The sequence below is a fragment of the Hibiscus syriacus genome, unplaced genomic scaffold (genome assembly GCF_006381635.1).
Source record: "Hibiscus syriacus cultivar Baekdansim isolate YM2019G1 unplaced genomic scaffold, ASM638163v2 tig00110813_pilon, whole genome shotgun sequence".
NCBI lineage: Eukaryota > Viridiplantae > Streptophyta > Magnoliopsida > Malvales > Malvaceae > Hibiscus > Hibiscus syriacus.
The window spans coordinates 1,333,209-1,477,387 of NW_024062871.1; the positions used below are offsets into that span (position 1 = coordinate 1,333,209).

The following is a 144,179-nucleotide window of genomic DNA, read 5'->3' on the forward strand; positions in this document are numbered from 1 at the left end:
ACCCACAAGAAAGTTTTCTTAAATTCTTAGAATTCTGAGCAAATGCCAACATTCCTTCGTCAGTGATTTCGCGGCAACCTCTGAGCTTCAGCCGTGTGAGGTTTTTGCAATGGATTGAGATCGTAAGCAAAGCATCGCCCGTTAAGCTGATTGATTTACGGCTACACCGTAGGACGAGTTTAGTCACGGAGTCGAAGCGCGTAAATAGATTCGGCAGAAAAGAAACGATTTCAGATTGGGCGTTGAGAGACAAGCGGTGGCGGCTCCAACCGTCGACGCGAAACCACTGCTTGAAGACAAGGGAACACCGATTCCGATCGCCAGGGCCGAGGAACTGGAAAATATAAGCCAAACACTCGTCGGGAATCTCAGCGCTGTAATCCCCCTTCGCCGAGATTTCATATAGGAAGTCCTCGTCGGAAACGAAAGTAGAAGAGGATGAAAAGGTGAGGGAGGTTTCCCGGTTCGAAGCTGCGGAAGGGGATTGGCCCATTTGGGGAGGGTAGACAGTACGCGCCACCGGAGGTGAGTAACCGAGAATAGGGTCTCTATTATAACACCCTTTCACTTATATTTTCGAAATAACACCTTTTGTGTTGAGGTGGCTTAAAGGCGCATCTCCGGGGACGCGCTTTCCATGAATTTATGCTGACTCAGGTGACACGTGTGAAAGGCGCATCCCTGATGACGCGCCTTCACGGGGTTTTGCTGACTTAGGTGACACGGTGGTATGTTTTTTTAATAATAAAATTTTTATTTTTATTGTTATTATAAATTAGTAATATATTATGTAAATTGTTTCGGCTATAATTTAATAATTATCGAATGAATTTTTTTAATGTGTGTTAAAGGTAGAATGTATTATCCACATTAATCGGATAGAATAATAGATGAAAACTAATTTTTATTTTATTGTAGTTATATGAAAAATGTATAAAATTATTATATTACACGTATGGTTATATTATTATTTTTTATTTTGATTATCAATCTATTGATTTTATCACTTAATTATTTAAATATTATCAATCTAATTATCTGTTATTATTATTTAACCAAAATATTGATGCATAAGTTAATAAAATTAGTATAATTACACATTTAATTTATTATTATTATTATTATAAATTGAGAAATTATAGTAAATAATTATTGATGATAATATCGTTAAAATGTCTGGAGATATGGTCAGTATCCAATCGCAGCAGCATTTCACTTTCCATTATTACTGTAGACCAAAAAAATAATTAGCACAAAAAAATAATTAATTAATAAATTTAAATAAATAATAATTTATATAAATATTATTTTTAATAAAAAATAATATTTATATAATTATATTAATATAAAATATAATAACTATGTAAAAAAAATACTATCTTAAAAATAAATTTCTTACCACTAATAAGAAATTTAAAACTCAAAGATTTGGAGAATTTGAATTATATAAGAGAGAAGAAGATGATTTTGGTGTGAAGAATGAGGGGGTTGAGGGGGTTTATATAGGGGAGGAGGAGGGGTAGTTGGGGAAAAATCAGATGGGCATTAAAGTCATTTAATGAAAGGCGCGTCCACAGAGATGCGTCTTTCACACGTGTCATCTGAGTCAGCTTAAATTCATGGAAAGCGCGTCCCCGATGATACGCCTTCCGCTATCTAAACACAAAGGGTACTATTTCAAGAAATATAAGTGAAATGATGCTATAATGGAAGATAATCGATTAAAAGGATATCAGTTTGGTAAAATCAGCCTCCGTTTTGGGTTAGGTGTAAGGTTCAATTAGGCATGGGGGAAGGATCCTTTGTTGGGCAGTGAAATTATAAGGCGTGAGAAAGAGAGAGAAATTAGGTATGTTAAATTTGGACCCGTCAAACGGGGGAAGCCACCGTGTCCTACTCGCCCACCCATTCACATTAATTAATTCCTTCTTTTCTATATGCTGCATATTGCTTTGCTTTTGCATGTACAAGGGCCCCACGTTTTAGTATCCAACCTTTGGAAATTCAGGTAAAATAACTATACACATTCTTGCACTTTACTAGTAATTATATTATTTTGGCTTTTATTAATTTAAAACTAATAAAGCATAATTTTAATTTTGTAATAATTGAAGAAATATTAATCTTACGATATGAATTTAATGTGATATCAAGAGTGTAACACCCCAAAATTTAATTAAAAGAAAGTTGAGGATCAAATTATAAATTTCAAAAGTTTTTTAGCTAGATTTTAGAACATGTGAGAATTTTAGGGACTTAACCATAAAATATCTCATTTTTTCTGGTCAATAGAAAAAAAATGGAGTTAGTGGCTAGGGGGTTCAAACCCTTGTCTCCCAAGTACGGTTGTACATGCCCTAACCGTCTAGACTAAGCTTCTGTTTATGTTTTAATTAATAAAATATACGTTTTATTATAATTTTGTTGGGTGTTAACCCATAAAAAACCTCGAACCAACCCTAAAATCCACCCATTTCCTTCACCAACCCAAACCATCCACGTTGTCCTCCGATCAGTCACCTCCAGTCGTCGGTGTAGTACACCGTCGTCGCAATCGAACTCAGCAGCAATTGGTGACTTATCCATAACCCTCAGATCGCCTGAATCAGTCACCGTTAGACGCGAATAAGTGAAAAACCATCCCGACTCGCCCTCCTCGATTTGACGCCACCGTCTTCCAGTGGGTGTCACTACCTAGCCTAACTAAAGCGCCATCAAGCCCCAGCCAGTCACTCGCAGAAATATCCAAGTGTCCGCCTTTGAGGAGCGTTGAGAAGTTCACCGAAAACCCATTTTTCTCCCTTCAGTTTCTCACAGTTTTCAACCCTTCCAGTCGCCGGTTAGCATCTCACCAGCCACATTTGTACTCATCAAGAGATTCTGACTAAAACCCGATCGGTTTCGTCGTTCGAAATCGACCCATCGCCGATCATCGTAGGTAAGTTTCTCGTCACCTTTATTCGATGGTTTCACCGTGTTATGGTTGTTAATTTAAGTTTTTTGCTTATGTTTGAATGTGGTGATGCTCCCGAAGAAATCGACCGTCCGAAACTGCCTTGTCGCTGTCGCCATGCATCGCCACGCGCCAGCAGCGCACGTGGGGCTTATATGTTGTCCAGTGGGCTTTCTAGAATCGGTTCGAGTCAACTCGAACCGGTATGAGTCAACCCGAACCGGTCTGAGTCAACCTGAACCGAATCGAGTCAACTCAGACCGATCTGAGTCAATTAGAATAGATCTGACTCGTCGATCGTTGACTTTGACCAAAAAGTCAAATTTTTTAAAAAAATCATATTTTATGTTTTTCGACGTCTTGTGTCCGAATCCGAAGTCTGTTTTGCCAAATTCGAACTCAATAAGTTGTTTTCGGCATTTTATCTCCCGATTCAATACGAATTTTCACGTTTAAGTTCCGTTTCTAATGTAATTGGTTTTTCCATGTATCTGAGACATTACAGGACATGGAATTAAAGTTTGAGGATGAGCAAATGGAGTTTAATTAGTTAACCAATATGGCTTATAAATCGAGGTAATATTTTACTACATTTTGTATGCTTTTCGAAACTCATTGATAATTGGTAAATGTATGAATGAAAATTATTGGTTAATTAGGTGTATTTAATATCATTGGACTCAAATTGAATATGAAATAAAGGCATAACACTGTATAAGACTCAGACGGCTTACAAAAGAAATTGGTAGACTGATCGAAAACAATTCTAAGTTTAGGGATTAGTTAGTAAATAAAATGACATTAGGATCCAAAATTCTGATTAATTTCTTTAAAGGTTAAATGTCGAGAATACTTCATTAAGAAATTACGAGATTACCCCTATTAGGTAAAAATGGTCCGGACTGACCTTGACAGTGAAAATACCATGTGAATTCATATTTAATCCGATAAACTAATGATTTACTTGTTAAATTCCTGATCTATTCGGAAAGTCATTGATAATCAGATCTTAACAACTATGAAGGTACAAGATCTAGAATTATTGATTTATCAACAAATTCCTAAAGTGTAAAACATTAGAAATACTATTTATGTTTGGATTGTTCGGAAAAATTAAATTAAATGGAAAGACTGGGCTGAAAGAAATGACCAAAATACCCTTGAAGTGTAACATGACCCAAAGTACCTCCAAGCCCTAGAATGATTAAATACCCTCAAGCTCTAAAATGAATAAATCAACCTCGAATACCAAAATGACCTAAATACCATCAAGACTTGGATTGAGCAAATGTTTTGGATAAATTCTGAAGATATCGATGAAGCTTTAATTACGATAACGCCCTTGAGGTTTATAGAGTACAACCTAAGTAGATCGATCAGTCCTAATACTGTTACAATATGATAAGTAATTAAATACCACTTAAATACATGCTCGTATCCTCATGATCAGTTCAAAAATGGTTCTGAAGATGATCAATTCGATTTTACAGTGCAGTCAGTTTTAAGAAATTAACATTCGTGAAGTTTTCTCTACCTAAATACTTGATAAGTATTGCCTTTGCTGGGATTTGTACAATGCGATTGGAATTGGAAACCTGTTAAGATGTTTGGAATCTGGAATTCTATAAATCGATGCATACCATTAAATTGATTTATCAAATTTCTTAAGAATCAAATGACTATAATACCTTTTTGAATCTGATTGATGTAATCACCCTTGAAATATATGAATCTTAAGTAATTCTGATACAATAGCTCTTAAATACCCTTCAGATATATCTAAACACTAGATGATCCTGATATATCACTTTATGAATGACTAATTAATCTGTTAGCTACCGAACCCTTTTTAATATAGATCTCATTTCTAAAATTTTATCAAATTACAAAAGTTTCGAGGTTCTCTACCTGATAAATACCAAGTACTTCCAGAGAATAATTGGATCCTCTAGTGTTACCTATGTGCTATATGATTATTTTATCTGTCCTGAAATGTGATTTACTAAAGTTACTATTTTACTGAATCTTTTAACTGTTCAATATTCTGATTTACTGTTTATGAACTATGGATACCTGACATGTGCTCTCTGGTTACTTGTTTTCACTGAAATATATAATCGTTCATGCTTTTGGATCATGAAATCTACTGGTTACTACTTGAAATGTTTTATTGGGACATTATCTGATTAGGTTGGAGTATGGAGGTTCAGTTCTGATCAAGCTGGTAATTCTTTACGGACCTAAGGTATTCCTTGCGTAGGCTCTAAGGCCCCAAGGAACTCCCTTAGTATGAGACTGTATTTTGGTGTACGGATTGAGGGCATTCATGTGATTTAAATAACTACATTGTTATTTTCACAACATTCTACTGGATCATGATTTTGATATTAAAGCTACTGCTCAATCTGATTTCTAATAGATACTGTATGGGTAGGAGTCTGGAGTACGAAGGTTCAACTCTGATCAAGTTGATAAATCCTTACATACATAAAGAGACCCTTGAGTAGGCCCAACCCCAAGGTACTCCTTTAGGGTGGCTCCTTTGTTGTGTACTTAAGGTAAGTCCTTATGGATGAGTTATGAGGAAATTGCATATCGATTTTTGGTTTGAGGGTATTACTATGGTTTTAAACTACTAATGTTTTTAAATGATCTGTACACATTTCTCTGTTTTCTTGGAACACACTAGACTCCTCAATTTAATCTCCTAAGTCTTCCTCTCTGAATATTTCCTTCAGATTTTTTATTTCCTGACTGTTACCTGAATAAATAATTATTGAAATCTGAGCTCGACGGTAAAACCTGCTGATGTCTGTACTGTTAAGAAAATTCATGCTTTACTTATACCTGATGACCTATTGCATACATCTGGTAGTTTAATATTACTGAGCTTCCCAAAGCTCATTCTATTACTTACTATTTTAGGTTAAATAATTTGATTATGTGCTTGTAACGACATCGATAAATGAGTCACACCGGCATTACTTGCGGAGTATGGTGCATGTAATTAGGGGACATACAGGTTGAATTTTAATTTTAATACATATATGTTTTTCTGAACTTGTATTCTATCTATAAATTATTTTACGGTTTTAAATAGATTAATAAAAAAATTAAATTTTCCTGAATTTTTATTGTGGATCGCTCTGACAGCCCTAATGTGACACATCAGATCAAATCGGGTCACTCGTATAGCTGGGAGGGTGTTACAAAGAGTTTGAGATTGATTTGAATTTGCACGCGATATTATTGAAGTGTCGCTGAGACTCGTTAAAATTTCAAGGAACGTGTCGGTGGGTTATTATTAACAGAGTGCGCATGCCTAGCCCTACCCTTACAATAGCATTGCTCCCTTTCGTAATTCTACGGCCCGCCAACTTTGAACTGTTTCATGAGCTCCGATGATCAAGGGTGTTTGATGAACTGAACAATTTGTGAATTGTTTGAATTTAACTCAATTAAAATTTAGGAGTTTGAATCGAACTTGAGTTCGAGTTGAGTTAAATAGGATTCAATTCGATTCGATAAATTAACAATCTAAATGATAATTTCTAATTTACTAATAAATAATAAGGAATATGTTAAATTATTAATTAATAATCGATATTAATTTATTAATTTTCTAGTAAAAAACAAGAACGATACTAAATTATTAATTTACCATAATTTACATATAGTTAAAAGAAAAAAATAAAAAAAATTGGTGAACTTAATGAGTAACGAGTTGAACAATAAATTTTTTTAATGAACACAAATTATATAAAAATTTATCAAATTTAACGAGTAATGAATCAATTAAACAATAAAATTTTAACAACACAAATTGAACACTATTCAATTCACGACAGACTCACTCGATAAAAACTCATATCAATAACTAGCAGTTTTCATCATCAGGTATGGGTGGAGAATACAATGTAAACACAAGACAATCTCGTCCCTTATAAAACTTCGTCCAAATTAACAAATAAAATGTCAGGAAAAATAACACTTCTTTGTCTCGTAGTAAGGGATGAAGTCAAATGAAAACAATTATTATCTTGAAATTGTGAATAATTATTATATTTTAGAGTTAAAATAAACTTTTATTATTTTTAAATATAAAATAACCAAAGAAGTGGAACCTTGAAAAAAGAGTGAAATTGGTTCCTAGTGCTTTTTTATGTAAGTTTACTTTTACTTTCCTTCTTTTTGTAAATGAAAATGGTGTATAATTTCCTATAAAGTGAAAAGGAACGAAAAAGGTCAAAAAATGCGGTTCATTCAGTGCCTCCAGCTGAATAGTCCAATACGAGTCAAGTCCCGCACCGGCAAAGTTCCGAGTTCCAAAAGTTGGCCAACTCAATCCTCAGTCGTCACTTCCTCACACTTCTATTTCAAATGGTCACGCATTGATCTCAAATTCTCAATTATTCTAAACTTGATTAATACCTATACTGCCTCATGTATTATAGTTAAATTACCAGTTTGTCACTTGAAGAATTCTTTTTATTAATTTAGCCCTTGTATTATAACATTAGTGTTTCAAATTTTCTGTTAAAATATACTATATGTGATCTAATCAGAAAGGTCCCACATTAAATAAAGGTTAAAAAATCAATAAAAAAATCATTGTTTTTTTCATGGAAACGAGAATAATATTACCAGCAAACAACAGTGCCAAATAAAGCAATACATAGAGCAAAGAAGAGAAGCCACGTAAACAAAGAAAACTAAAGCCATGCAGGCAGGCAACTGCCAACTAGACAACATCTGCAGCCAACACAGCAGATGCAAAAACTGCAGGAGATGAAACCCAGCGATGGAAACCAGGAGAGCAGAGGCCATCTCGAGCATGAACATGAGCAACCGCATTATCTGCACGACCCACATGGAGAAAAGTGCACGACTGGAAGGTCCGGGTGAGACCACGGATACGATTAATCACCGGACCCCCATAAGAGAGATCAACAGCAGCTGAAGCAGCACGCATAATGACCGAGCGAGAGTCACCTTCGACGTCAACAGAAGGCCAACCTCACTCTCGAGCCAACAAGAGACCTTCCAAACATGCTTGTGCCCCAAGAAGGAACGGGTTAAGGGCATGAGTGATGTGCGATGAAACCGAGCAGAGGAAGCTCCCTTGATGATCCCGGAGAACAGCACCAGTGCCACCAATATCCGTGGCCTGAAGTAAAGAACCATCGAAATTACTTTAAGACAACCCGAAGGCGGAGGACGCCAGCAGAGAGGTGTTGGGAAAGAAGGTGGAACTTGTGGAATCTGAACACGGGCATAGTAAGTCTCATAACTCGTTACAAAACGGGGGACCTCAAGATTAGAAAAGGGACAACCTTGGTGGAGATTTCGATTTCGAGCGCCCCAGAGAACCCAAAGTAATATCCAGAAAGCACCGAACATCTTCACGAGAAAGCAAGGGCCGCACCTGCAGTAACCGATCACCCAAATTCGTGGCCGGCAATAGAGTAATCTGGTTCCATCCAAACAACACGCACATCGGGAAAACCGTAGAGCAATCACGCAAAGCACGCAAGAGTGTTTCACTCGCACCACCACAACGGAAGCAAACAGGAGAGGGGACAACATGCTTCAGAAACAAATTTGCATAGCACGGGAGTAATTTCCGAAAAGCCCGCCAAACACAAACGTGAACTTTAGTCGGTGCTGGTTGAGCCCACAGGAAAGCATAGAACTGTTGTATCACTAGGTCAATGCTTTGTCTCGCAACGGCCACCTGCAACATTTGATTATATGCACTGTGGACAGTAAAGTGACCATGACTTTCGAGCCTCCAAACCAGGCGATCAGGAGCTGTAGTTGCGGGCAACGGGAGGGCCAAAATAGCATGAGCTGCTGGTGGCAAGAATAAAGCCTGAACTAGGGGGAATGTTCTGGGACTTAGTATATGGGTTGAGAAGATCACATACAACCGAAACAGAGGACGAATCGACACATGAAGCATCTTAAATCGTTTTTTTAGTGAATATATTTTCACTTTTTTTAACAGTTAATCTCAATCGTGTATTTTCAATCGTCTAATGATTATAAATCTGAATAAAACTAGAATAATCTTATATTGTGTAATAGTATCTTATCCCATATATAAAATTATTTTTTATATTTTCCTGTCGATAACAAGTAAAAAGATTTTTTTGTTGCCCTCCAAGTTTCCCCGGACAAAATTTTATCCTGATTAATTTAGACCGTTCCGTGTCGTACACCTAGTTTTGATGGGTGAGTCTCCTAACGAGAATTTTTTTGCATATACAATAACTTGAACTCAGACATGCTTAAAAGATTTTAAAACACAAAATTTGAATATTTTTAATCGTCATTTTCCGAACTTCCATTTAACACATAATTTAAATTGAAAAATATGTTTTCCTCTTGACATGACCTTCAACATTCCAGGCAATGAAGTTAACAATTTTCTATCTCACCTTGACCTTACCCGAAAGCATTGACAAATCTATTGATAACACTTGAGGCAAAAGGCAGAGAAGTCAATGAACTACTAATATTTTTCACACATTTATTCGATAATATAGAATATATGTCATCATCAAAAGTAATGACATAATATTTGTCTCATCATCAAAAAGTAATAATGTGATATGTTTCACAATAATAAATAGACAACATACAAAAATTGGATATCAACAATAAATGTTGATAATTAATCAACTAATAATTTCTAATTAAAAAGGAGTCATATTGATATATAAAAAAACATTTTGAAAAAATTTGACAACATTTCATTGAGGTAGAACGGATTTGCATATTACACCTTCCAAATACTCAACATGATCGAAAACAGACATTGCTAGCAATTCAGATGACGGATATGATGTCCTGCCCTTAACAGTCCTAGATACCCCCTAGTTGGACTACAGAAACATCAGATAGAACTGTCATTAAGCAGATCTTGAGGAGCTTATTGATCGCGCGGTTCAGTAAGTCATAAGAGGTGACCCACTGCAGTGAACATCAGAAGCATCGGTAAGCCTTTGCCTTGGAGACAATGTTATGATTCCAGCTGCATCTACATCAGTGTTCAAAATGTTTTTCCTCTTCTGAATTTCACAACTGGATTTCTCTTCTGATGCCACACCAACTGGACTCGAAGCCTCTGCTTCCTTGGGGTTAATATACACCATGGCTTGAGCTTCTGTCACCACTGATGCATCACCATCTGTAGCATATAAAATCTTTTTGATTGCTGCAACAATCTGCAATAGCATGTAATAAAACATTTACCTTAATAACTGTTTTTACTACAAATAACATTTGTTAATGTGAATGTCAAAAGAGAATACAGGGGAGTCTTCAATTTCAGGAGTCTGGCTGAGAATCTCAATGTCTCTCAACTTTGCGAAGTAAAAATCCCTCTCTTTCTCAAGACTATCAACAGATAGCTTCAACTCAGTGATCTACATTGTGCAGGAGAAGACATCAGATTCGTATTAATTCTTAAACAAATAAAACCAACAATTTGCTCCAAGAAAGTACATGTTCCTCATATGCAGCCAATGACGTAGATGGTTTGGTTGAGGCCTTTGCAGAATGACTTGAAGGGTTTGCGGATGACGGAACATCATTGTTGTTCCTTCTAGCATGGGAAGATGAAGGTCTAGGAGCGGCACTTGAACCCTTGGTTGAGGATTGTTGAGGTGCTGATTTCTTGCCTGCTTCTCTTCCTCCTCTAGAAGCCTCTCTCCTTTCTTGTGGATTGTAACTACATATGACAACGGCAAAAATCTCTCATTGATCTTTTCATTTCCTTAATTCATAAAATATATACACAGTTGGGGGGGGGGGGGAAACAAGCCTTGATGAAGTAAAACAACACCAGAAAGCGAAATCATTCATTAAGTAAAGCAGCCAGTTTTATGAAAATCTTAATGTAATTATGTATAAACTAAAGCTCAGGCCTAAATGTCAGTATCAAGTGCGAGAAACTATTCATTAAGCACAACCAATTTCTGAAAATCAATTATGAAAATACAATTTACTCGATTCTAATTCTCAGTATCAAATGGGAGAAACCGATTCATTAAGTAAAACAACCGGTTTCATGAAACTGAAATATGAATCAAGCATACACCAAAGCTCAAGCATAACTGCCGTCATCAAATGCGAGAAACAATTCATCAAGTAAAAGAACAAGTTTCGTGAAAATCAATTATGGATTAAACATTTACTAAAACTCTGGCCAACTTGTATCAAATGCGAGAAACCATTCATCAAGTAAAACAATCACTTTCATGAATCATGAATATAACGAAACTCTAAATATGACAAACTATTGCAATTTGTCATATTAGTGATGGAAGAAAGATTAATAAAACAAGGACAAATTCTAATAAAGAAAATGGTTTTAGAGTCATATAAAACAATTAATGTAGACCAACATTCCTAAATTTTAATAATATTACTAATCTGAAATTGACTAGGGAAAAGAAACCATCTGTTGGCTTATAGAGAACAATGATCAAACTAATTAATCTTTCAAGTGAATAAAAGAATTAAACTAATTACAAAGAAAATGAAGGTTTAAAAGCAATTTACTTATGAAGACCGCCTCCATTAACCGAATCACAATATCTTTTCATCCATTGCATGAACTCCAGATTATCAAGCGGCCTTCCTTTCACCAATTTGCTCACCTCAATATGCTAATACAATGGGAAAAAAGAATTTATTAAAAGAATTCAAAACCAGAAAACAAAAGAAATCCTTGAAAATTAAAATGAAGTTAAAGACCTTGGTGATTTTGAGTTTGTTAAAGACATCTTGGAGGACTTTGTAGTTTTGGATCATCTCGTATTCGTTCTTGGCATCAAAATTGACTTTATGCATCGGTACCATCCCTGGATGAACCGCATCCATCAACTGACAATGAACGGCACCAGAACATGCCTGAAAACCGGATCCAAGATTTATCAATAAATCATTTTTTGTGGATTTATATAAAAAAGTAAACAGATAAAAGATTAACAAAAGGGAACCTCTTCGACTTTGGAGAGATTGAGATGGAGAGTGGTGTTGATCCAAGCAAGAATCTCAGATCTGCCGACGAAGTAAGCCCCATCCATCATACCGATGTTCGTCGCCATTGCTTTCTTTCTCCTTCGCTGTTTTGGTGAAAATCAAGCGTATGTCTTTTATTACCTTTCTTTCACTGGAGTATTAATTTTCTGAATTTTCTTTCTGACACGGCTATTGCCTATTGTAATGGAAAATAGACGTTTGAAAGGGATTTTAAAAAGAGAGAATGAGCGGGATCTTTTCCAATTCAAAAGTAAGGGCTAAAATGGAAGTACATCCCAAAAATAAATCTCTTAATTTCTTTGGAAATAATTGCATAAAACATCCCAAATTATACCTTAGATTTTATTTGGTTCCAAACATTAAAACAGTCTAATTGAGATGTCAAATTATCAGTATCCTTTTAATAAAATATTTTCATTGTTCTAATAATCTGTTTAAGTGTCAATTCAGATATAATATGAAGTATATTTAAAAAGGGACTAATAGTAACATTTTTGGGACTCAAATTCTAAAATATCATTTTAATCTTTATTTTTTCTACTTCTTTTCACCCTTAAACTTTTTATTTATTTATTTAATCAAAATAAAAAATTAGTTAAAGTGATGTAATAAATGTTAGCAATTCTATATCAATTATTTTTTTCACTTGACGTAAAAATATTAAAATAAATAAATTTAAATTATTAAAAAATATTAAAATTATTTAAAAATGTAAAAATTGACCCAAAAAAGGATAAAACAATTAATCTCGACTTAATATGTATGTTACTTTTTTTTCGTTTACTGGCTCAATTTGACAAAAGTAAAATAAAATTCTAGAGTCAAAAGAGACTAAATAAGTTTAAAGATTAAATTGTTTTTTCTATAAAAAATGAGTAAAAAATATCACTAGATCTATTTAAAATGATTATTATTAGATACACTAATGATGTAAAATTTACCTCCACCAGTGGGTGTGATATTGTAATTAATCATTATGTTATATTTAAAAAATTAAAAAGAGGGTACTTGTTGCATGAACTATTTGAGTTTGTAAAAATCAAACACCATGTCATCAAGATTTAATATGCTATTTCTTCTATCCTTTCTTACACATCATATTTATGTTATTCATATAATATTAATATTTAAAAATTTATTCACATGTTCCCAATATAGACATCTTATATCTAAGGTGACAATAACATTAAAATTGATATTTCTGTTAACTTAAATATTATTGATAGTTTAAGAACTCAATTAAAATTAATGAATCAATTTAAAATCTTATATATAATTAGGAACTTATGATATAATTAACCTTTTTACATAAATTAAAAAAATAAAGGTTAAAGTTATCAAATATGATGTTATTCAAACACTAAAGTCCAATGTACGGCGAATTTGGTGTGAATTTTATCTTATGTTTGTGTACTGAATCTAAAAAAACTAAGGTGTTGTTTGTCTGTCTCTTAATGGAACCATTCAGCGCTGAATATTGAACCGTTCAGCATTCAGCGTGTTTGTTTCGCATCTCTGAATGATTCAGTGTTGACTGATTTAATAAAACAGTGCTGAATGATTCAGCACAGAAGTACATTCTGAATGATTCAGAGCCATTATCAAACATGTCACATTCAGAGCTAATTCATACAGAGCATCTGAATCATTCAACATTTGAATCATTTAGCGTTTAATCATTCTGAAATAAATAAACAACCCCTAAATCTAAAAATTATCAATAAATATTAGTGTCACATCGAAAAGATACAACACATAATGATGATCCAACTCAACGCAAACTTTGAAAATGAAAAAGAAAAAAAACCCAATCAGTCGATCATCACATAAATTTTTTTGTCTACAAATATAATCTTCCGATATTTATCAGTATCCTAAAGAGTGTATTGAAGAAGGTATTCTGTCAATAATTTGTAAGGCTTCTTTCATGGAGGGTCTCTTCTGTGGGATCGGAGATGCACAATTGTACCCCAGCTTAAAACAAGCCAACAACCCCTCTTCTTTGCCTGCCAGTTCACCTCGAATCGGCGCATCACCCATCCTCAACGCCTTCATTTTGTCTTCAACAACAATCCCGTTCCCCTCACCCAGCTCATCCACCACTATGACTTTCCCCGTTAGAAGCTCCAACAAGATGACCCCAAATGCATAAACATCCTACTTGGGGTTGGGTTTGAGGCTCCTGAGTGACTCGGGGGATCGGTAAGGGGACACACAGAACGAGCTCGGGCTAGGTCCTGCTACGTCTTAGAAGCTATCTCTCGATACTGTTGATCTTTTGCTGCCGAAATTTCGAGCCGAGATGTCGACTTTGGAACTCGTGTCTCCCGTTACGAGCCTCTCGAGCCCGAAATCTCCGATCTTTGGTTCCATCTCGGAGCCTAACAGGATATTGTTGGGTTTCAAATTGGCATGCACGTGTTTCTTGCCGTGGAGATATGCCAGCCACGGGCCACTCCTTTGGCGATCTTTAGCCGACCTTCCCAGGGAAGATGACAAGGTGAAGAACCAACTTTTCCTGGAAAAGAGTACAAAAAGACGAAAACTTGGTAACGGTAAAGCATGACGACAACGTGCAAACGCAAGACTTGAACCGACTTTCTCATTCTTTAAACAATTACGTTCAGTTTCAAACTATTCCACACTCAAGACTGGAGTGATCCAGCGCAGCTTAGCAAATACCCATTTTAGTATTGCTAACGTGGTCATATGTTTCACTTGGAAAGTGTGAGAAAATCGGGAGTTAGGAAAGAAAAGGACTTACTGTAACGAGCGTTGGCGAGGCTGCCATTTGGTACAAAATCGTAGATAATAAGCTTTTCATCGACTCCCCAGTAGAAGCCACGAATCCTGACCAAATTAGGGTGCACCAGTTAGCACTGTCTCGAACTTGGGCCTCAAAATCCTTGAACCGAACCACACTGTTTCCCCCAATCCTTCGAACCGCCAAGGAACTCCCATCACCAAGCACTGCCTTGTACACAATACTAGACCCCGTCGCACCTAAAATGTAAGCCGACGCTTTAAGTAAAGTCTCGAGCTCAAGTTGATTTTCACCATCCACGGTCACCAATGTACCTTTCTTGTCGTATTCTTGCCCTTGCTGCCATTGATTATCATGACTTTTGGTCTCGCTTCGATCTTCTTCGGTCTCGGAAGGGGTTTCGGATTCTTCCTCGTACTCTACTTTGTTCCTTAAACACGACCATCTCGTAAACCCTCTTGATTCTGACGACGACGATGTCGTAGACCAATTGTCATCGTTGCCCTCGTTATTAGCTTCTCGCGTTACCCTACTTTCAACTCTCTTTCTGCTCTTGAACTTGTAGACGAGAAAGCAAACCATGATAACAAATCCAATCCCCGCTATGTCTCCGATGTTGGATACCTAAGGTGAAAGACTATCAAAACACATGTAAATTGAATGAAGGAGATGAATATTATTGATCTGCACACCATACAATCTTATATACAGCTTTACAAGGTTGTTATATTTTTAACAGTCTTTGTAACTGACTGTTAACAAACTCAACTAATTACTAACAGCCTTAGCTTCTAGTAAACTTCTTGAATCACTAAGCTGCATGCTGGAGCAATGTTGATGCTCACACTAACACTCACAGACTCATTCTTCTAACATTCCCTCTACTTCTTTTTTTCTCCTGGTCTTGAAAAAACTTGTACCCCAATCTTTTCCCGAAACATTTCAAAGGTTGTTTTGGACAAAAGCTTAGTAAAGCCATCTGCAATTTGATGAGATGCAGGAATATAGTTCACACAAAGATGTTGAGCTGCCACCTTTTCGCGAATGAAGTGCACGTCAAGATCTACGTGCTTTGATTGTGCATGGTAAACCGGATTGGCACTCATTGTCATGGCCCCTGTGTTATCACACCAGATAACAGATTTTCCATGTTGCTTCAACCCAAGTTCATTAATTAGTGTACTTATCCAAGTAACTTCAGCTGTAGTATCAGCTAAACTTTTATACTCAGCCTCTATGGTGGAACATGACACGGTTTTTTGTTTCTTGGAGCTCCATGCAACCAGGTGGTTGTCAAGGAACACACCAAAACCTGAAACTGATCGACGGTCAGAAACATTGGCACCCCAGGAAGCATCAGTAAATGCTAAAACTGCATACCGCGCCTTGGATGGCAGAAACATCAATCCATACTCAAGAGTTCCTGCAAGGACCTCAAGATTCGTTTTACAGCTAAAAGATGACTTGCACAAGGAACATGCATAAACTGGGCCACCTTTCCAATGCTAAAGGCTAGCTCTGGCCTGGTATGACAAACATATAGTAATAACCCAACAATAGATCGATAAGTGGTAGCATTAACCAGTGGCTCACCATCTTCAGCTAGTTTGGGTGCCAGAGTCATGGGTGTTTAACATGGTGATAGAGTCATAGGCGTTGCACATGGTGATGAGTTTTCCATGTCAGCTTTCTCCAACAGCTCTAAGATAAATTTCTTTTGGCTAAGCATCAAGGAACCACCATACCGTTTTACTTCAATTCCCAAAAAGTAGCTAAGGGACCCTAGATCTTTGAGTGAAAAAGTATCTCGAAGCGTGCATACAACATTGTCAATCGAGGATGGTGATGACCCTGTAATTACTATATCATCCACGTAGACCAAGAGATAGACATGATCAATACCTATTATTGAGAAAAATAAAGAAGTGTCAGCTCGAGACACTTGAAAGCCAATTTGTAGAAGTACATCCTTCAGTTTGGTATGCCAGTTGCGAGGGGCTTGCTTCAATCCATATAACGCCTTCTGCAGTTGACATACAAGGGGCACACCATCTGCTGCTGATTGCTCGAAACCAGGCGGTTTCTACATGAAAACTACTTCTCTTAGATCACCATTAAGAAAGGCATTGTTGATGTCAACGTGCCTCAATTCCCAATTATTGGCTACTGCAACAGACAATATGAAATTCAGTGTTGTAAACTTTACAACAGGACTGAAGGTGTCAAAATAATCTTGCCCAGACACCTGCGAGAAACCTTTGGGAACCAGGTGTGCCTTATATCTGGGTTACGCTTCACCTTAAAAAGCCACTTACACCCTACTGCAACACGACCTGGAGGAAGTTTAATAAGTGTCAAGGTCCCATTTCTTTTGAGTGCATCAAACTCTTCTTGAACAGCAGCAACCCACTTTGGTAATTGTAGTGCTTCATTGATAATGGAGGAAACAACCTCATCAAAGTGACAGGAATAAGCTTTTGGTTTGAAAATGCCACACTTTCCCCTTGTGAGCATAGGGTGGTTGTTCATGTGAAGTCTATCAACAATAGGAGAAATTTCATAATCGATATTGACATCACTGGCAGGAATTTTAGAATTGCCTTCAGTATTTCCATTTGTTTCACTAGTGTTACTGTTAGGAGTAACTAGATGAGAGAATTCGCCAACTACTTCTTCTACAGGATTATTCTCAGGTATGGTTTCACCACTCGCTTCAGTGTGAGCATTCGAAGACTCACCCACAGCCTCTTTCATACAAACATCTTCCATGTTGAAGGGCAATGTTTCTCCTGATACAGTATTGCCTGGACTGCTTGGATGAGCAGGCTGCTGCGTAGGTACAGGCTGTCTGTTTGATACAATCTCAAGGGATTGAGAGTGGTGATTCTGAGCCACGCGTGATTTAACCGGGGGTAACTGTCCTGCAAAAGGAAAAATAGTTTCATTAAAAACAACATGCCTAGAGACATAAACCTTTTCATCAGCAGCCAGGCACAGAAAGCCTTTGTATTGGGGGCTGACACCTAGATAAGTGCACGGTTTAGATCAAAATACGAGTTTATGGGCTTGAAAGGGTTTCAAGTGAGGGAAGTATTGATAGCCAAACACCTTGAGCTCATTGTAGTTTGGTTTCTTCCCTAACAGTTTCTCACTAGGAGAGAGCCCCTGTAGAACCTTGGTAGGCAGCTTGTTTATTAGCTGAGCAGTAACAATAATAGCATACGACCAAACTTTCATTGGTAGTGCTGCCTGTGCCAGTAACACAAGAGCCATCTCAACCAAATGTCTGTGCTTTCTCTCAACAACTCCATTCTGTTCAGATGTATGAGGACACAACAATCTGTGAATGATATCAACTTAGGCTAAAAGTGGGGAGAGGCTGCGAAACTCACCACCCCAATCACTTTGAACATATTTAATGGAGGCACCAAACTACGTTAACACCATCTTTTGAAACAATAGAAAGGCTTCAGTGGCCTGAGATTTATATTTGAGAAGATAGATTCACGTGTGTCTGGTACATGCATCAATAAACGAAGCATAATACCTAAATCCATTCGAGGGGATGTGTGGAGGTCCCCATAAGTCAGTGAAAACAAGTTAAAATGGAGTATCATAGGTTGTGGTTGAATGCATAAATGGTAATCTGTGGCTTTTTCCCATTTAGCAAGCAATACACGTTTTATTAATATCTAAAGAAAATTTTACATCAAGCTCTTTAGTTAATTGTCTCAGTATTTAAGTAGAGGGATGACCAAGTCTTCGATGCCATAACTCCTCTAGCTCACTAGTTACAGATTTAGTAACTAAGCTAACATCAGCAGCAGTGCACTTGTCTTCTTTTCCAGTGTGACTTGCTATAAACGAGTAAAGCCCTCCAGATTCCTCACCAGTTAGGAGAACTCTGTTGGTAACCTCATCATGTACATAGCAGTTATTTGCATAGACTCAAAGAAGATGTTATTGTCCCTATCAAGCTTCGAAACGGAAATCAAGTTTTTTGTTATATGAGGATCATGCAACAAGTCATGCATCATCAATATTCTGGATTTAGTAGGTAAGATTGACCTACCAACCGTTTGAATGTCAAGGGAAACACCATTACCAACTGTAACTTTACCTGGTCCAAGGAAATCAGAGGCATTTGTAAGGTTTGTTCTGTCTGGAGTGATATGATGCGTGGCACCCGAGTCCACCACCCAGCGTGATGTGATCCAAATCAGTATCATGGATATTCCACCCTTACAATGGAAGAGACTTTCTAACTTTACACATATATATGCTTATTTTATAGTTATTTTCATCTACATATATTATATCTATAGTTATTATGATGATAACTTATCCATTAATATGTGAAATATGAGTTATCATAATATACTATAATTCACATTCTTATATTATATATTATATAAGTTCATTTACTTAGTTTATTTCTTTATGTTATGCATATAAGCACATTCGGCCAGTACTTGGGAGCTACATTGGAGCTAAATGGAGCATGCAAAAGCAAGGATGCTTACATGGGAACGATTACGAGAGAATAAGGAGCAAATTGGTGAAAAGTTATTTTGAGGCCGTGAGCTCATAGCTGGATTGAGCTGAAGATTTGAGCTACAAGATGACTTCATTTCAGCTGGGGAGCTGCACCATCATCATCACCACTTAGGACACTTCAAATATATCCTAAGTCAAAATTTGTGAAAACGTACCTTTTCGCGAATAGTTGCCATCTCAAGAGGTACCTTTTCACAAGGAGCTGCCATAATGTTCACCATGCTACAAGTCACCTATGGCCAGCTCACATTTAGCTCATTAACACCATAAGTAGTTCAAACATGAAGGGACACATTTCTCAAACATTGTGACCTTTCATGAATGATGCTGCCCATGAAGATACCTTTTCATCCAAGAACACGTTGTTGAAGAAATTACAAACAATGGAAGCTTAAATCACCAAGTGACATGATATAGAGCTCTATGCCTATTCGGCCACACACATGCCATGCACATGAGAACCTTTTGGCGCCAAACATGAGAAGACATATTACCATTCGGCCAAGGGGAGAAAATGGCGCCAAGATGAACAAACATGCCCATTCGGCCAAGGGAGATGCCTTCCCATCCTTAGCCGAATCATCAAGCCCCTTTATGAAGGGTTAGCCGAACCAACACCAAGCCTATAGACATGTTCTTTTATCTTGAAGCATTATGTACCTTCTTAGGGACATGTATTTAGCCGAAACATCATGTAACCATTCGACCAAGCCCTCTCATTTCCTATAAATAGAGTGGCTTGCCATCATTTGTAATCATCTCATCTCATATATTAAAATTACTCTTGTGAGTTAATTTCTCTTCAAAGTTCTAAGTGAACTTTATTGATTAAACAAGTATAGTTCATATACTTGTGGCGTCATTCCTTCCATCCTGATTCCAAAATTCATAGATTATTATCTAGTGGGTTGAAGACACTATCACCACCCCTCAAGCAAGTTTGTGAAGACCGGGATTGTGCTTCATAGCATAGTTTCCTCTTTGGCGTGTTTGAGATACAACATCACCACCATTGCCATTTCATCATCAACCATCATCAACATCCTTCATCAAGACCATCATCAATTCCATAATTCCGCAGCCATCTATATTCTTATTCTTTCTTTTCATCACTTATATTATTATTCATTTCTTAAACCCATCATTAATCATATTTCTTTCTTATTATTTTTCAGCCCAAGCTTATTAATTCAAGGATATCAGTACTTGTCAATCCTAGATCGGGACACAATAAGGCTATCTACTCTTTTCACCAAAGCGTGTAGATTCGCCTTATATAAAGCGGTAATCAGAGAATAGATGGATTGACAACAAAAGTGTCATTGACGTGCAAAGCAAAAAGAAGTTCAAAAAAAAAGAAAAAGACTCATTCAACAAACTTGGAGTGCAAAAATAAAGAAAAAGAAGAAAAAAAAAGAAAAATTCAAAAAGAAAGCAAGCCAAGGAAAGTGCTCTACCATTGCAAAGTACATCAAAGAGGCCATCTACACTAAGAGAAGATAACCTTATTGTTTCTTGAGAAAGGTTGCAGTAAGTGTTGTTTCTTGAATTGTAAGTCACCTCTTCCTTTTCAATCCTTTCATTTTCCTTGTCTTCAACAATTTTTTTCTTTTAATACCTTGAATCCTTTCTTCTATCTTTCCATTTCTTCTATTCTTTCTACCCTAACCTATTTTGCAGCCAACGCATAAAAGGAAGGAATTAACTTGTTATAATCTTGAGTAAGTTCCTTAAAGGACTTAGCAAGAGAAATTTGAGTGGAAAAAGGCTATTGAGAGAGTGAGATCAGAAGGGGAATTGTTAAAAGCCATAATTATATTCCCGAGAGTAAACACGATTGTTGAGTGGAGAGGTCTTATATTTTCTTTGGAGTGAACTTGTGAGACTTTGTGAGTGTGCTGGTAAGGTTTATTTTTGTTTTATTTACTAACCATGTCTCAAAGTCCTAAAGGAAATGCAAGTCAACCCAATTTGCAAATGCAAGCACTGATTGGAGAAATGATGAGAATGTTTCGAACAGAATTTGATGCTCTCCATGAGAAGCTAGATCAAAGATAAGATCAAACACAAACTCAGAATAATGATACTCCTCGGAGGCAACAACCTCTTCCAGAAGATGATGTCCTAAATCCTTATGATGAAGAAGAACCAGCATTGATATAAGGACCTAGGTGTGCAAATGTTGATGATAACATGAGCAACATAAAAATCAAGATTCCTCAATTTTAAGGAAAAATTGATCCGAAAGCATATCTTGAATGAGAAAGCAAGGTGGAACATGTTTTCAGTATAACTATTCCTAACTCAAAAAGTAAGATTGACAACCATGGAGTTTGTCGATTATGCTTTGATATGGTGGGATCAACTTACTATTACTCGGAGGAGGAATGGAGATAGACCAATTTCAACATGACTCGAAATGAAAGGTATCATGCGTAAACGTTTCATTCCTACTCATTATCACCGGGACATGTTTCAGAAATTACAGAACCTAAAGCAAGGCCAAAGGAGTGTAGAGGATTACTATAAAGAAATGGAAGTGGCAATGATCGGAGTCAATATTGAGGAGGATCGAGAAGCAACTATGGCTAGATTTCTTGCCGGACTCAATCCCAAGATTGCCAACACACTAGAGTTGTACCATTACATTGAACTTGATAAAATGGTGCAAATGGCTATGAAAATAGAGAGACAACTACGGAGAAAATCTATATCTCGTATTACCATGCCTTCGTGATTGAGTCCTAACAATTTGAAGAAGTCTACTCCTACTCCTATCAAGGAAAAGGTTGAATCCTCAAATACTTCCCAAATAAGCAGGGATAATCGAGGAAAAGAGATCCTTGAACGATCAAGAGACATCTGTTGCTTTAAATGTCTTGGGAGGGGGCATGTATCCACACAATGTCCCAACCGAAACACCATGTTTGTAACACCCTTAACTCATATCCGACCCGAATACAAGTCCGAGGTGTCACATTAACTTTTCAAATCTTTGACTCGTACAGAAAATCCCGGGAATTTTTAAAACTTTCATTAAAACGAAATACATTAATTTACATAAGACCATAAAATACAAAATCGATCAGAGTATTCGTAATTAACACTTATTACATACCAACACTCTATACATAATCAAGTACATACTTTGTCAATTTACTTCTGATCTGATCTCTTAGTAGTATTGCTGCCTGTGCTACTTCTATTTCCACTATTCCTGATTCTTGGTACCTACGTGTAAATCACTTACACGCTAAGTCATAGACTTAGTGAGGCAATAAATGAATATGCAACGATAAACTTATGAATGTTCATACTTACCATTGGATCATGACATTTCAATGTGCATTTATTTATCACATGATAACATATATAATCATATAATGCACATACGAAACTTACCTTCTTGTATCACTTTCACTGTAAATCAGTATTTCAATTGCATTGCCCATGTATATTATTGAGAATAGAGGTATGTGAGTACATTGAGGTTGTGCACTAATGCTGTCACCACAGCTCGTATCAATTCCCTCATGGGGCACCGAACCTTAGTTCAGTATTCATCCCGTAGGACTATTATCTATGTCCCGTAGGACCATTACATCCCGAAGGACTACATCCCGAAGGACTACATCCCGAAGGACTACATCCCGAAGGACTATTATACCCTCGACTCTTGGCATGCCAACTACACCTATAGTTCTCATATCGTATACTATGGGCATTATTCTTATTTTTCATATGTTCATATACTTCTGTCATTTCTCTTGTGATCATGTAGCTCATGTCACTTCATATCATGTTCTCATATTACATGTCATATCACATATCATATCACATATCATATCACATGAACATATATATGTCTTATGCATGTATAACAACAATTATCATGTATGCATGTTCACAACTATTATATTATAAAAATCAACATAGGGATTAGACTTATCACAAGTCTTATTCCATTATAATATACATCTAGTATGCACTCACCTTAGCTTTGCTTTGTTTCGATTCTAATCCTTTGATCGTTCCGGAATAAGCTTAATTTTAGTATCTACATAATCACACATGAATGTATATCAGTATTATAACTAATATACTCTAATGGTTCACTCTTTAGACTAAGAGAAAAGTCAATTTCATCTTTTAATGAAGGTATGCATCGATGCACTACTGATGCATCGGTGCATCAAAGGTATTCGATGTAGTATTATTGTTGGGATGCATCGATGCACTCCTTATGCATCGATGCACCGATTGCATTCGATGTTTCACTATTAATGGGATGCATCGATGCACTACTTATGCATCGATGCACAAATTGCATTCGATGTCTTTATTTAAAATAGTGCATCGATGCACTACCAATGCATCGATGCACATTCATATAATTTCTGGGTTTTAACCTTGATGCATCGATGCACCATGAATGTGCATCGGTGCACTCTGCCCAGAATCCTCTTTTTGAACCCGAAAGTTCATTCATTTGGATTAAATCCTTCATGTTTAATCCCCTTTTTCATTCTTAACTCTAGTACACATCCTTAAACCAATTTATACTCATTTATTTCATCTTAAACCTTCAAATCCTATCCTTCATATGTAATTCAAGAATTACATTAATAAATCAACATGTTTGAATTCCGTTTTTAACACTTCGTATATCTTAACTAGATTGATGACAAGTCAAATATAACTTTCAATTCTAGTTATGAACTCTATTCCAAGATTTCATTTAAGAACTTCAAATCTTAAATCTCTCCTAACTCAATCATCCTTTGATGTTAAGATAACTTAAGCTTTCCTTAAGCTTAGTTATCATCTAATAATCAAAACCCAATATTAAATTTAACAAGAAACTCAATAATCAGAAATCTTACCTTTGCTTTGGTTCACGCGTACAAGGAAGAAAGAAGAAGAAGATAAGTCTGGAAGCCTTTGGTTCTCTCCTTTTCAACCCACTTGTATTCATATATATCCTTATCCCTTGTTTAATTAATTGATCCTTGCAATGACTCTTTTGCCCTTCTATTCCTACTTCCTTTCAATTCAATCCTACACAATCATTTACATATATATCTTTATACTATTCATTCATTCTATTTTAATCACCAAAATTTGAAACTTTTCAATTTAGTCACTAACCCGGTATTGAGGATGTTACAATTCTCTCCCCCTTAAGAAAATTCATCCTCGAATTTTCATTATGTAAAGAGGTAGGGATACTTAATCCTCATGTCCTCTTCACGTTCCCATGTTGCTTCCTATATTTTGTGATTTCTCCACAAGACTTTAACCAATGGAATAGTCTTGTTCCTTAATTGCTTGACTTCATGAGCTAATATTTGAACAGGTTCTTCCTCATAAGTTAAATCTGGTCGAATCTCAATTTCTTCAGTAGTCACAACGTGAGATGGATCAGATCTATATTTCCTAAGCATTGAGACATGAAAAACATTGTGTATCTTTTCCATTTCAGGTGGCAAAACTAGCTGATATGCTACTGATCCTACCCTCCTAGTAATCTCATAAGGTCCAATGAACCGAGGACTCAACTTTCCTTTACGTCCAAACCTCAATATTTTCTTCCCCGGAGACACTTTCAAGAACACTTTATCTCCGACTTGAAATTCAATTTCTTTCCTTTTTAAATCGGCATACGATTTCTGTCTATCACCTGCAGCTTTTAGATTATTCTGAATTACTTGAACTTTCTCTTCCGTATTCTGAATCAACTCAAGACCAATAACTTCTCGATCCTTAAGTTCATACCAGTTCAAGGGCGTACGACATTTTCTTCCGTAAAGAGCTTCATAGGGAGCCATTTTGATGCTTGACTGATAACTATTGTTGTATGCAAATTCAGCAAGTGGTAAATATTTTTCCCATGATCCTTTGAATTCAATGACACTCGCTCTAAGCATATCCTCCAGAATTTGGATAGTTCGCTCTGATTGACCATCAGTTTGAGGATGAAACGTTGTACTGAAGTTTAACCGAGTTCCCAATGCTCCATGTAATGACTTCTAAAACCGTGATGTGAATCTAGGATCCCGATCAGAAACTATGGAAATAGGTATACCATGCAAACGTATAATCTCTCTTATATACAATTCAGCATACCTATCCATGGAGAAATCAGTTCGTACTGGAATAAAATGGGCTGACTTAGTCAATCTATCCACGATTACCCAGATTAAATCCTTTTTGTTCGGAGTTAAAGGCAAACCCGTCACAAAATCCATCGTTATGTTTTCCCATTTCCATTGAGGAATTGAAATTGGTTGTAACAATCCTGATGGAACTTGATGCTCAGCTTTGACTTGTTGACAAGTCAAACACTTTGATACAAATTCCGTAATGTCTTTCTTCATTCTCGGCCACCAATATCGACTCTTGAGATCCATATACATTTTGTTCCCTCCTGGATGCATTATCAATGGGCTACAATGAGCTTCCGTCAACAAATCATTCTTTAATTCATCATCATCTGGAATTACTAATCTTTCTCGATAATACAAGTTCTCGTCAGACTTAATCTCATAATCCGTACCCTCTCCATTCTTTATCTGTTGTATCCTCTTTAAACACTTTTCATCTTTAATTTGCGATTCTTTAATTCGATTTAGCCATACTGGCTTGACAGTCAGTTCTGCACAAATTGCACCATCTCCTCTTAACGATAATCTAGCATCAAGAGCTCGCAAAGCTGTAAACGTCTTTCGACTCAAGGCATCAGCTACCACATTTGCCTTTCCAAGATGGAAATCAATCACCACATCATAATCTTTGAGAAATTCCACCCACCTTCTTTGTCTTAGATTCAACTCTTTCTGAGTCATCAAGTACTTTAAACTCTTGTGATCCGTATACAAGTAACACTTTTCACCATACAAGTAGTGACGCCATATTTTTAGAGCGAACACTACTGCAACCATCTCCAAATCGTGTGTCGGATAATTCTTCTCATGAGGTTTTAATTTCCTCGAAGCGTAGGCCACCACCTTGCCTTCTTGCATTAACACGCATCCCAAGCCATTATGAGACGCATCACTATACACTACAAAATCCTTGCCAGACTCAGGTTGAACTAACACTGGAGCTTCTGTAAGAATCTTCTTTAACTTTTCAAAACTCTCTTGACATTCTTGAGTCCAAACAAATTTTATTTCCTTTTTCAACAGTTTAGTCAGGGGTAATGCTATAATCGAAAAGTTTTTAACAAACCTTCGATAATAACCAGCTAACCCCAGAAAACTTCTAACTTCCGATATATTCTTTGGAACTTCCCACTCCAGAATAGCTTTAATCTTTTGGGGATCCACTCGAACTCCTTCTGCCGAAATTACATGTCCAAGGAATGCCACTTCATTCAACCAGAATTCACATTTAGAAAATTTAGCATAAAGCTTTTTATCTCGTAATATCTGTAAGACAATCCTCAAATGCGAACTATGCTCTTCCTCTGACTTTGAATATATTAAAATATAATCAATGAACACCACAGCAAACTGATCCAAATACGGTTGAAAAATTCTGTTCATTAAATCCATAAAAGCAGCTGGTGCATTCGTAACTCCAAACGGCATCACGATAAATTCATAGTGACCATATCTTGTTCTAAACGCCGTTTTTGAAATGTCTTTTTCTTGAATCTTTAATTGATGATAACCCGAACGTAAATCAATTTTTGAGAACACTGAAGCCTCCTTTAATTGATCAAATAAATCGTCGATTCGGGGAAGTGGATACTTGTTCTTGATGGTTACTTTATTGAGTTGTCTGTAATCGATACAAAGACGCATGGATCCATCTTTCTTCTTAACAAATAAAACTGGAGCTCCCCAAGGTGATACACTTGGTCTAATAAACCCTTTGTCCAATAGCTCCTTTAATTGAATCTTTAATTCTTGTAATTCTTTTGGAGCCATTCTGTATGGTGCCATTGCAATAGACGATGTTCCCGGTATTATCTCAATCTGAAATTCTACTTCTCGATCAGGAGGTAAACCTGGCAACTCTGCAGGAAATACATCGAGAAACTCTCTGACTATAGGAATCCCTTCAATCCCTTTCTCCTTGGTTCTAACATCCAGTACATTAGCAATAAACCCTTAACATCCCTGTAGCAGTAACTTCTTTGCAGTCATCACTGAAATCACATTTGCTAACGGATTCCATCTTTCACTAAATACAATAATTTCTACTCCTTCGGAACTTCTCAACGTCACTCTTTTCAATCTACAATCGACATCAGCGTAATAACGATATAACCAATCCATACCCAATATCACTTCGAATTCATCAAAAGGTAATTCCATCAGATTAGCAGGGAATTCAATTCCCTGAATCCGTATGGGACACCCTCGGCTCACCATATTTACTCGGGCACTGTGCCCTAATGGATTCGTCACTATCACCTCCTTGCTAGTAATTTCTAACGGAATGTTCAATTCTTTCACTAACTTACTAGTAATGTATGAATATGTAGACCCGGGATCAATCAATACAATAACACCTTTGTCAAACAATAGAAAGGTACCTGTTATAATATCTGGGTCATCACAATCATCATTGGTCTTGAGGTTGTACACCCGAGCAGTGGAGTGTATCTCTTGTTGAGCAGAGGACTCTGACTGACTTCTTCCTCTGCCTCTACCTCTTCCCCTCTGGGTTACAGAAACAGACCTCTCAGGTTGTACAGGTTCACTAGTTGACATTGGACAGTCTCGAACGAAGTGTCCTGCGTCTCCACATCTAAAGCAGACTCCAGAAATCATCCGGCATACCCCTAAATGATTCTTTCCACAATGCGGACATTGTCTGGCTTGACTCTGATTAGTTCTCCCAGCTCCCGATCCTGCTGATTGAGTTTGTTTGCCTCTCATCGGATTTGATCCTCTAGCTGAGGATACCACTGACTCCGATTTAGCTTGAGGTCGAAAACCAGCATCTCTACCCCTTTTTGATGGTGCGGAACTCGAAGAAGCACCTGTTCTCTTGACTGTTTGAGTCCTTGAATTTTCAAATCTCTCATTCTGAGCTCTTTCCAAAGCTTTGGCACGATTGACTACGTCTTGAAATGAGGATAGATTCAATACAATCAACATCTCCTTCAACCGAGGACGTAATCCCTCTACGAACCACTCACAAGCATCCTTCTCAGTAGGAACAAGCTCGGCAGCAAAATGACTCAACTTATTGAATTCACACTCGTACTCATATACAGTGTGATTCCATTGTTTCAGATTCATGAACTCTTGCTTCATTTGACGAACAAATTGATCTCCGATGTACTTATGTTTGAATTCTTCTAAAAACAATGACCAAGTTACTTGGGCGTTAGTCATCCTCAATGTAACATTAGTCCACCAGATCCTTGCTTGTCCTCTCAACAAGGAAATTACTCCATCTAGCTTATCAGCATCGGAACAATGAAGTCCCGTAAGCATGACCTTCACGTCATTAAGCCAAAAGTCCACAGTAACAGGACCTTCATTAGCTTCCCCTTTAAACTCTGGAGCTCCCAATCCCTTCAACTCTTTCGCAACATTTATTTTTGGAGTTGAAATAACATGAGGATGGAAACGCGTCAATACCGCGTCTAACGTTCTAAAGAATATATCTTGATCATTGACAGGCATTCCAGAGGATGTCTGTTCTTCACTCTGCCTGGCCGGGGCAGGTGAATTACTGCTTTCAGCGGGTCTATCGTCTCCCGCTTCATTTCTAGATCTACCATGTCCGGACATCTATAAAAATACAACCATATAGTTCTATTAGCAAAACAACATACTTACTATTCCATCAGATCAGAAGTTTCCACTATTTGTTGGCATGTATACCTTATAAGACACTCTAGACTTCAGTTTATGCCGAGAATCGACTAAATCGTAGCTCTGATACCATTAAATGTAACACCCTTAACTCATATCCGACCCGAATACAAGTCTGAGGTGTCACATTAACTTTTCAAATCTTTGACTCGTACAGAAAATCCCGGGAATTTTTAAAACTTTCATTAAAACGAAATACATTAATTTACATAAGACCATAAAATACAAAATCGATCAGAGTATTCGTAATTAACACTTATTACATACCAACACTCTATACATAATCAAGTACATACTTTGTCAATTTACTTCTGATCTGATCTCTTAGTAGTATTGCTGCCTGTGCTACTTCTATTTCCACTATTCCTGATTCTTGGTACCTACGTGTAAATCACTTACACGCTAAGTCATAGACTTAGTGAGGCAATAAATGAATATGCAACGATAAACTTATGAATGTTCATACTTACCATTGGATCATGACATTTCAATGTGCATTTATTTATCACATGATAACATATATAATCATATAATGCACATACGAAACTTACCTTCTTGTATCACTTTCACTGTAAATCAGTATTTCAATTGCATTGCCCATGTATATTATTGAGAATAGAGGTATGTGAGTACATTGAGGTTGTGCACTAATGCTGTCACCACAGCTCGTATCAATTCCCTCATGGGGCACCGAACCTTAGTTCAGTATTCATCCCGTAGGACTATTATCTATGTCCCGTAGGACCATTACATCCCGAAGGACTACATCCCGAAGGACTACATCCCGAAGGACTATTATACCCTCGACTCTTGGCATGCCAACTACACCTATAGTTCTCATATCGTATACTATGGGCATTATTCTTATTTTTCATATGTTCATATACTTCTGTCATTTCTCTTATGATCATGTAGCTCATGTCACTTCATATCATGTTCTCATATTACATGTCATATCACATATCATATCACATATCATATCACATGAACATATATATGTCTTATGCATGTATAACAACAATTATCATGTATGCATGTTCACAACTATTATATTATAAAAATCAACATAGGGATTAGACTTATCACAAGTCTTATTCCATTATAATATACATCTAGTATGCACTCACCTTAGCTTTGCTTTGTTTCGATTCTAATCCTTTGATCGTTCCGGAATAAGATTACTTTTAGTATCTACATAATCACACATGAATGTATATCAGTATTATAACTAATATACTCTAATGGTTCACTCTTTAGACTAAGAGAAAAGTCAATTTCATCTTTTAATGAAGGTATGCATCGATGCACTACTGATGCATCGGTGCATCAAAGGTATTCGATGTAGTATTATTGTTGGGATGCATCGATGCACTCCTTATGCATCGATGCACTGATTGCATTCGATGTTTCACTATTAATGGGATGCATCGATGCACTACTTATGCATCGATGCACGAATTGCATTCGATGTCTTTATTTAAAATAGTGCATCGATGCACTACCAATGCATCGATGCACATTCATATAATTTCTGGGTTTTAACCTTAATGCATCGATGCACCATGAATGTGCATCGGTGCACTCTGCCCAGAATCCTCTTTTTGAACCCGAAAGTTCATTCATTTGGATTAAATCCTTCATGTTTAATCCCCTTTTTCATTCTTAACTCTAGTACACATTCTTAAACCAATTTATACTCATTTATTTCATCTTAAACCTTCAAATCCTATCCTTCATATGTAATTCAAGAATTACATTAATAAATCAACATGTTTGAATTCCGTTTTTAACACTTCGTATATCTTAACTAGATTGATGACAAGTTAAATATAACTTTCAATTCTAGTTATGAACTCTATTCCAAGATTTCATTTAAGAACTTCAAATCTTAAATCTCTCCTAACTCAATCATCCTTTGATGTTAAGATAACTTAAGCTTTCCTTAAGCTTAGTTATCATCTAATAATCAAAACCCAATATTAAATTTAAGAAGAAACTCAATAATCAGAAATCTTACCTTTGCTTTGGTTCACGCGTACAAGGAAGAAAGAAGAAGAAGATAAGTCTGGAAGCCTTTGGTTCTCTCCTTTTCAACCCACTTGTATTCATATATATCCTTATCCCTTGTTTAATTAATTGATCCTTGCAATGACTCTTTTGCCCTTCTATTCCTACTTCCTTTCAATTCAATCCTACACAATCATTTACATATATATCTTTATACTATTCATTCATTCTATTTTAATCACCAAAATTTGAAACTTTTCAATTTAGTCACTAACCCGGTATTGAGGATGTTACAATGTTACTACTTGGAAATGGAGAAATTGAATCTGACCATGAAGAAGAAGAAGCGCCACCACCACCAACAGAAGTTGAGGAAGAAGCCGAAATTGGTGTTCCGGTGGAAGGTGAAGCTCTAGTGGTCAAAAGAAGTCTAAGTGCTCAAGTGGTAAAGGATAATGCACAACGGGAAAACATCTTTCACACACGCTGCCATGTGAATGAAAAGGTGTGTTTCATGATCATAGACGGTGGAAGTTGTACCAACGTGGCAAGTACCATTATGGTGGAGAAATTGGGATTAAAAATGTTGAAGTATCCAAGTCCCTATAAATTACAATGGTTAAATGAACGAGGAGAACTTAATGTCAACAAACAGGTGATGGTTCCTTTCTCCATTGGTAAGTACAAGGATGAGGTTATGTGCGATGTTGTTCCTATGCATGCTAGCCATTTGCTCCTTGGAAGACCATGGCAATATGATAGGAGGACCATTCATGATTGTTTTACCAATCAATATTCATTCAACCATGGAGGGAAGAAGATCATCCTAACACCTTTGACGCCTAAACAAGTCCAAATTGATCAAATCGAGATGAAACAAAGTGTTGAGGCCATGAGGAAAGGAAAATCGAAGTTAATAAAGGAGGAAACCAGCCCAAAAACAAGTGCTTGTACATCTAAGTGCTTGTTACAAAGATGTCTATTGACAAGACGCAAAGTTGATGATGATTTTTCTAACCTTAACAATGCAAGAGTTTCCTTTGATTTGCAGGATTAACCAAGCAACACAATCTATCAATTTGGTGAACTAAAGGATATGACTTTTCAAGAGCCAAGATGTGCGACTATTGAAGAGAAAAGAATGGTAACTCTTCATCTAAAGGACGTGATCCTTTAAGAATCAAGAGTCATACCTATTGAAAACCAAAGGGAAATGATTTTTCATCCAAACAGCATGACTTATGAGGACATCACTATTCCAAGAGTCATCACCTTTCATGAATCAATGCATCTATCTATGGAAAGGAGCATGATTTTTTGGAATACAAAAGGGCACTAACGTTCAAAGCCAAATGTCTTCAATAGACATGAACTTTGAACCTACATTTTTCAGGAAGTGTTTCTTAACTTTAATTTTGTTTGATTACATTCATACTAATGAAAGTTTCCTTTCTTTTCAGATCAAGAACTTACAAGGCATTCTTTCAAAAGATATGAACCTCTTCATAAGGGTACTTATCGAGTGGAATGACTCAAGGAAAAGAAGATCTTTCGATTTGAGGACAAATCGATTAAAAGAAGGGGATGATGATGTGATCCAAATCAGCATCATGGATATTCCATCCTTACAAGGGAAGAGACTTTCTAACTTTACACATATATATGCTTATTTTATAGTTATTTTCATCTACATATAATATATCTATAGTTATTATGATGATAACTTATCCATTAATATGTGAAATATGAGTTATCATAATATACTATAGTTCACATTCTTATATTATACATTATATAAGTTCATTTACTTAGTTTATTTCTTTATGTTATGCATATAAGCACATTCGGCCAGTACTTGGGAGCTACATTGGAGCTAAATGGAGCATGCAAAAGCAAGGATACTTACATGGGAACGATTAGGAGAGCATAAGGAGCAAATTGGTGAAAAGTTGTTTTGAGGCTGTGAGCTCATAGCTGGATTGAGATGAAGATTTGAGCTACAAGATGACTTCATTTCAGCTGGGGAGCTGCACCATCATCATCACCACTTAGGACACTTCAAATATGTCCTAAGTCAAAATTTGTGAAAACGTACCTTTTCGCGAATAGTTGCTATCTCAAGAGGTACCTTTTCACAAGGAGCTGCCATAATGTTCACCATGCTACAAGTCACCTATGGCCAGCTCACCTTTAGCTCATTCATACCATAAGTAGCTCAAACATGAAGGGACACCTTTCTCAAACATTGTGACCTTTCATGAATGATGCTGCCCATGAAGATACCTTTTCATCCAAGAGTACGTTATTGAAGAAATTACAAACAATGGAAGCTTAAATCACCAAGTGACATGATATAGAGCTCCATGCCTATTCGGCCACACACATGCCATGCACATGAGAACCTTTTGGCGCCAAACATGAGAAGACACATCACCATTCGGCCAAGGGGAGAAAATGGCGCCAAGATGAACAAACATGCCCATTCGGCCAAGGGAGATGCCTTCTCATCCTTAGCAGAATCATCAAGCCCCTTTATGAAGGGTTAGCCGAACCAACACCAAGCCTATAAACATGTTCTTTTATCTTGAAGCATTATGTATCTTCATTGAGACATGTATTTAGCCGAAACATCATGTAACCATTCGACCAAGCCCTCTCATTTCCTATAAATAGAGTGGCTTGCCATCATTTGTACTCATCTCATCTCATATATTAAAATTACTCTTGTGAGTTAATTTCTCTTCAAAGTTCTAAGTGAACTTTATCGATTAAACAAGAATAGTTCCTATACTTATGGCGTCATTCCTTCCATCCTGATTCCAAAATTCCTAGATTGTTATCTAGTGGGTTGAAGACACTATCACCACCCCTCAAGCAAGTTTGTGAAGACCGGGATTGTGCTTCATAGCATAGTTTCCTCTTTGGCGTGTTTGAGATACAACATCACCACCATTGCCGTTTCATCATCAACCATCATCAACATCCTTCATCAAGACCATCATCAATTACATAATTTCGCAGCCATCTATATTCTTATTCTTTCTTTTCATTACTTATATTATTATTCATTTCTTAAACTCATCATTAATCATATTTCTTTCTTATTATTTTACAGCCCAAGCTTATTAATTCAAGGACATCGGTACTTGTCAATCCTAGATCGGGACACAATAAGGTTATCTACTCTTTTTACCAAAGCGTGTAGATTCACCTTACATCAACAACGTTAAGAAGATGCAGCATCCACGTTTGCTTGAGAATATACTTTCACCCGTGAGCAGCACTCGCAGCCCTGGTTACCACTGGTAGAGGTTGAGCCAGACGAGGGGTAGCTGCTAGAGGAACTATCCTTGAGAGAGTGATAATTGTTGGTAGTGACACATGTGAAGTCTTCATCAAACCTATGCCAACAACGGTCAACCAGATGGCCTAGCTTCCCACAGAGTTGGCATTGGACACGTGTTTGGCCACGCCCTCAACCACCAGTCCTCGATCCAGACTCAGATGATGGTGCATGATTGCTCCTATGATCTTGATGATCGGAGATGTTACGATCAGTATCTCCTCGATCATAGTTGGCAGTCATTGGCAGAATGTACTGTTGTTCATCAAACCACGCAATCTGAACCTCAGCATCCATCAGCATTGTGTAGATATTATCAATTGATAAATCCTCTTTCATATTAGAAACAACAGCCATGAAGGGCTGATATTCACAAGGAAGGCCCTTCAAGATGGTCACAATTTGCTCGACTAGTGGAACATCACTTACACACGAGGCAAGAGCATCACATACCTCCTTGATGCATGTGAGATACACTTGCATACTATCATTACCTTTCCTTATAGACTGCAGTTTATAATGCAGGCTCATAACAGACATAGTCGAGTGATTTGTGAAAAATTTTAACATTGTTTCCCAAACAACAACAGTTGTTTCTGCTCCAATAAATTGTGGCAGCAAATGCGTACTCATCGTTGATAGAAGCCACGATGCCAACGCAATGTCCTGCGCAACAAAGTCTTCATACTCTTCATTCACTCGAGTCTCACCATTTGGATCAAGAACTGTCATAGGCGGCGAAGAGACATCACCGGTCAGTAAACGCTTCAGCCGGTGACTCCTAACCGTGAGCAAGATCTGCTGTTTCCAAAGCAAGAAGTTGGTTTCATCAAAAACCACATTAACTTTCTTGTTGGAGAAGCTTCGAGATGCAGTCGAGTTAAGATCCATGAGTGAGCTAATCTTCAAGAACCTTTATTCACGAGCGGAAGCAAGAGCATAAAATCCCACGATCAACGGCGATTGATACCATGTTGAATACCTAAGGTGAAAGACTATCAAAACACATGTAAATTGAATGAAGGAGATGAATATTATTGATCTGCACACCATACAATCTTATATACAGCTTTACAATGTTGTTATATTTTTAATAGTCTTTGTAACTGACTGTTAACAAACTCAACTAATTACTAACAACCTTAGCTTCTAGTAAACTTCTAGAATCACTAAGCTACATGCTCGAGCAATGTTGATGCCCACACTAGCACTCACAGACTCATTCTTCTAACATCCGACAATGATTCCTACTATGGTTCCTGGTTTGAGCCTGTTTTGTCTTGTCCTTTTAGCTCCAGGAGATGGTTCTATTGTCGGGAATGGCTGCGATTGCCGGGGGAGAAGATGACGGTGAGGAAGCTATTAGACAATCATGGCCGGTAACTTCACCGCACAGATAAGAATTCCCGGAGAAAGATTTGGATTCTTGATTCGTAAAATCAACGGAATCAGGGACTTTACCGGTGAGATTATTGAAGGAAAAATCAATAGTAGCTTTACCAGGGATCTTCTCGGCGAATTGCGGCGGAATTTTTCCGGAAAGCTTGTTGTAAGAAATGTTCAAGTACCTAAGATTGTCACCTTTGAAGTTTGGTGGCAAAGAACCATTGACAAGGTTGGAATAATATCTAGAACTTGAACAGACAGGAACCCGGTTGGAAGACTGCCGGAAAAGTAATTGTTTTTGAAAGAAACAACAGTTGGATTCTGGATTGTTGTAAGAGTGGCGGGTAAAGTTCCCTCCAATTCATTGTCGGAAAGGTTAATGAACTGGAGGCTCTGCAACATTCCTATCGTCTCCGGGACCACACCAGAGATCAAGTTTTTGGACAAATCAAGAAACCGAAGTTGAGTTGCATTGAAAATCGACAACGGAAGAGACCCATTAAGATAATTGTTGGACAGATCAAGTTTTTCAAGGAATAGAATCGTGCCCAGACCGTATGGAATTAAACCACGAAGCTGAGAATTGGGCAAAGACAAGGCTGTAACACGAGAGTTGACACAAGTTACTCTGTTCCAAGAACAAGGTGTCTGGTCGGAGGAGTTCCAGTTTTGTAGTGCTTGCAGAGGGTCGCTGAGAATGGAGGCCCTGAAAGAAAGCAAAAGAACTCCATCTGCAATTAAACCCAGACCTTGAACCACAAGAAAACCAAGAAGAAGAAAGATTATTCTCCACCGTAAATGGAGTTTATTAACAACAGAGAAGCAAGCCATGATTTGTGAAACTGATCCCACATTTCTTCTGTGAGAAGAGATAAAACAGGAAGAGTTTGTGACTTAAGCAGTAAGTTGGTAACTGAGATTTATCATTTATGTTAATGTGCAGAGGCCATTTAATCCAAGTTTGTCAAAAGAAAAAGTAATAATATATATATATGGAGAAAGCTAAGAAATAACACAGCTCAACAAATTAAACTTGCAATCACCAAAACTAGAAAATAATTAAGTGCTCTCACCATTGATCTTGTCAATGGGTTTTCTCTGACTAATTCTTTTAGGTTAATTAATATATTATTTAATTAATAAATATTAGATGTATTAATAAAATATACTATTTTTTAAATAGAAAGTTGATTATGCACACAAAAGCAAAGATTTAGATACAAAGCACCAATTTTCGTTAATTTACAAACATTGGGTAAAATTTTTTGGCTTAAACTGCCCATTATCATTATGTCTAAAAGCTTTACATTCGATGGCCATAATACAACAACCAAGATGTTACGTTGTTCACTTGGGGTGGTTTTAAAAGATAATAATGTATGATACGTAGGAATTTGATGGCCTAAAATTTATTTCACGTCCCAACTTAATGATTTGGTTTGACATTTGTATAAGCAGACAATGTGTTCCTTTTTATGTGAAATTTTTGTAGACCCTAAGTTTTTTCTATAAAATAATGTTTTGGTTAGAGAATTATTACCACGATTTGGTTAAGCAATGCAACAAATAATTGAGCCTTTGGTTCATATATTGGAGTGACTGTCTATTTGTATTGTGCTATATGAGGTTGCCAAATACCTGTATGGTGGGACAATGTTCAGTTAAATCTCACCTTTAATCCCAAATGCTTAGCCATTGATTATCAATCAACTCATTTTTAATGTAAAATCTTATCAATGTGTTAGTCTCAAGTAGGAATGGCATAACGATCCGAACCCGACGGGAAAACCCGAAACCCGGATAAGTTCAGGTCGGGTCGGGTTTGAATAATATCGGGTCGGGTCAGGTATCGGGGTAAAATTCGGAGATTTTTTCGGGTTCGGGACAAGGTATTCCCGCCCCGATTATATATATATATATAATATTTTATATTTTTTATATTAATTTTATATATAATATTTTATATATTTTATATTAATTATATATATAATATATAATATTTTTATATTAATTATATAATAAAAGCCTTAAGCCCTAAACCCTAAATATTTAAACCCTAAACACTAGCTTTTATAATTATTAAAGTAAAATTTAGTTGATTTTTTGATAAATTTCTCAATGTAGGGAGCTACCAAAGAAAGTGACACGACGATTTTGGATGACTTTATTTGACTTAATATTACGTATGCATATTCGTTGTATGATTTGAATATCGGAACAAGTTTGTATTTAATTATGTACATTTTTATTTTGGAGTTTAGACAATTATTTAGAATTAGGTTTGAATTTGTGATTGTAGTTTGAATTGTAAATCATGTAGACTAATTTTTCAATTTTTTTGTAATCGTTTTTTCTATTTTTTATGAAAATTATGGTTGTTCGATTTTTTCTAGGGATCGGGTCGGGTTCGGGGACGGGGCAAAAAAAATCCCCGACGAGGCACCCCGATAAAAAACCTGACGGGAAACGGGGCGGGGACGGGGGAGCTGAACCCGCCCCGTTGCCATTCCTAGTCTCAAGGGGCACAGTAGAACACATAAGTAAAGTTCAAGAGGGCAAAGTATATACATGGAGAATTTGTGCCATAAACCCAATAATTTATATCAGGGTAAACTACATATTTAATACTTAAATTATTAATTTTATTTTATTTTGGTATTCAAACTTTAATTTTTTTAAAACTATATCTAATGTTTAGTATAGGTTTCATTTTAGTATCCACCATTAAAACTTAACGATGATGTTGATGTATCACCATAAGGTAATATCACATTATCATTGATTTTTTTAAATACCACGTCAGCAATTATGTTAAGTTTTTATCAGCGAGATACTAAAATCGAACTTAAACTAAATGTTATGTATGATTTTGAAGAAAAAAAATTGATACCAAAACGAAACAAAAATAATAATTTAAATATTAAATGTGTAGTTTACCTTTTATATTATTTCAAGTTAATTATTAATGTATTTATAGACACAATAAGAGTAATTAAGCATCATACACCAATTGAAAACATTCTAAATTTGAATTAAAGTCCCAAAAGGATAATATATTAGAGAACAAGAATGTAAATAATCTATAAAGCATGATAATTGAATTTATTCCAAATATAAAATTTCTCGTAAAAGAAAAATTAATAAAATAATTAAGACTATCATATAATACTGTCGGGTGTTATTGAATAAACCTAATTCATAACTATCATAAAAATCTAAAAGAGATTCCAATACCTAAATAAAATAATGAAGATATCTTAATAATTTATGTCACTACGAGAAAATACAACAACAACAACAACAAAACCCTGATTCCCATATGCAATGGGATAAGGGGGAGGTAGGGTAGTAGGCTGACCCCAACGTCAGGTTGAGAGCAGCTTCCGTGGAAGACCTCCGGCAGTCAGAAAATTAAAAATAAAGATAAGATGCAAATGCGTGTATAAATAAATAAATAAATAAATACACAGATGAACAGTCTTCACTAAGAGAAAATAATGGAACTAAAATATAAAAAATATCGACAATATTTTTACATATAATAAATCTATTGAAATAATGAAAGAAAAAAAGGATTTTAATTTATCAAAAGAATATAAATATAGAAATGATTGAAAAAATATAAAAAAATGTTACTTAAATATAATATATAATTAACCCCCCAAAACATAAAATTTTAAGATTAATAGAGTAAACACCTGAAGGTGTAAAGTAAATGGAGTTCAAATGAGTAATTTTTTAAACAAAATAAAATAGATGAAGTCGCATGGTATAAAGTATGGTTTTAATCATAATTTTTTTAAAAAAAAATTGTGATTGATGCATCAACCTTTAAATTTGGTAGCTATAAAAGATTTTATATACATTTAATGATCGTGTGGATCCTTATATAATACAATTCATCTTTGAAGAATTTAAGTGTTAGAAGTATACTAAAATTTTTAAAAATTTTAGTCTAATACGTCTGGTTAAATATTTAGATGATACATTATATTTATTGGACATCTAAGAAGAGTGTTATAAATATGTATTATTTATGGATGTCCATTATGATTGTAATTCTAAGCTTTAGACCTTGAAGTCCACTAGAATTATTATTTGATGTAACTTATTCTCTTTAACAAATAAATATATAGTTTAGGAAAAAATATTATACACATTCTATATTATGAAAATAATACAAAATTCTCTCTTTATTTTTGTATCTCTTATTATTTGTTTGCTTAATATTCTATTCTCTATTTATAACAATTCACAACTTCTAATTTTTTGTGTGCATAAATATTAGGTGTTATTCGCTTATTTATTCTACTTTTTAGTTAAATATTAATCTTAAATCATATAAAACTCTGTCATCAAATAATTGAATTATTATATTCCTAATCTTTCTCACTTTGTTTGTTATCAAATTTTTTATGCCCGAAAAAGAGTGAAATGAAGTGGTTGATCTTTTGAAGAAGAGAATATTCAATTGGCCCCGTGAATAGTCCTGACTGGGTTCAACCAATGAGGCCTAAAACATTCGGCGAGACTTGGTAGTTTTCCCGGATAAACTCGCTCCCCAACTTCTTCCCGGCAGCTTGTCAAAGACTTGGTTGGATATTCCAGCAGTGGTATTTTGTCTTGAGTTCTGTCCAAAACTATGATAATGAAGCATGCATTACATTATTGAGAATCTAAATGAAGAATGCATTACATTATTGGAGAATCTAAATGAAGTATGCATTACATTATTGGAGAATCTAAATTTTTAATGATGTTAGAATATTGCATTGGTCATTGGGAGGCATGTAATAAAGATTAGTCCTGTGAGTTGTAATGTGAATGCCATTAATACCAAATCCCCCAACTGATGAATTTAAAACCTCAGATCCTGTCTTGGGTTTGAACATTCCAAAATGTATTAAATGTTATTTGGTTTTGAATAACTTTGCTTGCGGAACTCACTCTGGCGCTTTAATCCACGGGAAAGTAAGTATACATATGAAAACTTTAAAGAGAAGAAAATGCTTGGCTGAGGTTCAAGTCACTAGGTAAGAAGACTATGACTGTGTGGACTTGGTTGTGCGTGTGGGCACGTGGTTTCACATGCGCCATCATTTGTTTTCTTCGCTTTGGTCGGTGCTTCAATTGTTTTCTTAATGGGCCTATAGACTTAAAGCACCCATAATCACCAAAAATGGATAAAAAGGGTCCATTGCAACAAAACATTGAGGCTCCTGCTTAAAAGATTAAACTATATCCAATGCCACTTTTGTTTCTATTTTCAGTGATCTTTTTTATGAAACAAATATTAGATTTATGTTAAAGAGATTAAAAAAAAAAGGATGTATTGTAAATTTTGGGATCTAACGAATGTTGAGAATGGTGATAGATGATAGCTGACGACAATGATAAGCGCGGTCAACGGTGGAGAATTTTGGCTGGGTTATAAGATTGAGAGAATTTTTAAGGGTTTCTTTTAAATGAAATGGATGAAACAATTGTTCAAAGTTAAATGATCTAAATTTAATCAAATTAGATAACATAAATGATATAAATGTAACAATTGAAAGTTCAATGATCTAGATAAGAAAGCCTTAAATGTAATTTACCTAAAGTTAAAATCATGCAAATGAGTAAAGGTGTTCAATGTGCTGTTTTAATTCAATATTTAATAATTTAATGCTATTTTAGTTATTGATTAGGCTTAATTTTGTCAAATTCTGAGCCTTTCGTTCTAGTTGTTTTAGGTTTAGATATTTAAATTTGAAATTAGCATCTTTATTAAGTTTTGGATTTTAGTTATTTAAGATTTTGAGCATATTTCCAAATTGATATGGAATCATATTTTAAACACTGGGATTTGCCCACAAAAGAGAGAAAATGTTCCAAAAGTTATCTGTAGTAGTTTGCAATGCATAATCATCCTGGATTTGAGTCAACAAAAGCATATAAAAATATACCAAAAAGAATACTACTTACAAAATGTAATTTATTAAGTAAATCAGTGGAGCTCATCTGGCCTCACCAACCCTCAATGTTGAGAAAACTTGGCTAGAAGTTACACCTGAACCATCATCAAGTACCACAGTTGCATCTTCTTCGTCATTCGAAGGTAATGGATGAAGAACCGGCATTGTGAATTCTAATGAAGCATTAGTGGTACTATCTTCATCTGGTCCACCATTCATCGGAGTTAACTGAAGCTGCAATGCGTACTCTAAATCGTACAGCACATCCCGCATAATCGGCCTTTCTCTACCGGATGGCCTTAAACACTTTTCGGCTGTCTCACCAAACTTCCTTAATGAGTTGGGGTTGATTGTATCCACTAGCATTGGATCAATTATCTTCTCAAGTTGGCCTTTTCTCAACCAAAGCATTCCCCATTCGGCTAAGTTCACTTCTTCCCTCCTATTTGACCAGATAACCGCCGGCCTAGCACAGAGTACTTCGAGAAGCACGACTCCAAAAGAGTAGACATCGGATTTGTCCGTCAACTGCAGTGATAGGAAGTATTCGGGGTCGAGATATCCGAATGTACCTTTGACGTTAACACTGTGTTCAACATCAGGAAGGACTAATTTCGAGATACCGAAATCAGCAACTTTGGCTACCAACTGTTCATCAAGTAGGATGTTTGTGGACTTGACATCACGGTGAATGATTTCTCCATTCGAACCAGTGTGTAGGTAATTAAGTCCTTTGGCCGCGCCAATGCAAATTTCAAGCCTCTGCTTCCAAGATAATTCGGATCGAGCACCACACAATTTGTCAACAGAGGGAGTTGAGTAATAAAGATTATCTCTTAGGGTACCCTTCCCCATGAATTCATACACCAATATCATTTCCAATCCTTCATCACAGTATCCTATTAATGAAACAAGATGAAGATGGTGGATTCGGGACAAGACTTCAATCTCTGTCTGAAATTCTAAAAGGCCTTGTCCACGTCCCGGTTCACTCCTTTTAACAGCAACTTTCTTACCATTCAACAATCCTTCATAGACTTTTCCAAATCCACCTTCTCCAATCAACAAACTGGAATGAAAGTTCTTGGTTGATTGCTCAATTTCATGATAAGGTATTCTAAGAGCAAAATTTAAGTTGGAAGGGGACATGTTAGCTGAAGATTGTGAAGCCTTTGCTTTCCTGCACTTCGAAACCACAAGCACTGCCACTATCAAAATAATAACAAATGTACCCCCAACAACTGAACCAACAATAGCAAAGAGATTACTCCTTTTACTTTTAGGCTTCTCTGTAGGCAAAACAATATCCGATTTCTTCATAAACTCCATTATTTCGATTCCATTTAAGAAGGCATTTTGATCCTGAGAGTCGGATGTAGGCCCTACACTTATGTTCATGGTTCCAGATTCATCAGAATCAACCACACAATCGAAGTAAAACGGAGTTTCTAACTGTCCCGTTTGTTCATACGAACTAATCCTCTGGACAAACTTGTTGTAGATGGAGAGATTAAAGACAATAGAATCAAAAGATGGAGCAACTATGTCACAAAAGTGCAAGCGAACAAAGTGTCTAGAACTCTTACTCGCATTAAAGCTCCAAGTTATATTGGACAGATTCAATTTCCTGCTCTCTTCTACATTAATTTCCTTTGCAGTCCTATAAACAAGACTTGGGGCAATATATTCAGTGGCATTTCCCAATTTGTATTTAGGTTCATCACTAAAAAATGAACTGTTCCTAGCAGCTCTTGGATTGAATAAGAAACTATCATCTGGTATCCAGTTCCTCCACAATGTATCACTCTCTGGTGTGAGGATAGGCCCCCCAACATTGATCCTATGAAGGGTATGCAACACCTGAGATTGCAAATGGACGAAATAATTTCGTCGTCCGGCTGCCGGAGTAATGAGCGGAGCGGTATCGATTATGAACTTTTCAGGGGTAAGAAAGACTTCAATGGCGTTTATAAAAGCTAGATTTGATCCTTCAGTAGGTACAAAGTGGATTCTAAATCTTCCTACTCTAACATTGACCAAAAATTCCTTGATGACAGGCAAACCAGGATTGTTTTTGACACTAAAATTTGATAATAGACTAAACTCTGAAGCTACAACACTGAATACAGCGTTGGCTAGATTATTAGAAGATGAAGAAATAAAGAAATGGAGACGTACAAAGTAGGTGCCGCTTTCTTTCATCATAAACTCATAAAACGAAGGCTGTCGATAGGTTCTTGCGGACCAGTAGAGTTGAGACAAGCCGTCCGGGGGACTCGTGTCTTGGACAGTGCTGCTGCCTTGTCCTACGAAGAAGGAAACACCAGAACGCCGGTCGCCGACAAAGTTTCGACCGTCGTTGCCGTTGAAGTTGGAACTTGATCCACAGTTGATGAAGTACTCAGCAGGACGCGTGTAAGCTGATGAGAAAGGTAGTAGAAGAAAAAGGAAATGGAGGCCAAGGAGAAAGATGAATTGTTGGAACATGATGAGCTTTTCCACGGGAGAGAAATGAGATGTTAGTATTGTAGCTCAAATTTTTTTCAATGGAGGTCAAGTTATGACAGAGTAAAGGTGGTGGGAATCAATCAAGAATACGACTAGTTAAATTAAAATAAGATAAAGGAGCTTTAAAAAATGTTGAAGACAGAGGTGGTGGTGGTGGTTGATCATGTATTTTAAGAGGGAAAAATAGTGGAATGTGAAACACATGATTGACGTTGCATTTCCATATAAATAAATGTAACCCGTTAACAAAACAGGTTTACCTTGTCTCCGTGTGATGCATTAACAACTGATTTTCCAAAAGATTTAGAATTTTGCTTTTATTATTAGTATTATAGTGTTGCAATTTCTTTGATGCAGACTCCAAAAAGAATATGAATTATTGGTGTGGACAGTCAAAAAAGAAGATGAATTATTGGTGTGGACAGTACAAAAAAGTATTATATGTTGCAATTTCTTTGATGCAGACTCCAAAAAGAATATGAATTATTGGTGTGGACAGTCCAAAAAAGTAGGATAATCTTTTTTCTTTTGGTCAAGTTTAATAAAGAAGCAATGTTTAAACCCTAATCCAAAACAACCAAAGTGATTGCGTTCACATACTGCATCCCAACAAGAAGGAGAGAGCATTTCTGCGTATAATCGAGGGAAAAAAAACTTCATCTTTCGATTTAGTAAGTTCCAGCATCTCGGGTGGGGAGAGAGCATGCCTTGAATCTTAATTCTTATTATCTTTGCCAGTAACCAAAAAAAAAATCTCTAACTTTTTTCTGAATATTTGTCCCTTAAAATATCAAAAGTTACTATCGCTATTTTTTTATATTATTATAAGAATCAGTCAATTATAGTGTATCACTTGATAATGTTAACAATATAACTTATGAGAAGAATAAATGATATATTAAGTTTTTCGGATTTTATTTTTCTTTACTTCAATCTCTAAAAAAAATATTTAAACTGAAATTGAACTTTATCTATTTTTGTTTTATGATTTAATCTAATATTATTTGTAATATATTTTATTCAACTTTATGTAATATATCAATTTTATTAATAGGAATATGACACATTCCATCATCCATTGGAGGAAAAATAAGAGAACACTAATTCCTATCAAAGGAGTAGAACTTGTATCTCTTTAAAAAGATAACTCAACATTCAACAATTAAACCTTGAACTTGTTGTTTTATGGACAAAATTAAAATTAAAATTCATTAATAGTACCAATGGTAATTTTTTTTAGTTTTAAATTTAAATAATTATTTTTATAAGATATACCTTGAGTTGTTAATCGTATTTTCTTTTAAGTTGATTTTGAATAGCTAACTAGTACAGCTTACAATTTTGTAACGGATCACATTTGGTTATTCCAGTCGCGAATCAGCCTGAATTTTATTGAAATCGGCTCGGCAGGAGCCTTATGGGAAATAACTGAGCCAACTATATCGGGCCTAAATAGATATCCGTCCATCATCCAGATCCGAGATGCGGTATTTCAAATACTGGAGTAGGCCCAGCCTAATGAAACAAATCTTTTAATAAAAGGAATTTAATTAACTAATTAAAAAAAAGAAAGCTAGGAAATATTAGGGGAAATATTAGGGCAAAGAGGCATTAGAGGCTCTTGTATTTTTGGGAAAAAATCAATGTGACCCTCAAATTATTTTTTCACCCAATATAACCCTCCAACTAAAAAAATAAAAAAATTCAATGTGACCCTTTAATCACGTTTTCTATCGTCAATGGTTACAATGTTGACGTGATGTTTCACAATACTGACCTGGGAGCCCATGATGGATGATGATGTAGCGGATGACATGACTCATGTGTTAAATTGATTTTTTGGTTTTGTTCAAGAGTCAAATTGATTTTTTTTAAAAAATTTAAGGGATTATTTGTTTTTAAAAAAAATTAAAATTATTTAAAAATTTAAAAATAAAAATATTTAAAAAATTAAAAAATTAAATATAAAAATACTAAAAGTAAAAATTAAATTATTAAAAAAATATAAAAAATACTAAAAGTAAAAATTAAATTATTAAAAAATTAAATATAAATATTAATCATATTAAAAATACTATTAAAATTAAAAGAAATTAAATATATATAATAAATTATAAAATGATAATTTATAAATTATTAAAAAATTAAAAATATTTTTTTAAAAATATAGTGTACATAATATATACATGTAACATATAATCATATCATCAACACTTATATAAAATATTCTTAGTAGGTTAGTCACGACTTACGGATTTTATATTTAAATATAATTAGAAAAAATAATAAGTTTTTATATCGATAAACACATTTAATCATTGAATAATTCTAATGACTATTCATAAACCCTTACACAATATCTAATAAGCTAATATATAAAATAACGCTTAAAAATTATTTGAAATATGATTAGATTTATGTATTGACACAAGTAACGATTTTTATTAGTTATGTTTAGTATTTTTAATATATATGTATATATATCTGTAATTTAATTTTTATATTTATTCTTTTAATATTTATAAATTTATATATTTTAAATATTTTTATTTTTTTATAAAATTAAATAATTAACTTAACTTTTTAATAAACCAATTTAACCCTAAAACAAAATCAAAAAATCAATTTAGCTCATTACCGTGTCATCTATCACATCATCAGTTATTCTGACTACCATGTCAGCACTGTAAATCACCACGTTTGTACTATGAACTGCCACGTCAATATCATAACGTTCAACAACATACAAAGTTGGTCAAAATGTCACATTGAGTTAAGTTAGAGAGTTATATTGGGTTCAAAAATAATTTGAGGGCCATATTGGTTTTTTTCCAAAAGTACAAGGGTCTCCTGTGCCTTTTTGCCAGATAATATTCGTTTCTCTCTCCGTCCCTCTTTATCTCTGCCTTTCTGCAAAATCTAATAATAATAGGCTCTCTTTTATTTTATTTTTTACATTCCCTTACTCTTCTTCTCTCTCAGACGTTGGGTCGCTTACTTGATGATAGTTTGAGCTTTCTATTGTAGCCGTTGGATTAGGTGGGTTACGTAACTATGACCTCCATCACCTCCGTTGAGTTGAATTACCTCGTCTTCCGTTATCTTCAAGAATCAGGTCAGTTCAAAATTTCCTTTAATTTTTAGCCTCTCATTACAGCGATCCGTATTTTTGAATATTTTCTTTATTTCGTTATAATTCTGTACTTATTGGATTTTCCCTTTTTGCTGTATTTTCAGCTAATAACTTGTAATTTAAGCAGTTATTTCATTGCTCGTGCAACTGAAAGAAAATAAACGGGAAATAAATTAATTAGAGCGTATGAAATGTAATTTTGAGGTTAATTTCTGAAATTATGATGTCCAGAAGTACATTTTGGCTCTAGATCCGTAAAGAGGGATGGTTGATATTGAGGGTTATTGTGGTTAGGGTTTTGAATTTCTTAGTTTTTATCACCGGCATAATTTAATGATACTGGCTAGGGCACCAGATGTCTTTAGATGAGAATCTCTATTATTAACTCTCGCTTTCTGAAATGATAGATATTTAACATTATAATACTTGCACTGATTGAGGCAGACATCTCCTGATTCACATTTTGCATACTTGTAGACTTGTAGTATTGAATTGAAAATCTACACACACTACACATATTTTGCTTATTAATTATCACTGTTTGGTAGGATTAGAGTTAGGAAAGAGAAAGTTTGAAAGGAAAATAGTTCTTTATTCCATTGTTTTGGTGGAAGGAAAATGGATGGCTAGGCACCTTTAGGTACGCTGCATGATCTAGCTTTCTGTATATTGAATCATTAAATGTAAAGATGTTATCATTCATTAATTTACAAGACGCAAGAACCTGATTAGCTGCCCAATACAAAAATCATTACCAAAGTGGGAGGAAAACACTTATTTGACTTGAATCAAATTTTCTTTTCTTTCCTCACCTTTTATTCTTCCCTCCATTTTCCTTTCTTCAGAACAAGCATAGTCTAAATTTGAATTCTAAGAGCTAAGAAACAATTTTGCTATTTGTTTACATAGTGATTTTTATGTAGAGAAAAATTGGGGGAGGACTCCTTTGTTGTACATTATTGTTTCTCAAGTTTCAAATGAACCATCTTCTGCTTATCAAATGCCTGCAGGTTTTACGCATTCAGCGTTCACTTTAGGATATGAAGCAGGCATTAATAAGTGTACTATTGATGGGAGTTTGGTTCCACCTGGTGCGCTTATCACATTTGTTCAGAAAGGACTTCAGTACTTGGAGATGGAAGCCAACCTGAGTAATGTTAGGATCCTTATCATCATCATCATCATTATTGATAATTTTTCGTGGGTGGGGGATCACGTGATTGCTAAGACTATTATTTAAATATTCATCACTATTTGTTTTGTGTTTGCAGAATGATGCAGAAATGGATGAAGATTTCTCATTCTTGCAACCTTTGGATATAATAACAAAGGATGTAAATCAATTGCGGCAAATGATAAAAGAGAAAAGGAAGAATATCCAAAAGGACAGAAAAAAAGATGAAGATAAAGATAAAGAGGTTGATCGGGAGCATGAAGGAGAGCGTGGGCGAGTGCGAGAGAAAGAAAGACACGAAAAGGAGAAGGAACGTGAAAAGGAAAGGGAGAGGGCTGAAAGCAATAAGGAGAGAGAAAAGCAACCGGAAGAAGTTTCTTATAAAGAGATGGTTTTGGATCAAGAAGACAAGGATGTTGTTAGGCATGAAGAAAATGGAACTTTTGTAGGTTAGTAAACTCCTTTGGTATATTTATTCCTAACTTGATATCATTATCTTTTTATTAGCCTTGACATTTTGCGTAAATGAATATTGACAACTCGTGCAAAATAGCTCTGTTAACCAGTGTGCCAGGTCATTCATTTTCATTTCTATTTCTTCTCATCATGTAGGACCAGAACCTATGGATACTGCTACTACGTCGAACCCTGCATCTCAAGATGCTTGTGAAATTCCTAGCTCTGAGGTTACCATTTTGGAAGGGCACACTTCTGAGGTTTGAGCCTCTCTGAATCTTCTTACGTACCAAGATGGACTTGCACATATGCACATTTATTCCATCTCCTTTGTCTCTCTCTGAGCATTTATTACTGTAGGTCTGTGCGTGTGCATGGAGCCCAACTGGTTCACTTCTTGCATCAGGGTGAGTATTTTTCTGTAATGAAATGTTTCTTACATTGATAGTTTGGTCTTTTACATATGTATTTTCTCTACTTTATGCGTTTCCAGTCATTTTGCTTTCTTTTCCCTTCTGTCAAAACTTGCTAATTTGTGTTGCTACATGAGATGTATCTTTTGTGTTAGATCAATGAGAAAGTTTAGAAGTTCTAAAATGATACAAGTTAAGCCTTATTGGTAGCAAAACCTTTTTAATAGTCCTGCCCATGGGATAGGTGGTCTGTTTATGGAAATGCAATTTGTGCACTCTCGAGTTTTGTGACTATAGGACCTGTAGGTAGGTGTATTGTTGTTTGTAATGTGTTCTAGGGTCGGACAGTTGAAGTTCTTCATGTCCAGCAGAGATCCCTATTTACACTGTTGCTAATACTGGTTGAGGTCTTTCAGAAAACCAAACTGAGATCATGCTGATCTATGCCATGAGTTCCATTATTTATGATTGTTTCTCTTGTTTTCTAATTTCTGTTAGTTTACATGTCATCCGGATAATTGATAAGCGTGCAGCATGGGTTTTAATCTCTGCTGCTGAATAGTGGAGTGTCTTTGATCTTTGTGTGCATTCATAAAGTTTGTTTATTTCACTTTCACTGAACTCTCATTCCGTGAATTTCTAGATCTGGAGATTCTACGGCTCGTATTTGGACAATATCCGACGGGCTTTTCAAATCTGGTGCCCAAAACAGTCCTTCAAATGTTCTAGTTCTGAAGCATGTGAAAGGAAGAACAAATGAGAAGAGCAAAGATGTGACTACACTTGATTGGAATGTGAGTACTTCAAAACGGGCTTAAGTTGTTGACTAATTTTTGGTTCCTTTTAGTACAGAACAGACCCAACCCAACACTTTTTCTTCTCTCATTTACTTAATTTGATGTTATGGATTGCCACTTCATTTGACATACTTTGGTATAGAGCTGACAATACACGGAACTAATAAAATTTAATGTAATAAAAGAAATGACTAGAGATATCACAAAGAAGAGGCAACAAGAATAGCTGTTGTTTAACATTTTTATGATACACTTCCTACTTTTGTTTTCCTAGAATACTTGGTTGCAGGAATTAGGCTGGTTTCAGAGTAGTCTGTTTCAGTTAAACTTGATCTGGTTTCTCTAGATCATATAATAAACCTGATTAGTTCAGTTGTTATGACTGTATATAACATTGGTTCTTTGAGCGATGGATTTGGAGTGGCAGCCAGTTTTTTGGTCATTCAGGTGTTGATGGAGTAAGGACGGTGTTTTATTATCCTTAGATGGTTTTGTTTGTTAAAGCAGAATGGAAGTTGACCATGTCATTTTGCCAGTTTGTTTTCTAATGGATGTTCGGTTCATAAGGATTACAACTAATGCAAATACTTCTACTCTGCAATGGTGTTTTCTTATGTAAGAAGCAATTATTTCTATCTAAAGCGTGTATTTTTAATTGGTCTTGCTCGGTAAGTGCACTTAATTGGAAATTCTAGAAATGGCAAGTGTTGTTTTAATTGTTCTTGTGTAGTGAGTGAACTTATTGGAAATTCCATAAATTGCACTTGAGCTACTTGCCTATCTTGTTGTCATTCTTTTCAATGTAGAACAAGTATGATTCCTTTTTCCTACTTGTATTCAGGGTGAGGGGACATTGCTTGCAACAGGGTCATATGATGGCCAAGCAAGGATTTGGACTACAAATGGTAAGTTGGGTTAGTTTATTTGTGCCATTCTATATCCTCAAATTAAAGGCCACAAACCTATTTTGTTAAACCAGCCTTTGAGATGTTCAGATATACCGACTAAGTTTTTCCCCGTGTTTTTTGGTGCTCATAACATTCCTTTTTTTAATTAAATTAATAGCTGGTTACCTGGCTAAAATAAGAGGTTTATTTGTGTTTTTAACTGAACTTGTTATACTTTTAGTTATCTATAATTACGTCGCTATTTTGGACTGATTGTGAGACTTCCACACTTCATCTTCCTTGACCCCTTTTTCCCTCTCTGTCGCTCACTTCTTGGTTTAGGTGAACTAAGAACTACGTTGAGTAAACACAAAGGACCTATATTTTCTCTGAAGTGGAACAAGAAGGGTGATTATCTTCTTACGGGAAGCTGTGATAAAACTGCAATTGTGTGGGATGTGAAGGCAGAGGAATGGAAGCAGCAGTTTGAATTTCACACAGGTGGACCATTGGACTAAACTTTAATCTTTGGGTTTTGGTTGCATAACCGATAATCATTTCCCTGAATTCCACCGTTTTACCTTTTAGGTCCAACCCTTGATGTTGATTGGCGGAACAATGTTTCATTTGCAACAAGCTCCACTGATAATATGATATATGTTTGCAAGATTGGAGAAACGCGCCCTATTAAAACCTTTGCAGGGCATCAGGTTTGTTTCTGGTCTTAATGGTCTAACAATCTCATAATGTTCTTGGTTGGTTCTTTTAGTTTTATTCAAAAGAGTGCGCTAACTGTTGGATCCAAACAAGGTTCAAACTGACCAGGAAATGCCTATCCCTGATTCCTTTAGGTTTTAACCAATACTAATTTTGATGCAACTTGTAGGTGGTATGAAATGCATGTCTTCTACTGCTTGTAATGTCCCCCATAAATTCATCTCTCTTCTCCAACTCACTTTTTGTTTGTTTGTTTTCCTTACATTTCTAGATTAAATTTTTGTTATGTGCATCTGATAAAAAAGGGTTTAATAACACTTGGGTCAGAGATCAAGGTTCAATCTGAGCTTGAAATTGCAAACCCGAACTTCAACTTCCCTCTTGTATGCTTGAACTGATATGCCAATACTTCTTATAGCTTTTGTTTGTGTGCAATGAATGTTTATACATCTTGTTAGTGTCTCTCTAAATTCTAAAATCCTTTTCTCCTTTAAAGGAGAATGTTTCAAGAGCTACATATTTTTCATTTACTAATCTCTCTTTTTGTTTTTCTGTGAAACAAATTGCTAGGGAAGTTTTACAACAATGAACAAGCCTTATGGCTTTAATAACTTGCCAACAATGGGATTTAATTCGTAGCGAAAAACAATGATTTGTTTTGGATTCTGATAAGTAAAGCTTTTGAATTAAATTTGTGATCTCTACTCTTCTTTTCATGAATTGAACTTTGTGCTTTCCAGGGTGAAGTAAATTGCGTCAAATGGGATCCTACAGGTTCACTATTGGCCTCTTGTTCTGATGATATTACTGCAAAGGTTGTATATACAATCCTTTTATCATTACTTAGCAGACATCCTTCATGACAATAAACGTTTTTTGTTTGGTTACACCTTGTCTGATTCTTTTCCTTTTTGGAAATTTAAACAATACCTATATATATAAATTTTAAAATAACATGCCACCTTTTTGGATTGTTATACATTCCTTTCTGTTGGTTTTGTGTTTTGTTTTCTTTTGTTGCTGCAGCTTTATATATTAGTTTTCAATTTTTCATTCTCTTTTTCTTATATGTTTCAACTAATAGAAAGTCTTGAAGCAGATATGGTGTATGAAGCAGGACAAGTATGTTCATGATCTGAGGGAACATTCAAAGGTGCTTTTGGGCTTTCAATTTCTTTTTATATAATTTGTTTGTGCATATCTGGGTGCATTTACTGTAATTTTAGGAGAAATTTTAAACAAATGTTCTGCAGGAGATATATGCCATCAGATGGAGTCCTACTGGGCCAGGGACAAACAATCCTAACCAGCAACTAGTTCTTTCAAGGTAAAATTAAGTAATGATTCTTATTAGGTCTAACATTTCTAGACTTGGCTGTTTCAAATAGCAGGATACTATCCTTTACATTTAATCTTTTCAAGTTTGAACTTGATTGAACTTATTGATTAAGAAGGGTAATTATAAATTTCTCTCTTTGTCTGTATGTTTTTGTAGAAAACATACTGTAGAAAGAAAACAGACTGTATTGTAGAAAACAGACTGTAGAAAACAGAGAAGTCTGTTATTTTATTCTTGCATACTTTCAGTAGAAACATATTACATATTTATATACAAATTATGCCTCTAAACTAGGAAACTCTAAGTTAGGAAAGATACTAATCCTAGGAGATGTAATCCCTTGAAATAAGGGATTGAAAAACAGAAAATAATTATAGAATCTCATGACAGCTCATTTCTATAATTCCTACACTCCCCCTCAAACTGGTGTATATATGTTGTATATACCCAGTTTGAATGATAGCTCATCAAAAGTCACTCGTGGAAGGGCTTTGGTGAAGATATCTGCAAGCTGTTTCTTCGTCGGAATGTACTGCAGTTGTGCAACTCCATTGTTGACCTCGTAAATAAAATGTCTGTCTATCTCAATGTGTTTCGTTCTATCATGCTGCACTGGGTTTTTTGCTATACTCATAGCTGATTGACTGTCACTAAAAATCTCAAAATTCTTCTTGTCATCTAAGTCCAGTTCTGTGAGCAGTCTTTTAATCCACATTCCTTCACATATACCGAGAGCCATTGCTCTAAACTCTGACTCAGCACTACTTCGAGAGACAACGACTTATTTCTTACTTCTCCAAGTCACCAAATTACCCCAAACGTAGGCACAGTAGCCACTAACTGACCTTCTATCAGTTAATTCACCTCCCCAGCTTGCATCCGTATAAACCTTCACTGTTATGTCTTGATTTTTTCTAAATATAAGTCCAGCTCCTGGGGTAAACTTCAAGAACCTTAGAATTCTGTTAACAGCTTCCAAATGTTCTTCTCAAGGATCATTCATATGTTGGCTGACAATGCTCACTGAATATGCAATATCAGGTCTGTTCAGTGAAAGGTAGATCAACTTACCAACTAACCTTTGGTAGGTTTCCTTGTTTATTGGATTTCCAGTCCGATCCTTGCAAAATTTCAAGCATGGCTCCATTGGAGTTTCAACTGGTTTGCAGTCAAACATCCCTGTTTCTGCAAGAAGATCCAAAACATACTTACGCTAGTTTATGACCAGCCCTTCTTCGGACCTTGCAACTTCCATACCCAGGAAATACCTCACCCTCCCTAAATCCTTGGTTTCAAACTCCTTTGCAAGATTCATCTTTAGCTTTTCTATTTCTTCTATATCACTGCCAGTTATAATCATATCATCTACATAGACAATTAGGAGGGTTATCTTACCACTTGGTGTAATTTTTTTGAATAATGTGTGATCCGCTTGGCTTTATTTGAAACCATTATGTGTCATAGCCTTAGCAAATCGATCAAACCAAGCCCTGGGAGACTGTTTTAAGCCATATAAGGATTTATTGAGCTTGCACACAGTTTTCTTAGTGACCTTTCCTTCTAATCCGAGGGGGACCTCCATGTATACCTCTTCTTCAAGGTTCCCATTCAGAAAAGCATTCTTTATGTCCAGCTGATGCAATTTCCAGTCCATGTTAACGGCTACTGATAACAATATTCTGATGGTATTCAATTTTGCAACCGGTGCAAAAGTCTCCTGGTAGTCGATGCCATAGGACTGAGAAAAACCTTTAGCAACCACCCTTGCCTTGTATCTTTCCACACTCCCATCCGAATGATATTTGACTGTGAATATCCAACTACATCCAACAACTCTCTTCCCTTCTGGCAAATCTGTCAAACTCTATGTCTTATTCTTTTGCAACGCTTTTATCTCCTCTTCCACAGCCTTTTTCCACTCAGGAGATTGAAATGTTTTTGTCATATTTTTTGGGATTTTCACACTGTTAATGCTGGTAGTGAAGGCCCTGAAATTATACTGTAATTTCCCATATGCAACATACTTATTTATGGGATGAGCAGTGCATTTTCTTACCTCCTTCCTAATAGCAATAGGAAAGTCATCAAGATCAACAGTAGTAGCCTCTTGGTAACCATCATTACCTTCTGTTTCAGATGCAATAGGATCCGAATCTGGTTCTTGGCTTTCAGAGGCAACAGGATCCGAATCTGGTTCTTGGCGAATACTAAGCTGACTGATTTCTTCAGCAACATCTTTCCTTCTTCTTGAGTAAACACTGAGTTGTTTCGGATGGGGAGTTATGGTTTCAGGGTCATTGTTAGGTGCATTTTTGGTAGTGGTGGAAGGTGTTTTGCACGGACTAGAGTTCTGAGATAAGGAGAAAGGTAATTCATCAGAGTTATTTAGGTCATTCCCATCACCCTCACTAGGAACTGGGACAGTGCTAGCAGGCTTTGGAGAGACAGTAATAGGTAAAGAAAGGATAGGCTGTAAAGAAATATTGGTTTAAACATGCTGAAATTCCTTATAACTCTCTCATTGAATTTCTATTCCCGAAAAATAAGGTTGGTTTTCAAAAAGTGTAACATCAAAGGAGACATATGTCTTTTTTGTGGAAGGTGAGTAACACTTGTAACCCTTCTGACTCGAAGAATAGTCCAAGAACACACACTTTATGGACCTAGGATCTAATTTCCCTCTGTTGTGGGTATGAACAAAGGTTGTACACCCAAACACCCGAGGAGAAAGACTTGAGTTTAAATGTTTAAAATGGGGAAAAAGCTGAAACAAAACCTTAGTAGGAATTTTGAAATCTAAAGTCTTACTTAGCATTCTATTGATGAGGTACGTGGCTGTAAGAAGAGCTTCCCCCCAAAGATACTTAGGAGCATTAGCAGCAAACAGAAGAGACCTAGTAACCTCTAGAAGATGTCTATTTTTCCTTTCTGTTACCCCGTTTTGTTGAGGTGTGTTGACACAAGACGTAAGGTGAACAATGTCTTTTTCCTTAAAGAAATACCCAAGTGTTTTTTTCAAATACTCACTTCCATTGTCACTCCTCAGAATTTTTATTTTTGTGTCAAATTGGGTTTCAACTTTTTGATAAAAACTTTTAAAAAGAGACTCAACCTCAGACTTTTCTCTCATTAAGAATACCCATGTTGTCCTAGAGTAATCATCTATAAAAGACACAAACCACTTATACCCATAAATACTTTTGACAGGAGAAGGGCCCCAAATGTCACTATGGATGATGGAAAAAGGTGGTGTTGGTTCAAATTTGGCTGCAATATATGGTTTTCTGGTGTGTTTGGCTATTTGACAAATTTCACAAGAAAACAAGGATGGATCTTTATTTATAAATAAGTTTGGTAACATTTTGGAAAGAGAGTAAAAATTAGGATGACCTAATCTAGAGTGCCATAACATAATTTTATTGGTATTGAGATCAGAAGATAAAATTGGTTTCCTAAGAGCACTGGATAAGGCATGATTATGAGATGTTTTACTTCCAAGAGTGTACAATCTTTTGCCCAGCCTAGCACTGCCAATCACCCTCTTCGAGTCTTGTGCCTGAAAAATGCAACCACCAGTACCAAACACAACATTACAACCATAATCTTTAATTAATTTGCTGACTGACAACAGATTGCATGCAAGTCTAGGAACATAGAGGACATTATGAAGTATTAGATTTTTGTTTAATGTAACAGAACCACTCCCTTTGACTATAGTGAGAGAGCCATCTGCTATTTTGATAGAAGCTGGTAAGCTGCTTTCATTATATTCCTCCAAGAGATCAATATTTCCTGTCATGTGATCTGATGCACCCGAGTCTATTATCCATTGTACCGAGAAAGCATATGGATTATTTCCATCAGTAGCAGTATAAGTCACATTGGTAGGCTTGGCTATCATATTGCTCAAAATCTGCTGCAGCTCCTCTATCTGTTTCTTGCTAAAACTGCTTGAGGAATCATCTTGAGAGGGAATATGGGCCTCCTTTTGAAACCTGGACCATGTGGGCTTTCAGTCGGCTGGTTTTCCGTGCAGCTTCCAACATTGATCTATCATATGGCCTGGTTTCTTACAATGTTCACACCAGAGGCGATTTTGTTTATGCTGCACTGAAAATCTGAAATCTGAAAAACAGATTGAGAGGGGCTGGTTTGGGAAGTGATTTCGGATGCTGAGGGATCCCGATTAGCCATGAAAAAAAATAGAGTTAAACAGGAATTGATTTAAAGAGAAGCGGAAATCGGATTGATCGCTCTAACCTGATACCATGTAGAAAACAGGCTGTAGAAAGAAAACAGACTGTATTGTAGAAAACAGACAAGTCTGTTATTTTATTCTTGCATACTTTCAGTAGAAACATATTACATATTTATATACAAATTATGTCTCTAAACTAGGAAACTCTAAGTTAGGAAAGATACTAATCCTAGAAGATGTAATCCCTTGAAATAAGGGATTGAAAAACAGAAAATAATTACAGAATCTCTTGACAGCTCATTTCTATAATTCCTACAGTTTTATCTCCAGTATACTTCTGTACCTTTTCTCTCTTTCCAGTACATATTTTATGATAATTTTAAAAAATTTAATTTGATATTTCACCCAATGTAAGAGTGGGTTGTGACACAAAGGCATTGTTTCTAAAACCTATACTGGCCGTCAATTAATCCCGATTTAGGATGCAATGGTTCTAGGATTAGATAAAAGAGCTTTCTGGTTTTTTAGTAGAGATGCAACGATATTGCAGTAACCTGAAGGAGAAAAGGGAGAATAAAGGAGAAGAATAACGTGTCTGATTCATTCTATGTTCATTAACGACTCATTGTGCTATTTGGTGTGAAGTAAATCCCTTTTTAGTTTCGAGATGAACTCTCCTTGAAAAAGAAATGGAATTCATGGTGTGTGTTGACTGTGTTGCCCGATCTGCCATGCTAAAAATCCTGGTTTAAATTTTCCTCAACATTCTCTTTTCCTTTTGTTTTTATGTAGTGCATCATTTGACTCCACGGTGAAGCTGTGGGATGTGGAGTTGGGGAAACTTCTCTACAGCTTGAATGGACACAGGTACCATCCCTCAAATCTGTTATCTATTCCTTCCTTCTATGTAAAGGATGCAACACTATAAATGCTTCTATAATTATATACACCATAAGATTACTACTAACCTTGTTGATGCTGAAATGAGCAATTAATCAAGCATGGTTTAGGCAAAAATGTCGAATGTAATGTGTTGCACTTTTTTCTTCACCTCGTTTATTGATTGGTTATGCTAGGGACCCTGTATACTCGGTTGCGTTTAGCCCAAATGGAGAGTATCTAGCCAGTGGATCTCTTGATAAGTCCATGCACATCTGGTCCTTGAAGGAAGGGAAGATTGTAAAAACATATACAGGCAACGGCGGAATATTTGAAGTCTGTTGGAACAAGGATGGTGACAAGATTGCTGCTTGTTTCGCAAACAATACGCTATGCGTCCTAGACTTTAGAATGTAACAAACGTAGAAACTTCCCTCTCTATTTAATGAATTAGAGATGTAGCAAGCTCTTAAAATAGTAAGTTAAAATTAGGTAGGTGTTTTCATTGTAGTGAAAAGGGGAAACTGTAACTATAGCATAGGTGTTGTAGTTCGTGGATTAGGCATTCCAAACGGAATTTGGTAGTTGGAATTTGTAATTGTGAACTATGGGTCTCTGCTTTGTGAGCTAAGTAGCCAATTAACAATGATGTATTGCATCGTTTTGCACTTTATAGTCAATTTTTAATCATGCGCCTCGTCTACGACGTTGAAAATCATGAAATGGATGATAATAATAATAATAATTTATTAAAAGAATAAAAGAGATTTTATGGATATCGAAGTTATGAATGAAAAGAACAGAAAACTAGTTACTTTTACATATTTATACTGAAGGATTTATACTTGGCATATATTATGAAGGTACGCATTCATATGGATATAATTTTAATTATATTCAAGTATAAAAATAGAGGTTAAATAGATTGAAAATTACATATTTTTTCGGAACATGTTTTAAACCTAATTGGGTCCTAGTCCTTTTATTTATTTATTTATTTTCACCTCTATTGTCAAATATTATCAGCTAGTTTAAGTTGTCTATTACAATACCAGCAAGCATTTTTCAAATTGATCAACACCTTTAATTTAAGTTATTTTCAAAGTTCAATCTAACATTCAATATACTTTCTCACAATTAACATTGTTTATGAGCTATACCAAGTTATTAACCTACTGGTCAAAGCACAAAGACCTGGCACTGCAGTCACCAGTTATGGCTCTCTGAGGTAGGTGTTAGTTGTGCGTGCCACATGCTGGATTTGAGCAACTACCAATCTTCTCCTTCCATGGTTGCAATGCTATCCCCAGCTTTATAGTTTTCAAACCCCTTCGAAGAGAGGCTGAAACTCGATGCTTTACACTTTTTTTTGCATTGAAATTCTCTTCTTTCTCTTGCTCCGCCGCATAATTTGTTTTTGAGATGCCCCCTGTGGGGTCAATCTCAATTCTCAAATAATCTCTACTTGAGCTCTGTTGCATGGTGTTTTTGAGTTAGTGCAGCATCTTTTTCCTGAAATTTCATTTCTACACTTCATTATCCTGGTTGTTGTACATTTTCTCTGGAAGGACATGTAGCTGACAAGCAAAAAAATCCATAAACATGTGCTCCATTCTGAATGCAATGAATCAACTAAAACTCCACCGTGACGACTCTCGGTCCATGACTTTATTGAGTGAGGTGAGTCCCGGTTGCCAGTTTCATGTCGATTCTTTAATCTTCAACTCACAATTAAAGCAACGTATGATCTGATACAGGATGATGAAGTAGAATGGTGTGATCTGATACAGGATGATGAAGTAGAATGGTGTAACGCCCTTAGTTTGTTTGCACGTTTAGTGGCTTATGTTGCAATTCTAGGTGAGTACTTAATAAGGATTGTAAAAATGTATACTTTTTCGAGGATTAATTTTAAATGGCTTTCTGCAGCCGTGATGGTGTTGGTAATTTTGCTGATTCTTAAGTACTTGACGGAGTTCGGTGACGAGAGCGGTGATTCAGAAGAGGTGAGGGCAGCAGCTGAGTCCGTGACTGAGCCTTTATGCCCGGAAAAGGCAATACCGATAACGTATGGAACATGTGAAGATAATATAGAAACAGGAAGTTGCAGTAGTGGTGAGGAATTATATGATGCAAGGATGTGTATAATTTGCTATGATGAGCAAAGGAATTGTTTCTTTGTTCCTTGCGGCCATAGTGCTACCTGCTATGACTGTGCTAAAAGGTATTTGTTAGTGATTTTCCTCTTCTCTTTTTCATTAGTAAATGATAGGTTCAGAGATCAAATTATGATATATGTATTTATATATATATATATATATATATTTGTAGGATTGAGAAAAATAAGGTGTGTCCTGTGTGCAGAAGAATTATTGGCAAAGTCAAAACTTTTTGCTCCATAACTCCACTAATTATTGCTTAACTTTTCTCTTCTTGTAGAATGCAAGTATTTTGATTAAGGACCAAATGAATTAATCTTAAAATTTTGGAAACTGAGGCCAACAACAATCACTTGACTGCCATTATCTGGTTTACGGTCCTCGGATGTTATTTAAGTAAAAACCTCAACAGTTATGGGTAGTGCAAGAAAGTTTGTTTTAAATTTAAAATATCTAAAATAAATTATATAAATTAATGTACATGGATGAAACCAAAATATTAGAACGATGACTAAAAGGAAAAGCTCTCGTGAATTTAAAATACTATTTTTCTTTTTAAAAACAAGATTTACTTTTTGGTAGTACGAGAATACAATATGTCAAAAAAAAATCTGTATGTACTAGTTGTAGTGTGTCCACCGATGCAGTATATTACAGAATGCTTCTCTTGGGATGAGACAAGCATACATATAACTGAAAATGAAAAGTCTCGTCTTTTCTTGAAACAAAATGTGAATCATAAAAATGGCTTGTTCCTAACTAAATCCTGCAAAGTCCAATGGCTAAAGTATTGACTGAGGTGAATGTATTTGTGTATGAAAACAGTTTATTACAGTATGTGCATGCAAAATACTTTTTGAAAATATTTCTAACGGATAAATGGAGATGTATGGACATTACTGATCCCAAAAACTTTTATAAAAAATGATGACGTGAAGAACCAGCATCAGAATAGTCAAACTGGAGTTTTATTAATTTATTTTTAGTTTTATTAATAGTCAAACATTAAGGTATCGTTTCTTATTCTTCTTCTTCTTTCTGTTTACTTCTAAGTTCAATTCACTTTTAGTTTTGATGTATGCATTTCGGTTCTTGTTTAAATGCCTCTTTTCATTTGATGCGTATGAATAGATGTGTTTTTTCCTTTTTTGGCTTGATTCTGGCACATAAACGTGAAATTCTGAAACAAAATGAAGAATGGAAAAACAAAATGAACTTTAAGAGGGATTACTTTGAAGTTAGTGACTTGCTGGAATTGGTCAAAACATAATGGTTCAGGAAAGTTTTTAAAACCTTATACCTTATGAAATGTCTGCTTGAATCTTGTCATGTCAATGCAATGACATAAGTTTGTTTGTTTTATATCTCAGGTCAGATGGGACTCAGATGGTTGATTTTAATCGTTTGGACATTTAAAACGTATATTTTATGCTATTTTTCATATTGCGCATGGTACTTGCCTACAATTATTTCTGTTTTGTCACCCTTTGCTCCTCTTTCTTATTTGTGGTCTTGCTTGGCATCCCCCACCCCTTGAAACAGATCATATGCAGATGACTTTTTAAAAAACACTTCTTAGTAACATTTCATTGTTTTTAAAATTGTCATCTTTTGACAAGATTAACTCAGAACCAATTTGGAAGTACTGCCGAAGAGCAAAAGAGATACTAAATTTGTTGAAGCCCATCATTCTTAATGCAATAACTGGTTCAGACATTACTTCTGATGAAGTTCTTAGCAAGGCATTTGAAGAATTGTGTCCCTCTGTACAAGAATTGCTGGAGCAATTTGAAAGCTGGCAACCCTTTTGAGTAAAGTTTACTTTGTAAGTTACAAGTTATAATTTCGGTTTGCTACTTTACTTTGCAATTTTATTGTAGTTATAGCTGGGAGAAACACCTCAACTAACCTTTTTGGCATTGACATACTCCTCATATTATGAAGTTTTGATCAGTTACTCTTGGTACTTGGCAGCATTAGTGTTTTCTTTCGTGATGCTTCTTGTCGATAATTGTTGTCATTGTGTAGCTTTTGGGACAAGTTTATCCCCTGAGTACTGATTCCTGAATGTTTGATCACATTTAGGTGGAGAATTACTTTGATGGGTGCCTTTAAGGAAATAATATCATAGAAGAATAGAATTTTCTAATAAGAAACTATTAGTCAATTGCTTGGATAACCACATTATCTTCCATTTAATGTCTAGGTTCTGAAAGTTGAGTTATTAATATCAAAGATTCGGAATTCCAGCTTGGACATATTCCAATTCTTGAAGTCTTCCAATCAGCATCTTCATAATGATCTGAGTTCTATATCTCTTGAGGTAATTTATGCCCAAAATTATTGAAGCTTTTACTTTTACTTAAAGCTTGTTCTTTCATTCTTGTGTTTATTAGTAGAGCATAACTATCATATTCTCGTAACGATTAGCAAAGCGTTTTTACTAAGATGAGAAGTTATCTATCAGAGAGTGAATGACAATATGGCATCTAAAGTGTACAGTTTTGAGATGTGAGAAAATAAACAAATGTCTTCTGGATTTGATTTCTAAGTTTAAAGACTGCTAAAGAGGAATCCAGTTTTCAGGTGGTCTAACAGTTGGCAGAAAGTAGGATATTAGCAAACATCATCTTTCATTATTGAAGCCATAAGGGATCAACTGGATAGTCCTGGACCAAGCTCAGAAATACTAGTGAAGATTGCTGAGAGCTTCAGCTTGAATTCAAACCAGGAGATTCTGATAGAGGCTATGGCCTTTGAAAAGTTGAAGGAAAATGCTGAACAAGCTAAAAAATTGTAGAAGTTGAGTTCATTGGTACTTACTGCTCTTGCAACTCGCATGCATAATCGCCTTGTCTTAATAAAACAATCTCAGACCTGTAGCCCAGTTCTTATACCTCCCGAGTTTATCTGTCCCCTTTCCCTAGAGCTAATGGCTGATCCAGTGATTGTCGCATCAGGACACACCTATGACCGGGATTTCATCAAGAATTGGATTGATCTTGGGCTGACTGTGTGCCCCAAGTCACGGCAGACTTTGGCTCATACCATTTTTATACATAATTACACAATGAAGGAACTAATTGCAAAGTGGTAAGAGTCAAACAACGTGAAGTTGCTTGAGGCCTTTAAGTTCATGAGTTTAGATCAGCCATATCCTCTTCTTGAAACCGAGGTTAAGAAGTTGGTTGATTTCTTGAAGAGTACATCAATTGATACACAAAGGGAGGCCACAGCTCAACTCAGGTTACTTTCCAAGCAGAATAGGGACAACCGGACTAAAATAGCAAGTTGTGGGGCGATTAGCATGTTACTTGATTTACTTTATTCACCTGATACAAGGACTCAGGAAAATGCTGTTACATCACTTCTTAACTTATCAAATATTGATAACAACAAAACAGCTATTATTAACGCAAATGCAATTGATCCTCTGATTCATGTGCTTGAGACAGGAAGTCCTTTTGCTAAAGAAAACACAGCTGCCACTCTTTTTAGCCTTTCAGTCAACGAGGATAACAGACTCAGGATTGGAATGTCTGGGGCAGTCGGGCCTCTTTTTGATTTGCTGAGGAAGGGTACTCGTAGGGGAAAGAAAGATTCAGTGACAGCCTTGTATAATCTGTCAAGATATCATGAAAATAAGGCTCGAATTGTGCGGGCTGGTGCCGTAAGATATGTTGTGGATTTGATGCAACCATCATCTGGGATGGTTGATAAAGCAGTATTTCTTTTGGCAAAGCTTGCTACAATTTTGGAAGGGAGGACTGCAATTGGAAAAGAGGGTGGGATAGTTCCTCTGGTTGAGGTTGTTGAATTTGGTTCTGCGAGAGGAAAGGAAAATGCCGCAGCTGCACTTTTACTTCTCTGTACATACAATAATAGGTATAGCAGTTTAGTGCTGGAAGAAGGAGCTGTTCCACCATTACTGGCATTGTCCCAGTCTGGCACCCCGAGAGCTAAAGAGAAGGCAATGCTGCTTCTGGTGTTTTTTTCCCAATAAATTCCTTTCTTTTAACTCTGGAAAATTAAACATCATAAAGCTGATGATTGTTGCAGGCACAGGCACTTCTGAGCATCCACCGAAACTACCGACATGGTAATGCTGGAAGAGGCTGAATGTATGAAAAACATCCTTCATTGCGATCCAAGGTCTGAAGATTGTTGCATGCATAGGCACTTCTGAGCCTCCTCCGAAACTACCAACATGGTAATGCTGGAATAGGCTGAATGTATGAAAAACATCCTTCATTGCGATCCAAGGTTTTGGGTCTATACGGCTTGTTATACGTACATTTAATGTTGCAAATAGAGCATGTGAAGTTATGTTGCTTGAAATTACTGGATTTGTTGTAGTGAGAAAGAGAAAAAAAATGTAAAATAACTTGTGGAGGATTCAATTGAGAGTCCACTTGTGAAATAGTTTGTTTTTTTAAATGGGAAATTGTGAATGTTGGAAAGGGATCTTCGTACATGCGAGTCTGTCTTTATCTGGAGTTTGAACTTTGCTGTGAGCTTGGGTGAATGAATAATCTTTGTTCCATTGATCATACTTTTTACTCGTTATTTTTCATACACTACTAAACAATCAGACTAATTTCATGATTTGTAAGCTATGCTTCTTGTCATTGCAGGCTACCAGGACCATGAATTTAGTGATCTGTTTCCCTTGTTTAAACTACCCATCAGCTATCAAAATCCATTCTTTATATTATACTCATTGAAAAAACAAAATAACTCTTCAAAAGTGTTTATTATTTATAGATCTGAAATGCAGTGTTACAAGTGGTTTATAAAGAAATTGAATACTGTTCTGGAGAAAAAATTTACTCTCAAGGTGAGAGATTATCTTATAAAAGAATAACATGATTAAAGCAATGGATTATGATTAGACATGCACAGAAGCCAGATTTCAATCCGATCCGGATATCCTAACCGGTGTAACCGGTTTAGGTTTGAAAAAAACCGATTTTTTTAAAAAATCGGTTATAAAAAAACCGATTATAATATTATTAAAATTACATCGTCATCAATTGCAACAAAGTTTACGATAATTGAAATACTTAAATACTTCCAAGTTCGATAAATTCAAATACTTAAAAACTTCCAAGTTCGATAAATTCAAATACTTAAAAACTTCCAAGTTCGATAATTGAAACAAAGTTTACGATAATTGAAATAAAGTTTAAAAATAAACTACATTGCCATCTCTTCTTCATCATCTTCGCCTTCTTCGTTTGGAATGGATATTCCAAGTTCGACTTCTTCAATGTGTAAGTTTGCTTCCAAATCGGCATCAATTGCATCTTCTAGGGTGGTGATATGTTGCTTCCGAGCCGCTCCATCCAAATAATCCTTCAAACAAATGCATATTTCCACCGACTCGGGACTTAGTCTTGATCTCCGTTGCGATATAACCCTGCCACTAACAGAAAAAGCAGATTCCGAAGCTACCGTAGAAGCTTGGACGGTTAGTAAATCACGGGTCATGGCGGCTAGAATCGGAAATTGTGCTTCCTTTTCTTTCCACCAAGTCAAAATATCCAAACTTTCAAACTCTTCAAATGTCATTTTTGATAGAAAATCGCATGACATGTAATTTCCCAACTCGCTACTTGGGGTGGTAGTACGTGATCGTTTGGATTGAGAATTTACAAGAGTGTTAAAAAGATTCAAATTTATGTTGCTTGGACGTCTACTAGATGATTCCGCATTCGTTCTCATTTGATCGTGTATTACACTACTTGATCCGTATTTAGTTAAATAAATTGTAAACATGTCTCGAAAACATTTGTTAAAATAATTTATTTGGTTTTGAACAAAGTTGGGTTCATCATCGGTTAGATTAAAAGCAAACGCAATTTGTTCAATTAGTGTTTCAACCGGGCCAACATTTAACGTTGGGTTTAAAGCGGCGGCACAAGTAAAAATGGGGGGAATCTCCTTAAAATATTTTAAAAGTTTTTCCTTCATTGCAAAACCAATTTCTTGAAAAACTTCGGTTTCAAATTCAAAGTCATTTAGTCGGGTAGCCAACAAAAATATTTGATTAAGAACCAACGGGCTAGTAGGGTAATAAACACCGGATAAAAAAGTTGTTGCATTTTTAAAAACCCCAAGCAAATCGGTTATTTTGGCTATAGTTTCCCAACTCGAATCCGGATAAATGTTTGGGCCATGACCCCTCTCGAAAAGCCGATCGTGAAATGTTTGCAATGTTTCCCTTTGCCTTAAGGCGGTATGCATCATCATCCAAGTTGAGTTCCAACGAGTTTGACAATCCAAATTAGGATCCAAAGTTTTTTTATTAACTTGACTTACAAAATCGGTTATAATCATTTAGTGTTTTGTTGTTGTTACAAAGAACCGATTTTATCATTATTTTAAATTCTAATCTAATTGGCTCAATAACCTCCAAACCGGCTTGCACGAATAAATTAATTATGTGTGCAACGCAACGGGTATGAAAAAACGCACCGTCTAAAATCGGTGAAAGTAATATTTTCAATCTTGGAACCGCGTTTGTATTATTCGATGCATTATCAAATGATATAGAAAAAAACTTTATTTTCTAATTTATAAAGACAAATTACCTTTTTTAAAAGTGTAAATAAATTAGCACCGGTATGCGGCTCACCGAATAATTCAAACGTGATTGTTCTTTTCATCATTTGCTAATTATCTTGATCTAACCAATGTGCCGTAACAGCTAAAAAAGAATTTCCGGTATTATGAGGGGAACTCCAAACGTCACATGTAAGCGACACACCATAACGGTGTTCTTGGAATCCTAAAATCATTTTTTCCCTCGCCGTACGCCACATTTTTATAGCATCTCTTCTAAGGGTAGTACGACTTACTTGAGTATAACGTGGTTGCATTAGTTGTTGAATTGTTGCCGTGAAATCTTCATCATCAAAGTGGTCGAATGACAATGCTTTTGTAATCACGAACTTTGTAATCGTAATTTTTCGTTGTCGTAAACAAAAACACCACCTTGCGGTGTAAAATTCGATTGACTTGGATCCGATCTTGAGCGAAGTTCCTTGCATGATTTTGTCAAATGGTTCTTCAACATTGTGTTTCCTTCCGGTGCAAGCAACTTTAGAAAAAGTTTACAACGCGCCCTCCTCGAGCCATTTGACATCTCACATAAATCGTAGTGATCCCAAATATCTTTGTTTCGAGTGTGTTCGATCACTCTCACGACTTCAAGGTTTCCCCCGACGGAAGATTCAGCCGTGTTACTCATGATGAACAAAAAATTACAAAAAAAAAAGATTTGAGAGATGTTTAGGTGTTGTGTAATAAGATTTGAGAAAGTTGTAATCAACCAAATACATCCTGATCAACCAAATACATCCCCAACCTATTTATACATATTTAGGGTGGTAAAATGGTAATTTTTTTAAGAAAAAAACGGTCACAAAACCCCCCCAACGGCTATATTAACGGCTAGTTTTTTAAACCCATACCGGGTTTTTTTTTTCCCGGATAAAAACCGGTTTTTTAACCGGTTTTTTTCAAACTAGTTTTTTATCCGGTAAAAAAACCGGTCTAGGTTTTTTTTTCCAAAACCGGTTAAAAAAATCCGATCCGGTTAAAAAAAACCGGTTTTCCCCAAATCCGATTTCGGATATTTTTTGTACAAAATCGGATATTCAGATTTTTTGTACACCTCTAATTATGATAGACAAAATATGTTGTACAACGATTATAAGTAGTATACGAAATAAATTTGAAGATCAAATTTTCTCTTCTTGTCCGTTCACTCTTCCTATTTTCTTCTTATCGTCATTAAGAGTCGATTCAAGTATAAGCTTAATTTGTGGTGAGGACAACCCATGGAAATGTTGTTCTTCCTAGTGGATTTAAGTTCGAACGATTGTGTATGTAGAATTCGAATGTGTTGTTAATCGATCAAGAAAAATTATGAATAAATACTACTTTGTAATCACCTCAAATTATTCAAAAAAAAAAAGTTGAATCATAGGCAATACATGTTAGACCCAAAATTTTTATTTTAATAAATTTGATTCCCTAAATTCAAATTCGACTTCCGTTTCACTCGAATCTATAAATCTCAACTAAATCTTAAACCTTATATCTCAATCGAACAGTAAACCTTACAGTCCATAATCGATTTTCAATCATAAGTATTATTTTCGTCTCCAATGCTCTAGTGGTGTGTTTTCAGGTTAAACAAACATCGAATTCTTGTTCAGAATGACAAGATGAATTTGATAGAAAATTTTAGGACTCACCGACCTCCAGTAACGATGGCCGGTGATAGTTAAAATGACAATTGACACGATGTCTAGTCGAATGAGAGAAATCGAGAAAAAAAGAGGAAGAATAAAGAATAGAGAAAGAGAAATAATATTTATAGCGACTTAAAACGACTGTTTATGTATTGTTAAACATTTTGTCAAGAATGATTATAATATATTAGTCTAGTGCATTTGTGGATCATTACTTTAGTTGTAATATGTTAGTTAATTATATTTGTGGATCGTTATTTTAGAGTTTAAATTTTAAAATTATTTTACATAATATTTTGGTATTATTTTGTTAAATTTGTTAATTTATAATGTTAAGTTCTATATATTATTATTAAATATATATATATATATTTAGAAAATAAAATAAATTTTTAGTGAGTTTAACGAGTAACAAATCAAGTAGAATCGAACAATAAATTTATTTAACGAACCCAAATTAAGTAAAATTTTATCAAACTGGTCAAATATTGAATCAGGTTCAATACAATTCAAGTAATTTTTAAGTCAAATCAAACCTTATTTAATTTATTCTCAACTCGATCGATAACCACCGTAACCGCAACCCTTGCAGATCCTCCTTTACTTTTATTTCTCTGTGATTTCAACTTTCTAACCATCAAACAAATTCAACAGATCAAAAGAAAAACTTGTCAACGGAGCGCTAACACCCTCGTCCACCAATCAAAGTCCCAGGTGGAAACAGACTCTAATGCTAGGTTCTTCTTTTCCTCTTCTCTGTTCCCTGTTCTGTTCTGAGTACCCCCCCCCCCCTAAATGTTGATTTTAAAGCGTAAATGTCTTATTTGTGGGGGAATAACTATTTTTATTGAACAATAGTTTTCGTCGATACCGTTATGATATTGTCGTAATATTTTACAATGTTGATATGATGATCTATAACGATTGATAATTTGAAAGATGAATTAAATTAAATTTTTTATCGTTAAATTAATTTTTTAAAGTTCATAGGCTTATTTAATTTTTTAAAAAAATTATAATATTTTAAATTTAAAATATCAAAAAAATATAGTAAGTTATCAAAAATAAAAATTAAATTACTAAAAAATTAAATATATATATTATTAATTTTACCTCTAATTTAACTTAATTTTTATTTATATAAATCTAAACCCATTTCCTCGTACATAAATTTTATTTTATATATTTATATCTAATTATCTTAAATTTCAAATATTTTTTTAATTCCATTTCACAAAAATTTTCTAAAATTAAATTAAATAAATATTATATTTTTATTAAAAAATAAATGAAATGAAATACAATTTAAATATATATATATATATATACTTATACAATTAAAAAAACATTTTAACAAATATAACATGATAGTGGAAAATAAATTTTAGCTAAACTTGATCTCAAAAATTAATTAATAGGAAAATTGATATACTAACCAATTTTTGTTAGATACAACTCTATACAGTTAAGTGGATATGGACTATGTTGATAAATCGGGCAAAGTAAACGAAAGAACACAAGAATTTTAACGAGGTTCGGCAATGTGCTTACGTCCTCGGTGCCTAGGCGTCGCAAGAAAATTTTATTCAATTCTCATAGGTTTAGGTTACATCTCTATTTATAATAGAAAACCTTGGTACATAATTACAAAATTAACCCTGTACCGTACCGCGGGGCCGCAGCCCCCGCACCCCTAACCCACATAATCGTAACCCCCTCTACGAGACTTTCTTTGTAAGGACAGTTGATGTTCGCTTCGCTCACTCCACTCCATCCCCTGTCCTCTTTACCGGTATATTTATGAGCCATACCTTACAAATCTCCACCTTGGCGAATATCCTGCCCCTTAGAAAACATTCAATGTGGGTTGGGTTACCTTAGTTCTTTAACAACTTGAAACATTCAACAAGTCCAAGCAATGCTTGAACTTGTCTGTCGTAACTGGCTTGGTGAACATATCAGCAGCATTCTCATCAGTGTGTACCTTCTGAAACAAAAACTCTTCAGATGCAACCAACTCTCTGATCTTGTGAAAACGTACATCAATGTGCTTAGTTCTAGCACGATATACCTGATTCTTAGCTAAGTGAATAGCACTTTGATTGTCGCAAAGCAGCTGAACTCCACCTTGCTGAACACCCAACTCCTTCACTAAACCAGTGAGCCATAAAGCTTCTTTTGCAGCTTCAGCCGCTTCCATGTACTCAGCTTCAGTTGTAGATAGTGCCACTACAGATTGAACAGTAGACTTCCAACAAATAGGTCCTCCACCAAGAGTAAAAACATACCCTGTCGTAGATCTTCTATTATCCAAGTCACCTGCATAGATCTTCTCGTTGACTACCAAAAACAATTCCATGTCCCACAGTACCCTTTAAGTATCGAAAGATCCACTTGACTGCTTCCCAATGTTGCTTACCAGGTTTAGACATGTACTTACAAACTTGACTAATAGCATGAGCTAAATCAGGACGAGTACATACCATTGCATACATCAAGCAGCCAACATCATTAGAATACGGAACCTTTGCCATATCTTCAGCTTCTTTATCTGTCTTAGGGCACTGTTCTGATGAGAGCTTAAAGTGGTTCGCCAATGGAGTGCTAACTGGTTTTGCGCTGCTCATCGCAAACCTTTCTAGCATTTTTTCAACATAACCCCGTTGAGATAGCCACAGTCTCCTTGAGTCTCTGTCCCTGCAAATTTCCATTCCAAGAATTTTCTTTGCAGCACCTAAATCTTTCATATCAAATTCCTGACTCAATAAAGTTTTCAAACCGATAACATCATCCATGCTCTTCGCAGCAATCAACATATCATCAACATACAGTAATAGAAAAATAAAAGAACCATCATCAAGGCTCTTAACATAGACACAACAATCATAGTCACATCGGTTGTAGCCAATCTTGATCATATAGGAGTCAAACCGTTTATACCACTGTCTCGGAGACTGTTTCAACCCGTACAAAGATTTCTTCAATCTGCAAACTAAATGCTCGTTTCCAGGTTGAGTGAAACCTTCAGGTTGCCGTATGTAGATCTGCTCCTCTAAATCACCATGTAAAAAAGCAGTTTTAACATCCATCTGCTCTAAATGCAAATCCCAACTGGCCACCAATGCAAGTACTGCTCAGATTGAAGTGTGCCTGACCACAGGAGAAATTTTTTTATCATAATCAACTCCTTTCTGCTGTGAAAAACCCTTTGCTACCAAACGAGCCTTGAACTTGAACTTCTCCCCCTCTTTTTCTGTTACTGCTGGTTTCTTCTTATACACCCATTTGCAACCAATCGGCTCTTTACCCTCAGGAAGGCGAACCAACTCCCATGTACGATTGTGATTCAAAGACTCCATCTCCTCAACCATGGCTGCCATCCACTTGTCGTTTTCCTGACTAGTAACAGCATCATGAAAATTAACCGGATCATCACTGCTAACAATAAAGTGCAAAAGAGACCAAGTCTTCAAAACCCAATCTACTCGGAGGCTTTATATTCGTCTGTCTCACCCTATCTCTGGCGAGACTATAATCCTGCAAATCATCCGTAGTGGAACCACCAGAAGTCGGTTGAGAAGTTTCTGGTTTCTCAACTGGAAACTGCTCGAAATCCACCACTGTCGTGTCTTTCTTCTATTGCAACATGGATTGTTCATCAAAAATAACATCTCTATTGATCACAATTTTCTTCGCAACTGGATCCCAGAACTTGAATCATTTGACACCTTTCTTGTTACCCAGAAAAATGCACTCATTCGATTTTGCATCAAGTTTGGATCTCTCATCAGCAGGTACATGCGCATAAGCAGGACAACCAAAAATCCGTAAGTTATCAAAACTAACATCATGACCAGTCCATACCTCTTCTGCAACTTTCCCAGCTAATGATGCCCTTGGCGATCTGTTGATAAGATAACAGGCCATGTTAACAGCCTCGGCCCATAAGTGTTTGGGAAGCCCCGCATTCAACCGCAAACATATGGCTCTTTCATTCAATCGCAAACATATGGCTCTTTCATTCAATGACATGTTCATCCGTTCTGCAACACCATTCTGTTGTGGTGTCTTGCGCACTGTAAAATGTCTCTTAATCCCGTGCTCCTTACAGAAGTGTAAGAACTGTGAATCTGTGTACTCCGTACCATTGTCAGACCGCAAACACTTGATTTTTCGTCCTGTTTGGTTTTCTACCTCAGCTTTCCACAGCTTGAACTTCTCAAAAACTTCAGATTTCTGTTTCAAAAAATACACCCAAACTTTTCGTGAAAAATCATCAATAAAAGTAACATAATACCTAGATCCACCCAAAGACAATGTCGTGGAAGGCCCCCATACATCAGAATGCACATAATCAAAAATCCCTTGAGTTGTGTGCCTCGCAGTCTTGAAACGGACTTTAGTCTGTTTACCAAGAACATAATACTTGCAAAAATCGAGCTTATAACTTTTGACACCATGCAACAGATTTCTTTTGTGTAATTCTGTCATACCACGTTCACTAAGATGAGCAAGACGCATATACCACAGTTTTGTAGTATCATCACAGGACTCAACAGAATGAACTCCACCTGCAACGGTACTCCCTAACAATCTATAAATATTTCCTGCAGTCATCTTTCCTTTCATCACAGTCAAAGCACCTTTAACAATCCGAATGGTTTCTCTATCCTCATCAGCCTTGGGGATAAAACCATTCTTGTGCAAAGTGCCCAAAGAAATCAAATTCTTCTTCAAATCTGGGATATGTCGAACACCACTCAACGTCCGAACAGAGCCATCATACATCTTAATTCTGACATCACCAATACCAACAATATTGCAACATCGATCATCACCCAAATAAACAGAACCAGAATTAACTGACCTGTATGTCGAAAACCATTCCCTATTTGGCGTGATGTGATAAGAACATCCAGAATCAAGAATCCACGCATCCGTCAATTAAGTCGTTGAAATAGAAAGCATATCACCTCACTGCAATAAGAATTGTCATCCTCGACCACGTTCACAGACTTGGATGAAACATCACGCTTCTCATCAGTCTGCTTTTCAACTTCGGACAATCTCGCTTCATATGTCCCGCCTCCTTGCACTTGTAATAGTGAATTGTCTTCTTATCCCTAGATTTGGATCTGGAATTCCGCTTGCCAGACCCTGCCTTCTCTGACTTCCGTCCACGGTCTCGATTACCCTTGACATATAAGCTATTGGCTTGAGAGTTTTCCCTTGCATTCTGCTTCCGCTGGTTGTGATCCAACAAGGCTGCAGTAATCTTCTCAACGTTGATAGTCTTTTTTCCATATGTAAGAGTAGTCACCATGTGTTCGTAAGAGGGAGGCAACGAACACAACAAAATCATCGCTCTGTCTTCATCCTCAATTTTTACATCAAGCCGAGCCAAATCAGAAACGATTTGATTGAAGACATTCATGTGTTGCGCCAAATCATGATCGTCCTGCATCTTCAGCCCATACAACCGCTGCTTTAGATACAGTTTTGTCGTTAAGGATTTGGACATAAACTGACTTTCCAACTTCCTCCAAATTTCGTCTGGAGACGATAGATGCATGACGTGATACATAACCTCGTCCGCCAAGCATAATCGTATGGTTCCTGCCGCTCGTTGTTGCAATTCTTCCCAATCTTCCTCCTCCATCGACGCCGGCTTTGTAGGTCGCAAAGCCTTCAGGATCCCCTGCTGCGCCAACAGATCCTTCACCCTCGTTTGCCATAATCCGAAGTTACCCAGACCATCGAATTTCGCGACTTCGAATTTTGCTCCTGACATCTGATACCAATTGTTGATAAATCGGGTAAAGTAAACGAAAGAACACAAGAATTTTAACGAGGTTCGGCAATGTGCTTATGTCCTCGGTGATTAGGCGGTGCTAGAAAATTTTATTCAATTCTCATAGGTTTATGTTACATCTCTATTTATAATAGAAAACCCTGGTACATAATTATAAAATTAACCATGTACCGTACCGCAGAGGCGCACCCCCCGCACCTCCAACCCACATAATCGTAACCCCCTCTACGAGACTTTCTTTGTAAGGACAGTTGATGTTCGCTGCGTTCGCTTCGCTCACTCTGCTCCATCCCCTGTCCTTTTTACCGGTATATTTATGAGTCATACCTTACAGACTACATGTGTTTTAAGTTTTTTGTCACTCCCAATATTTACAATTTTTAAATTTTCCAAGGAATAACATATGTACTCTACAAAATAAAAATAAAATGAAACTCACATTAAAATTGACATGTATGAACATAACAATAACATTTTTAATCCTTTTGATTAATGCATATACATTTTTTTTAATTTTTTAGTAATTTAATTTTTATTTTTAATATTTATTTTTTGTATATTTGTGTATCTTAAATTTAAAATATAAAAATTTTAAAAATTTAAATAATATCCTAAACTTTAAAAAACAATAAAAACCGTTGGTCGTAGATCGTCACATCTGTTATATCATCAACCTCGTCATCGATCACCGTAGATTGTCACATCATCACTATAAACCATCATATTAATATTGTAAAATGTCACATCAACATTGTAACTGTCAACAACGAAACCATTGATCAAAAGTCACATTTAATCTTTTTTTTAAGTTTAAGGGTCACGTTGATATTTAAAAAAAAAAAGTATAAAGGCCTCGTATATCCTTTCACCTATAATAAACTAATATGTAAACACACTTAACTTGCTTCTAAGTTTCTAATTTCATATTTTTACGGTCTTACATTAAACATTTTATATAAACTAATATATAAAGCACACTCATCTTGCTTCTAATCATATAAAGCGTATTATATACTAATTTAATATATAAAGATTTGTATGTCCCTTATTTGCAAAAATTTAAAGTTTCAAAAATAGGAAATTAAAAACAATGAGCAAAAGAATGGTGGTAAATGAAATCCAAGAAATAATGCTTGTGATTCATTTGTAAAAAAAAACACAAATGTGATTTTATTATAAATAGATCCGAAGAATAGATCAACAGTGAAGTAAAAGAAAAATTACAAAACGATAATGAAAAAGAAAGAAACGCATATCCTAAAAACAAATAGGAGGAAAACCAAGAAAACTCAAACTTTCCTCAAAGAATTGCAAAGCAAACGTGGCACCAGCCCATCGAGTATCTCACATGCGAGACTGCTGCTTTATTTTAGCTTTTATTTAATTTATTTATTTTCTTTTTCTTTTAAAGTGTTACTGTGAGACTTTAAAAAAAGAAAATAAATAAATAAAATAAAAATAAAGCAGCATCAGATCCAAATCGCTCCCTCTCTAGAAGATCAATGCAATGGCCGCCCATCCCAACGCCAATCCTCCTATTATCTTCTGCACGCTCTTCATTGTCTCTGCTCCACTCTGCAATTTTTTTATCCATTTACATAATTATAATCATAAACAGTAATTATAATTAGTAATGCATGGTGTTCATGTATCATATGATGTAATTGACTCATTTTTTGCTGTTCTGTATCTGATTTTAGATATCATAATTTTTTGCTCCAGATCCATCGATACTTTTACTGAAAACTAATTGCTCAAGTTCCACTTTCATCAGTGGCGCGATTTAAACGCGCTAAAACGAGATCTACTTTCCATTTTGAGCCGTAGTTCAAATTCTAAATTCTAAGTTCATTAGCAGAAATTTGAGCTACAGTTATTAAATTATGCTCGTGTAGCTAGCCTAAAATTTCAGATCTGGTGAAGTGCATTGTTGTACAATATAACTTGTAGGCCAAACAGATTGAAATGTAAGAAAAGAGAGTGTACCTCATCCGCAGCGACAGAAGGGCCGGGAGAGGAAGCGTCGATGCTAGGTCCGGGAGCTCCAGTAGGTGGAGCTGGAGGTCCAAGTAGATCAGGTGAAGGGGCAGGAGCATTGTGTTTCTTAGACTTCTTGCTCTTGCTCGGAGCAGGTACAGGAACCTCAGCGGTGGTTGGTGCCGCAACAGGAGCAGGAGGAGAGGCGGAGCTCTCTGGAGGAGTTGTCGGTGTAGCAGCGGGGGGAGATTTGGCTGGAGGTGAGCTCACAGGGACTGGAGCCGGTGGAGAACTTTCGGGTGTAGCAGCCGGTGGTGAAGAAACCGGAGCAGATTTAGATGGAGCCGGAGCTGCTGCTGACTTCTTCGGAGCTGCAGACGGTGGTGAAGAAGTTGGTGGAGAAGTCGAAGGAGCAGCGGTTGGAGCGGGAGTTTTAGGTTTACTAACTGGAGCAGTGGCGGGAGCAGTAGCAGGCGTAGTCGCTGCCGGTGGAGCTTTAGTGGGCGCTGCGCCCGGAGCTTGGGCGCTGACACCACCTACCACAATGCAAATCAATGCAACGGCAAACGCGCTTCTGCGATCCATCTTTCTCTTAATTTTTTTTTCTTTTGAGAGTTGAGACTGAAGTGAATGATGAAGAAAAATAGTGGCAGAGAGATTATAAATAAACGAAAAAGAGTCGCGACGATCGTATTCATGATTAAACGGACTTGTTTAGAAGATCTGGCACCAACAAAGAAAAGGGCCCCACGATCACATGGGTCAGACATAGCCGTTGGATGAAGGATACTGGGGACCACAAGCATCAAACTACGAAACAAGGCCACATGTGTTCTATGTCTATGGAGTTCTCCCCTCCTCTAATTCATGGTTTTTAGAATCGGACTGGTTAGCAAACCAGTCATATTATCGGTTTATGGGTTTAACTAGTCGAATCGATTCGATCGATTAAAAGAATCGGATGACGTCATAATTATTTAAAAAATTAAATAAAAATACCAAAAATATTTAATAAAAATAATTTTTTATATCACAAGTCATATTCAAAGCAAGTCATAACATATATATAAGTTAAAAACCATAAAATCAAGTGAAACAAAATGATTCAAATTAACTACAACATAATATTTAAGGTAAAACATATTAAATAATAAATATAATTATATAACTATAATTAAAAAATAAATTTGGGGTTAAAAAAATCATAACAAAATTATATAACTATAATTATATAACTATTCTTTCACTTCAATCAAGCTCGAATTTTAGGCTTCAATCGAGCTTCTAATTTTTTTTTTGAGTTCAAGCCTTTTTGATTTCAAGTTTCAATATTATATTTCGAGTTTGAGTTGAACTTGATAATTTTTAGCTTGTGAGTTTGAGTTGAGCTTACTTTTAAAGTTTTCAAGTTCGAGTCGAACTCAACAATACTCGAGTTCGACTTGGCTCGTTTAACAAACGACTTTGTTTGGTTTAATTTTTTTTTTTAAAAAAAATCCCGGTTTTTCCCGGTTTTCAGCCGATCCGGTTTGAACGGTTCAGCGATTCTGGCCGGTTCACTAATAGCAGTTCAATCGGTTTAGATTGAACAGACTAAGCAACGATTTCCGGTTGAACCGACCGATCCAATCCGATTTTCAAAACAGAGCTCTAATGTAATAATTATGGTAAAATTATTTTCAAAAAAAGAATAATTATGGTAAAATAAGTGAAAAATATGCGTTGAAAAAAAGTAAGGGTGTAAAGATGTTGACTTGTTCTTTAGAGAATTAAGGATGTCTACAAAATATAGGATGAAGTTATCGGTTGTATCTTTTATTTTTTACTTAATACAAAAATAAGTATCCAAATTTCTCAAAATTAATGATTTGCAATTTTTTCGATAAAAATTAATATTTAATGTTTTCTTCATTATTGTAATCCCTTAACCCGTATCCGACCCGAATATGAGTCCAATGTGTTACATTGACTTTTTAAACTTTGACACTTAAAGAAAAACAGAAAAATTTTAAACTTTCATTAAAACAAAATACGTTAATTTACATAAAAGAGACCACAAAATAAAAAATCGATCAGAGCATTCGTAATTAACAACTTATTACATGCCAACACTTTATACACAACCAAAATACTTACTTTGTCAATTACTTCTGATCTAATCTATTAGTAGTAATGATGTCCTTGTCACTTCTATTCCTGCTCTTCTTGTTTCTTGGTACCTACGTGTAAATCACTTACATGCTAAGTCATAGACTTAGCGAGACAATAAATAAACATGTAACAATAGATTCATGGATATGCATTCTTACCATTTAATCATGATATTTCAATATGCATGTATCTATTACACTAAATATATACAATAATATCATGCACATATAAAACTCACTTTCTTGTGCCACTTTCACTTTAATTTATTTTTCATTTGCCCATGTACATTATTAAGAATAGAGATATTGAGTACATAGAGATTTTGCACTATGTTGTCATCACAGCTCGTATAATTCCCTCAAGGGGCACTGTATATTTGTCTCGAAGGACCACTAGATATGTTTTGAAAGACCACTACGTCCCGAATGACTACTGGATATGTCTCGAATGACCACTGAATATGTCCCGAATGATCACTATAACCTTCGACTCTTGACATGTCAACTATAACTACAACTCTTAGATCATATTTGACACACTTTTTTAATCATACAAATATACATTTATATAAATTATTATTATTATTTTATTAATACTTTTTAATATTTTTTTGCACCCTACCAGTAAAAAAAACCACCTACTCTACTACCAACTAAACCACTAAATGCCTATACCTAACCCACTCACTCAACTCACCCCCAAATTTCGCTCCTCACATCTGCTTCCTCCTCCTCTCGTGGCACTTATTAAATGTATGGTATTTCCACTGGTTCAAGGGGGAACCACGATATTGCCACGGCTAAACCTTCCTTGCAAAGCCCTCTGGTTCCAGTGAGGGTTCAAGTTTTATCAAATCAATGGAAATCCTCCCCATTTCTTAAGAGAAGCAATTTTCATTTGGGGTACCAGGAGAGCCACTGTGGAAAACTCCAGGTTAGAGCTGTTGCAACCTTCGAGCCAAAGTGCTTGATTCCAAAACAAGATGGACTCAACAATAAGTTACAACTCTTTGGAGATTCAATCCCTTCATCGACTCAGCCCGAACCTTTGGAGATCGGAGACTCGGATGATGAATTGGACGAGAGGGAAAAGTTAAGGCGGGTGAGGATTTCTAAAGCAAATAAAGGGACCACGGGAAAAAAAAGGCAGATCAGGGGGGAATTAAGATGGTTTCTTCGGTCTCGGTTCCCTGCCTAGGATCTCTTCGCTATTGAAAACAAACCACCAAAGCCAAAATCAAAGGGTTTCTTTGCCTCTTCCTCAAACTTCAAACGTTACTTCCAAATCTTGCTTGGCATTTGGATCTTCAATACGAGTACCTGCATTTTCAGCTTCTCAGTGGATTAATCGTAAGCAAACTACAGTCTTCACGAGTCATGCGCAACTTAACGAGGTTGCAGAGTTAACGTCGAATTCTGTAGCAGCAATCAACACGAAACCTAAAGTTTCATCGCCTAAGGAGGATGGTAAGAAACTAGCAGAGACTGCTATTTCGGATGTTGTAGCAATCTCGGCATTAATGGAACAAGTATTGGGCCTTGTTAAACTTGTTGATTCACGAGATATTATAGAGTTACAACTGAAGCAATCGGATTGTTATCTTGATGACGAGGAAGCAAACGACACCGAGGATTTTCTTCAAGCACGTGCTCAAATGGAGAAGGAACGTGGGAATCTGTTGAAGGCTCTTGGCACATAGGTCATCGAGCCACTAAGAGCAATGGTAATGGGAGCTCCTTCGGAAGATACGCGACATCTTGCTCAACGTTATGACAGAATGCGACGAGAAGCGGAAGCACAGGCAATCGAAGTTTCGAAACGCCAAGCAAGAGTGAGGGAAACGCTTGGAAATCCCGAGAACGTCATGAAATTGAAATCTGCAGAAACAAAACTGCAAGATCTAAAGTCAAACATGGCAATATTGGGGAAAGAAGCTACTGTGGCAATGACCACTGTTGAAGCTCAACAACAGAGGTTAACACTTCAGAGACTTATTGCTATGGTTGAAGCCTCTGTAAGCGAAGGCAAATATCAATTGATGAAGGCACTATAGTGGATGGAATTTCAGGTATTAATCCGAAACCAGTTTTGCAAAACCAAGGAGCCAACCATGACGCCGAGCAGGTTCTTTTTACACTTTTGATTTCTTATAATTTTAATCCTATTATAAATCAAAGTTCAAAATTCCATAGTGCTTTAACTATTAAATTACATGGCTTTGTCTTGTTGAATAATGTGTTAATTATTAAATTCTATTGCTTTGTCTTATTCCATAGTGCCTTAATTATTAAAGTTTATGGCTTTGTCTTGTTGCATAGTGCGTTACTTATTAAATTTCATGGCTTTGTCTTCTCCCTTCAAAGTTCAAATAATCGGGTCTTCTCAATTTCTCTTTGGCGCAACGCGATCATTGGAGTAAGTACCCGCCGAACATTGGCCATTGCTGAGACTAAGCGGGATTAAATTCCCTTTTTTTCATTCAATTGCAATTTAATTAGGGAGTGAATTGTGCATTCGATTGTCACTCTAAATTTTGATCTTCTCACGAATCACACAAAAGTTTAACATCCGCTCTTCTTTGTTGGAGAATTTTTAATCAATTAAAGGTAAGTGATTGGAATCAGATCTTTAAATTTTAATTTTAATTTTCGCAACTAAGACAATCGACAAATTAATTGGTACCAAAAGGGCGGTTCAAGGGTGCTAATTCTTCATTGACCGTAACAGACTCCTGAGCCCGACACATTTATGGTAAAACGCAGATCAGGTAAGATGGTGTCCGATCTACCTAAATATTTTTTAAAGTGATCGGTGGCAACTCTAACCCAATCAATTCCAGTCGAAGCTCAATTCCGGACCTAACCGAAAGACGACCGCGACAGCTTGACGACTCCGCTGGGGACATGTAAGTGAGCCAGGCCGAAATTAATTTTCGGTTGTTTTTTTATGTGAAAATGGTAAATTTAAATTTATTTATTCGATTCTAATTATTTATCTTTGATTATTTTTCAAATAAATAGTTGTACTGACGTTTTTTAATGTTTTCTGATTTTTCAAAATTGTCATCTCAGGCTCTATACCCGAGCTCTGAACCCTTTTAAGTGGAGGTGAAAGATACGCCTTTGTGGGAATTTATTCTCCGTATGAGTCTAGTAAGTAAACTTCGAGATTCATATACCTTAAGCCTTTGTGTGAATTTATTCTCCGTATGGGAATAAGAAAATGTTTCCTCTCGAGTTTAACTTAGTCCACATAAGCTTGTAATGGGCTTAGGAGTAAGGGTCTAGCAAGCCCAAGGGAGCACCAGCAAGGAGAACTCGAGTACCTTTTTAGAACCTAAATCGGGAGAGTACAGGGAATTAGAGCATACCCAAAACCTCATTCCAAACCCTAGGATGCTTTGTTTCCTACTTTACTTTCTCTTAAAAGAATGTGAACTAGACAAATATGCGGTTAGGATTTGTTTGAAATTAGTATGCGAGATAGAGATCATGTCCGGATAGGAATTAAAGCATGTGGGGTAGATATCATGTGGGGTATGATCTTTCATTTTTACTGTTGTTTTGATTTACCTCACTAACTCTTTTATTTTTTGTTCTCCTTTATTTTGTTTTCATCATTCGCATCATTTAAAAGAGGTATTGATCCACCAAAAAACGTGTTTGTTAAACATGAATAATCTACATTAATGGACAAATGGGTTGTAATACAAGAGATGAAAATACAAGAGGACAGTCTACAAGGTGACTATGTGTCACATTCAATCCAGAAGACGTGGTGCCCACAATTGAAGAGTGTATCACTCTGCTGCATTATAAAGGACTCAGAATGAACCGGGTCTATATCGAGCACAATGAAAGTCTATCTTTGAAGAACTGACTGGCAGAGGTTGTAGGGGCAAGATGAAGGTTACTGATCTTGGGAGTCTGTTAAACTATGTTTCGATATAACAATTTAAGGCAAAATGGTTTTTGGACTTGAATTGAATTTACAAAATGGTTTTTGGACTTGAATTGAATTTACAAAATGTTTTTAGACTTAATTGAATTTATTCAAAATTTACAAAAATAATTCAAAATTCTTTTAATTTACAAAATCACTGTTTGAACAGTAACCCGAGGCTCAAAAATTCCAGTTTGTAAAAGGGGAACCGATTCCCCCCAAGGGGGTACCGATTCCCTCACTGTTCATCAGCCCAACGGTCATAATATTTGAATATTATGAAGGGGTATCGATTCCCTATAAAGGGGTACCGATTCCCCCAATTCTGGGCAACCTTTTTGAGTAGAAAAATCATTCCCAAATGGCTCCAAAACATCCCCAACGGCTAGATATGACTTCAAACACATTCCAAGCTATAAATACAAGCTAAAGACACTTGAAGAAGTAAGAGAACAACTATCCAAGCAATCAAACACAAGAGAATAGTTTTTCAATCTTATTTCATCTTTCTCTTGTAAATATTTTGTTCTTGTGAGCTCAATCTTGTAAACACCTACCTTAGAGAGGTTTCCTTGTTTACATTTATTATCCTTTTGTAAAGGGGAAAGGTTCTAGCTTAGCCCGTGTAAAAGCTAGGGAAAGGTTCTAGTTTAGCCCGAAAAAACTAGGGAGTTGTAAGGTTATCTCTTTGTCCTCAAAAGAAAGAACAAATTAGTGAATTTGTTGGAAAATCCTTGGTGAGGAGCTAAGGTAGTGAATGTAGACTTTGGTTGATAAAGTCGAACCACTCTAAATCGCTGTGCAATTTTCTATCTTTCAATCTCCTTACTCCCTAAACACAAAACCATTCCGACCCCTCCTTGCAAACCGTTTCGGTTGTCGATTCGAGCTTCCGAAAATTCCAACAGAGTCCTTTCAAAGACAACAATGGCAAAACGATAGCTGAAATTGGAGACCATTGCTGACGAATTCAAGAAGCAGACAAATAAACTTCACATAATTCCTATCAATTGAGGGCTCCAATGATGTATTCGTCGGGAACAGGTTCAACAAAAGATAAAATGCCAGAGATGTCATTCGAGACTTCTTGGACCAGTACAAAAAACAACTCAACATTTGCACGGTTCATCCAGAGAAGCTGGAGTGGTTCGATATGTTATTCAACCGGTGACAGACGAAGGCAGAATACTAGTCAACTTGTCAGAAGCTGTCATGATACTTTTTTCTCTTAAAAGATAAAACACTTTTGTCCCCAATAAGGATTATTTACAATAACAAACATGTTTTTGGGTCAATGCCTCAAGCATTTCATGCATTTTTGCATCTAAATTTCATTTTTAAGTATTTTCATAAAGATGAAATTTCTTCATGTAGGATTTGAGGTAGCGTTCTTAATCACGTGACACCACATGGAAGCAAGATTTGAACAATTAAAGAAAAAATTAAAATCAATACAGTTAGAGTTTGTTTAGATGATTGTAGGACTGAACCTTCCAGAATGATTTGAGAAAATAGTCCACATATCTCGAGGGTTACGATGTTAATATCGTACACAATTATCACATAGGAAGCTCCGGACATTCCTCTGAGAACTATAAGGCACTGAAGCGCAAAATCCAAAACCTGATGGATTCAGGGGCATGTATAATCGAAGAAGGGGGTATTGCATCTACTATTTGCACTGAGAGCATTGTTTTGTTTGAACACGTTTTTTATCTTTCATGATCGCTTAATCTTTTAAACAACTGAATTTATGTTACCTTCTAAGGTGGAATAATTGAACGAATTTTAATCTTTAGTTCTTCGAATATTAAATGAATTAAATATTCTTTTAATTCTTCAATAATTATAGATTTTTGACATATGGCAAGATCAAACCTTTCTTATCATGTTCCAAGAAAAAAACAAATTCCCTCGATTCTTTACCCAGAATAATCCATAGAGAGTCATACTCATACATTTCGTTGAGTCAATAAAGTCACACCATTGTCTTTTTAGACTCAAAATTGACATTTTTACACCATTAAAACCCACGACATTGTGTTGTTCATTTGAACATGAGCACTCTTCTAAGACACAACTTAGAGCATCTCACAGGGGGCCTGAACATTGAGACATATTAAAAAAAGCAGAAAGAAGAATTCATTCGAAATAATTCTATCATGCATTAATTACACTGTTTTCATGTGAATAAAATTAATCCTGAAAATCTATCCCCCTGGGGATACCTTTTCTTTGAGGACTTCTATGTATGAAATGATGAACGACTTTCTTTCTTTATCCCTTCACAATAGAAGAATATATATATCCCTTGTGTCCCCCTTGGAGCCTATAGTATTTTTCTTTTGATTCAACCCTAATCAAGGATCACCCTCTACACTGGGGGACAAGGTGGAAGAAATCAGCTCACATGAGTGAAGACATCAGTCCAAATGAGATACCAAATGCCAAGTGCGAAGATCCAATCAGAACAAAAAAGAAAAAAGAAAAGCAAAAAAAAAAAACAAAAACAAAGGAAAAAGTGAAGAAAAAATAAGACAAGACACATATGCAAAGATTCACTCGATTCAAATGACGCGTCGATATTCAAATTATAAGATTGATCAAGCACAATCATTCCAGAATCACTTCACTCGAAGTTCATGGAACATCCAGAGTAAATCAACACATACGACTAGATTCAAATTGAGCAAGACAGAATTGAAGGCATTATAATGAATTGATCATTGGTTTAATACCCTGAAACACTTGTTTGGGCCTATTTATCCTTTTCTTTCATAACCATGAACCATGGCCTACATTACGTGCCTTAAAAGTCCCTTCTAATCATACATGGATTTCTAAACAGAAGAGGTTATCTTCAGATTTCATCCCGCCTGTCAAGATTAATCTTTATTTGCAAAAAGTTTTTAAATCTTTAATGCATGATAGAGAAAAATAACAAAGGGGGTTCAAGACGTAAATTCTGAATGATGTCTTGAAACCAAAGTAGAATTCAAGTTGAAAACCTGAAAAGGCAGCTAGAATATAAAAAAATGTGCAGCTCAGGCGATCACACAAATTCCTTGATAAAGCATCGCACAATCCGAGTGTGACCACGAAGGTTGGGAGTCGGATAACACTTCCAGTAGAGGAGCATGCAAGCTACCCCATCAAACATTTGAGCATCAAATGCCAAACCGTTGACCAAACATGATAACCTGAGACTTTTTATCCTTTATTTACTTAACCATTTCCCAAATATATTTTTGATCTTGGCACTTGTCAAACAACTATAATTTATTGAAGGATCAACAATGTAATTAATTCTTTGATATCCAATGAACTCTAGTTTTATGATTCGTCTCAATTGTAAAACCGTGAAATGGGCAATATTTTCAAAACTTTTGGTTGATATTTTCAAAATTTTGAAAATAAAAGAGAAAGAAAAACATTTTTTCAAAGCAAGATAATCTCTCTATAGTGGATCTTGGTAAATGACATGTGGCTCCCAGACACTAATCTCATGCTTAGAATCAATGTTGAAATAAATGAGGAACAATGGGGGCATCTTTGAAAATTCAACATCAAATGATTGGGGCATCTTTGGCGATTTAACATTGAATATTGGGGCATCTTCGGGGACTTAGCACCTTGATGCAAATTACCAGATTTTCTTAAGGTTTTTCCTTCACATGCAAGACCAACAGACAAAAAAAGGCTTCATCCAAGGGGTAAAACATAATTAATTCATGTTGCATGCATCTTAGACATACTTAAGAGCATCACATTTTTAGCATACATAATTTTTTGTAGCTTTTTTAGTCAAGTTTCATCCTCAAGATGAAAGATACTCGATTCAAAAGTACATTCAAAAGTTGATGGTGGTTGCTCGACCTCACAGCGAAAGAGCGGCTGTTTGACGAAAAAATAACTTTCTGAGTCTCGTTCACAGTCAATTTCAACTTCACAACGAAGGATATTGAACTCGAAGCGATGCAATTTGTTTGAAATTGGATATCAACTCCACGACGGAGGATATCCAACTCAATGCAACATACAAGATTGGATTTCAACTTCACGGCGAATGATATCCAATTCAAAGCTCAACTTCACGACGAATGGACTTCCCAGTTTCATTAAGAGCCAATTTCAACTTCACAGCGAAGAATATTGGACTCGAAACAATACAAACTTGGATTTCAACTTCACGACGAAGGATATTCAAGTCAAGGCTCAATTTCACGACGAATGGGCCATCCACGATTTCAATTTCACGACGGAGGATATCGTACCCACACATCCACAATTTCAACTCCACAATGGAGGATATCGTGATCATTTGAGGCTCAATTTCACGACGAAGGGGCTTCCCAGTTTCAGAGCCAATTTCAACTTCACAGCAAAGGATATTGGACTCAAGACAACACAAACTCAATTTCACGACGAAGTGGTGGCTGACTATCAACAAACAATTTCCCAGTTCCATAACCAATTTCAACTTCACGTCGGAGGATATTGGACTCGGAACAATACAACTTACTTGGATTTCAACTTCACGACGAAGGATATCCAATTACCAGGCTCAACTTCATGACGAAGGGGCCACCCGCGGTTTCAACTTCACGACGAAGGGAATCGTACACACAAGCAGCATCCATCTCTAGATTGGATTTCAACTTCACGACGAAGGATGTCCAACTCAAACAAGGAGTGTCTGTCAATAAACTTTCCAGTTTCAGAGTCAATTTCAACTTCACGGCGGAGGATATTGGCCTCGAAATAACTCAACTTACATTGGAGTTCAACTTCACGACGAAGGATATCCAATTCCAAGGCTCAACTTCACGACGAAGGGGCCATATACAACTCCAACTCCACAACAAAGGGTATCGTACCCTAACAGAGTGAGTCAACTTCACGACAAAGAGGTCATCTATAACACAACAACAACCAAAGTCTTCGTGTCAAGTCTCACCTTCATGACGAAGTATCTTGGGCCAGAAGACGATCCAAAAACTACTTACTAATACTATGAGTCCGATTTCAACTTCACGATGAAGGATTTCGTGCTCAGAATTTTTCAGTTTCGACTCAACCTCACGACGAGGGAGTTATTTCATGGTTCAATCCAGATTGACAAACCAATTATGACGTCGGATTTCAACTCTACAACAGAGGATATTCGATAAAAATGGGAATTCATCCCTATAATGAATGGTGTTAAATTTAGATACATTCACAAAAAGTGTGTCTTCTATCTTTGTCCTACACCCATTACACCACTATGGGCAAAGAAGGGCATCACACATTTTTTTGACCATACAAATATACATTTATATAAATTATTATTATTATTTTATTAATACTTTTTAATATTTTTTGCACCCTACGAGTAAAAAAAACCACCTAATCCACTACCAACTAAACCACTAAACACCTATACCTAACCCACTCACTCAACTCACCCCTAAATTTCGTTCCTCACATCTACTTCCTCCTCCTCTTGTGGCACCTATTAAATGTATGGTATTTCCACTGGTTCAAGGGGGAACCACGATATTATCACGGCTAAACCTTCCTTGCAAAGCCCTCTAGTTCCAGTGAGGGTTCAAGTTTTGTCAAATCAATGGAAATCCTCCCCATTTCCAATGAGAAGGAATTTTTTATTTGGGGCACCAGGAGAGCCACTGTGGAAAACTCCATGTTAGAGCTGTTGCAACCCTCGAGCCAAAGTGCTTGATTCCAAAACAAGATGGACTCAACAATAAGTTACAGCTCTTTGGAGATTCAAGCCCTTCATCGACTCAGCCCGAACCTTTAGAGATCGGAGACTAGGATGATGAATTGGACGAGAGGGAAAAGTTAAGGCGGATGAGGATTTCTAAAGCAAATAAAGGGACCACGGGGAAAAAAAGACAGATCAGGGGGGAATTAAGATGGTTTCTTCGGTCTCGGTTCCCTGCCCAGGATCTCTTCGCTCTTAAAAACAAACCACCAAAGCCAAAATCAAAGGGTTTCTTTGCCTCTTCCTCAAACTTCAAACATTACTTCCAAATCTTGCTTGGCATTTGGATCTTCAATACGAGTACCTGCATTTTCAGCTTCTCAGTGGATTAATCGTAAGCAAACTACAGTCTTCACGAGTCATGCGCAACTTAACGACGTTGTAGAGTTATCGTCGAATTCTGTAGCAGCAATCAACACGAAACCTAAAGTTTCATCGCCTAAGGAGGATGGTAAGAAACTAACAGAGACTGCTATTCCGGATGCTGTAGCAATCTCGGCATTCATGGAACAAGTATTGGGCCTTGTTAAACTTGTTGATTCACGAGATGTTATAGAGTTACAACTGAAGCAATCGGATTGTTATCTTGATGACGAGGACGTAAACGACACCGAGGATTTTCTTCAAGCATGTGCTCAAATGGAGAAGGAACGTGGGAATCTGTTGAAGGCTCTTGGCACATAGGTTACCGAGCCACTAAGAGCAATGGTAATGGGAGCTCCTTCGGAAGATGCACGACATCTTGCTCAACGTTATGACAGAATGCGACGAGAAGCGGAAGCACATGCAATCGAAGTTTCGAAACGCCAAGCAAGAGTGAGGTAAACGCTTGGAAATCCCGAGAACGTCATGAAATTGGAATCTGCAGAAACAAAACTGCAAGATCTAAAGTCAAACAGGGCAATATTGGGGAAAGAAGTTACTGTAGCAATGACCGCTGTTGAAGCTCAACAACAGAGGTTAACACTTCAAAGACTTATTGCTATGGTTGAAGCCTCTGTAAGCGAAGGCAAATATCAATTGATGAAGGCACTATAGTGGATGGAATTTTAGGTATTAATCCGAAACCAGCTTCGCAAAACCAAGGAGCCAACCATGACGCCGAGCAGGTTCTTTTTACACTTGATTTTCTTATAATTTTAATCCTATTATAAATCAAAGTTCAAAATTCCATAGTGCTTTAACTATTAAATTACATGGCTTTGTCTTGTTGCATAGTGCGTCAATTATTAAATTCTATTGCTTTGTCTTATTCCATAATGCCTTAATTATTAAAGTTTATGGCTTTGTCTTGATACCTAGTGCGTTACTTATTAAATTTCATGGCTTTGTCTTCTCCCTTCAAAGTTCAAATAATTGGGTCTTCTCAATTTCTCTTTGGCTCAACGCGATCATTGGAGTAAGTACCTGCCGGACATTGGCCATTGACGAGACTAAGCGGGATTAAATTCCCTTTTTTTTTCATTCAATTGCAATTTAATTAGGAAGCTAATTGTGCATTCGATCGTCACTCTAAATTTTAATCTTCTCACGAATCACACACAAGTTGAAAAGCCGCTCTTCTTTGTTGTGGAATTTTTAATCAATTAAAGGTAAGTGATTGGAATCGGGTCTTTAAATTTTAATTTTAATTTTCGCAACTAAGACAACCGACAAATTAATTGGTATCGAAAGGGCGGTTCAAGGGTGCTAATCATTCCTTGACCGTAACCGACTCCCGAGCCCGACACATTTCTGGTAAAACATAGAGCAGGTAAGATGGTGTCCGATCCACCTAAATGTTTTTTAAAGTGATCGGTGGCAACTCTAACCCAATCAATTCCAGTTGAAACCCAATTTCGGGCCAGACCGAAAGACGACCGCGACACATATAACATGGACTTAAATATGAATACATTTCTCATTTCATATCTTTTTCATCACTTTTCATATAAACACATATAATTATTTCCATTATTCCACATACATGGATTGTATTCTCTGGCAATGACATTCGTTCAGTTAATATCATATTAACACATAATGAATTATGTTGCAATCACTATAACAATAATATATGTATGTATGTACATGAGTATAGAATCATGAATTCAACTATCAGAGATAGACTTATCACAAGTCTTATCTCTATACACTTTAACTATAAAATGCACTCACCTTAGCCTTGCTTTGATTTCGATTCTAATCCTTCGATTGTTCCGGAACAATATTACGTTCTATATCGACATAGTAATACATTGATACATATCAGTATACTAATTGATATATTCTAAACCATTACTCCTTAGGCTAAAAAGAAAGTTATTTTCATCTTTTAATGAAGGTATGCATCGATGCACTCTATAGTGTATCGATGCATTCCATAACGTGTGCATCGATGCACTACCTGTGCATCGATGCACAAATCACCTTCGATGTTTTAATCTTAAGGGGGTGCATCGATGCACTACTAGTGCATCGATAAACTTATGGCATTCGATGTTTTTATTTTAAAGGAGTGCATCGATACACTTCATGTGCATCGATAGACCTTGAACAATTTCTGGGATTTTACCCTTGATGCGTCGGTACACATTGAATGTGTACCGATTCACTCTGCCCAGAATTCACTTCTTGAACCCGAAAGCTCATCCATTTTAGCTCAAATCCTTCATGTTTCATCCCCTTTTATATTCTTAACTCCAGTACACATACTTAAACCAATCTATACTCATTTATTTCATCTTAAACCTCAAAATTCTATCCTCCTCATGAAATTCAAGAATTATACCAACTTTGCAATATGATTTAATTCCACTTCTAACACTTAGTATGTATTAACTAGATTGATGACAAGTCAAATTTAACTTCCAATTCTAGATATGAACTCTATTTTAGGATTTCATTCAAGAACATCTAATCTTTAATCTCTTCTAACTCCATCATCCTTTGATTTTAAGATAACTTAAGCTTTCATTAAGCTTAGTTATCATCTAATAATAAAAAACCAATCTTAAATTTAACAAGAAAATTAATAATCAGAAAACTCAACTTTGTTTTTCTTCACACGCACAAGGAAGAAAGAAGAAGAAGAAAACTCTGGAAGCCTTTGTGTTCTCCCCTCTTCAACCCACGTGGATTAATATATAACCCTTCTTTACTTATTTCCTTGTAAATGACCCCTTTACCCTTCCATTCTTTCTTCATTTCAATTCAATCGTATACAATAATTTACATATAAATCTTTATATTATTCAATCATTCTATTTTAATCACCAAATTCTGTGATTTTACAATTTAGTCACTAACCCGGTATTGAGGATGTTACAAATCTCCCCCTTAAGAAAATTCATCCTCGAATTTTCATTACGCAAAGAGATGGGGGTACTTATTCCTCACGTCATTTTCACGCTCCCATATTGCTTCATCTACTTTGTGATTCCTCCACAAGACTTTAACCAATGGAATAGTCTTGTTCCTTAGTTGTTTAACCTCATGAGCTAATATTTGAACAGGTTCTTCCTCATAAGTCAAATCTGGTTGAACCTCAATCTCTTCGGTAGTCACAATATGGAATGGATTAGATCGATATTTTCTAAGCATTGAGACATAAAAGACATTGTGTTTCTTTTCTAGTTCAGTTGGAAAAGCTAATTGATATGCTACTAGTCCTACTCTCTTAATAATCTCATAGGGTCCAATGAACCGAGGACTTATTTTTCCTTTACGCCCAAATTTCAAAACCTTCTTCCAAGGAGAAACTTTAAGAAACACTTTGTCTCCCACTTGATATTCTATCTCATTTCTCTTTAAATATGCATACGGTATTTGTCTATCAGCTGCTGCTTTGATGTTACTCTGAATCACTTGAACTTTTTTTTCATTTCCTGAATCAACTCGAGATCAATAACTTCTATATCATTAAGCTCAAACCAATTCAAGGGTGTACGACATCTTCTTCCATAAAGAGCTTCATATGGAGCCATTTTGATGTTTGACTGATAACTATTATTATACGCAAATTCAGCAAGTGACAAATACCTTTCCCACGATCCTTTGAATTCAATTACACAAGCTCTTAGCATATCCTCCAAAATTTGGATAGTTCTCTCGGATTATCCATCGGTCTGAGGATGAAATGTTGTACTAAAGTTCAACCCAGTTCCCAACGCTCTATGTAATGATTTCCAAAATCACGATGTGAATCTAGGATCCCGATCAGAAATTATGAAAACATGTATACCATGTAAACGTATAATTTCTCTAATATACAGTTCGACATATTTATCCATTGAGAAATCAGTTCGTACCGAGATAAAATGGGTTGACTTAGTCAATCTATCTACGATCACCCAGATTGAATCTCTTTTATTCGGAGTCAAAGGCAACCCTGTTACAAAATCCATTGTTACATTTTCCCTTTTCCACTGAGGAATAGACATTGGTTGCAATAATCCAGACGAAACCTAAATTTCAGCTTTAACTTACTGACACGATAAACATTTAGATATGAATTTCGTAATATCTTTCTTCATTCCAGGTCACCAATATCGACTCTTGAGATCCATGTACATTTTGTTTACTCTAGGATGCATGGTCAATGGGCTACAGTGAGCTTCCGTTAACAAGTCTTTCTTCAATTCATCGTTATCAGGAATCACTAGCCTCCCTTGATAATATAGGTTCCCATCAGTCTTCAATTCATAATCAGTGACCTCTCCATTTCTTATCTGTCGTAGCTTCTTTGAACACTTTTCATCTCTAGCTTACAATTATTTAATTCGATCTAGCCATGATGGCTGGAGAGTCATTTCTGCACATAACGCACCATCTCCACTTAACGATAATCTAGCATCTAGAGCTCGTAAGGCTGCAAATGTCTTTCGGCTTAAGGCATCTGCTACTACATTTGCTTTCCCCGGATGGAAATCGATTACAACATCGTAATCCTTGAGAAATTCCACCCATATTGTCTGTCGTAAATTCAACGCCTTCTGAGTCATCAAGTACTTTAAACTCTTGTGATCCGTATACAAGAAGCACTTTTCACCATACAAATAGTGACGCCAGATCTTAAGAGCGAATATTACTGCAGCCATCTCCAGATCGTGTGTCAGATAATTCTTCTCATACGGTTTTAATTGCCTCGAAGCGTAAGCCACCACTTTGCCTTCTTGCATTAACAAACATCCCAAGCCATTATGAGACGCATCACTATACACTACAAAGTCATTTCCAGACTCAGTTAGACTAACACTGGAGCTTCTGTCAAAATCTTCTTTAATTTTTCAAAACTCTCATGGCATTCCTGAGTCCAAGAAAATTTTACTTCCTTTCTAAATAGTTTAGTTAGGGGTAATGCTATAATCGAAAAGTTTTTAACGAACATTCGATAATAACCAGCTAACCCCAGAAAACTTCTAACTTTCGTTACATTCTTTGGAACTTCCCACTCCATAATAGCTTTAATCTTTTGAGGATCCACTCGAACTCCTTCTACAAAAATTACATGTCCAAGGAATGTCACTTCACACAACCAGAATTCACACTTAGAAAGTTTAGCATAAAGCTTCTTATCTCGTAAAATCTGCAAGACAATCTTCAAATACGAACTATGTTCTTCCTCTGACTTTGAATATATTAAAATATAATCAATGAAAACCACCATGAATTGATCCAAATAGGGTTGAAATATTATGTTTATTAAATCCATGAAAGTAGCCAGTGTATTCGTAACTCTAAACGGCATCACGATAAACTTATAGTGATTATACCTCGTTCTAAACGCCGTCTTTGGAACATCTTTCTCTTGAATCTTCAATTGGTGATAACCCGAACATAAATCAATTTTCGAGAACACCGAAGCTCCCCTTAATTGATCAAATAAGTCGTCGATTCGAGGAAGTGTATACTTATTCTTGATAGTCACTTTATTGAGTTGCCTGTATCCTTCTTCTTAACAAACAAAACTGGAGCTCCCCATGGTGAGACACTCAGTCTGATAAACCCTTTATCCAGCAATTCTTGTAATTGAATATTTAATTCTTGCAACTCTTTTGGAGCCATTCTGTATGGTGCCATGGCGATAGGTGCAGTTCCTGACATTACCTCAATCTGAAATTCTACCTCTCTGTCTGGAGGCAAACCTGGTAATTCTGCAGGAAAAACGTCAGGAAACTCTCTAACTATAGGAATTTCTTCAATCCTCTTCTCTTGAGCTCTAACATCCAATACACTAGCAATAAACCATTGACATCCCTGTAACAATAAATTCTTTGCCGACATCACTGATATTACATTAGCCAAAAGATTCAATCTTTCACCAAATACAATAACTTCTACACATTCTGAACTTCTTAAGGTTACTCTTTTCAGTCTACAATCGACATTAGCGTAATAACGATATAACCAATCCATTCCCAATATCACCTCAAATTCGTCAAAAGGTAATTCCATCAGATTAGCAGGGAATTCAATTCCCTGAATCCGTATGGGACACCCTCGACTCACCATATTTACACGAGCACTGTACCCTAATGGATTCGTTACTATTACCTCATTGCTAGTAGTTTCTAACGGAATGTTCAATTCTCTTACTAACTTACCAGTAATGTATGAATATGTAGACCCCGTATCAATCAATACCATAACATATTTATCAAATAATAGAAAGGTACCTATTATAATCTCTGGGTCATCCCGATCCTCATTGGTCTTGAGATTGTACACTCGAGCAGTGGAGTGTATCTCTTGTTGAGCAGAGGACTCTGACTGATTTCTTCCTCTGCCTCTACCTCTTCCCCTTTGGCCTACAAAAATAGACCTCTCTGGTTATACAAATTCACCGGCTACCCTAGGATAATCTCGAACAAAATGTCTGGTGTCCCCACATCTAAAGCAAGCTCCAGAAATTATCCTACATATCCCTAAATGATTCTTTCCACAATGTGGGCATTGTCTGACTTGACTCTGATTAGATCTCCCAGCTCCAGATCCCACTGACTGAGTTTGTCTACCTCTCATCGAATTCGATCCTCTAACGGAGGATGCCACTGACTATGATCTAGCTTGGGGTCGAGAATCAATATCTCTGTCCCTTTTTGATGGTGTAGAACTCAAAGAATCACCCGTTCTTTTGACTGTCTGAGCTCTTGAATTATCAAATCTCTCGTTCTGAGCTCTTTCCAAAGCTTTGGCACGATTGACTACTTCTTGAAACAAGGATATATTCAATATAATCAACATTTTCTTCAACCGAGGACATAATCACTCTACGAACCACTCACAAACATCCTTCTCTGTAGGAACAAGCTCAACAGCAAAGCAGCTCAACTTATTGAATTCACATTCGTACTTATATACAGTGTGATTCCATTGCTTTAGATTCATGAACTCTTGTTTCATCTGTCGAACAAATTGATCTCTGATGTACTTATGCTTGAATTCTTCTAAAAACAATGGCCAAGTTACTTGATTGCTAGACATCCTCAATGTAACATTGGTCCACTAGATCCTTGTTTGCCCTCTCAATAAGGAAATTACTCCATCCATCTTCTCAGCATCGGAACAATGAAGTCCCTCAAGCATGACTTTCACGTCATTAAGCCAAAGATCCGTCTTAATTGGACCTTCCTCAGCTTCCCCTCTAAATTCTGAAGCTCCTAAACCCTTTAACTCCTTCAAAACATTTATTTTCGGAGTTGAAGTAGTAGGAGGTTAGAAACACATCAATACCGCATCTAACGTTCTAAAGAATACATCTTGATCATTCACAGGCACTCCAGATGGTGTCTTTTCCTCACTCTGCCTGGCCAGGGTAGGTGAATTGCTACTTTCAGTGGGTCTATCATCTCCCACTTCATTTCTAAAACTACCATGTCCGAACATCTATTAAAACACAATAATATCAAAACAACATACTTACTATTCTATCATATCAGAAGTTTTCACTATTTTGTTGGCATATATACATTATAAGACACTTTAGACTTTAGTTTATGCCGAGAATCGACTAAACCATAGCTCTGATACCATTAAATGTAACACCCCTAACTCGTATCCGACCCGAATATGAGTCCGAGGTGTCACATTGACTTTACAAACTTTGACACTTAAAGAAAAATAAGGAAATTTTAAACTTTCATTAAAACAAAATACGTTAATTTACATAAAAGAGACCACAAAATACAAAATCGATCATAGCATTCGTAATTAACAACTTATTATATACCAACACTCTATACACAACCAAAATACCTACTTTGTCAATTACTTCTGATTTGATCTATTAGTAGTGATGATGTCCTTACCACTTTTATTCCTGCTCTTCTTGTTTCTTGGTACCTACGTGTAAATCACTTATACGCTAAGTCATAGACTTAGTGAGGCAATAAATAAACATGTAACAATAGATTCATGGACATGCATTCTTACCATTTGATCATGATATTTCAATATGCATGTATCTATTACACTAAATATATATAATCATATCATGCACATATAAAACTCACTTTCTTGTCCCACTTTCACTTTAATTTATTTTTCGTTTGCCCATGTACATTATTGAGAACAGAGGTATTGAGTACATAGAGGTTGTGCACTATGCTGTCACCACAGCTCGTATAATTCCCTCAAAGGGCACTGAATATTTGTCCCAAAGGACCACTACATCCCGAAGAACCATTGGATATGTCCCGAAAGACCACTGGATATGTCCCGAAGGACCACTATAACCCTCGACTCTTGGCATGCCAACTATACCTACAACTCTCAGATCATATTACATGGGCTTAAATATGAATACATTTCTCATTTCATATCTCTTTCATCACTTTTCATATAAACACATATAATCATTTCTATTATTCCACATACTTGAATTGTATTCTCTGGCAATGACATTCGTTAAGTTAATATCATATTAACACATAATGAATTATGCTGCAATCACTATAACAATAATATATGTATTCACGTACATGAGTATAGAATCATGAATTCAACTATCAGAGATAGACTTAACACAAGTCTTATCTCTATACACTTTAACTATAAAATGCACTCACCTTAGCCTTGCTTTGATTCGATTCTAATCCTTCAATTGTTCCGGAACAATATTAAGTTCTATATCTACATAGTAATACATTGATATGTACCAGTATACTAATTGATATATTCTAAACCATTACTCCTTAGGCTAAAAAGAAAGCTATTTTCATCTTTTAATAAAGGTATGCATCGATGCACTCTACAGTGTATCGATGCATTCCATAACGTGTGCATCGATGCACTACTTGTGCATCAGTACACAAATCACCTTCGATGTTTTAATCTTAATGAGGTGCATCGATGCACTACTTATGCATCGATACACTTATGGCATTCGATGTTTTTATTTTAAAGGAGTGCATCGATACACTTCATGTGCATCGATACACCTTAAACAATTTTTGGGATTTTACCCTTCATGCATCGGTAGACATTGAATGTGTACCGATTCACTCTGCCCAGAATTCACTTCTTGAACCCGAAAGCTCATCAATTTTAGCTTAAATCCTTCATGTTTCATCCCCTTTTATATTCTTAACTCCAGTACACATACTTAAACCAATATATACTCATTTATTTCATCTTAAACCTCAAAATCCTATCATCCTCATGAAATTCAAGAATTATACCAACTTTGCAACATGATTTAATTCCACTTCTAACACTTAGTATGTCTTAACTAGATTGATGACAAGTCAAATTTAACTTCCAATTCTAGATATGAACTCTATTTCAAGATTTCATTCAAGAACCTCTAATCTTTAATCTCTCCTAACTCCATCATCCTTTGATTTTAAGATAACTTAAGCGTTCCTTAAGCTTAGTTATCATCTAATAATAAAAAACCAATCTTAAATTTAACAAGAAACTCAATAATAAGAAAACTCACCTTTGTTTTGCTTCACACGCACAAGGAAGAAAGAAGAAGATGAAAACTCTGGAAGCCTTTGTGTTCTCCCCCTCTTCAACCCACGTGGATTAATATATAACTCTTATTTACTTATTTCCTTGTAAATTACCCTTTTGCCCTTCTATTCTTTTTTCCTTTCAATTCAATCCTATATAATAATTTACATATAAATCTTTATATTATTCAATCATTCTATTTTAATCACCAAATTCTGAGACTTTACAATTTAGTCACTAACTCGATATTGAGGATGTTACAATTATCATTTTAAGTATACGGACATTAACTATCGTTAAATTTTTTTGTTAAGTGACATGTGTCACGTTTTAGTAATTTTGAGAATTTTTTATTTAAAATAAATAAATATATTTAAAAAATATTTTTTTCAAATCTTAAAAATACCCAAAATTTTTAAAACTTTAATTTTAATAACATTGCCACCGTCATCCGCCACCAACGACGTTAATTGACCGAACACCTAACAACGTCTGACCTACCAACTACTCACGACTAAAACCCCCTATACTTTCGCAACCGATCAAACACCCAAAACTATTGTAAATGAAAGATTTTATTTTAGGGTTTTGAATCCCTTATGTTTAGGAATTTATAAATTTAGAAGGATTTGGTGTTCGATCGATTGCGAAAGTATGGGAGTTTTTGTCGTGGGTGGTTGGTCGGTCACACGTCGTTGGGTGTTCGGCTAATTAACGACGTTGGTGGTAGTTGGCGGTGGCAAATAGATTAAAGTTAAGGTTTTAAAAGTTTTGTTTTTTTTAAGATTTGAAAAAAATAGTTTTTTCTTAAAAAATATTTTTTTTATTTTAAATAAAAATTCTCAAAATTACCAAAACGTGACACATGTCACTTAACGGTGATTTTTAACGGCAGTTAATGTCCGGGCACCTAAAATAGTAAGAGAGAAAATGTTAGGCACTTATTTTTAGTAAAAAATTCTTTAAACACTTCTTTTTATATTAAGCCTTTATCTTTTTATGGAAGTTATTTTTTAGACACTTTTAAAAAATTATACTTTAATACAACGGATTTCTTAATAACGTCTTTAACGAAAGTTTTATCTTAATAGTTTAGGTAATTGTAAGGTATTTATTTATGATTTTTCTTAATCATTAACAACGTACATATATTATATATTCAATGAATTTTAAAAGAAAATAACATTCCTTTTATTCATTAAGGTTATTCAATGAATTTACTTGAGTGAAAATTGTGTACATGACAATATTTTTTATTATAAATCTGTAATTATTTGGGGAACATTTTTGACAGCTAAATGAAATGATATTATTCCTTCTATTTATTAAATTTTCTTTGTTAGTTAATATATGAACAAATTAATGACCAAAATTAATATATAGATATTGTTGCTAAATATTAGTATTATTTGACTGGGATGGAATATTAAAGGGTTGATATATATGATAATATAGATCAAATAAAATAATAATATAAGAAAGAAAATCGATTAATTTTTTTATTAATGTAAGGTTATATTTGTAAAAAATCTTATATATATATATAAGGGAAAATATGAGATATTTGTAAATATTTTGGAAGACAGCTTATTATTGGTTGACATGTAGCTAATTATGATGATTTTTTACTCAAATATCATTTATTCCTTTTTCTTAATTTGACATTTTTATTTTTTGTTTGGATTTATATTTTTTTATTACGTATGATAAAGATTAGACTAAAATAAAAAAGAAAAATAACCAAAAATATAAAAAAATGTTGTATAAATAATGTTTAAAATAAAAAAAAATTGTGCATGTTGAAGACACATAATTACATGAATACATACAGGAATACGAGCACGAGTTGAGTCGGGTCAAATGAAACTTCTCAAATCTCATACTATTTAGATATATAAGTTATCAAGTATTTAAATATAAATTTTTTAAACATATATTTATAAAGTGATTGAATATAAGACTATTATATGTATAATGTCGTCGTCATATTTATGCTCATATAATTACATGTTTTCGACAAACACCGCATATATTTTTTTGTGTTAGACAAAATTCTTTTTATTTTTTTTTTCATTTTGATCCAAACTTTTAAGTTACGATTGACGTCTCACATCAACCGAAGATGTGTTTTATAAAAAATATTTTCTAATTTTTTTACGGAAATCAACTTTGTTTTATATGATAAAAATTAGTCTAAAAATAATTAAAAATAGGGTAAAGTATAGTAATGGTCACTGAATATTTCTGAAGTTTGCATTTAGGTCTCCTAACTTTTAAAACTTGCAATACAGTCCCCCAACATTTAATCCGTTTGCAATATGGTCCCACACCTATGAAAATTAGGGTAAATTATATAAATGGTCACTGAAATTTTTAGGTACTTGAATTTAGGACCCCCAACTTTTAAAACTTACAAAACAATCCTCAATTTCATTCTAAACCACAAATTCCAAAGTAATTCAATTTCATTCTAAACCCTAAATTCCAAAATAATTCAATTACATTCTAAAACCTAAATTCTAAAATACTTCAATTTCTATCTTTTTTTATAAACGATGCCAATGTCACTAACTTATTAATTAATTTACTTTTTATATTTCTAAACATATGATAATTTTTTAATATTAATTTAAAGACATGAAAAATTTTCAATAGTAAGAATATATGATAATAATTCATTTATTTAAAAATAAATATATTTCTGATTATTTGTGTATGGTTTTATATCTAATCATACGTGTTAATATATTTTATATCTTTCATATAAATATTAAGACTACATAAATAGCAGAGCCAAAATTTTATATATGAGTTATGTTAATTATAGTAATGATGTATAAATATATTTTATTTTTATATTATTCCTATTATAATTAAAATATAAAAATTACCATGATAATTAAATATTTATTTACTTATTACATCGAATATTTTTTGTAGAAAAATTATTTAATAAAATCATAAAAAACACAATAAAAAATAAACAATGAAGTTGACTACTTCAAAATGAAATTAAAAAATCAATAATTTAATATAATACCCTAAGTTGATGATAACAATCAACTCAAGAGATGGAGTTTGTGTCATGTTTTCGTAACGTACTTAAACTTTCTATTTCATGGTCACATATTCTTTTAGTTCTAGCACGATCTATTTTTTAATTTTCTAATATACTTAACAAAATTATATTATAACTCGTTAAGTGATTTCATAGGTAAAAAATGTTATTTTCTTTAAAAGTTTTAAATTCAAACAATTGTGTTTGTAGGGTTTATCTATATTATTAATAAATTAATTTTTTTTGAATAAATACTATCTTATAATCACATCAAACTATTAAAAAACTAAATTATAATTGAAATAAATAAAAATTATAAGGATGTCAATTGGGGATTTTGATTCTTAATTTTTTCATTGAGAGATTGTGTTTTTTTTATTCAATTTCTTCCATAGTCATTTTTTATATTTAAATTATTGAAGGTCACTAAATTTACATTTACGAGAAGGGAGTGTATTTTTTTTCTTCACAAAAGTAAAAAAATCAAAACGCTATCACGTTCTTAAAGATAATCTAGTATATTCCTCCTTAAATTGAAATATTTTAGAATTTGGGTTTTAGAATGTAATTGAATTATTTTGGAATTTAGGGTTTAGAATGAAATTGAATTACTTTAGAATTTGGGGTTTAGAATGAAATTGATGAATGTTTTGTAAGTTTTAAAAGTTAGGGGACCTAAATTTGAGTGCCTGAAAAGTTCAGTGACCATTTATATAATTTACCCTAATTTTCATAGGTGCGGGGACCATATTGCAAATGGATTAAATGTTGGGGGACTGTATTGCAAGTTTTAAAAGTTGAGGGACCTAAATGCAAGCTTTGGAAATGTTCAGTGACCATTACTATACTTTACCCTTAAAAATAAACTCCAGGTCAAATTTTTTAATAGATACTATTTAGGTGAAAACCATTAATCGGATATTAACTTTTGGGGTACTTGAGAAAAAATTTGACTTTTGTACTTGTTCTTCTGCTGGCTGGAAACAGTGTGGTTGAGGGGTGAGACAGCTGGATGTGCGTCAATTTGGGCAAAGCGACAAACACATAGGAATCGTCCATATGAGTAGCTTGACAGCAATGATTGTGAGGGAGATAGTCGGTGAAATTTATATGGGATAATAATCTCCATTTCATATATACGTTAAATTATTGATATATAATTTCATTCATGATTGTATTTAATTTATCTTATACTAAACTACGTCTTATTGATACTGTTTATAAAAGATAAAATTTTACGTCAAAAATATATTTAATAATTATTTTATTTGAATGTTATACGAAAATTTTAAAAATAATATTTATTGTCATTTAAAAATTATTTATTAATTGCATGAATCCCAGTAACTTCGATGAGAAAGGAATTATTGTTATTTCTTTATGTCTCGGGTTCGTGCACCGACAATACTAAGAGCATGAGTGTTCAATGTCAAATGGTTGAGAGTTATCTTTGAACAAATACTACATTATACTAATACCATATTTATAAAAAAATAATTTATTAATTTTCTTTATTAATTTAATGATTATATATATATATATATATATATATATATATATATATATGATAGGTTCTGTCGTAATAGTCCATCGGGTGGGCCCAGAATATAGCTTCGACTTAAATAAATGGGTTAGAGTCGCCACCGATAATTTATCTTTAAAAATAAAAATTAGGTTGATCGGACACCCCAGTTTATTTTCTTACCTGATCCGTGACTTACAAAATATATGTCGGGTTCGGGAGTCGGTTACAGTCAAGGAATGATTAGTACCCTTGTACTGCCCTTTCGGTACTAATTTAATTTTCAATTGTCTTAATTACAAAAATTAAAAATTAAATTAAAAGTAAAAAATTCGATTTAAAATACTTACCTCCGATTGATTAAAAAAACACCCCTAAAAAACCAAAAAGATGTTAGATTTACAAAATAAAATATTGAATTGACCAAAAGGAAAAAATTAACAAAAGTTAAATTATAATACTTCGAACGAAACAAAGAGAAAAGAAATATATACGTACATACTGAGAAATATAAATTAACAGAATGAAAATACTAAAAATAAAAAGAACTTGTCCATGCCACAAAAAGAAATAGATAGCACATATTAAAAACATGAAGTGATGAAAAAGATGATGAAAAGAAAAGGTTAATTAGAAATGTCAAATGCAAGATCAAGTACAAACAAAGATAAAAAGTTAATTAAATTAAAACAAAAATAAAAGAAATAATAAATATAAAATAAATAAAATAAAAAATATCGGATCAAGAACTCATAAAATATAATGGCCTTAAAAATATAATTAAATAAAAACATGAATTAAATAAAGAAAGGATCAAATTAAAAAAAAGAAATAAAGTGAGTGATGAATTTAAAAGGAAAAACGTAATTAAAAGTAAATTAAAAGCACAAGATGTGTTTTAAAAATAATTCTGGGACTAGCGCTGCAATTAGACCATACCCGTGTGAAAACACGCGGATCCTTAGGGGATTCGGTCGGGTTTTTGGGTCGGCTATAAAGCCCAATAATCATAAACACAATTCATTTTCTTCATTCCCCACAAATCGATTAAAACAAAATTTTTTAAAACCTCTGAAATGTTCTTCGCACATGAAGAATAAAGCGGCTGATGTTCATAGAGAACCCAGAATCCTATCGTGCTCCGCCTCGTCGGCCGTCTTTCATCGGCGGTGAAACTCAAAAAAAGTTTTTACCTTTCGAAAACTTTCAATCTCCTCTCTTCAAAAATTCCCACCATTTTTCTCAAAAAGCCTCGGGGAGGACTAGATCTGATAAAGATCTTTCGAAAATCCTCCCCTCTTTTCATCGGCTTCCCCTTTTCATAGGGGCTTTTCGAACTAAAAGAAAAAAACAACAACAAAAGTATAAGCCGAAGCCAACAAAAGCATCAAGAATCGAGAAAGGTAAAAAATAAATACCTTTTTTCTTTGTATTACTTTTCAAGATTTACAAGTATTCGTTGTTTTTCTCACTTCTCTTGTTTTCGTAGCCTTTGTATGTTTACTTTGCATGGATTTATAGATTTAGGAACCCACTGTTTTCGGTTCGATTTAGACTCTTAATTGGACTAAAATACTAATTTGTTTTTCTGTTTTTGGCTTGACTTCCGTTGTGCGCCAGATAATTCGAGGAGGTGGTTTGTTAATGTTGGAATGAGGACTCTAAGAGTCCTCAAGCTGATCGACGGTCCATCCTTGAACGATACGTGCGACGTTGATATTAAAAGGGTAAAACCCTAAAATCTTGCACATATAAACCATTAGATTGGTTCAGATCCAACGGATCTGGTGATGCGGCGCTGATAATAAAAGATGAAAACCCTAGACACTTGTACATGTAGACCGTTGGATTGGTTTAGATCCAACGGATCTAGTGATGCAGCGCTGATATCAAAACATGAAAACCCTAGACGTGTCTGGGCTCACGTGGATGGGTTTGCTTGTTGGGCTCCTACGCTTTAGGCTCCAACCAATTGGACTGCTCCAGTTTACTTGCAATTTGATCCTCTTTTCGATTCGAGCCTAATGGGTTTCGGGATGGATTTTGTAAAAAAGAAAAAAAATAAATATATGAAATACATGTATTATTAATGTGTAATGTACATGATGTAATAACTATGTTATGTAATATACGGATAATATATACCCTCTACATATAATATATTGTAATATAGTATGTATATATTATATAATATAAATGTAACATATATGCTTATACCATACAAATGAATATATAACCATATAATGTTTATACTATATAATATAAATGAAATAATACGAGTTAAATAAGGTCGGACGAAAATATGTGTCCACAGGTTCATATAGTGTAATTTTTTTTTAATTTTAACGAAACATTTATAGAAAAAATATTAAGAAATAGTAGCAGTTGTTTATTTTTTTATCCAACTATCCTAAAAATATAAAAATGAATGATAACTTTTATATATATATATATATATATATATATATATATATATATATATATATATTGTCATACTCATAATTTGATATCCAACTATTCTAGAAATATATAAAACTAAAAATTGTACATTAAATATAAGTGAATACTAACTCATATATATATATATATATATATATATATATATATATATTGTCATACTCATAATTTGATATCCAACTATTCTAAAAAAATATAAAACTAAAATTTTTACATTAAGTATAAGTAAATACTAACTCATATATATATATATATATTGTCATACTCATAATTTGATAAGACGCTTTGTCGCGGCCGTCTTTCGGGTGAGCTCGGAATTTGGCTTCGACTTAAAATATTAGAGTCGCCACCAATCATTTATTTTTCGTAAAAAATTTGGTTGATCGGATACCATCTTACCTGATCTGCGTTTTACCAGAAATATATCAGGTTCGGGAGTCGGTTATAGTCATGGAAGGATTAACACCCTTGAACTGCCCTTTTGGTACCATTTAATTTATCGGTTGTCTTAATTGTGAAAATTAAAATTAAAATTTAAAAATTCGATCATAATTATTTACCTTTTGATCAATTAAAATTATCCCTAAAAAGTCATAAATAAAGTAAAAAATAAAACAAACAAAGACAAAGAGTTAGTATTAAAAAATAAAAATGGAAGAAAGTAGATAAAAGGAAAAAATCAAATTAAAACAAAATTAAATTGGAAAGAATTAAAATTCATCGATCAAATTAATTATAGGAATGAACTGTAAGAGAAAAACAAAAACTTAAGGGATTAAATAGGAAAAAATAGAAATTTAAAGTACCGAAATAGCATAAACAGAAATTTAAAGAATTAAAATAGTATTAATAGAAATTAGAATGACCTAATAAATAAATATGAACAAATCAGAGCCTCAACAATTAATTTAAAAAAATACAAGGACCAAAAATATAATTATGTTAACAAAAAATGCAAGAAAACATAAGATAGTTGCTAAATAAAAATAAACAAGGATATAAATGCGAAAATTAAAATAATCGAGGCTAAATCAAAAACTAATAGTGACTAAAATAAAGGAAATGAAAGTTACAGGCATAAATCATTACAAAATATAACATATTGGTGATCGAATTGAAAATAATGAAAAATAAAGCGCCTAAAATAAAATAAAATAAAAAAGTAGAGGTTCAGTGACTAGAATGTAAAAATAAGGTAATACTAGAGGGACCTGAACGTGATTAGACATAAGGATTTGGTGGCCAATGTGTAAAAACATGACAGAATTGGGAGGGCTTAAACATGAATACACCAAAACTTTAAGAGACCAACATAAAAGATATCAAGAAATTAAATGATCCTATGTAAGATAACCCAAAATTAACATAAACGCAATTCCCTTTCCCTGATTTTCACTTCTGCCCGTGTTTTTAATCCCTAGCTTTGTTCTCTCTTTGCTCAACACCACACGCACAACCATCTTCTTCAAATAGCCGGAGTCATGGCACTTGGCCACCGGATATGGGCGGCTTCGAACCCAACGACAACAAGGTAAGTTTTGGACCCATCTTTTTTTTTATTTTGTTTTAGAAACCAAGAAAATGTATGAAAATAAAGAACAAAAAACACAAAAAATAAATCAAGCATGTAAAAAAAGCTAGAATGCCTTTGAATATTTTTCTTTCGATTCTAATTTTGGATTGATGGAAAATTCTTTTTTCTTCGTATTTTTATTGCTCAAAATTCCCCCATTTTTACATAGATTTTGGTTGGGTTTTATACCCATTACAAACCATCAATCGAAATAATAAACAAAAATATTTTCCTAATCTTCTATGCACTTGTTTGATGGTGGAGTGATGTGTGAAGTGTGGGCAACGTCGGTGGCATGGGTGAGGCTTGGGGAGAAGCAACATCATATGGGCATGGGCTGGAGAAGAGCATGGGTAAGGTGTTGATGGCCGACAAGTATGGTCATGGGATGGGCAGCGTGGGTAGCAGCAGCAGAACGGGTCAGTCCACCGAGTCGAATCTCAGGTCGGGTCTTGGGTCGGTTCAACTTTAATCGGGCCTGGGCTTGATGTAATTTTGTTGGGCTCTGGGGTTGAGCTTTATTTGGGTCATTAATTTGGGCTTGAATTTAGGTATGCAAAACAGTGTAATATAGTTAAAAATAATAATAATAATAATAATTATTATTATTATTATAATATAATATTTTTTAAACACGTTCAGAAACGGGTGTCTACAACTGCCCCTCTTTGTGTATTCTTGTGTTAACAAGAATAGAGCAATGATGAAAAAGACAACCAGTTTTTGTCCGGTCATCTTTTTTTGTTTTGAGATTTGATAGTGTTTGTTGTGACACTAAGTCGATCTATTGGGCACGATATCCTTCGTCGTGAAGTTGAAATCGTGGATGGCTCTTTCGTTGTGAAGTTGAGCTTTGAATTGGATATTATTCGACGTAAAGTTGAAATCCAAGGGTTGCATTGCTGCTTGTGGGCACGATATCCTTCGTCGTGAAGTTGAAATCGTGGATGACCCATTCGTTGTGAAGTTGAGCCTTGAATTGGATATCCTTCGTCGTGAAGTTGAAATCCAATCTAAAGATGAATGTTGCTGATGGACACAATATCCTTCATCGTGAAGTTGAAATAGTAGATAGCTCATTCGTTGTGAAGTTAAACTTTGAATTGGATACCCTTCGTCGTGAATTTGAAATCCAATCTTGTGTAAGTTACGTCATTTCGAGTCCAATATCCTTCGCTGTGAAGTTGAAATTAACTCTGAATGAAACTGGGAAGCCCCTTCGCTGTGAAGTTGGGCTTTGAATTGAATATCATTCGTTGTGAAGTTGAAATCCAATGCTGCTTATGAGCACGATATCATTCGTCGTGAAGTTAAAATCATGGATGTCCCTTTCGTTGTGAAGTTGAGTCTTGAATTAGATATTCTTCGTCGTGAAGTTGAAATCCAATCTTGTGTAAGTTGTATTGTTTCGAGTCCAATATCCTTCGCCGTGAAGTTGAAATTATGGATGGCCTCTTCGTTGTGAAGTTGAGCTTTGAATTGGATATCATTCGTCATTAGTTGAAATCCAAGGGTTACATTGTTGCTGGTGGACACGATATCCTTCGTCGTGAAGTTGAAATCGTGGATGACCCCTTCATCGTGAAGTTGAGCCTCGAATTGGATATCCTTCTTCTTGAAGTTGAAATTCAATCTAAAGATGAATGTTGCTGGTGGGTACGATATCATTCGTCGTGAAGGTGAAATCGTTGATGGCCCCATCGTTGTGAAGTTGAGCCTCGAATTGGATATCCTTCATCATGAAGTTGAAATCCAAGGGTTGAATTGATGCTTGTGAGCACGATATGCTTCGTCGTGAAGTTGAAATCGTGGATGACCCCTTCGTCGTGAAGTTGAGCCTTGAATTGGATATCCTTCATCATGAATTTGAAATCCAAGGGTTGCATTGTTGCTTGTGAGCACGATATCATTCGTCATGAAGTTGAAATCGTGGATGGCCCCTACGTCGTGAAGTTGAGCATTGAATTGGATATCATTCTTCATGAAGTTGAAATCCAATCTAAAGATGAATGTTGCTGGTGGACACGATATCCTTCGTCGTGAAGTTGAAATCGTGGATGACCCCTTCGTTGTGAAGTTGAGCTTTGAATTGGATATCATTCGTTATGAAGTTGAAATCCAAGTATTGTTTCACTAAATTTGTTTTAAGTTGGATATCCTTCATCTTGAAGTTGAAATCCAATCTCAAGTAAATTGTGTCGCTTCGAGTCTAATATCCTTCGCTATGAAGTTAAAATTGACTCTGGATCAATCTGGAAAGTTGTTTGTTGACAGAAGCTCATTCGTTGTGAAGTTAAGCTTTGAATTAGATATCCTTCGTTGTGAAGTTGAAATCCAATCTTGTGTTGTTTCGAGTCCAATATCCTTCGCTATGAAGTTGAAATTGACTCTGAATGAAGGTGAAAAGTTATTTATTGACAGACGCTCATTCGATGTGATGTTGAGCAACTATTATCAATTTCTGAATGTGTTTTTGAATTGAGTATCTTTCGTCTTGAAGTTGAAACTTGACTCTAAAAGCTGCAAAAAAATTATGTATGCTAAAAATGATAAATGTGATGCTCTTAAGTATGTCTAAGATGCATGCAATATGAATAAACTCTTGTTTTATCTCCTGGGTGGAGACTCGTGCTTTGTCTTCTTGTTCCTACATGTGGAGGAAAGACCTTCAGAAGATCTGATAATCCGCACCAGGATATTGAATTCCCAAATATGCCCCGATATTCGATGTTGAATCTCAAAAGATGCCCCAACATTTGATGATTAAAAAATGCCTTCATCGTTCCTCATCCACTGATTCTAAGCATAAGCTTTATGTATGAGAGTCACATGCTAGAGATTGCCTTGTTTGAAAAGTGATTTTCTTCTTCTTTTTATTTTGGAGATCTGAAAATATCAATTAGAAGAGTTTTGAAAAATATTTATCAAAAAGTTTTGAAAATATTGCTCCTTTCTCAGTTTCATAATTGAGACGAATCATAAAACAAGTGTTCATTGGATATCAAAGAATTAATTACACCGTTAATTCTTCAATAAATTATAGTTATTTGACAAGTGTCAAGATCAAAGTTATCTTTGGGAAATGCTTAAGTAAGGAAAGGGTAAAAAAGTCTCAGGTTATTGCGTTTGGTTAATGGTTTGGCCTTCTTATTCCTTTAATGTTCCCTGATCTGATGGGTAGCTTGTATGATCATTTACTGTAAGTGTTCTCCGGGTCTCAGCTCTCATGGTCATACTCGGATTGTGCAATGCCTTATCAAGAAATTAGTGCGATCGCCTCAGTCACACTATTTTTATATTCGAGCCGTCTTTTCAGGTTTTCAACTCGAATCCTCATTTGGGTTCAAAATGTCATTCAAAATTTACGTCTTGAACCCCCTTTGTTTTTTTCTTTATCATGCATTAAAGATTTTAGAAAACCTTTTGCAAATAAAGATTAATCCTGATGTGCGGGATGAAATCTGAAGATAGTCTATTCTGTTTAGAAATTCATGTATGATTAGAAAAGACTTTTTAAGGCACGTAATGTAAGTCATGGTTCATGGTTATAAAATAAAAGGATAAATAGGCCCAAATAAGTGTTTCAGGGTATTGAACCAAGGATCAATTCATTTTGATGCCTTAAATCTTGTCTTGCTTAATTTGAATATGTTTGTATCTCTCTCTCTCTCTTGATGCTCTACTATCTTAGAGTGAAGTGATTCTAGAATAATTGTTCTTGATCAATCTCATAGTTTGAAGCTTGATGCACCATTTGACTTTAGGGAATATTTGCATGTGATTCTTGTCCCTTTTTATTTATTTATTTTTTTGATTTTTTTCGCTCTTTTCTCTTCGTTTTGATCTTTGTACTTAGTATTTAGTTCACCTTTCAGTATCTCCTCTGATTTGATGTCTTCACTCATGAGAGCAAATTTCCTCCACCTTGCCCTCCAATGTGGAGGGTGATCCTTGGTTAGGGTTAAATCAGAGAAAAAATACTATAGGATCAAAAGGGGACAACAAGGGATATATATATATATATATATACATATATGAAAAAATGAAACAAAGTTGTTCATCATCTCATACACAAAAGTATTCGCAGAAGAGGTATCCCCATGGGGATAAATTTTCAGGATTAATTTTATTCACATGAAAACAATGTAATTAATGTATGATAGAATTATTTCGAAAGAATTATTCTTTCTACTTCTTGCTCCCAACATGTCTCATTGTTCAGGCTCCATACGAGATGCCCCAAGTTGTGTCTTAGAAGAATGCTCATGCTCAAATGAACAACTCAATGCCTTGGGTTTTAATGGTATAAAATGTTAGTTTTGCTTCTAAGAAGACGATGATGTGACTTTATTGACTCAAAGGTATGTGTATGACTCTTTGTATCTCCATGAATTATTCTAGGTAAAGTATCGAGGGATTTTTTTGTTTTAGATAGGATAAGAAAGGTATGATCTTGCCATATGTCAAAAATATATAATTCTTGAATAATTAAAAGAATCCTTAATTCATTTAATATTCGAAGAACTAAAGATTAAAACTTGTTCAATTATTCCACCTTAGATGGTAGCATAAATTCAGTCGTTTAAAAGATTAAACAAATATGAAAGACAGAATAAAACATGTTTAAACAAAACAATACTCTCAATGCAGATGGTAGGTGCAATTCCCCCTTATTCGATTATCCATGTCCCTGAATCCATCAAATTTTGGATATTGCTCTTCAGTGTCTTACAGTTATCATAGGAATGTTTAGAGCTTTCTATGTGGCAACTGCACACAACTTCAACGTCGTAGCCCTTAGGATATGGGGACTCTTTTCTCATATCATCCTGGCATGCTTAATCCTATAACCAGCTGATCAGGCTCCCATTGTACTGATTTCATCTTTTTCTTTAATTGTTAAAATCTTGCTTCCATGTGGTGTTATGTGGTTAAGACCACTTCATCGAATCCTCCATGAAAAAAAATTATGTTTACGAAAATGCTTAAAAATGAAATGTAGATGCAAAATTCATGAAATGTTCGAGGCATTGATCCGAAAACATATGTGTTATTATAAATAATCTTTATTAGGACAAAAGTGTTTTATCTTTTAAGAGATAAAAATATCAAAGGTATATTATGACTAAATCCTCTAGACCCCGAACGACTTCTAACAGGTTATCTAGTCCTTTGCCTTTGTCTGTCACTGGTTGAATATCCTATCAAACCGCTCCGTCTTCTCTGGCTGAACCATGCAAGTGTTGAGCTGCTTTTTGTAATTGTTCCCAATCCTTTGGTGAACCTCTTCTCTGACGGAGACACCATTTAAGCACTCCATCGAAGTTTATCTACTTATTTGTTGAATTCGTCAACAATGGCCTCCAGTTTAAACTGTCGTTTTTCCATCCTACTCTTATTGTCTTTGAAATGACTCTCCAAGTTAGTAGCCTTTTTCCCGTCTTGCCCCATGTCACTTGGTTGAATTGTCTTGCAGATTGTCTTCCTGACCATAGCCGGACCTCTACGTTTTTTAACCTATTGTATTACAACCCCTTTGTTCATTAATGCAAATTATTTAAGTTTAACGGACACGTTTTAGTGGATCAACACCCCTTTTGAAAAATGTAAATGATGAAAATAAAATAAAACAGAACAAAAATGAAAAGAGTTAGTGATGTAAAAATAATAATCAAAACAATACTGAAAATAAAGTCCTACCCCACATGCTTATTATTCCTACTTGGACATGATCTCTATCCCACAAACCAGTCCTAACCGCATAAATTTCTGGTTCACATGCTTTAAACAAAAAATAAAGCAAGAAATGAGGTTTTAGGGTGGACTCTAATTCCCTGTAGTCTCCCGGTTTATGTTCTAAAAAGGTATTCAAGTTCTCCTTGCTAGTGCCCCATTGGGCTTGCCAGACCCTTAGTCCTAAGCCCATTACAAGCTCATGTAGACTAAGTTAAACTCGAGAGGATACATTGCCTTATGCCCATAGGGAGAATAAATTCACACGAGAGTGTCGTTTTAACCCCCACTTAAAAGGGTTCGGAGCTCGGGTTAGAGCATGAGATGGAATTTTTTTCAAAAATCTGAAATCATTGAAAAAAACGTTAGTATAAGTATTTACTTGAAAAATAATCAAAGATAAATAATTGGAATCGAATAAATAAATTAAAAATAAAATTTACCATTTTCGCTTAAAAAGACAACTGAAAATATTTTGGTTTGACTCACTTACCTGTCCCCAGCAGAGTCGCCAAGCTGTCACGACCGTGGGCCCGGAATTTGGCTTCAACTTAAAATATTAGAGTCGCCACCGATCATTTATTTTTCGTAAAAAATTTGGTTGATCAGATACCATCTTACATGATCTGTGTTTTACCAGAAATATATTGGGTTCGGGAGTCGGTTACAGTCAATGAAGGATTAGCACCCTTAAAACTGCCCTTTTGGTAGTTTATCGATTGTCTTAATTGCGAAAATTAAAATTTAAAAATTCGATCATAATTATTTACCTTTTGATCAATTAAAATTATCCCTAAAAAACATAAATAAAGTAAAAAAATAAAACAAACAAAGACAAAGAGTTAGTAATAAAAAATAAAAATGGAAGAAAGTAGATAAAAGGAAAAAATCAAATTAAAACAAAATTAAATTGGAAAGAATTAAAATTCATCGATCAAATTAATTCTAGGAATGAACTGTAAGAGAAATACAAAAACTTAAGGGATTAAAGAGGAAAAAATAGAAATTTAAAGTACCAAAATAGCATAAACAGAAATTTAAAGAATTAAAATAGTATTAATAGAAATTAGAATGACCTAATAAATAAATATGAATAAATCAGAGCCTCAATAATTAATTTAAAATAAATACAGGGACCGAAAATATAATTATGTTAACTAAAAATGCAAGAAAACATAAGATAGTTGCTAAATAAAAATAAACAAGGATCCAAATGCGAAATTTAAAATAATCGAGGCTAAATAAAAAACTAATAGTGACTAAAATAAAGGAAATGAAAGTTACAGGCATAAATCATTACAAAATATAATATATTGGTGATCGAATTGAAAATAACGAAAATAAAGCTCCTAAAATAAAATAAAATAAAATAAAAACGTAGAGGTTCAATGACTAGAATGTAAAAATAAGGTAATACTAGAGGGACTTGAATGTGATTAGACACAAGGATTTAGTGTCCAATGTGTAAAAACACGACAGCATTGGGAGGGCTTAAACATGAATAGAACAAAACTTTAAGAGACCAACACTAAAGATAACAAGAAATTAAAGGATCCTATATAAGATTAACCCAAAATTAACATAAAAGCAATTCCCTTTCCCTGATTTTCACTTCTGCCCGTGTTTTTAATCCCAGCATTCTTCTCTCTTTGCTCAACACCACACACACAAACATCTTCTTCAAATAGCCGGAGTCATGGCACTTGGCCACCGGATATGGGTGGCTTCGAACCCAACGGCAACAAGGTAAGTTTTCGACCCCTCTTTTTTATTTATTTTATTTTAGAAACCGTGAAAATGTATGAAAATAAAGAACAAAAAACACAATAAATAAATCAAGCATGTAAAAAAGCTAAAATACCTTTGAATATTTTGCTTTCGATTCTAATTTTGGATTGCTGGAAAATTCTTTTTTCTCCGTATTTTTATTGATCGAAATTCCCCCCTTTTTACATAGATTTCGATTGGGTTTTATACCCATTACAAACCATTAATTGAAATAATAAAAAAATATTTTCCTAATCTTCTATGCACTTGTTTGATGGTGGAGTGATGGGTGAAGCGTGGGCAGCGTCGTGGGATGGATGAGGCGTGGGAAGAAGCAACATCATATGGGCATGGGCTGGAGAAGAGCATGGGTGAGGCGTTGATGGCCGACAAGTATGGTCACGGGATGGGCAGCGTGGGTAGCAGCAGCAGAACGGATCAATCTACTGGGTCGGGTCTCGTGTCGGGTCTTGGGTCAGTTCAACTTTAATCGGGTCTGGGCTTGATGTAATTGTGTTGGGCTTCAGGGTTGAACTTTATTTGGGTCATTAGTTTGGGCTTGAATTTAGGCCTGCAAAATAGTGTAATATAGTTAATAATAATAATAATATAATATTTTTTAAACCCGGTCAAAAATGGGTGTCTACACGCTTTCTGCAGGAATGACTTTTCAAAAGGCGCTTCATGCAAGAAATGTTTTTCGTTTATGTGACACAAAATGATAAAAAAAATCATTAATTTGTGATTGAAATGAAATAAAAAGAAATCATATGGACAAAAATTATGAAAGAAAATTATACAAATTTTATCATAAAAATAAAACGTATATAATGTAAGTTGAAGACACGCAATTGCACGAGTACGAGTCAAGTGACGACAACGAAACATATGAATTAATCTCCAATCATTCAATAAATGCAAAATTAAAATATTATATTTAAATACTTAAATCTAGCATATTTAAACACTTGAAAATTAATCTGTTTAATCAATATGAGATAATAGATGTGCATAGCCGCCGCCGTCTGAATTGACTTGTGCTTGTGTAATTACGTATTTTCAACAAACATCATACACATTTATTCATTTTAAATAGATTTTATATTATTTTCTTTCATATTTTTATCTTTATTTTTCTTTTTTTTAATTTCAATTCAATTTTAAAAATTCTTATTTGTGTCACATAAGCAAAAGACTATTCTTAGAAAAAAAATATTTTCTGAAGAGGTTTTTTAAAAAATATCTTCTGTTTATGTAATAAAAATACTAAATTGAGAAATAATTTAAAAGGAGTGTAAAAATGATAAATTATTCTTAAATATGATATATTTGAAAAAAAAAGAAGGGAATGCCAACAGACAATAAATAATTTTTTTTTTTAAAGTTGGTATGTGTAGCTTAGAGGCGATTTTCCCGATATAGCACCGTTCAGATAATATTTACCGATCTAACACCCTTTGCAGAAAGGTGCGCCCCCTGCAGCGCGCTTTACGCTGATTTGGTGCCATGTGGGATAAGGTGCACCCCCTGAAGCGCATCTTATGCTGACATAGTATACACGTGTGTAAAGCGCGGCCCCTGTAGCGCGCCTTAGGCCACCTAAGAGTATAGCGCAGGGCAGGGGTCACGCCTTACCTTTAACACATTTATATTAGGCGTGGAACAGGGGCCGTATATTAGCTTTATATGATATAATTATGTAAGGCGCGGTGCAGGTACCACGTCTTGTAGCTTTCCCCCGCTATAAATACCTTTTCCCCCCGGTAACTACTCATATCTCATATCGATTAGAAAAAAATTAATACAACAATCCGACGACAGTATGTAAATTTTATTCAAGTGCGTGCTGTTCGGGGTCAATCATTAAGCTCCCACTATGGGTTGGTTGAACAAGTTGACAGCCCGACGACAGTAATGTGTAATAATTTTAATGCCATAATGGGGAGACATTCATCCGCAACTCCTTACGATATGTACCGAGGTGGGTCGACGAACAATCTGTATGGAAACATCGCGTCCAGTTCAAGGGGAATGCATTCATCTGCAAATCCCTTTGACCTTAATATGGATATGCCATCGACGTAACAATCTGTGCAGTTTCCATTTGACACGATGGCTTCAAGCTCCAGGGGAGGCATTCGACTACGAGCTTTTTCGATCTGAATGTCGATATGCCTTACAGTTCAAGGGGAAGACGTGAAAGTAGTAGGTTCTTCGACCTAAATATGGAGAGCATGGAGGAACCATCATCTCCACCAGAAGAACTGCTTCGTGAGCCTGGTGCGGATGGTGCTGAGACTGGACTATTCATTCACCCAAAATCACCGCAATTCAACTCCAATGATGATGATGATGTGGATGAAGTTCCAACAAATGTGGCACAAACTGACCCTCCAGCACAAATGTATGAAGCTGATTATGGTGCAATGTATAGGCCAGAATTTGCGAATATGCCTCATCTCGGTGACTATGGATATTACTCATCAGTAAATAATGGTGAGTTATATTTAGGCATGGAGTTTTCAAGAAAAAAAGAAATGATGATGGCTATAAAAAATTACAATATCCGTAATTCTGTTCAATCGAGAGTCGACCGCTCCACGACAGAAAAATATGTATGCTACTGTGCCCGACGCAAAAACGGATGCAATTGGATGGTTCGTGTATCGAAGAGGAAGAGAAAAAACAACATATGAGAACTAACAGTATACAACGGTCCTCACACATATTGTGCTCGAGGGGTCAACCAAGATCATCCCAACTTGGACTCTGAAGTGATATGCCAAGCCATCATGCCCATGGTAAAAACAAGCTCTCATATAGTTGTTGCTGTGTTGATTTCAGCTATACAATTGCAGTATGGGTACACTGTCTCCTATAAAAAAGCTTGGTTGGCAAAACAAAATGCTATTGTCAAACTTCATGGCGAATGGGATGCATCTTACAACGAACTTCCAGGCTGGTGCGGAGGTTGAATCCTAGGACAATTGTGGACTTCGAAACCTCCTATGCATACCATAATGATCGAGTTATCTGCGATCGATGCCAATTCTATCGGATTTTTTGGACTTACCCACAGTGCGTTAATGCTTTCAAATTGTCATACCCCAATATAGGGTTATATTTCTTTAAGTTTAAATATGTTAAATGGTATGAAGTTGGTTGGAAAATAATTATTTTATCATATCTTTATATTATTAAACAAATTGATGAGGATAGAGTAGGTAAAAGTGGACAAGTTGGTGGGTGGATTAGATTAATGATAATGACATTGTCTGGAACCCATTGCTTCCAGCTTTTATTTTCGGCCAATATACATCAAAGCTGGAAATCAATTAAAGAAATTATTTGCTTTGTCATTTCCCAACAACAATCTCCATTCATATAATAAAAAAATATGGAAGTCATTGTCTAGGGAACTAAAATATCCATAAAAAAAGAGAGCAGGTAACCATATGATTCCACTTAAATGGCAGTAATATGGCATCGCACAATGGTTATTCTTACAATTTTGAAGTGGTGAACCAAGGAAAAATTATGGGTACTCTCAGTTTTTCGAGCTCGATTTCAAATCAGTTTGCTAAGTTGGAGAGGCAAATACGTAATCTTCCTATAGCAGATAAATCATTCAGGTTTCAAGTGAAAATGCAATAAACTGAACCAGTCCCAAAAGTAGGAGTCAATGGGCGAGTTGTTAAAATGCTATCAGCGAGTGAGGTAGTAAAAAGAAAGGCTCCTGCTAATGGGAAAGTGGAGAAGGTAAATGGTGTAAAGCAGGTTATAAATGGTGTTAGCATAGTTAGAAGAAACATCAGTCAATCCCTTGTACAGAAGCCTATAACGTGAGTATCTAAAGAACTTCCACCATTAGAGGAGTTAAAGGTTCTGTCTTCATATGAAAATTTTAGTTGGGCCAACGAAAATTACAGTATCTTGCAAAGAACTATAGATGTTTGGTCTTTTTGTTATTTCCTTACGTGTACGAGTTATATTGGAAAATGCCAAATGGGCATATGCAGGGGGCTTCACCGAGGATAAGCAGAAAAATAGGAGAAGGAAGACAACCTCATGGCTAAATGAGCGTGTATTGCAACTCGGTCCTACTTTTATTAAGCTTGGACATTTATCGTCAACAAGGTCAGATTTATTTCCATGCGAGTTCATGGACGAGCTTACGAAATTTCAGGATACTTGGAGCATCTGTTGGATTTCGTGTTGGTGGATGGAAATGTTTGACAGATGTTGTGGTGAAGTTCAATAAGGGTGCTGTTGAATCCGTAATAGTGGGTGAAATCAAGCTTTGAAATGAAATGAAATTGGCATGTGGGAGATGAAATTAGTTGGTGACACTATGTAGTTTTGGGGGTTTCTAAGGGAGGCAGGAAAATCTCAACTTTAGTCCTTCATTTAAGGTAAGAATGTGATCTTTTACCCACATCTCAATATATTTATATATATAGCTCAATAGTTTATACTAATTCAATTTAGTCCAAAATTGATAAATTAAGTATCCATTCAATCTTAAGTCCTTGATTTTTTTTAGTGAATAAGACCCTCATTTATTAATTAGTTCTAATAAGTTATCTTTATGGCGAGGGAAAATTAATTGGATTCAAGTTCGATGGTAATCAGATGGGGTTTAAACAATCGCGTAATGTAGCTCGAAAATACGAGGTAATACTTTACTACCTCTTTATGCTTTATGGAATATGTTGATATTGGTAAATGCATGAATAAGATAAGGTTTGGTTTTATTTGTTTAGTTAATTAGTTTCTACACTTGATCCGAATACAGTAAAAATGCAATAACGGAATATGGTTCAGATGACTAACATAAGAAATTGAAGGATAGTTGGTATTAAACTAAGTTTTTTGATTTTGTGATAAATGAATCAGACTGGTTTTGTAACTTATAATTTATATCATCAAAGGATTAAATGTTAAAGGTACTTGGATGGAAAATTGAGAAAACTCCAGTTTGGTAAAATTTTGAAAATACCCTTATGTTGAAAAATGACAAGAATTGTCCCTGGAAGTTGAATGATAACTCTGAAAAGATATATTGATATGATGAAACTACTGATGGGCATAAGAAATGCTAGTTTTACTTAGGAAATTTGGATAACGGATTTTAACCCCAAGAGGGTTTATGCAAGATACTAGAATCTGTTAAGGAATCATTTCAAAATCAAAGAATGCTCGGGAAAGTAATTAACCATAAGATCTCTAAATTATAGTTATTTTCATTAAGAGTTAATACCAAAAATATTTGGTTAAGAAATTACGAAAATGCCCTTGAGTGGTAAAAATAGTCCAAGTTGACGCTGAATGAGAAAGTAACCTGAGAATTTGTATTTTAAACATATAAATTACTGATTTAATGGTTGAGATCCTACTTTTGTATGGAAAATTTGTAATAATTCGTTAATAATGTCTGAAAACACTTTTAACCTGGAAATCTCCGAGTTATGAATAAATACCTGAAGAATAAATTATCGAGTGTGCTATTTTGTCAGAATTGTTTGAAAGGAATGGAAAAGATGATACGTTTGAATTAAATGATAAGATCAGATGAAAAAAATGATTGAAATACACTGGATCTATAAAATGACCAAAATACCGTTGTAATGGAATAACTCAAGAATATCACCAAGCTCAGGAATGAATGGATATACTCAAGCTTTGAAATGAATAGAAAAATGTTGAGCACCAAAATGACCAAAATACCCTTATGACCTAGAATAAGTAAATGTCTTGGATTAACTAAGAAATCCAAATAAACATGGATGTGGTGCTACCAGTAAAAGTTATGGAACGCAGCTTAAGTGATCATCCAACGCTAGTGCTATATCATTACCTAAATGATATAAGTACCACATGAATGTTTGTTCATCTTCTTAAATTTGGATCGATGATAATTCTGGAAGTACTTGGCTCAACTCAACTTTAGAGCGCATATAGTACTAATAAGTGGGTATTCGTGAGACAAATCAACCACGAATACCAGAATGACTTTATTATATGACTACATTGAACTGAAAGTAATTACAACATGTATTTGAAATTCAAAAATGTTTGAATTATTCTGGAAATCTCTAAAGTAATCGGGATAAACTTGCTTATTAAATGAACTAAGTAACCTCAATGACTGAGGATTAAATAGGTGATTGGATGAGTTTGGAAACATTGTTGAATTTACATGATGAATTTTCCTTATGTGTTATGAACATGAATCAAGCGCGTCTGTATTTCCTGATATCGTTGAAACATGTAAATGAAATAAAGACCGTTGGAAGATCTATTCAGCAATGATTATGGGGATGATATATGGATATGCATTTTGGTATTAAAGAGTGAATACACTGGAAGGATAATGAATTGATTTGTTGACATGCATTAGTCTAGGAGTTGTGTAACTCGAGTTGTTGGATAATACGATTGATAGTCTTAGATTATAAATGACTTAAACCTTTGATTCTATATTTTCATTTAAAATCACTTCAGTTATGTTAGAATACACAAGTAACGCAAAAGAAAAAGATTTTGAATACCTCATTTGGTTCAATTAGGCTGAAATCCTATGAATTCAAAGTATATTCCTGAATACCCCTGATTGTTTGGGTAATGGAATCACTCTCAGTAAATTTGAATCTAGAATTATTTTGTATAAAGGTTCCTGAACACCTTTCGGATGCACCCGAATCCTAGTGGGATTCTAAAGTATCAATTTAAATCTCTAATTTGAACGACTAGTAATTGACTCCTTTTCAATAGGACTTTGTTCCTGGGATATGATCAAAAGACATCAGTTTCATGTTATCTATGCTGATGACTACAAAAATGCCTCTGATAAATATTGGGATTTCTCTAGTGTGTTCCTTATATTTTAATAAATTGTTTTATTATTTTAACATGAGGTACACTGAAATTTATGGTTATTATTTTATGGATGCACCGACTTAATGGTGATGGCTTATGGATTTGTATCACAGTATAAATTGTATCTTGGAGATACAAATTTGTAAAGTACAACTCTGATCAAGCTGGAAAATTTTTTATGGACCTAATGTGACTCTTAGGTAGGCTTTGTGGCCCTAAGATCATTCTTGGGTAGTCCCCGCGGCCCTAAGATGAGTTCTTAGGTAGGCCCCGTGGCCCCGAACTTTCTTGGGTAGGCTCTCAGACCCTAAGATGTTCCCTTAGGTTAACTCTTTGTAAGATGGTTTTAAAATACGAGTTTAAAAAACTCTAATGCAATATGGTTTATGGGATTTTACTGAACTATTATTTAATTAGTTTACCTATTATGATTTTATCATACTGATGGAACAAAGTAGACATCCTATTCGACCTCGTGAAAACGTGATTATATGAAAGGTTTCTTATAAACTGAGATTCATGGCTTCTACTCGATTAACTACTAAATGTAACCCCTTCATACCGATGCAGATAACTCGATCCGATCTGGAGTGTCACATTAAGGCCACCTGAGTGACCCACTGTAAAATTCTCAGAAAATTTAAATTTTTATTAAAACATGTAACTCATAATCGCTTTATCAACATTTAAAAATAAAACAGATTTTCAGACTCGTATATAAACCAAAATACAATCCAGATCGGATCGAGTTATCTGCATCGGTCTGAGGGGGTTACATTTAGTGGTATCAGAGCTTTGGTTTGAGTCAAAATTTTCATGATAGACCTGCCGATCGAATGTCAAAAGATGTCTGATCAGTACATGCCCCTAGACTACAATCGTACTTCTATGAGCTAGAAGTCCAAAGTTGAGTCCCTATCTGTAATGAGTGAACTTAAGTTTTCTATCCGTTAAGACTCTACCATTGCATAAAGGAATACCGGTAATGTCTGTTTAAATTCAGTAAAGTACGTCATGAGCCATGTGAGAGTTACTCATTCCAGAAATTTTGACCCGACTACACAAATGAATTGAGATATGTTGCAGCTCTATGAGCCTATTTTCGTAACCAAGACTGAATTGATTCTACAAGGATATTTTCGTTCTGATTCTTTTATTAGAATGAGGGAGAGTTCTTAAGAAAATGTATACTCAACTAGTTAAGGATTAATAAAGTATCGATACTTCTGAAAAAGCTACTGAAAGATATGAAAGAACTGATGGAGGTTTCATTTATGTAATTATGTGACATGAATGAATTTCGAGGACGAAATCCTTTTAAGGATAGGAGAATTGTCACACCCCAATATGGGGTTAGATTTCTTTAAGTTTAAATATGTGAAATGATATGAAGTTGGTTGGCAAATAATTATTTTATCATATCTTTATATTATTAAACAAATTGATGAGGATAGAGTAGGTAAAAGTGGAAAAGTTGTTGGGTGGATTAGATTAATGATAATGACATTGTATGGAACCCATTGCTTCCAGCTTTCATTTTCGACCAATATCCATCAAAGCTGGAAATCAATTAAAGAAATTATTTGCTTTGTCATTTCCCAACAACAATCTCCATTCATATAATAAAAAAATCTGGAAGTCATTGTCTAGGGAACTAAAATATCCATAAAAAAAAGAGAGCATGTAACCTTATGATTCCACTTAAATGGCAACAATATGGCATCGCACAATGGTTATTCTTACAATTTTGAAGTGGTGAACCAAGGAAAAAACTATGGGTACTCTCAGTTTTTTTAGCTCGATTTCAAATCAGTTTGCTAAGTTGGAGAGGTAAATACGTAATCTTCCTATGGCAGATAAATCATTCAGGTTTCAAGTGAAAATGCAACAAACTAAACCAGTCCCAAAAGTAGAAGTCAATGGGCGAGCTGTTAAAATGGTGTCAGCGAGTGAGGTAGTAAAAAGAAAGGCTCCTACTACTGGAAAGTGGAGAAGGTAAATGGTGTAAAGCAGGTTATAAATGGTGCTAGCATAGTTAGGAGAAACATCAGTCAATCCCTTGTACAGAATCCTATATCGTGAGTATCAAAAGAACTTCCACCATTAGAGGAGTTAAAGGTTCTGTCTTCATATGAAAATTTCAGTTGGGCCAACGAAAATTACAGTATCTTACAAAGGACTATAGATGTTTGGTCTTTTGTTATTTCCTTACGTGTACGAGTTCTATTGAACAATGCCAAATGGGCATACGCAAGGGGCTTCACCGAGGATAAGCAGAAAAATAGGAGAAGGAAGACAACCACATAGCTAAATGAGTGCGTATTGTAACTCGATCCTACTTTTATTAAGCTTGGACATTTATCGTCAACAAGGTCAGATTTATTTCCATGTGAGTTCATGGATGAGCATGCGAAATTTCAGGATACTTGGAGCATATGTTGGATTTCGTGTTGGTGGATGGAAATGTTTGAAGAATGTTGTGGTGAAGTTCAATAAGGGTGTTGTTGAATCCAAATTAGTGGGTGAAATCAAGCTTTGAAATGAAATGAAATTGGCATGTGAGAGATGAAATTAGTTGGTGACACTACGTAGTTTTGGGGGTTTCTAGGGGAGGCAGGAAAATCTCAACTTTAGTCCTCCATTTAAGGTAAGAATGTGATATTTTCCCCACATTTCAATATATTTTTATATATATAGCTCAATAGTTTATACTAATTCAATTTAGTCCAAAATTGATAAATTAAGTATTCATTCAATCTTAAGTCCTTGATTTTTTTAGCGAATAAGACCCTCATTTATTAATTAGTTCTAATAAGTTATCTTTATGGCAAGGGAAAAATTAATTGGATTCAAGTTCGATGGTAATCGGATGGGGTTTAAACAATCGAGTAATATAGCTCGAAAATGCGAGGTAATACTTTACTACCTCTTTATGCTTTATGGAATATGTTGATATTGGTAAATGCATGAATAAGATTAGGTTTGGTTTTATTTGTGTAGTTAATTAGTTTCTACACTCGATCCGAATACGGTAAAAAATGCAGTAACAGAATATGGTTCGAAATTGGAGGATAGTTAGTATTAAACTAAGTTTTTTGATTTTGTGATAAATGAATCAGACTGATTTTGTAACTTATAATTTATATCATCAAAGGATTAAATGTTAAAGGTACTTGGATGAAAATTGTGAAAACTCCAGTTTGGTAAAATTTTGAAAATACCCTTATGTTGAAAAATGACAAGAATTGTCCCTGGAAGTTGATTGATAACTCTGAAAAGATATATTGATATGATGAAACTACTGATGGGCATAAGAAATGCTAGTTTTACTTAGGAAATTTGGATAACAGATTTTAACCCCAAGAGGGTTTATGCAAGATACTAGAATCTGTTAAGGAATCATTTCAAAATCAAAGAATGCTCGGGAAAGTAATTAACCATAAGATCTCTAAATTATAGTTATTTTCATTAAGAGTTAATACCAAAAATATTTGGTTAAGAAATTACGAAAATGCCCTTGAGTGGTAAAAATAGTCCAAGTTGACGCTGAATGAGAAAGTAACCTGAGAATTTGTATTTTAAACATATAAATTACTGATTTAATGGTTGAGATCCTACTTTTGTATGGAAAATTTGTAATAATTCGTTAATAATGTCTGAAAACACTTTTAACCTGGAAATCTCCGAGTTATGAATAAATACCTGAAGAATAAATTATCGAGTGTGCTATTTTGTCAGAATTGTTTGAAAGGAATGGAAAAGATGATACGTTTGAATTAAATGATAAGATCAGATGAAAAAAATGATTGAAATACACTGGATCTATAAAATGACCAAAATACCGTTGTAATGGAATAACTCAAGAATCACCAAGCTCAGGAATGAATGGATATACTCAAGCTTTGAAATGAATAGAAAAATGTTGAGCACCAAAATGACCAAAATACCCTTATGACCTAGAATAAGTAAATGTCTTGGATTAACTAAGAAATCCAAATAAACATGGATGTGGTGCTACCAGTAAAAGTTATGGAACGCAGCTTAAGTGATCATCCAACGCTAGTGCTATATCATTACCTAAATGATATAAGTACCACATGAATGTTTGTTCATCTTCTTAAATTTGGATCGATGATAATTCTGGAAGTACTTGGCTCAACTCAACTTTAGAGCGCATATAGTACTAATAAGTGGGTATTCGTGAGACAAATCAACCACGAATACCAGAATGACTTTATTATATGACTACATTGAACTGAAAGTAATTACAACATGTATTTGAAATTCAAAAATGTTTGAATTATTCTGGAAATCTCTAAAGTAATCGGGATAAACTTGCTTATTAAATGAACTAAGTAACCTCAATGACTGAGGATTAAATAGGTGATTGGATGAGTTTGGAAACATTGTTGAATTTACATGATGAATTTTCCTTATGTGTTATGAACATGAATCAAGCGCGTCTGTATTTCCTGATATCGTTGAAACATGTAAATGAAATAAAGACCGTTGGAAGATCTATTCAGCAATGATTATGGGGATGATATATGGATATGCATTTTGGTATTAAAGAGTGAATACACTGGAAGGATAATGAATTGATTTGTTGACATGCATTAGTCTAGGAGTTGTGTAACTCGAGTTGTTGGATAATACGATTGATAGTCTTAGATTATAAATGACTTAAACCTTTGATTCTATATTTTCATTTAAAATCACTTCAGTTATGTTAGAATACACAAGTAACGCAAAAGAAAAAGATTTTGAATACCTCATTTGGTTCAATTGGGCTGAAATCCTATGAATTCAAAGTATATTCCTGAATACCCCTGATTGTTTGGGTAATGGAATCACTCTCAGTAAATTTGAATCTAGAATTATTTTGTATAAAGGTTCCTGAACACCTTTCGGATGCACCCGAATCCTAGTGGGATTCTAAAGTATCAATTTAAATCTCTAATTTGAACGACTAGTAATTGACTCCTTTTCAATAGGACTTTGTTCCTGGGATATGATCAAAAGACATCAGTTTCATGTTATCTATGCTGATGACTACAAAATGCCTCTGATAAATATTGGGATTTCTCTAGTGTGTTCCTTATATTTTAATAAATTGTTTTATTATTTTAACATGAGGTACACTGAAATTTATGGTTATTATTTTATGGATGCACCGACTTAATGGTGATGGCTTATGGATTTGTATCACAGTATAAATTGTATCTTGGAGATACAAATTTGTAAAGTACAACTCTGATCAAGCTGGAAAATTTTTATGGACCTAATGTGACTCTTAGGTAGGCTTTGTGGCCCTAAGATCATTCTTGGGTAGTCCCCGCGGCCCTAAGATGAGTTCTTAGGTAGGCCCCGTGGCCCCGAACTTTCTTGGGTAGGCTCTCAGACCCTAAGATGTTCCCTTAGGTTAACTCTTTGTAAGATGGTTTTAAAATACGAGTTTAAAAAACTCTAATGCAATATGGTTTATGGGATTTTACTGAACTATTATTTAATTAGTTTACCTATTATGATTTTATCATACTGATGGAACAAAGTAGACATCCTATTCGACCTCGTGAAAACGTGATTATATGAAAGGTTTCTTATAAACTGAGATTCATGGCTTCTACTCGATTAACTACTAAATGTAACCCCTTCATACCGATGCAGATAACTCGATCCGATCTGGAGTGTCACATTAAGGCCACCTGAGTGACCCACTATAAAATTCTCAGAAAATTTAAATTTTTATTAAAACATGTAACTCATAATCGCTTTATCAACATTTAAAAATAAAACAGATTTTCAGACTCGTATATAAACCAAAATACAATCCAGATCGGATCAAGTTATCTGCATCGGTCTGAGGGGGTTACATTTAGTGGTATCAGAGCTTTGGTTTGAGTCAAAATTTTCATGATAGACCTGCCGATCGAATGTCAAAAGATGTCTGATCAGTACATGCCCTAGACTACAATCGTACTTCTATGAGCTAGAAGTCCAAAGTTGAGTCCCTATCTGTAATGAGTGAACTTAAGTTTCTATCCGTTAAGACTTACCATTGCATAAAGGAATACCGGTAATGTCTGTTTAAATTCAGTAAAGTACGTCATGAGCCATGTGAGAGTTACTCATTCCAGAAATTTGACCCGACTACACAAATGAATTGAGATATGTTGCAGCTCTATGAGCCTATTTTCGTAACCAAGACTGAATTGATTCTACAAGGATATTTTCGTTCTGATTCTTTTATTAGAATGAGGGAGAGTTCTTAAGAAAATGTATACTCAACTAGTTAAGGATTAATAAAGTATCGATACTTCTGAAAAAGCTACTGAAAGATATGAAAGAACTGATGGAGGTTTTCATTTATGTAATTATGTGACATGAATGAATTTCGAGGACGAAATCCTTTTAAGGATAGGAGAATTGTCACACCCCAATATGGGGTTAGATTTCTTTAAGTTTAAATATGTGAAATGATATGAAGTTGGTTGGCAAATAATTATTTTATCATATCTTTATATTATTAAACAAATTGATGAGGATAGAGTAGGTAAAAGTGGAAAAGTTGTTGGGTGGATTAGATTAATGATAATGACATTGTATGGAACCCATTGCTTCCAGCTTTCATTTTCGGCCAATATCCATCAAAGCTGGAAATCAATTAAAGAAATTATTTGCTTTGTCATTTCCCAACAACAATCTCCATTCTCATATAATAAAAAAATCTGGAAGTCATTGTCTAGGGAACTAAAATATCCATAAAAAAAGAGAGCATGTAACCTTATGATTCCACTTAAATGGCAACAATATGGCATCGCACAATGGTTATTCTTACAATTTTGAAGTGGTGAACCAAGGAAAAACTATGGGTACTCTCAGTTTTTTTAGCTCGATTTCAAATCAGTTTGCTAAGTTGGAGAGGTAAATACGTAATCTTCCTATGGCAGATAAATCATTCAGGTTTCTAGTGAAAATGCAACAAACTAAACCAGTCCCAAAAGTAGAAGTCAATGGGCGAGCTGTTAAAATGGTGTCAGCGAGTGAGGTAGTAAAAAGAAAGGCTCCTACTACTGGAAAGTGGAGAAGGTAAATGGTGTAAAGCAGGTTATAAATGGTGCTAGCATAGTTAGGAGAAACATCAGTCAATCCCTTGTACAGAATCCTATATCGTGAGTATCAAAAGAACTTCCACCATTAGAGGAGTTAAAGGTTCTGTCTTCATATGAAAATTTCAGTTGGGCCAACGAAAATTACAGTATCTTACAAAGGACTATAGATGTTTGGTCTTTTGTTATTTCCTTACGTGTACGAGTTCTATTGAACAATGCCAAATGGGCATACGCAAGGGGCTTCACCGAGGATAAGCAGAAAAATAGGAGAAGGAAGACAACCACATGGCTAAATGAGTGCGTATTGCAACTCGATCCTACTTTTATTAAGCTTGGACATTTATCGTCAACAAGGTCAGATTTATTTCCATGTGAGTTCATGGATGAGCATGCGAAATTTCAGGATACTTGGAGCATATGTTGGATTTCGTGTTGGTGGATGGAAATGTTTGAAGAATGTTGTGGTGAAGTTCAATAAGGGTGTTGTTGAATCCAAATTAGTGGGTGAAATCAAGCTTTGAAATGAAATGAAATTGGCATGTGAGAGATGAAATTAGTTGGTGACACTACGTAGTTTTGGGGGTTTCTAGGGGAGGCAGGAAAATCTCAACTTTAGTCCTCCATTTAAGGTAAGAATGTGATATTTTCCCCACATTTCAATATATTTTTATATATATAGCTCAATAGTTTATACTAATTCAATTTAGTCCAAAATTGATAAATTAAGTATTCATTCAATCTTAAGTCCTTGATTTTTTTTAGCGAATAAGACCCTCATTTATTAATTAGTTCTAATAAGTTATCTTTATGGCAAGGGAAAAATTAATTGGATTCAAGTTCGATGGTAATCGGATGGGGTTTAAACAATCGAGTAATATAGCTCGAAAATGCGAGGTAATACTTTACTACCTCTTTATGCTTTATGGAATATGTTGATATTGGTAAATGCATGAATAAGATTAGGTTTGGTTTTATTTGTGTAGTTAATTAGTTTCTACACTCGATCCGAATACGGTAAAAAATGCAGTAACAGAATATGGTTCGAAATTGGAGGATAGTTAGTATTAAACTAAGTTTTTTGATTTTGTGATAAATGAATCAGACTGATTTTGTAACTTATAATTTATATCATCAAAGGATTAAATGTTAAAGGTACTTGGATGAAAATTATGAAAACTCCAGTTTGGTAAAATTTTAAAAATACCCTTATGTTGAAAAATGACAAGAATTGTCCCTGGAAGTTGATTGATAACTCTGAAAAGATATATTGATCTGATGAAACTACTGATGGGCAAAAGAAATGCTAGTTTTACTTAGGAAATTTGGATAACCGGTTTTAACCCCAAGAGGGTTTATGCAAGATACTAGAAATATGTTAAGGAATCATTTCAAAATCAAAGAATATTCGGGAAAGTAATTAACCATAGGATCTCTAAATTATAATTATTTTCGTTAAGAGTTAATACCAAAAATTTCTAGTTAAGAAATTATGAAAAATGCCCTTGAGTGGTAAAAATAGTCCAAGTTGATGCTGAATGAGAAAGTAACCCGAGAATTTGTATTTTAAACAGATAAATTACGGATTTAATGGTTGAGATCCTACTTTTGTATAGAAAATTCGTAATAATTCGTTAGTAATGTCTGAAAAGACTTTTAACTTGGAAATCTCCGAGTTATGAGTAAATACCTGAAAAATAAATTATCGAGGGTGCTATTTTGTCAGAATTGTTTGAAAGGGCTGGAAAAGATGATACGTTTGAATTAAATGATAAGATCAGATGGAAAAAAATGATTGAAATACACTGGATCTGTAAAATGACAAAAATACCATTGTAATGGAATGACTCAAGAATATCACCAAGCTCAAGAATGAATGGATATACTCAAGCTTTGAAATGAATAGAAAAACGTTAAGTACCAAAATGACCAAAATGCCCTTATGACCTAGAATAAGTAAATGTCTTGGATTAATTAAGAAATCCAAATAAACATGGATGTCGTGCTACCAGTAAAAGTTATGGAATGCAGCTTAAGTGATCATCCAACGCTAGTGCTATATCATTACCTAAATGATATAAGTACCACGTGAATGTTTGTTCATCTTCTCAAATTTGGATCGATGATAATTCTGGAAGTACTTGGCTCAACTCAACTTTAGAGCACATACAGTACTAATAAGTGGGTATTCGTGAGATATATCAACCACGAATACCATAATAACTTTATTATATGACTAAATTGAACTGAAAGGAAGTACCACATGTATTTGAAATTCAGAAATGTCTGAATTATTCTGGAAAACTCTAAAGTAACCGGGCTAAACTTGCTTACTAAATGAACTAAGTAACCTCAATGACTGAGGATTAAATAGGTGATTGGATGAGTTTGGAAACATTGTTGAATTTACATGATGAATTGTCCTTATGGGTTATGAACATGAATCAAGTACGTCTGTATTTCCTGATATCGTTGAAATATGTAAATGAAATAAAGACCGTTGAAAGATCTATTCAGCGATGATTATGGGGATGATATATGGATATGCATTTTGGTATTAAAGAGTGAATACACTGGAAGGATAATGAATTGATTTGTTGACATGCATCAGTCTGGGAGTTGTGTAACTCGAGTTGTTTGATAATACGATCGATTGTCTTAGATTATAAATGACTTGAACCTTTGATTCTATATTTTCATCTAACATCACTTCGGTTATGTTAGAAAACGCAAGTAACGCAGAAGGAAAAGATTTTGAATACCTAATTTGGTTCAATTGGGCTGAAATCCTATGAATTCAAAGTAAATTCCTGAATACCCCTGATTGTTTGGGTAATGGAATCACTCTCAGTAAATTTGAATATAGAATTATTTTGTATAAAGGTTCTTGAACACCTTTCGGATGCACCTGAATCATAGTGGGATTCTAAAGTATCGATTTAAATCTCTTATTTGAACGACTAGTAATTGACTCCTTTTTAATAGGACTTTGTTCCTGGGATCTGATCAAAAGACATCAGTTTCATGTTATCTATGTTGATGACTACAAAATGCCTCTGATAAATATTGGGATTTCTCTAGTGTGTTCCTTATATTTTAATAAATTGTTTTATTATTTTAACATGAGGTACACTGAAATTTATGGTTATTGTTTTATAGATGCACCGACTTAATGGTGATGGCTTATGGATTTGTATCACGATATAAATTGTATATTGGAGATACAAATTTGTAAAGTACAACTCTGATCAAGCTGGAAATTTTTTATGGACCTAATGTGACTCTTAGGTAGTCTTTGCAGCCCTGAGATTATTCTCGGGTAGGCCTCGCGACCCTAAGATGTGTTCTTAGGTAGGCCCCGTAGCCCCGAAATTTCTTGGGTAGGCTCTCAGGCCCTAAGATATTCCCTTAGGTTAACTCTTTGTAAGATGGTTTTAAAATACGAGTTTAAAAAACTCCACTGCAGTATGGTTTATGGGATTTTATTGAACTATTATTTGATTAGTGTACTTATTATGATTTAATCGTACTGATGGAACACAATAGACATCCTATTCGACCTCATGAAAATGTGACTGTATGAAAGGTTTCTTATGAACTGAGATTCATGGCTTCTACTCGATTAACTACTAATGAAACCCAGATTATTCCGCAATTAGTATACGTTTGATTCAATAAGGAAATTATGGCTTCCCATTTATCTACATGTCATGTAGCATCATCTGGTAGTTCTGTATTACTGAGCTTTCCGAAGCTCACTCTATTACTTACATTTACAAGTAAAAAGAATTGTACCAGTAAATTTATCGACATCAATAAGGGAATTCTTCCGGCGTTGCTTGCATAGAATGGTACATGTAATTAGGGGGCATGTAAATTTTTTGATATTTTTACAGTGGGTTGCTCAGGTGGCCCTAATGTGACACTCCATATCGGATCGAGTTATCTGCATCGGTCTGAGGGGGTTACACAAATACTGCAAGCCTATGGTCCAGATCAATGGGACTTTCTTGTATGGAAAATATAATCAAGTTTTATTATTGGCAGTTTTCCAAGATGGCAATCGCAACATTCTTCCAGTTGCTTTTGCTCTTGTCGAAGGAGAAGATACATATTATTAGGATTTTTTCCTCTGAAATTTACGTGCACATGTTATCACGAGGGAAACAATCCGTGTCATTTCAAATCGCGGAGCTGGGATAAAAGCAACAATGGAGTCTTTGGGTCCAATGTGGCAACCACCCTTTGTCCAGCATAGGTATTATCTCTGACACATTGCTGCGAACTACCATGGAAGATACAAGAAGAATGATGAGCGTCAATTACTTGTCCGCATGGGTAAGTGAAACTGATGTAGTTTGTTTTCTTTCGATCCTTTTGATCAGGTTAGTAAGTTATACATTTATTGATAAGGTTATGAACTACTTCCTCGAATCTTTGAATAAATGCTTCAAGATTTACGGGCGAAGAACGAGGAAGGATACGATTACATCAGCCTCATCGATAAAGAAATATGGAGGAACGCATATGATGGTAGATATCGATATGGACACATGACGACCAACTTGGCAGAGGCAATCAATTCAACCTTAAAGGGTGCACGTCACTTACCTGTAGCGGCTTTGGTAAATACTATATATTTTCGTTTGGGGCGCTTTTTGCGAAGCTCATGGTACAAGCTCAAACCTGGATACAAGGTGGTCATGTCTATCACCATATATTAGTTGCAGATCTACAGAAAAAAAAATTGTTACATCAAATGGGATGTCTGTAACAAGTTTCTCTAGAAGGCATAAAATGTTTCATGTTACAGAGTTGCCGCGACCTCTTCAAGGGATTGAAGTTGTGTCGTTAAGAGTAAATCTAAAGGATAGAACGTGCGACTACGGGTTTTTTCAAGCTCTAAAATATCCATGCTCTCATGTGATAGCAGCTTGCTCGCATACACGTCAAGACTATAACCATTTTATGGATCACGTATATACCTACTATCTGAAGTTTTTAAGGTATACGAATTTGAGTTCCCCCATAGGTAATAACAAAGACCCTGATGAGGTTCAAGATCGGCTTCTGATTGTACCAAATCCGAGTTTATTGAGGGAGCGTGGTCGTCCAAAATCTAAACGAATTCATTGCGATATGGATATTTGAGAAAGATCTAGACAAGACAGAAGATGTGGGCATTGTAGAAACCCAGGACACACTAGAAAAACATGTCCACTTCTATTGTCATCAAGTAAAACTTGATGAGGAAATTATGTAGTTGTTTATCAATTAATAATTATTGTACTTTAATTTGAATTTACTTCAAGTTAATGTTATTAGATAACCGCTCATGAAGATTAAAAAAATGATACAATTATACGAGATTGGACGTTAGCGTTATATTAACGATACAATAAGTATTAAATGATAAATGATAACCAAATTACAATAACTAATATTAAATGGTAATAAACAAAATTAAGCAAAATAAATTAACAAAAGGTCCGCCCTCGTGCATCCTTGGGAAGCAGAAACGGTTTCCCGTTTCTGTTGAACCACTCATAATAATCATCACCAACCGTCAAGTCATCAACATAAATGGGCTCTCTAAGGGGAAGACGCCGATGTCGATCCTCCCACAAACGACCCACCATGATATCTCACTAGCCAATCTGTATCGGTCTTGTTGCGTCTATCTGTGCTATGCAACTCGTCCATATTGCGAGGGCTTCCGGAATTGGTTGAAAATAACCAAATTGCCGGAGCACACGATCAGTGGAGTGTCACTCGACGGTCGCATAACAGATCAAATGGACCATCGCCATCCAAACATCTGATGGGCCCCTCAACTCAAGTGGGATCACCGTCCTCACATCATCATTAGAATATGACTCCCATTCAAACTAAAACAAATATATATAATTTTTATCAAAATAATAATCTAATTATATAACTATAATCTAAAATTGATTTTTAAACATTAAAATTCATACATGTGTGCCAGCCTTATGATCGATTAGCACCCTAATTTTTTCTAAATCATCAGGTAGCTCCTGATGATTTTTCCTGTCAGTAGACCACCTATTCAAGGAAAAAAATTATTATACACTGTATAAAATGATTAATATACGAAATCAGTTTTATAATTACCTCAAGAGTAGCGGAAATACGAATGGATTCTTCATAACGGGACATAAAAAGGGTAATCGATATCATGCCCAAGACTGCAGCAGCAGGAGACATTCGCCGATAGCATTATGCATGTAGTCAGTGGCTCGACACATCTCCCTGTGCAGGAAAGCCAAAACTGTCGAGCCCTAACTGAGTGATCCGACCAGACGAAAGTAGACAAGATGTGGAAAATACATACAGTGTATACCATGTCAGTATAAGGTGCGCTTCAGGGGGTGCGCCTTACCCCACGTGGCACCAAATCAGCGTAAAGCGCGTTACAGGGAGCGCACCTTTCTGCAAAGGGTGTTAGATCGGGAAATATAGTCTGAACGGTGCCTGATCAGGAAATATACTGTTCAACGGTGATATATCGGGAAAATCGCCTAGCTTAGAAGGTAAGTCTAATAAAGGAAGGGACACTGTTCACTTTACCTTTTCCCTTTATTACTAATTTTTTCACGAGTTATCAACCACATGTTGATTTAGTGGGATGAGATATTAAGTACCTTAAGCAAGGTTAGGGATTTAAATTATGACGTTTGCAAATAGAGTAAATTGAGTTAGGAGAGTCTCCCTCGTCTCTGCAATACCCAATCTAAATTAGTCGATTAATAAATCGGATACTAGTGATTAATTAAAAAAATCTTCCTTAGATTTCTATATCTCAATGATATTGGCATATGCAAATCGGAGACGGACAACCATAGTTTTTCTAGGAATTTAAATAGGGTGTCATCCTTGATATTCTCTATTTTTCCTATTTTCTTATTTTATAAAATAGACGAATTATATTTTAATATAGAGAAAATAACCTCAGTGACCGAAAATGCCTTATAATATACGATTTTAACCAACTTTTTTTTGGATTTGCCAAAATGACCAACAAAATCGCAACGCGATCTCTAATTTTTCAACTCAGTTTCCAAATTCGCAACGCGAATATCCAGATTCGCAACGCGATTGTAAGATTCGCAACTCGATTTTGAAAAATGTGTTGCGATAGTTAAAATGTGTTGCGTTTGAAAAACGTGTTGTTGGGATAGTGAAAAAGTGTTGCGATAGTGAAAAATCCAAAATAAGTTTATATTTTAACGATTCCAAATTCACGTGAAGTTTGAAAAAAAAAAGAATGTGTTGCGATAGTGTAAAAGATTCCCAAGCCATTTGTAAGATCTTAGTTTGAAACAATAAAGAATGTGTTGCGATAGTGTAAAAGATTCCCAAGTGTTTGCAATGCTCAATCTCACATAGTATTGGAAACACTATTGGGAATGAGTATTTAAGGCTTGGATTTCCCACTTCCTTGTTGAGTGGAAGAGAACAAGGGGGACTCTCGCGCACCGCTGCCGCCGCCGTCCCGTCCCGTCTCGTCTCGGGTCGTGGTCGTGGTCAAAATCGCGTTGCGAATCTGGAAACTGATTTGCGATACTGGAGATCGCGTTACGATTTAGAGATCACATTGCGATTTTGTTGGTCATTTTGGCAAATCGAAAAAAAGTTGGTCAAAATCGTATATTATAAGGCATTTTCGGTCACTGAGGTTATTTTCTCTTTAATATATGCCCCCATTAACTTATATTCATGTATTGATTATATTTAATAAAAAATGTATTGATTGTAAATTGTTTTATTAATTTGATTTTAGCTTGCTAGCCCCAATAAAATTATTTTATTAAGTTAAAATATATTAAATGCATAGTTTTTCTTTTAATTATGAATTTAACTATTATTATTCCTCCTCTTTCTTTGTATATTCCAATAATTTCGCACACAAAAAAAAGTGTTAGAAACACAGCGAAACACGAATATAATATTTTAAAATATGAATAATATAAATTAGTAATATATAGAAATCATTAAGATTTAAAAAGTACAGTATGAATATCTTAACCGTGTCCACTCCTTTCCTTTATAAATATAAATATTGAAAGGTATATATAAAAAATAATTTTATGATACAAAGGTTATGTAAATTATAAAGTTTTGATTATTTGATTTTGGAATTTAAATTTACAAACTCCTAATTTTTAAATATTAAATAAAATATATATAATATTAAAATAAATATATTTATATAAAATTTAACTTACAGAATTTATTATCATATAATTTATATATATTATTATTCTCACTTTCTGACACATAAAGCAGAAAGAAAATGGTCCAACAAATTCTCAAAGTGGGCAGGCATTGGCTGTGAAAGTGAACTTTAACTGGGCCTAAGCATGAAAAAGTCCACCGATGATTTTTTTTTTTCCAAAACAGATTCATCAACATGCTATATATATATATATAAATAGGATGAGATAATTAAGATAGTATTTTTTTAATCGTTGATAATGTGTACACATATTGTAGTTACAACTACTCGAATTCATGACCTCTAAAAAACAACATTCCCTTCAACCATTAAAATCACTCAATGGATTCAATTCATCATCATGTTAATACGTGAAACTGTTGAAAATATTATAATTTCACGTAGCCGAGATATACTCCACACTGCTCCGAATTAATAGACTGCCAAATTTCGAAAAACACAGTTTATATTAACTCACTTTTCTCCCTATAGGCAGGTTAACACATAAATATTCATTAACTCCACATTGAAATGGATAATCCTTGATGAGATACGAGTTGAATTTCAGCATTGTGTGATTAAGGGCCGTCATTTCGCAAAACAAACCATTGCTCTTGAGTTATGTTTTCTGTTTACTTTCCATTTATCACCAATGACCCAGTGCACTGTAAACTTCCAAAAAGAACAACACAAATGGTACAGCTTTTGAACTTTTCCAATTATAGACAAGAATTAGAAAACGGTAAACTACACTTTTAGCACCCCCAATTATCACTTTTATTCCTTTTTTAGTGACCCAACTTTTTTTTTAAATCATACCTAACATGACGTTTTTGTCTTATTTTGGTCACACACCGTTAAAAAACTAATAGAACCAATGATTTGGAAGTTTAAAAAAGAATTCAATGATGACATGGTATTACTTATGGTGATACGTCAGCATCACCGTTAATTTTTTAACACTGAATGACTAAAATGAAACTAAAACGTAATATTAAATATGCTATTGAAACAAAAATAGTTAAGAGTACTAAACATATAGTTTATCCAATAGAAAAATAGGATCTGAAAACCAATTCATCTTACTTTATTTTTAAATCTAACAACTTCAAACTATTTGGTTTAGTATAAAAATTAATATATATAATACATTAATAAAATATATTGTATTTTTAAGATAAAAATATAAATTCAAATATTACAAATAATATTATTAAAGAAAGAGTTATAGACTTCAAATATAAGCAACAAGATGAAATTGCATGTAAGATAGTAAAAATAATAATTTTTAATATTTAAACATCAAGTTTAATATTAACCATCTACTTTTAATTCAATTAGTCCATTTCTTGATCTATGATTAGAATAGTATATATATATATATATATATATGACAGTGGCAACTGTATTATTTATAGAGCTTTTATCAAGTCAAGATTAAGGATTATAAATGTACAAATTATTTTAAATTAAATTAAATTTAGATAAAAGTAAATAAAAATTTAACTAAATATTATCAAATCAAATTCGAAAACAGCAAAAACACATCAAATATCTGCCCATTGCCATCCTATCCTTAATTGAGAGTGACAATTTTGAATATTCAACCGGAAACAGCTCACCGTTCAACCGGCATAACACGTACTCTCGACCTACCATAAGATTCTTAAATAAATAATACAAAAAGTTTATTGTTTTCGTACAATGATTGCGATTTTTTTAAAATTTTATAATTAAAAATTAAGTGTATATATATAAAAAAACTATCAGTCACTTTTTCTTTTATTTTGTAATATCTAATTATCATATTTTGAAGGATATATCTTTTATTTTTAAAATTTTAGAGAAAAATAAATTGAGGTATAAAAACTTTCATGAAATAAAAGTCAAATTTCCTTTAGCTCATTAAAAAGGGTAAATTGCGATTTTGGTACTTGAACTATCAATTTTGATTTGTTTTAGTATCTAAACTTTCAATTTTTTCAAAATCATACCTAAAGTTTACTTTTTATTTCATTTTAGTATTATCATTAAAAACTTAACGCGTTTAATACATAAACTATTAATTTTGATCCGTTTTAATACCTGTTGTCAATTTTTTTTTTCAAAACTTAAGTATGATTTAGGTACTAAATGTGTTTTTGTTCTTAGACTTTTATTTTTTTTCAAAATTTAACAATAAAATACTAAAATGAAAAAAAAACTATATGATTTTAAAAAATTAAAAATTTAAACATAAGTACTAAATACGTAATATACCGTAAAAAACACAGTTCAAAAATTTCTGTTAAAGTAATACTAATACTCTTGAATCCGACCGTCCATTTTAAGTTTCGACACGTTAGATCAAAGCACTTTTCATTCCTTGGTGCACATTTGAACACATCAACACAACTACCAACATACACGTCATTTTCCAAATAAATGATTTGATAATTCTGAATCTAGCTAAATGCAAAACGAGAAGAACCCCCAACCCCCCCCCCCCCCACCCCCCGATCTGCAACGGCCTTGCAGTCGCCAGGGAATGACCGTTGCTAATCAAAATCAACTTCTTAATAACTTAATAGATTAACATTTCAAATTATTAAAATTAATAATGTAACAACCCCCATACTTTTACAAGTAATCTGATTCGATCCGAGGTGTCACATTAAGGCGACCTACAATAAAATAACAGAAAAAATTAAAATTTCATTAAAACATATAAAAATACAAGTGCATAAATCTTTTAAATCGTAAAACACTATTCGTTCATATCTCCTATCATAAAAGTTTCAGACTCAATATAAAAATCAAATGTGACTTACATGCCCTAATTACACTTGTACCATACTTTATAAGCAAAGTCGAAGGAACTCCCATTACTGAAGCCGATAGTTGCACTGGATCGATCTTTTAACCCGAAATGGTGAATAACATAGTGAACTTTGGGAAACTCAATAATACATAACTACCAGGTGATGTTGAAGGACATGCAAATAAATAACAACCATAAAATTTTCTTATTGATTCAAGCATCTACAGGTTTTCGTGATGAGCTGAGGTTCCATTGATATTTCTTCAGGTGACAAACAAGTAGCTTATAGCTTAGAGGAAACATTTAGAAGATCAAGTTCAGAGATTGAAACAGACGTTTAGTGTGTTCCTTCAAAATTAGACTAAAATGTAATCATAGTTTAAAAGCAATAATAGTTATTTCAGTAAAATAGGTTCTTAAAATCGCTGTAGTACCATCCATTCGAATACTCTACATGAAATTTCCTAGGATATCATTCATAAGGACTTACCCTAAACCCCCTAGGATCTAGGAGTCCAATATGAATAATCAGAACAGAAAGGATTTACCAGCTAGCTAAAACTCAGAGACTCTAGACTCCTACCCAGACAATATCCTAATAAAACAATTTCATATATAACTAGTAATATCATAAAACAGAAATCATAAGTTGGGTTTTTATTTAAAATATAGAGTTTCCCTTCAATCGTACACCAAATGTAGTACCCTAAAACAGACATTCATAAGGACTTACCCTGGACCCCTAGTAACTAGGAGTCCAATATGAATGATTAGAACATAAATAATTTACCAGCTAGCTGAACCTCAGAGTCTTCAGACACCTACCTAGACAGTACCCTAATAAAATAGATCATATAACAAACAATAATATCAAAAATCAAGAGATAATTGTACCTTGTGTTAGAAATCAAAAACCAGATATCAGAAACTGTACTTTATATAAATTAGAGAAAACATTTTTGTCAATAGGGAACACACTAAAGGATCCAAATATTTTTTTGAAGGTGCTTGGAAATTATTAGGAATAGAAAATATGAACTTAGGTAAAATTGATCAGATTTCAGGATCAATGTCCCTATTAAAAGGGTTTAATTGCTAACAGATCTAAACATACATTTAGAGATTGATGCTTCAGAACCATTTAGGATTTCAGGTGTATCAGAAAGGTATTTAGGAACCTTTACATCAGAATAAATAGATTTCAGATATAACCAGAGTGATTCCATTATTTAGGCCATCATGGTTATTTCAGACACTTTGATTTCTAATGGATTCTTAGCAAATTAATCCAATAAGGGTGAAATGATGATTTACGATATTCAAGATTCATGTCAATTTAGCATGATATCAGGTCAACTCGAACTGAACAAATCTCAACACTGCGATACTTGTCAACCACTCAAATCGATGCACTTCAAGAATATTCACACTTTAATGCTGACAACACTAGTCAAACTTATCATCTTCAGAACCATCGTTGAACGGATTTTGAGGAATTGTACGTATTCCGATGTTATTGTTTTACTTATGTATTGTAACTAGGGGTGTGTAAAACTACCCGACTCGGTTGACCCGACCCACCGACCTTGACCTAAAAAACGGGTAATTTTCTTTAAAAAAACCTAGCTGGGTCAAGTACTAGACCCAACAAAATTGAAGTTTTCCAGGTACCCGGTTAGTTATATATATATATATATAATATAATGGATTATTTATATTATGGATTATTAGATTTTGTATTTCGAACTTTAAAATTTTATTTTCGGATGTTGGAGTATGTAATTCAAAGTTTCGAACATTTAAATTTGTGTATATATATATATATTTTTTAAATTAATAATTTGAAAATGAAAAAAGGCAGGTACCCGGTAACATTCGGGTTGGGACACGGGCTGAGAAATCATCGACCCGGATGTTGCGGGTACCTGGTAATCGGGTACTCGAAAACCTAGGTATCCGGATTTGCACACCTCTAATTGCAACAATCTCCAAGATGACCGATGTACTTGAGTCGTACTCCAAAACCTTTAAGGGCGATATAATACTTTAGTTTTCTCGGTGTTTCCAGAATTATCCAATAACATTCACTTATTTCTAGATCATGAGGGTAGTCGGGTCATTTTTGTACTCGAGATTGCTTCGGTCATCTTAGAGTTCAAGGTAATCTGGTCCTTTTAAAATTCAGGGGTATTTTGGTTATATCAACATTTGAAGTTATTTTTGTCATTTCTAAGCACGGGGGTATTCCGATCATTTTCTTTGATTCAATTATATATATCATTTCCAGTAATTTAATCATCGAGTGATTATTCCAAAATCAGAAATTCTAAATCTTTTACCGCCTCGGGAATTAAAATATGTAATCAGGATGTTTCTGAACAAACAAAGTATTTAACAAGTGAATAAGTAGTATATCATATCAATGATGACTTTTTAGGGTTATTTTAGTTATTATTGATCTCGAGGATTAGGAACCGATTTTTAGGTCTTCCAACCGATTTACAGGTCTTCTAAATAAGTCAATAGTTCATTCGGTGGATCTGTAGTTCTATCAAGTCAAGAATGACTTATCAAGTTAATTCCACTATTTGGGTCAATTCCGTTATTTTTTACTTTATAAGGTTATTTTTGTAATTTTCTTTTAAAAAAATTTTGACATCAAAACATTTAACGATAATATTCAAAGTTTAAGGATTCTAAGATTAATTCCTTTGTCGATTAATCACTAACCTTAAATTTATTTATTATCAATCTTTCAATTCCTTTGTGCAATTCAATCGAGTCTTAACCAATTTATCACTTAAACTATATTCGATTCGAGTCCATTCATAACCAAACATGTATAATAGACCAATCATATACATCCATGCATTTATTCACTATCAACATGTGTCATAAAGCATGCTAAGAGGTAGTAAAGTATTACCTCAATTTTTATGCATATCGATTGACCAATTAAACTTCATTCGATTGCCCTCACACTTGATTTCGACATCCCATAATATATCGGATTCATAACAATATAAATTACATAAAAAAAGATCTTAAACTGGAAAAACATATCGAATCAGAAGATAAACTGTTGAAAAATAGCTTATCGGGTTTGAATTTGACAAAACAAACTTCAGATTCAGACTCAGGAAGTCGAAAAACATAAAATATGACTTTTCGGAAAATTTAACTTTTTGATCAAAGTCAAAGTCAATGTGTTTGGTCAACGATCAACGAGTAGGTCAAAGTCAACAGGTCAAACCGGTTTCGATTGTTTCGAGTTGGTTCGGGTCGGTCCAAGTTGACTCGAATCGGTTATAGGAAGTTCAAGCACTGGGGAAAACCCCACACGCACGTGGCGACGCATGGTAGCACGTGGCGACGGTGATGGGGTCAGGGGCGACGATCGAGTACTCCAGGTGTAACATCCCAAAAACCGGGTTAGTGACCAAAGTGTAAGATTTTAAAACTTTGTGACTAAATTCACAAAAATTAAAAAGTTTAGGGACTTAATTGGAACATCTTTGTATAGGATTGAATAGCAAATGATGAAGTATGGAAGGGCATAATGGTCATTTGATAAGAAAATAAATTAAAAATTCATTATGGGTGTTTTATATTACACGTGGAGTTGTGGGGAAAGAGAGAAAAATCAGAGAAGTCTAGAATCCTTCTTCCGCCGTGAGCTTCATAGCTAAGGTAAGAATGCTTTAAGTTGGTTAATTCTTGTAAGTTATGAATGGTTTTGATTCTCGGAGTATTAGGAAAGCTTAAGTAAGCTTAAAGTGAAGTAGAAACTAAAATATTTACAAGTTTTGGGAGATTGAATATAAAAGATTTTTAAGTGATTTGATAAGAAAAAGTTAATAAATGGATTTTAAAGTGAAATTTGACTTGTCATGAGCTGAAATAAGAAATCTAAAGTGTTAGAAATGGATTTAGAACATGTTGAATATTTGGTAAAATTTTTAGTTTCAAGTGATATTATGGGATTTTGGATGATTAAGTGTGTTAGAGTAATATAAGTTAGTTTTAAATAGGGTAGTTAAGTTTAAAGGCTTGAGAGAAGGTCACAGTGGAAGATTTAAGTAAGTTTTGGACAAATTTTGAATTGAAACGAGTAAGTTCTGGGCAAGAGGTATCGGTACTAGATGAACAATACCAATACTCTAAAGCAAAAATAGGTAATATATGGGTTTATGTATTGATACTGGATGAACAATATCGATACCATAAGGTAAAAGTTGATGAATCCTTCATAGAGTATCGATACTGAAGTAGTAGCATTGATACCATGGGTATCGATACCAATGTTTAAGTATCGGTACCATTTTTAGAGCCGAATTACAGAATGTTGAAAGGGTATCGATGCCACAATAAGGAAGTATCAGTACTGTACCTTGGGTTCTGATACTATTCATATTGAAATTTTGAATTAGGTGTTTTGTTTAATTTAAGTTATTAAGGATTGATTTATAGAAATATGAACTCTAATATTCATATAAATTGTATCTTTGTGTAGATATTGAACGAAGGCAAGTTCAGGACGATTCTAAGACATAAGATCAATCAAGAGTGCTAAGTGTTTTACTTGACTACGTAAGGCTAAGGTGAGTGCATATTACTATGAAATATGATCATATGGAAAGAAAACTTGTGATGAGTCTATTCCAATGTTTGATTGCATGATT

At 34.9% G+C, this 144,179-nt stretch overlaps 10 protein-coding genes and 2 pseudogenes across 12 annotated transcripts in view; 6 read left to right on the forward strand and 6 right to left on the reverse strand.

Moving 5' to 3' along the window:
• The window catches only part of LOC120141779 (F-box protein SKIP2-like), a 2,840-nt gene extending 2,332 nt beyond the window's left edge, over window positions 1–508 (reverse strand). For all 3 annotated transcript variants that reach the window (XR_005517802.1, XM_039156580.1, XM_039156579.1), the window contains exon 1: window positions 1–508. This exon is cut by the window's left edge and continues 1,011 nt beyond it. Coding sequence is in view for 2 of the 3 variants with exons in the window: in XM_039156580.1 (XP_039012511.1) it covers window positions 1–493 (493 nt within the window). In the remaining variant the exon portion in view is untranslated.
• A 9,218-nt stretch (window positions 509–9,726) lies between these two features.
• Window positions 9,727–12,150, reverse strand: LOC120141780 (microtubule-associated protein RP/EB family member 1C-like). The gene is made up of 6 exons (XM_039156581.1): window positions 11,962–12,150; window positions 11,717–11,872; window positions 11,522–11,628; window positions 10,463–10,688; window positions 10,270–10,383; window positions 9,727–10,182 (listed from the first exon to the last, which is right to left on the reverse strand). The coding sequence occupies exons 1-6, from the start codon at window positions 12,067–12,069 to the stop codon at window positions 9,904–9,906; spliced, it is 990 nt and encodes a 329-aa protein (XP_039012512.1). The 5' UTR covers window positions 12,070–12,150; the 3' UTR covers window positions 9,727–9,903.
• A 1,720-nt stretch (window positions 12,151–13,870) lies between these two features.
• On the reverse strand, window positions 13,871–36,767 carry LOC120141777 (annotated as a pseudogene).
• Window positions 36,768–41,796: 5,029 nt separating this feature from the next.
• LOC120141776 (probable receptor-like protein kinase At5g24010) lies at window positions 41,797–44,457 on the reverse strand. The gene has a single exon (XM_039156577.1). It carries the CDS (start codon window positions 44,339–44,341, stop codon window positions 41,897–41,899), a length of 2,445 nt encoding a protein of 814 aa, XP_039012508.1. The 5' UTR covers window positions 44,342–44,457; the 3' UTR covers window positions 41,797–41,896.
• A 2,829-nt stretch (window positions 44,458–47,286) lies between these two features.
• On the forward strand, window positions 47,287–59,028 carry LOC120141778 (WD40 repeat-containing protein HOS15-like). The gene is made up of 14 exons (XM_039156578.1): window positions 47,287–47,477; window positions 48,506–48,651; window positions 48,767–49,118; window positions 49,282–49,385; window positions 49,486–49,532; window positions 50,182–50,332; window positions 51,177–51,240; window positions 51,565–51,723; window positions 51,811–51,932; window positions 52,680–52,754; window positions 53,039–53,092; window positions 53,193–53,266; window positions 58,269–58,343; window positions 58,553–59,028. Exons 1-14 carry the CDS (start codon window positions 47,417–47,419, stop codon window positions 58,770–58,772), a joined length of 1,704 nt encoding a protein of 567 aa, XP_039012509.1. The 5' UTR covers window positions 47,287–47,416; the 3' UTR covers window positions 58,773–59,028.
• A 748-nt stretch (window positions 59,029–59,776) lies between these two features.
• Window positions 59,777–60,815, forward strand: LOC120141679 (E3 ubiquitin-protein ligase APD1-like). The gene is made up of 5 exons (XM_039156475.1): window positions 59,777–59,859; window positions 59,919–60,035; window positions 60,146–60,215; window positions 60,285–60,579; window positions 60,687–60,815. Exons 2-5 carry the CDS (start codon window positions 59,958–59,960, stop codon window positions 60,775–60,777), a joined length of 534 nt encoding a protein of 177 aa, XP_039012406.1. The 5' UTR covers window positions 59,777–59,859; window positions 59,919–59,957; the 3' UTR covers window positions 60,778–60,815.
• A 2,539-nt stretch (window positions 60,816–63,354) lies between these two features.
• Window positions 63,355–64,532, forward strand: LOC120141677 (U-box domain-containing protein 4-like). The gene has a single exon (XM_039156473.1). The coding sequence runs from the start codon at window positions 63,651–63,653 to the stop codon at window positions 64,515–64,517; it is 867 nt and encodes a 288-aa protein (XP_039012404.1). The 5' UTR covers window positions 63,355–63,650; the 3' UTR covers window positions 64,518–64,532.
• An 11,492-nt stretch (window positions 64,533–76,024) lies between these two features.
• LOC120141678 (lysine-rich arabinogalactan protein 18-like) lies at window positions 76,025–77,207 on the reverse strand. The gene is made up of 2 exons (XM_039156474.1): window positions 76,574–77,207; window positions 76,025–76,162 (listed from the first exon to the last, which is right to left on the reverse strand). The coding sequence occupies exons 1-2, from the start codon at window positions 77,147–77,149 to the stop codon at window positions 76,079–76,081; spliced, it is 660 nt and encodes a 219-aa protein (XP_039012405.1). The 5' UTR covers window positions 77,150–77,207; the 3' UTR covers window positions 76,025–76,078.
• A 2,258-nt stretch (window positions 77,208–79,465) lies between these two features.
• LOC120141805 lies at window positions 79,466–80,830 on the forward strand. Its single transcript, XM_039156589.1, has 2 exons — window positions 79,466–79,816; window positions 79,881–80,830. Exons 1-2 carry the CDS (start codon window positions 79,466–79,468, stop codon window positions 80,412–80,414), a joined length of 885 nt encoding a protein of 294 aa, XP_039012520.1. The 3' UTR covers window positions 80,415–80,830.
• On the forward strand, window positions 80,436–88,474 carry LOC120141806 (SH3 domain-containing protein 2-like). Its single transcript, XM_039156590.1, has 3 exons — window positions 80,436–80,739; window positions 80,784–80,839; window positions 88,319–88,474. The coding sequence occupies exons 1-3, from the start codon at window positions 80,436–80,438 to the stop codon at window positions 88,472–88,474; spliced, it is 516 nt and encodes a 171-aa protein (XP_039012521.1).
• LOC120141719 lies at window positions 88,086–89,665 on the forward strand (annotated as a pseudogene).
• A 49,572-nt stretch (window positions 89,666–139,237) lies between these two features.
• The window catches only part of LOC120141830 (probable esterase KAI2), a 7,840-nt gene continuing 2,898 nt past the window's right edge, over window positions 139,238–144,179 (reverse strand). Inside the window, exons 3-4 of the mRNA XM_039156605.1 lie at window positions 142,836–142,843; window positions 139,238–139,296 (exon numbers count right to left, since the gene is read on the reverse strand). The gene's annotated coding sequence lies outside the window, so the exon portion shown is untranslated. The remainder of the gene's footprint in view (window positions 139,297–142,835; window positions 142,844–144,179) is intronic.

Bases quoted from the DNA above. Each gene is read 5' to 3' on its own strand.
- LOC120141805 (XM_039156589.1), top strand. From the start codon at position 79,466: ATGTATGGTATTTCCACTGGTTCAAGGGGGAACCACGATATTGCCACG. The intron at 79,817-79,880 runs GTGAGGATTTCT...GGGGGGAATTAA, and splicing joins AGAGGGAAAAGTTAAGGCGG to GATGGTTTCTTCGGTCTCGG.
- LOC120141679 (XM_039156475.1), top strand. From the start codon at position 59,958: ATGTGCTCCATTCTGAATGCAATGAATCAACTAAAACTCCACCGTGAC. The intron at 60,036-60,145 runs GTGAGTCCCGGT...GATCTGATACAG, and splicing joins CCATGACTTTATTGAGTGAG to GATGATGAAGTAGAATGGTG. The intron at 60,216-60,284 runs GTGAGTACTTAA...GGCTTTCTGCAG, and splicing joins GGCTTATGTTGCAATTCTAG to CCGTGATGGTGTTGGTAATT.
- LOC120141806 (XM_039156590.1), top strand. From the start codon at position 80,436: ATGGTAATGGGAGCTCCTTCGGAAGATACGCGACATCTTGCTCAACGT. The intron at 80,740-80,783 runs GCAAATATCAAT...ATGGAATTTCAG, and splicing joins TGAAGCCTCTGTAAGCGAAG to GTATTAATCCGAAACCAGTT. The intron at 80,840-88,318 runs GTTCTTTTTACA...TTGGGGCACCAG, and splicing joins CCAACCATGACGCCGAGCAG to GAGAGCCACTGTGGAAAACT.
- LOC120141776 (XM_039156577.1), bottom strand. From the start codon at position 44,341: ATGTTCCAACAATTCATCTTTCTCCTTGGCCTCCATTTCCTTTTTCTT.
- LOC120141778 (XM_039156578.1), top strand. From the start codon at position 47,417: ATGACCTCCATCACCTCCGTTGAGTTGAATTACCTCGTCTTCCGTTAT. The intron at 49,533-50,181 runs GTGAGTATTTTT...GTGAATTTCTAG, and splicing joins GGTTCACTTCTTGCATCAGG to ATCTGGAGATTCTACGGCTC. The intron at 53,093-53,192 runs GTGCTTTTGGGC...AATGTTCTGCAG, and splicing joins ATCTGAGGGAACATTCAAAG to GAGATATATGCCATCAGATG.
- LOC120141780 (XM_039156581.1), bottom strand. From the start codon at position 12,069: ATGGCGACGAACATCGGTATGATGGATGGGGCTTACTTCGTCGGCAGA. The intron at 11,629-11,716 runs GTCTTTAACTTC...CCATTGTATTAG, and splicing joins ACAAACTCAAAATCACCAAG to CATATTGAGGTGAGCAAATT. The intron at 10,183-10,269 runs GTATTCTCTTTT...ATGCTATTGCAG, and splicing joins CTGAAATTGAAGACTCCCCT to ATTGTTGCAGCAATCAAAAA.
- LOC120141677 (XM_039156473.1), top strand. From the start codon at position 63,651: ATGAGTTTAGATCAGCCATATCCTCTTCTTGAAACCGAGGTTAAGAAG.
- LOC120141678 (XM_039156474.1), bottom strand. From the start codon at position 77,149: ATGGATCGCAGAAGCGCGTTTGCCGTTGCATTGATTTGCATTGTGGTA. The intron at 76,163-76,573 runs GTACACTCTCTT...AAAAAATTGCAG, and splicing joins CTTCTGTCGCTGCGGATGAG to AGTGGAGCAGAGACAATGAA.